The 144,179-nt window shown below is 40.3% G+C and overlaps 2 protein-coding genes across 6 annotated transcripts; one reads left to right on the top strand and one right to left on the bottom strand.

Annotated features, from left to right (window-relative positions):
• The first annotated feature begins 26,595 nt into the window (after window positions 1-26,595).
• HDGFL3 (HDGF like 3) lies at window positions 26,596-103,944 on the top strand. Of its 2 annotated transcripts, none has more exons than XM_058542558.1 (6): window positions 26,596-26,741; window positions 81,448-81,524; window positions 86,683-86,821; window positions 87,164-87,322; window positions 91,898-92,044; window positions 102,277-103,944. In XM_058542558.1, the coding sequence occupies exons 1-6, from the start codon at window positions 26,658-26,660 to the stop codon at window positions 102,280-102,282; spliced, it is 612 nt and encodes a 203-aa protein (XP_058398541.1). In that variant the 5' UTR covers window positions 26,596-26,657; the 3' UTR covers window positions 102,283-103,944. The 2 variants fall into 2 exon arrangements, with proteins under 2 accessions (XP_058398541.1, XP_058398542.1); XM_058542559.1 differs by lacking the exon at window positions 26,596-26,741 and adding an exon at window positions 51,086-51,202.
• Window positions 103,945-104,868: 924 nt separating this feature from the next.
• Window positions 104,869-133,452, bottom strand: TM6SF1 (transmembrane 6 superfamily member 1). 4 transcript variants are annotated; one of them, XM_058542554.1, is made up of 11 exons: window positions 133,288-133,450; window positions 128,321-128,424; window positions 127,490-127,522; window positions 123,656-123,753; window positions 119,903-120,006; window positions 118,088-118,170; window positions 117,316-117,437; window positions 115,238-115,342; window positions 113,277-113,369; window positions 112,972-113,091; window positions 104,869-105,078 (listed from the first exon to the last, which is right to left on the bottom strand). In XM_058542554.1, the coding sequence occupies exons 1-11, from the start codon at window positions 133,377-133,379 to the stop codon at window positions 104,887-104,889; spliced, it is 1,146 nt and encodes a 381-aa protein (XP_058398537.1). In that variant the 5' UTR covers window positions 133,380-133,450; the 3' UTR covers window positions 104,869-104,886. The 4 variants fall into 4 exon arrangements, with proteins under 4 accessions (XP_058398537.1, XP_058398538.1, XP_058398539.1 ...); XM_058542555.1 differs by lacking the exon at window positions 127,490-127,522 and having other exon boundaries at window positions 133,288-133,449; XM_058542556.1 differs by lacking the exons at window positions 123,656-123,753; window positions 127,490-127,522; window positions 128,321-128,424; window positions 133,288-133,450 and having other exon boundaries at window positions 119,850-119,915.
• Window positions 133,453-144,179: the final 10,727 nt, after the last annotated feature.

Below are 144,179 nucleotides of genomic sequence, written 5' to 3'. Positions count from 1 at the left end.
TTTGTGTGTGTATGAGGAAGATCAGCTCTGAGCTAACATCCATGCCAATCCTCCTCTTTTTGCTAAGGAAGACTGGCCCTGGGCTAACATCTGTGCCCACCTTCCTCCACTTTATATGGGACACTGCCACGGCATGGCCTCACAAGCGATGCATCAGTGCGCGCCTGGGATCTGAACCCAGGCCACCAGCAGTGGTGCGCGCGCACTTAACCGCTACGCCACAGGGCCGGCCCCTACACTATCTAGTTTTAAAACCTAGCCAGCACAAAGTGAAGAAGGAATTTACAAAAATTCCTGCCAAAACAAAAACAAAATAAAGTAAAACAAACAAAAACTTTGGAGTGAATGCACTACTAAAGCAAACAAAAACAGAACAATGAGACAAAAATGGCAAATGTGACACATCTTTTACTACTAGAAATGAACTTTTCATCAGCCACACTACGAAGTAAAAACCACAACAATCTAATCCGATCAACCGAAAAGTCAGTCCAAAAAAAGCCAAATTTTATCAAGAAAACTATTTGAAGTGTGGATTTATATCAGTAAAGATGTGCTGTTAATAAAGAAAATAAAAATGATTTGGTTTTACAAAAAAACTAACAACCAACCCAATTAAAAAATGGGCAAAAGACATGAACAGACGTTTCTCCAAAGAAGATATACAGATGGCCAACAGACACATGAAAAGATGTTCAACATCATTAACTATCAGGGAAATGCAAGTCAAAACTACAATGAGATATCACCTCACGCCCGTCAGAATGGCTATAATTAACAAGACAGAAAACAACAAGTGTTGGAGAGGATGTGGAGAGAAGGGAACTCTCATATACTCCTGGTGGGAGTGCAAACTGGTGCAGCCACTATGGAAAACAGTATGGAGATTCCTCAAAAAATTAAGGATAGAACTACCATATGATCCAGCTATTCCACTGCTGGGTATTTATCCAAAGAACGTGAAAACACCAATGTGTAAAGATACGTGCACCCCTGTGTTCATTGCAGCATTATTCATAATAGCCAAGACTTGGAAGCAACCTAAGCGCCCATCAAGGGACGAATGGATAAAGAAGATGTGGTACATCTACACAATGGAATACTACTCAGCCATAAGAAACGATGAAATCCAGCCATTTGTGACAACATGGATGGACATTGAGGGTATTATGCTAAGTGAAATAAGTCAGAGGGAGAAGGTCAAATACCGTATGATCTCACTCATTAAGTAGTAGATAAAAACAACAACAAGCACACACATAGAGACAGAGATTGGATTGGTGGTTACCAGAGGGGAAGAGGGGAGACAGAAGGGTGAAAGAGTAATTAGGCACATGTGTGTGGTGATGAATTGTAGTTAGTATTTGGGTGGTGAACATGAGAACATGATGTAATCTGTGCAGAAATAGAAGTCTAAGGATGTACACCTAAAATTTATACAATGTTATAAACCAATGTTACCTCAATAAAATTAATTAATTATTTAATTAATTTAAAAAATGATTTGGCTTTAAATATTGTTTAGTCTATTTCCATCTAATCAAAGTTTCTACTTAAATCTGTTTTATCATTTATATAGTTCATGAACATACCAAAATCTGTATATAAGTTATAGAGTAATAAATATATGTTGGGGTGCATCTATTTTATTCTGATAATGATTTGCCGTCAAAAAAGTTTGGAGAAGACTACCCCAAGCAATGGACTTTCAGGACTCTGACTTTCCTCATATCAGTAAGGATTCTTGGTTATCAACTACACAACTCACTCTAGTTGTTTTAACCAGAAAAGGAACTTATCAAAGGACATTAAGTAGCTCACAAAACCTTTAGGGGAACCAGACAGCAAGACAGGTTTGGAGCCTACACAGCCAGTAGTAATGCTTGCCTGTCCACACACAAGATTCACCCAGCAAAGACCTCTCTTCTGCAACCGCTAGAGACCATACACCAGCCAGGACCTCGGTCACTGTGTCCTGGTGCCCTGAAGCTCTGCTACATTGCACCCAAGGCCAGATCCCTCCCTAGCCAAGAAGAAAAATGGAATCCACAAGGTGTCTGCTTCATCCTGGGCTCCCTTTCTAATCAAGGAAAGTCTCCTGCCCATTGTAGAGTCTGGATCACGTTCTTTTTGGTGCTTATTTTTGGTAAGCTTTGAGGGAGGAAGAGGAGGAAAAAAAATGCCTTTACTTTGTGAAATTTTAATAATAATTCTCCAATTTTAGTAATTTAAATATATGTTTTCTTTCTTGATCAGTCTGGCCAGAAATCTGTTCAATTTGTTTATTAATAACACTGGTTCATTTTTCTATTTACTGTTATACTACTTTTATCCTTTTTAATTCCTTACTCCTGCTTTTCTTGGGTTTGTTTTCTATTTTAATGAGTTAAATGTTCAGTTCATTTCTTCTCTAGTGTAAGAATTTGGTGCTAAGAATTTGCCTCTTATGATGGAGGTTTTGAAATGTAATGTCATTATTATTATTATTTTGCACTATAATTTCCTATTTGATCCAAGATTTTTAAAGTGTCTTGTTTTGTTTTTGTTTCCAAGTTTTACAAGGTTTTTTGTTTGTTAATCTTGGGTTTTTACTTTCTGATTTTATTACATTGTGATAAGATAGTGTGACCTGTACATCTTCAGCTTTGAGAAATTAATTGGAGTTTTCTGTGCAGCCTAATATAAAATCCATTTTTGTAGATGTTCCATAGACACTGGAAAAATTAGGACTAATAGATTTTTAAATTTCTAAATGGAAGGGCCTTTTAAAATTTTTTGTTATTAATTTCTAGTTTTATTCCATGTAATGAGTATTATTAGTAATTTTCTTCTTTATGGAATTTAATATTTTCTTTGTGACCTTATATATGATCAGTTTTTTCAATGATCTATGTGTGCTTGAGAAGACGTATTTCCTATAATCAGGGTGTAAACGTTTTATATATGCATAAAATCTACCTTGTTATTGGTTATATTGTTTGTCTTCATTATTCTTGCTTATTTTTTGACAATTTGATCTGTCTTGTACTTGTGGTATGTTAAAATCTCCTATTATTAGTGTGTTTCTATCTGTATCTCCTTATATCTCCTGTTGTTTCTAGTTATATAGGTGGTTGCATTTGTTGGTGCATAACTCTTCATAATTGTTATATCTTAATTGTGATATGTAGTTTTAGCACTTTTATTTGTTATGCTTAATGCTTTTTGACTTGAATACTACTTGGATATCTGGATCAAAACTCCAGCTTTTTTTGTTTCCATTTACCTGATATATTTTGCCTGTTTCTTTATTTTTAGCTTTCTGAATCACTTTGTTTAGATGTGCCTCTTGTATACATACCAGCTTTATGAGCTTCAAAATCTTTCTCTCATTAGGTGAGTTATATCCACTCACATTTATTGATACGACATATATTTGGCCTCAATTCCATCTTATTATTTTACATTATAATTACTATATATGTATATTAATTGTATTTCTTTCTCTATCTGCTGTGTTTCCTTTGTTCTAATTTTTTAATTTTCTTTTGATATTTAGAAAGGTTTGCCAAGTCACGGAATATTTGTTTAGTTGTTACCTTTCTTAGTTCTATGTTTTTTATTCATTTGGTTTGTCAGTTATGAAAAGTATCCACTGACTCTCACCTATTGCTTATACAACAACCCATAAATTTATTCTGCCATCCCCTTTACATATGATTCTTCCAACTTTGCACCTCCCCCCACTCTTGTTTTAGTCTTAGAGCTACAATTAAGTATATTAAATGAATTTGAAGTTTACAGTATTCCCTGTCTTCTAGTATGCTAAAGGCATGCATGGATTAATGATGGTTTTATTTGTTCTTCTTGTTGATCTGTATAGTTTTTTGGAGGAAGTGTGGAAAGATACAAATTTAGGTGGCCACCATCATCCATGGAAACCTGCAAGTTCTCTTGAACTTTGAGAACCCAAAACAAAATGCCCCCTACAAATGTGTGCCCTTTTGGCTCATGAGCACTTTAGTAGCTTCCTTTCAAGTCACAGAATATTGCTTCTTCGTGTGTTTGCATGTATTTATTCAGAATTGGATGCTAAGATTTCCATCCTTGCCTGGTATTTGCCCCCAACATTCTTCTTAGATCACTTCATGCAGGACTCCTGTGCTCATGGCATTCACCCTTCATATCTTAATGTAAAGAACTTGTTACATACAGTTAAGTGATCAAGCCTCTCAAAGAGAACAGGGAGGAAGACAGGGCTGTCAGCCAAGGTCTCTACATAGTTTCTTCTCTATGTCTGGCAGAGATTCTGCACCATGAACTAGGCCCTCAAATGGGACTGATGTTAATAGACAAGAAGGTACTGAATTGAGTGTTGCCTATGTGTCCTATAGCCCACTCTCAATGTTCCCTCCCATCTTCAAAAACAAACAAACAAATAAACAAAAAAACAACTAGAGAATATGCTTAGCTTCAAGAATCCACAAGTTCAACTGCTTTTTTGGGAGAGGAATTACAAATCAAATCTTAGTACTCTTCTTGATCATGTTCTAGCTCACTGTGGCTTCCAGAAATTAATTTTCTACCTTGTGATGGTCCTCTTCCATAGAAAAGGGACAAGACATTTTTTTCATTCCCTTGTTCATTTCAGTTGGGATTAAGATAGAAGGAGTAGGTTCTTTTACTCATCACCATTTAATCCTGAAATCTTATATAAAGATATTACACTTTTACAGTACCATCTGAATACAATGTCAAGAAAAAGCATATGGTGTCATTCTTAACAGACGTTAACAGCTCATTAAGTGCCCACCTTGTGTGCTGGACTCCCAAGATAAGACATGGGTCCTTGAGAAACTTGCAGTATTGTGCTTCAGAGAAATGATGAATATGTAGGATAAATAATAAGCAGTAATAAAATGCCTGGTATAGGTACCAAATGCTATAGGATTTGAGAGGAGCCTAAATCATAGTTCTGATGCAGGAGATAACAGAACTGGTCCCAAAGGGAGGCAACCCTTAACCAAAGGGAAGTTGGGAAAGGGAGAAAACGAACAAAGGTGTTCCTGGGATATCTGGTGTGGTCTGTGTGAGCTATTATGATGCTTCCTTTTCATCATTAGCTGATGCAGATTACCTTCATTCTCTGAGAGCTTGGAAGAAATGTTGGTCTTCCCAAAGCTGTGGGTAGAGTTATTTATTCATCACCTCTGATTTTCTTTGCCTTCCTCTCGAATGAATAAAATGTTGCATAATGGACTAGCCTTTATTAAAGAGCGCAGTTGTTTACCTCAGAAACTTTGGGCTTCTCTAAAGTATGGTTGGATGATGAAATCCATTTTACATGTCTAAAGATAATTTGTCCATTTCCAGTTCCCCACTTTTTTCTCAACACCACCCATTCAGAAAATATTGGTGTAGTACTGTGATGGTTAATTTTACATGTCAACTTCGCTGGGCCATGGTGCCCAGATATTTGGTCAAACATTGTTTTGGATGTTTCTGTGAAGGTTTTTTTGGATGAGATTAACATTTAAATTGGTGAACTTGAAGTAAAGCAGATCACTATCCATAATGTGGGTGGACCTCATCCAATCAATTGAAAGCCTTAATAGAACAAAGACTGACCTCTTCTCAGAAAGAGGGAATTCTGCCAGCAGACTGCTTTGGACTAAAACTGCAACTCTTCCCTGGGTCTCCAGCCTGCCAGCCCACCCCATCAGATACACACAGACACACAATGCACACACACACACATCCTATTGGTTCTGTCTCTTTGGAGAACCCTGACTAATACAAGTACCTAGGTAACTTCTTCATGAGGATGAACTTAAGGACAAGTATAATCATGTTTAGAGCCTTTAGAAAGGCTTTCATGAAGAATGAAGTCATGCTCCCTGGAGAAATGATGCCTGACCTTTAAACAGGTGAAAAGTCTATTCAGACAGTAGATGCACCCTAAAAAAAAAGAAAGAAATACCAGGTAATTAATATGTTGTGCCCTCACATTTAGAGAACATAAAATGTATGAAAGAAAAGATTAAACATGCAAAGGTAACACAATAGACTAGGAAGAATAATTAGGAGATTTTAGAGCCAAGGAAAGAAATTGAGGACAAAAAAAAAAAATGTCTATACAGAGCTAATTCATAAACAAGAATAAGAATCATGGAAGATAAAGAATTACACAAAAAACAAATCTCACAGAAAGGAAAAAGGCAAAGAAATGAAAGCCATTTAGAGTTAAAATGGTGGATATGGAAGACACACACAGATAAATGATACCTCTAAATAAGAAATAAACAAATGGGATGCAAAAAAATGTGTCCAAAATTAGAACAGATGAAAACACCCCTGAAATGAAGAAAGAATTATATCTTCAAATTCAGGCAACTGAAAGCAACCATGTTGCTGGGGAAAATATGATACAGTATCATCAAAACTGAGACATATCCTGGAGAAGTTTATCAACTCTAAAGATAAAGAATATTATTAGCACACAGGCAAGCCACCTATATTGGAGATTAAAATCAGGCAGCGTTCTAACCGTCTCTAAAAGGACAATGCCAGAAGATAGGTGTATAAGACAAGAATAACAACTCCATGCTTCCACCTAACAAGATGCATCCATTTTTTGGTTGCATCTACAACGAAGCCCTCACCCTCTTCCGAAAAAAGCAATATACAAAACCCTAACAGTCCTCATATCCCTCTCTGGGTGAGGCTAATTTCTCTTCTAATTCAGTCAGAATCCCATGTAAACCATTCGGAACATAAAGACTAACAGTATGCCTTATATAATAAAGGAAAATGGGAAGGAAAAAATAATATATATACAGATGTATATATCAAGCAAGGAAAAAATATGCGGAGCTGCTATACCCCATTTCTGAAACTGGTAGTCAAGCTGTGGTTGTTGTTCTTGCTTCCTATCTCACCATACATTTCAGCCTCCTTTATCCTCAGCCAGTATCTCAGCAGATCCAGATTCTTTGGGGTAACCCAAACCGTCATTCCTAAAAAGTCTGATCCCCATTGGTCTTCATTTACTTTACCATTAACTTTCTTTCTACTCGACTTGGAAGTACTAAGAGGTGCCTTAGAGAATCCACTGAGTTCCACTGTGTCTTAGCAACTCAGTTCCCCAATGTAATTGGTGTCACCCCAGCCAATACAATAACCTCCTCTTTGCTTGTTGAGTGGCACATAAAGTCCAAAATGGCCAATGGAAGTCTCAACTTATAAATCAAGGATGTAAATCAATTATATTCCCTAGTGGAAACATTCCTCCATTGGAAGCTAAGACCTCTAAGCTAGCAGAAGCCTATCAGAGATAGGAGGCAAAAATTCTGTGAGTGGGTTATCAGGAAACACTTCCACTTCTACCCTTGATTCCCAGACCTGTATTCTAGCTGTGGAAAAACAGCACATATATTGATCACAGTCCAAAAAGAAAAAGAAACATACACACACACACATCCTGTAGGTTATACCCAAGCTTTCAGAGTATTGTCTTCTAACTTATACGTAACTGTCTTCCGTAGGCCATTCCACTGTTCTCTCAGGCCAGCTGTTTCTGAGTGGGTACATGGTAACACTAGTGAATTACGTGAGCATGAACCATTGTGATTTTTCTCTTGCTGTAAAAGGAGTTATTTGGCAGAAGTGATGAATGAAGTACTTTTATAAAGCATTTCATTAGTCCAGGGAGGGTAGTACTACCAGAAGCATTGCAGACAGAAGAGGTAAATCCATATCCATAATAAGTGATTACTCCAATGAGAACAAATTACTACCCACTCCACAGTAGGGTATCATCATTGGCCTATGCTGTTAGCAAGTTAGATATTAAGCTAGATCATCCTTGGTGAGGGGGAAGTCTACATTGTTGAGCCCATCCCTGCCATCATGGCTACTTTGAACATGGGCTGTTGAGCAAGCACTGAGATGGCTGGGAAAAAAGGCTGGCTGACCTCCTCAGGGCATGTCTTCTTGTCTACTTAATTATTCTTTGGTAGATGCCTTTGGTGAGCATTCACATGGAACACAAATATCCTCACTCTGTGCCCTTTCAAAGAGGACTAACCCCATACTCTTCCCTAGACCTCCTTTTCACTCATTTTCCAATCTTGTTCTTTCCAAATCCCTGACGAACTGGCCAACACATTAAACTCTGCCCATGGACCAAGAAAAAGTCTTGCCTCTAGATATCTCACACTGACTGAGTTGTCAATAAAATGGATCACTCGAAGTCCTGCTAGGTGAGAGAATTTTTCTTCGACACTCTTTTAGGAGTATTTCTAACTGAGGTTGAAATGTCCTAGCAGTCTGCTTCCTGTTAGTACCAGTATCTTGTGAAGAATCATCAGATCTGAGTTTTTCTTCCTCAACCAATTGGTAATAAGGAATTCACCAATAAATCATAGGTATACATAGGGGGAGAGGAAACAATAAAGCAGGAGTAGGCATCATACGTGTCTGAGACCACTACTCATGTAATTTATTTATGCCTTCAGGATTTGCTTAATCTTCATCTCTATTATACAATTTCTATTTAATTATGAATTGCTGCTGTGCATGTTCAACTTTATGGCTTAATGAGCCAGATAACACGTAGTTTGTGATGGGAACTCAGATTACATAACCACTTGATGTCCCATGGTTAAACATTCTAGCTCTACCAGAACCCGGTAGGAGCTGGTTCTCAACTGGAGAACGGGGACATGACTTTGCTCCTAAATCCTGTTATTCTCCTTTAGAGCTTTTCAGAGGCTCCATTCTCTTTGTAGACCTTTCAAGTAGACCTTTCAAGTGCATCTGGGTCATAAAACCCAAGTCAAAGCAGCCTGCACTGCAGCTTGGACCTGCTGCAGAGCCTTTTCTTATTGGAGGCCCCCCTTGAAACTGACAGGGTACTCTATAAATGAGCAGGAACACACTCAAATGTAGCATATGTTGCTTCCAAGAGGCAAATCAAGCATTTTGCCTCTTTTTTAATGGTAGGCAGTGCAAGATAGAGTAATGTGTCAATCCTTTTGGAAGGGATATCCCAACATGCTTTAGACCCATGGACCTCCAAAAACCTCTCTGAAGTAAGCCCCTGAAATTCTGTGGTTCTTATCTCCCACCTGCTGGTACACATGTATCTTAATAAGACATCTAGGATACTTGTTAATTCCTGTTCATCAGAACCAGTCATCATTATATCATCAATGTAGTAAGTTATTTGGTTTTCTGTAGGATGTCAAGACAACCAAGATTTCTACTGATTAGATTATAGTAGAGAGCAGAAGAGTTGACATGGCCCTGAGGCATTATCTCTGCTAGGTGAAAGCAAACTGCTTCAGGAGATGTTGCAAACCGATATAGAAGAAAAAGCATTTGCCACATCAATAGCTGTGTACTAAGTATGAGGAACTAAGCTGATTTGCTCCAAGAAAGATATTACTCCTGCAACAGCAGCTGCAGTTGGCATCTTCACCTGATTAAGTGTATGATAATCAACTATCGTTCTCCAAAATCCAACCACCTTCTGTGCAGACCAAACAGACAAGGTAAATGGACATGCAGTAGAATCAACATCCCTGTATCTTTAAAGTCTTTGATGGTGGCACTGACCTCTGAAATTGCTCCAGATATGCTTTTGGTTTACATCCTGGTAGGGGAGGAAAGTTCCAAGGTCTTCTACTTGGCTCTTCCTATCATAACAGTCCTCGTATAATAGATCAGGGAGCCAACATAGGGTTCCTGCAGTTGCTGAACATGTCTATTTCAATTATACATTCAAGAACTAATTTATTTTGTTAATCTCAAAATGTATTAATGAACAAAACCTAACTCATGTATCTAAAATAAAATGACTCAAATGTTAAAAGTCAAACTATGGGCATAGATAAAGCAGGCAAATGAAAACATAAAGCATACAGTCCTTAGCGCCTAGATTATGATCTCTAAGTACCTTTACCCACTGAAAAGAATAAGAGCTTCTTGGAGAAATGACTGGTTCCATATTTGGGACAAGAAACTTAAAAGGTGAATGTGGGACATCTTGTCACACCAGAAAGCAAGGAACGTATCAAAAACATCTATGGTTGTGATGTCAAGAGGACTCCTGACATAGCTTAAAGAGCACCCAAAGGCCAGAGATGAGACAATTTGAACATCAACAAAAATGATAATTTCAGTGGATTTAAACACATCAAATATGTTTAAACCTATGAGTTCATAATAAGACTGCAAAATAAAAAAGAAAGGGAGAAATTCATGGATTACCTTTGGCAAATACTAGAGAACCAACTCATTATTTTGAAAATTTAAGAAAGTGGAACTGACTTTCCTATGTGAACTGTACCCAGGATAACCAAATAATTGATTAGGAGGTTTCTTCTTAAACAAGAAATACAGATAACAAGTGAAGAGGGAATTATAGGATATGATATTGTACAACTTTATAACCCATAATGAATTAGTGGATCTATTAAAAATGAGATATTATTAAACGTTATTAAAAATGAGATAAGTAGACATTATATGCTGATCGATGAAAGTACATAACACCATCTATGAAGTATTCTTGCCAGAATGTTGACCCTGAATCTGATCAAGCCTCTAGATCTAAATACCAGTTTACAGGAAATACAAGGGACTGAGGAACACATTCAAGGACACCAGAGGGATGAACTCTTCAAAATCAAGACTTTGAGAAACTCTATGGAAAAACAATCTAGTCTCTTTGACAAATATATTGCAAGAAAAAGAAAGAGAGGGAGCAGAAAGCCTATTGCTTAAAAGACACAGTTATATTTATGGGCTTTGTCTGGCTCATGATTTGAATGATTAGACCATGAAAAACTTATGAAACGATTACGTGAATTTGAATGCTGACTATGATACTGGGTGATATTATGGAATTATTGTCCAGTTATTTTTAAAGCATCTTTATCTTTTAGAGATACACACTGAAATGTTTACAGATGAAATTATGTAATATCAGGTATTTGCTTCAAGATAATTCAGGAACAGGGAAAGTGTTCGGAGTACAAACAGGATTGGCCATCAATTGATAATTGTTGGAAGTGGATAATAGCTACAAAGTGGATTCATACTTTTGCATACTTTGTCATACTTTTGCACATGTTTGAAAATTTCCGTAATCAAAAGCTTTAAAGATTTAGCAAAGAATACAGTGTAGTAACTTAAAATCAGGTAAGGTTCAATTAAATGAAAAAGTAGTTTACAAAACAAAGAGAGAAACTTTATAAATGTTAAAAGGAACAATCCACAATGAAGTTATAGCAGTCATGAATCTTTTTACAATAAATAAAATTCATAAGACAAAACTGCAGAAAACAACGAGGAAATTGACAAAAAACATAGCAGTAAGAGACTATAATTCATTTCTCTGAACACATGATAGATACAATAGACAAAAAATAAATAAGCCAATAAAGGCTTTGAATTACCTAGTCAATAAGGTTGAATTCTATATGCTGAGCATGATTAACACTTTCTTCTCAAGTACCAATGCAACATTTATAAAAATCAATCTTTTGTAAGGCCATAAAGAAAACCTACATAAATTCCAAAAAGCAGAATTAAATCAGATCCCATTCTGTTTTAATAATGCAATAAAACTAGAAAGTAGTAACAAAAATAGGATCCAAAACACTCTTACACATTGCTGGTAGGAATGGTAAATGGTACAGCCACTTTGCAATATAGTTTGGTAGTCTTTTAATAAGTTAAGCATACATCTATTATATGACCCAAATGTCTCACTCCTAGGTATTTACCAAAGAAAAAAGAAACCAGCACGTATCTATACAAAGACTTATACCCAAATATTCATAGCAGCTTTATTTGTAATAGCCAAACACTGGAAACCACCCTAATGTCCTTTAGCAGCTAAATAGATAAACAAGTTTTGGTATATTTGTACAATGGAATAGTACTCAGCAATGAAAAAAATGACTTATGGATACATGGAACAATATGAATGAATCTCAAAATAATTATGCCGAGTAAAAGAAGCCAGACAAAAGAGAGTATATATTGTATGATTCCATTTATATGAAATTCTAGAAAATGCAAACTAATCTATAGTGACAGAAAGCGGATTGGTGGTTGTTTGGGTAGGTGATGATTACAAAGGGGCATGAGGAAACTTTTAGAGGTTATGGATATGTTTGTCGCCTTGACTGCATTAATGCTTTCATGATTATATACATTTGTCAAAACTTATCGAGTTGTATACCTTACATATGTGTAGTTTACTGTATATCAATTATACCTCAGGTTAGAAATATCCTAGGAATAAACTTAATAAGAAATATATAAGACCTAAATGAAGAAAATCTCAAAAGTCTATCAAAAAACATAAAATAGACATGAACCAATGGAAAAACAGACTTTACTCTTTGATAGGGATACTCAATTTCATAAATTTGGTGCAAAAAAATACCAAGGGATATTGATTCACTTAATTATTTGAAGTTGAAAAATGATTCCAAAATTATTCTAGAAAAATGAAACACATAAAAATATCTGGGATATGCAGAAATAGAAGAGTAACATTGGCACAGGAATAGACAAATCAATGGAAGAGAATTGAGAGTACAGAAGTAAACCCAAAAATAGACAGGCACCTGGAATATGATAAAGATGGTATTTCAGATCAGTGGGAAGAGGATGATTTAATAATTGAAATTGTATAATGACCTAACTATTGTGAAGTGGAGGAGTTGTATTTCTCTTTCTTTCCCTCTCTCTCTCTCTCCCCCACCCCCATCTCTCTCTCTCTCCTCCAAAATAGTTCTAAAATAATCAAAAATTTTAAGGTAAAAATGAAACCATCAAAATACTAAAACAAAGCATGGATAAATGTTTTTATATCTGTGAAATGAGAAAAGCCTTGTAAGTTTGAAGCAAAATCTAAACGGCATAATGGGAAAGATTGGTCCATTTAACTACAATAAAAATTTAAAACTTCTGTTACAAAAAAATAGTCAAAAAATAAACTGTGAAAAACATGTGCAAAACATAGGACCAACAAAAGGCTAATTTCCTTGGTTCACAAAGAGCTCTTTATGTATCAGTAAGATAAACAACCCAATAAAAATGAGCAAAATAAATGAACAGTTCAAAGAAAATAGCAATCAAGCATGCAAAAAGATGCCAAATCTTATTAAAATTAAACCAAATGTGAATTAAAGCATTGTTTTAGTTGTCTATTACTGTGTGAAAAATCACCCCAAAGTGACTTAAAGCAACAATAAATATTTATAATCTCTGATAGCGTTTGTAGCTTGGGAATTCAGAAGTGGCTAAGCTGGGTAATTCTAGTGTGAGGTTGCAATCAGGATGTTTACTGGGGCTGCAGTCATCTGAAGGCATGAATGGGGCCAGAAAGTTCATTTCCAAAGTGGCTTATTCACATGACTGACAAGTTGGTGCTGGCCTTTGGCTTCAGATCTTCCCGAGTAGGCATTTCTACAGTGCTATTTGAGTGTCCTCACAACGTGGTGACTGACCTCCTCAGGGCAAGCAATCCAAGAGACCAAAGCAGAAGCTACAATAACTTTCATGACCTATCCTTGGCAGTCATATATATCACTTCCACCATACTTTATTGGTCACACAAAGCTGTGCAGTCACACAGGCCCTGCACTCAGAAGAGCGCTGTACTTGGTTTAAAGCTCTGCTATTGCCATATTGATATTCTTAATAATTTTGTCTTTGAACTTTTGTGTTGTGAGTGAAGTCCATGGGAACAAAGGGGTATACATGTGAGCAGAGGAGATACATGCAGTATTTGTGTCTACCACTGTTTCTTTCCACCCCTTTGCATATAGCATTAGCAGTGCACAGAATTCTGGTGAGAGTTCAGTGAGACTCAAAGCAAGTACAAGGTTAATGTGTTTTGGAAGCTGCCAGCTTCCAGAGTGTTTGGAGAATGTACATATAAGAAGAAGTGAAATTAAAAAGAGGTGAGGGGCCAGCCTGGTGGCATAGTGGTTAAGTTCATATACTCTGCTTTGGTGGCCTGGGGTTCGTGGGTTCAGATCCCGGGGGCAGCCCTATGCACCACTCATCAAGCCATGCTGTGGCGGCATCCCACATACAAGGTAGAGGAAGATGGGCACAGATGTTAGCTCAGAGACAATCTTCCTCAAGCAAAAAGAGGAAGATTGGCAACAGATGTTAGCTCAGGGCCAATCTTCCTCACCAAAAAAAGAAAGAGTTGAGTTAATTTTGTGCATCACTTCTACTGTTCTGGTAAGAAAAAAACACATATGCATGTACAAGCTATGGAATATGAAATGTGTGATTTTGGTGATTCTGCATGTGAGTTAAATACTCTCATATTTGCATTTAAAACTGGCATTGCACATATAAAGATGAATGGTAAATTTTGTGCTAAAATTTTAATATTTTAATTTTTCTTTACTTAAGATGACATTAACAGCAAATTTTTAAAAAATGTGATAAGTTGAGAGAGAGACTGCAGAAGAAAGGGAAAAGCTTTATCTATAGAAACTTTAGTACCTTTATTGGCACTTTTTCTTCCTTTTTGAACAAGGGACCCCACATTTTAATTTTTCACTGAGACTTGCAAATTATGTAGCCAGCCATGGTCACACAGAGCAGCTCTGATTCAATGTGAGGGGAAACTCACAGGGTGTGCCAGGAGGCTGGGATCCTTGGATGCCATCTTGCAAGCTGGCTACTGCAAACATCAATAGGTTTCTTTAACACCTCTAAAGTTGGCAAAGATTTAAAGATGAGTGTGATGAGTGTGTCAATAAATAGGTGTGTTGTAGTTGGAAGGGTCCACTGTAAGTTTTTGGAGGTAATGTTGATGAAAAATTTAAAGGCACATACCTGTAACCCACCAAATTCATTTTTAGGAATTTTGTTCAAAAGCACTCCCACAATGGTGCAAAAGTATATGTAGAAGGATATTCACTGCAGCATTGTTAGTAATAGTGAAAAATTGCAAACAGCACTGTGAGTAGTAGTGAAAACTTGGAAGTAACATAAAGATACATAAAGATACAAAAAGTCTTTGTCTCCTGACATGGAAAGATACCTACAATTGATTGCTAAAAGAAACAAGCAAGTTGTAAATCAATATGTTTAGTAGGGTACTATTCATGATTTTTGTAAATAGGAGATGTTAATAGTAGTTATCATTGGAGAGTGAGATTGAGTAAGGACTAGTGGAATGGGGTGGGGGGGGAATTTTACTTTATATACAGTCATGCACCACATAATGATGTTTCAGTCAACAATAGACCACATAGACGACGGTGGACCGAAAATAATCAATAGATTATTTTGATTATTTTGATACCAGATGTGGTATTTTTCTACCTCTGGATGGTATTGCCATATTAATTTCATGACACAATTGGAAACATTAGTTATATTACCCAGACTTTTACTGGAATGTCATGTTTGAGAGACATGCATAGACTCAGATATGACCAGACAAGTTTAAGGAACTAAGATTGACTTTATGAAAGCCAATAAAGCCCCTTAAAAAAACAGCCTGGTACCTTATTTACGGTTCCTGACAGCCTAACCAGGTGAATAAAGAAAGTCACTTCCTTCAGGTACTAGAACCTCAAGAACAGAGGAATTCACCCTAATCTACAGGTATTGCAGGCAAAGTCTGATGGCAAGTATTTGGCTTGGCTTCTTAGCCTTGAGAGGCTATTAAAAGTTCAATCTAGAGATTCCTTATGAAAAGTTCCAGCAAAGCAAATTTTAAAGAACCTATGTGATCAATCACTATTCTTGCTGTACTTGTGTAAATAACTAAGCCAAGTTTATCGAAACTAGACTTATTTTGGAAACAAATTAGTTTTAATTTGACTATCTTAGGTCAAAACAAGGGTGATTTTAGAGAGGAAAATTATGTTTCAGTAGAAACTATAATATACATTTGTAGATATTAGATTCTAATGCTGTTGATTTCCCCTGAAGTTTTGTTATTTACATAAAAACTGGACTGGATCCTAAATTCTTCTAGTTTCCTTCAAGATCTGGCCACAACTCTCCAAACTAACATTTCCAATTTTCTCTCATGTTTTTTTCTCTTTTTTCTTTTTCTTTTTTTTTGCTGAGGAAGAATCACCCTGAGCTAATATCCACTGCCAATCTTCCTCTTTTTGTGTGTGAGCCAGTGCCACAGCATGGCCACTGACAGACGAGTGGTGTAGGTCTGCGCCAAGGAACCAAACCTGGGTCACTGAAGCAGAGTGCAGTGAACTTAACCACTAGGCCACCAGGGCCAGCCCTTCTCTCATGTTTTTAACTTGGAATCATTAAGAACTAAAACTGCCATTCTAGTGGGAGCGTAGTGGTATTTCATTGTTATTCTAATTTGCATTTCCCTGATAACTAATGATTTGAGAACATTTTCATTTGTTTCTTTGCCATATGGCTAACATCTTTTGTGAAATGCCTGTTCAGGTTTTTTAACCATCTTTCTTTTGGGTTGTTGCTTTTTCTTTGATTTGCAGGAGTTCTTTGTATATTCCGAATACAAACCCCTTGTTTGTCTTTTTACTCACTTCTTTACTGTTGTCTTGGCTATTCTTGCCTCTTCGCATTTCATATAAGTTTCAGAATCAGCTTGTCAATTTCCACACCAAAAAAAAAAGTTGTTGGGATTTTAATTTGGTTAAATTGGAATCCATAGATGAGTTTGGGGAGGAATAACACATAGATTATCTTCTAATCTATGAAAATGGTATATCTCTCCATTTACTTAGGTCTTCTTTAATTTCTCTAAATAATACTTTATAGTTTTCTGTGTAAAGTTCTTACAAATCTTTTATTAGATTTATTCCTAGGTAGTTGATGTTTTTTGATGCTATTGAAATTGATGACATTTCTAAAATTTCATTTTCTAATTGTTTATTGCTGGTGTATAAAAATGCAATTGATCTTTTTCTATAGTGACCGTTTTGTACAGTGACATGCTGAATTCACTTATTATTAATTCTAATAGTTTATCTACAGATTCTTTTAGACTTACTACATACATAATTGTGTCATGTGAAAATAAGAGTATATTTATTATTTTCCAATCCTTATACTTTGGGGTTTTTGTCTTACCTTATATCACAGGCTAAAAATCTAGTACAGTCTTGAATAGAAGAAGTAATAGCAGATATCGTTGCCTTGTTCACAACCCTAGGGAAAATTTCTAATATTTCACTATTAAGTAAGATGTTTGTTGTAGATTTTTTGTAGATACCCCTTATTCTATCAAGAAAATTCCTGTCTATTCCTAGTTTGCTATTTTTTTTAATGTATGCTGAATTTTATAGTTTTCCTGCATCTCTTGAAAAGATTGTGTGATTTTTCTCCTTGAATATATTAATGGTGTGAATGACATTGATTGATTTCCAAAAGTTAATCAACCTGCATTCTGAATTAGATTCAAATTTGTCATAATGTATTATTCTTTTTATGTATACCAGGATTTGGTTTGCTGATATTTTAGTTGAGATTTTTTTATCTATATTATGAGAGAAATTGGTATGTAGTTTTCCTTTCTTGTGTTGTACTTGTCAGGTTTCAGTATTAAGATTGTGCTGGCCTCATGAAACAACTTGGAAAGTCTTCTCTCTTTTTCTTTTCTCTGAGTGTGTGTGAGATTGGCACTATTTCTCCCTAAAATGTTTGGTATGGTACACCAGTGAAGCCATCTGGGCCTGGAATTTTCTTTGGGGGAAGATTTCACTTACAGATGAAATTTCTTTTTTTACTAGAGTTATGACTATTTGCATTTCTCTTTCTTCTTGTGTCAATTTTGGTAAGATGTGTTTTCCTGGTATATTGTCAGTTTCATCTAAAATTTCAAATGTAATGGCATAAAGTTGTCCAAAATGCCCTTTTTATTATTTTAAATATCTGTGGAATTTGAAGTGATGTCCCCTTTTTCATCCCTCATATGTGTTATGTGTGCTTTATCCATTTCTTATAATCAGTCTTGATGGAGGCTTATCCATTTTATTAGTCCTTTTAGACTAATAAGACAGATTTTGGCTTTGTTGATCCTCTCTGTGATATATTTTTATAGTTTATTAATTTCTGCTCTTTGTTATTTCCTTCCTTCTCCCTTTTGGGGTTTACTTTTCTGTTCTTTTTCTGAGTTCTTGAGAAGGATGCATAGACCATTACTTTTCATCCTTTTCCCCCCTAATATATGCATTTAAGACTCTCTAAGCAGCTTTAGCTTCATCTCACAAGTTTAGATGTGTTTCCTATATTATTCTGTTCAAAATATATTTTGATTTTCATTGTGATTTCTTCCTTGACTCATGGGTTATTTAAAATTAGGCAATAATGGGGCCGGCCCCGTGGCTTAGCGGTTAAGTGCGCGCGCTCCGCTGCTGGCGGCCCGGGTTCGGAACCCCGGGCGCGCACTGACACACCGCTTCTCCGGCCATGCTGAGGCCATGTCCCACATACAGCAACTAGAAGGATGTGCAACTGTGACATACAACTATCTACTGGGGCTTTGGGGAAAAAGAAAGAAAGAAAATTATAAAAAAAAAAATTAGGCAAAAATACTTCCAAATATTCGGGAATTTTCTAGTTTTCTTTTTGTTATTGATTTCACAGCTTAATTCCATTGTGGTCAGAGAATATACAATGCCTAATTTTATTTATTTATTTATTTTGTGTGTGTGTGTGTGAGGAAGATTAGCCCTGAGCTAACATCCATTGCCAATCCTCCTCTTTTTGCTGAGGAAGATTGGCCCTGGGCTAACATCCTTGCCCATCTTCCTCTACTTTATATAGGACGCCACCACAAGATGGCTTCACAAGCAGTGCATTGGTCCACGCCTGGGATCTGAATCTGCAAACCCTGGGCTGCCAAAGCAGAGTGTGCGAACTTAACCACTACGCCACTGGGCCAGCCCCTACAATGCCTAATTTTAATCCTTTGGAAGCTGTTGGGGCTAACTCTATGAGCCAGCATATGGTCAATTTTGGTAAATATTCCATGTATATTTGAAAATAATGTGTATTCTATAGATTTTTGGTACTGTGCTCTAAATATATCATTAAGATTATGTTTATTACTTGTGTTATTGTAATCACTTATATTCTTGATTTTTTTTCTCTGTCCTCTTGTTCTATCAGTTCCTGAGAAAACTGTGTTGAAATCTCCTACCATAATTGTGGATTTGTCTCTTCTCCTTTTAGTTTTGTCAAGTTTCTGCTTTACATATTTTGAGGCAATTTACTAATGCATAAAAATTAAGCATTTTATTTCTTTCTGGTGAATTGACTCTTTTATTTTTATGTAATGTCTCTTTATAGCAGCATTTCTCAACTGCGGCACTATTGGCATGTTGCGAAGGATAATTCCTTGTTGGGTAGGTGAGGGGGGTGCTGTCCCATGCACTGTAGGATTTAGCAGAATCCTTGTTCTCTACTCAATAGATGCCAGTAGCATCCCCACCCACCACCCCCGTGGTGACAATCAAAAATATCTCTAGACATTGCCAAATGTCCACTGGGGGGCAAAATCACTCCTAGTTGAGAGCCACTCATCTACAGTAATGCTTTGTGCCTTAAAGTCCATCTTGTCTGATATTAGTAAAGTCACTTTCTATTGGTATTTGCGAGGTTTTTTTTTTTTGTGTGTGAGGAAGATTAGCTCTGAGCTAACATCTGTTGCCAATCTTCCTCTTTTTTTTTTCCGAGGAAGACTGGCCCTGGGCTAACATCCGTGCCCATCTTCCTCTACTTTATATGGGACGCCACCACAGCATGGCCTGACAAGCGGTGCATCGATGCATGGCTGGGATCTGAACCTGCGGGCCCTGTGCTGCTGAAGTGGAGCGTGCGCACTTAACCACTACGCCACCAGGCTGGCCCCAAGGTTTTTTTTTTTTATCATTTTACTTTCAACCTTTCCATACTCTTACTCAAGCTATGTCTCTACTAAGCATAAGGCTGACTGTCTTTTTGATCCAGTCTGACAAGCTTTTAATTGTAATTGGAGTATTTATTTACCTCTAATGTGATCACTGGTATGTTTGCATTTGAATCCGCCATATGACTATTTATTTCATATTTAATCCACTATACTATGTTCATTTTTTTTTCTCCTTTCTTACCTTTTTGGGTTATGTATCATTTTACTATTTTGTTATTCCCCCATTAGTTGAGCAATCTTTTATTATTCTTTTAGTTGTTATCCTAGAGATCACAACATGTATCTTTAACTTATTTAAAACATAATATGTTAGTACTTTTGCCACTTTCAGTGTTATCTTAGGACCTTAGATCTTTTTACTCCATTTACTTCAATCTCACTTTTTGTGAATCTTTATTTCTCCAAAAACATAACCCAAGTAATTCATCATTATTTAATTTTATACAGCCAAAGTTTACTTAGATTTACTCAAATATTTACTTTTCCATTGTTCTTCATTTCTTCCTGCCTCTCCCTGCTTCCATCTGTGATCATTTTCTTTCTGGTTGATTAGCTCTGTTTAGTATTTCATTTAGTGCAGGTCTACTGTTGCTGAATCCTCTGGGTTTATGTTTATCCAAAAATTGTCTTTATTTCTCTTTCATTTGAAAGATAGTTTGCTTGGTTGAGAATTTTAGGTTGCTGATTATTTTCTTTCTGTTAATAAATCAGCTATCAGTCTTTTTGCTGCACTTTTGATGAACTTTGTCGTCTCTTTGTCAATGGGTTTCCACAATTTTACTATGTTCTTGGGGGTGGTTTTCTTTGGATTTATCGTGAGTGGTATTCAACATACTTTTTAATCCGTGGCTTGATAGCTTTCATCAGTTTTAGAAAATTCTTGGGCCATCACTGCTTCAAATATTGCTTCTACTGCATTCTCTCTCTCTCATCAGGGGATCCGTGACTTTTTCACCATATCTCATAGATAGAAAACACCTTACAAATACTAACCAATAGAAAGCTGATGTGGCTATACTATGTTCTTTTCTGTTTTTTCCCTCCTTTTATCTCTCTGGGCTTCAGTCTGAATATTTTTCTTTTTCACCTATCTTCCAGGTGAAAGCTCTCTCTAGCTGTATCTAATCTGCTATTAAACCCTGCCTCAGTTGTCCTTGCATAACATAATAACCCACCCCAAAATTTTGTGGCTTAAAATAACTGCCACCATTTACTTGCACATGATTCTGCAATTAGGGCAAGGCTCAGAGGGGACAGCTTGTCTCTGTGCCATGTGGTGTTGGCTAGGGTAACTTTACTGGGACTGGAGGATCCAAGTTGACTTCACTCACATGTCTAGCACCTCAGTTAGGGGAATCAGAAGAGCTGGGGACTCGCTGGGTCTCTCTCTTTCATTCTCCAGGGCCTGTGTCTCTCCATGTGCCCTTTCCCCGTCCATACGAGCAGGGTATTTAAAATTATTTACATGGTGGGTTGGGACTCCAAGAGGGTGAAAATGGATGCTCCATGCCTTTTAATGCCTGGGCCCAGAACAAGCAAAGCATTATTTCTCCCACATCCTTCACTCCACATAGTAGCCCTTAAGATGGGTGAAGCTAAATACCCTATCCTCCTCAGACCCCTGCAACACTACTTCATCCGGCGTGATTTTGATTCCTGCACCATCCTCCTTGTTCTCCATGGCTCCAAGACCTAGAACAATGACTGGTACATAGCACACTCAACAAATATTTGTTCAATAAATGAATGAATGCCAACTGTTGATCCAATGCTCTCTTCAACAGCATAAACACTAACATTGGAACAATACTAGCAAAAATGGTAGACCAATTTGCAAATTCTTCAAGCTTGTAATATCTTCTACATCTTGAATCACGTCCTCACAAATAGCTAGTAACTCATAAAAATTCTCTGGTTTGCTCCTCAGCCTAGGACAGGACAGTGAAGGAGTGAGAATGAGAACAATCTCAATGGAAACAGCCTTTGGACTCTGACTCTCAGGTAGGAGAATTCCCAGGACCTGAAACAATCAACCCCTTTTCCTTCCCAAATAACATCCCAAGTGGCTCATGTAGTGTCTTCAGAGACATTAACATGTGTCTGAGGTCATTATTGGGGTGCTCGCTGCTTCTCTACTTGGTGGCCTGAGTACAGCTGCTGCTGTTACCCACCCTGGTTGACCCCAACCTTTGATCCCTACCCTGTCCCATCATGGCCCACATTGACTGTATAGTGCCTTCTCCCAACCTAGAACTGCCCCAGTGCTCACATGGAGGTGGGAGTTTTCTTTCACACTACAAGTAGTATATTACAGTTCTTTTATTTGACTCTCAAGAGAGTATTACTATCTTACAGCCCTTTCTCTTTCAAAAAATGTGAGACCAGTTCCCCTGGGACTGGGTCAGAGACATTTGAGAGATACCTCTAGAGGCAAACGTAGTAGAAATGAACTCGGATGCAAAGCCCAGGGAGCTCCCTTCTGACATACTGATTGTGTGTGTTTGTGTGTGTGTGTGTGTGTGTGATTAACACTAAATTTTCCTGATTCCCTTTCCACAATTCTTTTCATCACACCATGTTAACAACAACAACAACAAAGATAACAATATCAACTAACATTTAATGAGTACTTACTATGTGCCAGGCACTGTACTAAGTGCTTTATATGTATCATCTCATACATAATTTTGGGTGGAGGAATAGATTTTAGGCAAATAGATGTAGGCACCCATCATGGAATGGGTGAATTTCGGGGACAAGATTTGAAGGAACTGTTAAAGTTTTATTAAGAAGCTGAGTAAAGATATGAAAGGGGAAGGTAAAAGCAGAACAGGGTCAACAAAATGTGAGGATGTGTGTGAGTGAGAAGAATGGCAAAAAATAGATCAAAGAGCCAAGCACAGGGAGAAGTAGTAGCCCATGGGGATTTGAGGATGCTGAAATCAAAAGTGATCAAAGGAAGTTGATATTATCACCATTTGTGAGTGGAGTTCTTTCCAAGTTTCAGAAGTAAAATTAATGTTCTATTTTGACATAGCAAACACACCAGCTCTTGGGGCCACATTGACTAAAATAAAATACATCAGGCTCTTTTAATGCTCTTAGTGGTAGCTCTAAAGGGTTAATTATTATCTGTTAAATATTTGAATAGAGCATTGTTCTGGAATAGCCACAGGAATACTCCTTTGCGTAAACGTAGAGGAACCAATCTGAAAGCTCTGTCTGCAGTGAAAGCCACAGGGTAATGCTTCATCCTGGGCAACACTGTGTTGACAATGTGGTCTGCATCCAACCTGGCTGCAGAGACAGACGGGCTTTTAGCCAGGCACATTAGGAAATTCCTGATGACCAGTCAGAGGGAGCCTATAAGGGGATTCTGTGTGTGTGTTATTAAGTCTGACTTGGAGGAGCATGAGAGGCAGGCAAATGACGTGTGCTCATCAGTCGACCAGGCTCAATCGAAAACCTGAAACCGAAGAGAAGAGTGGGAGAAATCTCCACATTCTCACAATAACCAAACCCCATCAATTATCCCCTCTTTGGCCTCCATCTTCGACCACACTACTGGCTTCTTCTCCTCATTACAATCGCAAATTTCCCCAATCTTTAAAAACTAGCCAAACAGTCACAACAGAACAACTCTTCCTTCATGCTTTCATGCTACTCCTTCTCTACTGTTGGTTGAGGTGGTTTCTTCCAACCACCATTTCAGGTAAACAGTTCCCAACAATGTCACCAATGCTTCTCAATCACTAGACTCAATGGACCCATCTCCTTCCTTATCTTACTTGACCTCCCTGTGGCATCTGTCTGGACAGATCCCTTCTTCCGGAAACTCTTTAATTCTTTGGTTCTTATAGCACTACACTTCTCTTCTTTTTTTGCCTGACCCTTAAATGTTGGTGTTACCTGGCTCCATCCTTGGCCACTCCTTTTCTCATTCAACACAGTCTCCTGGGAACCTCCCTCATGGTCTCAGCCACCACTTGTATATTGATGTCAGTCAAATCTCTATGTTCAGCCTTGACTATTTCTCTAAGCTGTATATCAGCTTCCACTAAACATCTCTTTCTGGATGCCCCATGGAAATCTCAACACACAAAACCACTCATGATCTCATCCCCAAATTGCCCATTTTTCATGGATTTCCTCACCTTGGTGACTGTCAAAACTAATCATCCTGTTGCTTAGGCCAGAAACCAGGGAATGGTTTTGATTCCTCCTTCTTCCTACCCAGTTGCCACCCAATGAGTCAGCAAGCCTTGTCTCAGCCCTTGTCTTCTCTCTCCTGGTGAGAGCCCCTCAGCTGAGCTCCTGCCTCTAGACTCTTATCCTCAAATCCAGCTCCACACTGGCCACCAGAGTAATCTGTCTAAACCCAAATCATGATCATGTCTCTCCCCTGCTTAAAGGCCTCCCATGGCTTCCAACTGACAATCTTTCCCCTCACATTTCTCCCCTCTCTCCTATTTCTACCCTATGCCCACAAGGAAGCTGGACCACAGGGGGCAAGCAGCCAACAGTAGGACTTTGACAGCTAGTCAGCGGGATTTGTGTTTGACATAAGAGGATATAGGAACCATTCACAGGTTTCACAAGCAGGGCATGATGGCATGATGACATGATGACAGGTACACATGACAGGTCCTAGAAGTGGGAGACACGTTAGCAGACTGCTATGGACTGAATGTTTGTGTCCTCCCAAAATTCATATGTTAAATCCTAATGCCCAATGTATTTGGAAGTGGGGCCGTTGGGAGGTGATTAGGTCATGAGGATGGAGCCTTCATAAATAGAATTAGTGCCCTTATAAAAGAGACCCCAGAGAGTTTCCTCACCCTCCTCCCCCTCCCACCTTGTCTAAGGACACAGAGAAAAGACTGTCATCTATGAACCAGGAAGCGGGCCCTCACTAGACAACAGAATTGCCTCAGCCTTGTTCTTGGACTTCTCAGCCTCCAGAACTGTAAGAAATAAATTTCTGTTGTTTATAAGTCACCCAGTAGATGGTATGTCGTTATAGCAACCCAAAGGGACTAAAACACCGGCTATTACAACTGAGGCAAAAGAACCTAGACTAGTCTTCTACAGTGAGAAAAGAGGAAAAGATGAACCTGTAGGACTGGTGAGAAGGGTAGATAATCTAAAAAAAAAAATCAAGAGATGCAAGTAGTAAGGAAATGCATCAGTAGCTAATGTCAAGCACTATTAACAAAGTAAACAGTCCACAGGAAGTCTAGACTTTAAAGCCCCATTATTGGAAGCCCAGCACCAAGGAACAACAGCAGGGGTACACACACACACACACACACACAATTCTACAGGGCAAGTGAAGGAGGCAGATGCTTGAAGAAACTGTAGCTTCTATAAAAGGGAGACAGGGCAGGAAAGTCTAGAAGAGGGGACAGACCCCAACAAGAACTGTCCTTGTGACAAGATGAAAGCCACAGAAAGTCAGCTACACTCAGGAGATGCGCCAGCTGAGCTCTTCAAGATGGGCTTCAGGATGATGCAAGAAGCAGCATTCATTCATTCATTGGGCAGATTCAAAAAAACGTTGTCCAAAATGTTGCCAGGATTGGAAACAAGTGACCTGTTGGAATAAGTCTCTTTGACAAAACTACAGGCCTATAAGACTCAGGCATAAAGGACAACCGCTTACAGAGTTGGAGTCATGTAGATCCATGTTCGAATCCTAGCTGGGCCGTTAGGCAAATGAGACAACCTCCCGCGACTCCGGTTTACATAGCTTGCCCTGGGTGGATCGCACTGTATCGTCAAGGGCAGACCTGGGGCGAGAACCAGCAAGGTCGCTGACTCCGGATTGGTGCTCTTTCCAGCAGCCCAATGCTCAGGGCAGCGGGTCCCCTCCCCTGGGGGCCGCAGCCGACCCCCACGCCTGCAGCGCCTTTGTGCCCCACTCACCGGAGAGCACCCGCAGAAGAGGCCCGCGGGGGGCAGCCGGGCCGGGGGCGAGTCAGCGGGAGGTGGGCGTGGGCCCTAGGGGCGCCGATGGGAGCACCCCCAGTGTGACGCGGACGGACGGGGAGGGGGGCGGCCAGGTGGTGATCGGCCAGGCTGCGGCTAGCAGCTCGGGGCCAAGAACAAAAGAGAGCGGGCGGCTGGCGTCCCCCGGAGAGGGAAGACGCACCCACTGCCCGCCCGCCCGCCCGCCGAGCAGCCGGGCTGGCGCGCTCGGTTTCTCCGCGAAAGCTGGCCGTGTACCTAGGAATTAACCGGCCGGCGCGGGAGGGGAGGGAGCGGGAAGCGGGGCGGGGGGATGCTGAGCGCGCGCGAGAACAATAATAAGATCGTGTTTGCGGTCGCTGCCCGAGGAGGAATTCGGAGGAGGCGCGAGGCCCGGCGCTCGCGCCGCGCCCGGAGCCCGGGAGGGAGGCCGGCGGCGGCGGCGGCATGAGGCAGGCGACGCGGCGCCTGTGAGCAGCGCGCGGCGGCGGCGGGGACCTGGGCGCGGGCGAGAGCCGAGCGGCCGGGGCTCCCCTCCCCCGCTGCCGGGCCGTGATTTGCCGGGCCTGCGGCGCCCCCCGCCCACCCTCGCCTCAGCCGCCGCCTCGCCGCTGCCCCTCGTCGGAGCGGCCGCCCGCCCGGCTCGAGGCCCGCGGGGAGCGCGGCGCAGTCCGTCGGCCCGCGGGGGGGGGCCTCCCGGCATCTGCGCGGCGACCGAGGACGACCGGGAAGGGGAGCGGCCGGGATGGCGCGCCCGCGGCCCCGCGAGTACAAGGCGGGCGACCTGGTCTTCGCCAAGATGAAGGGCTACCCGCACTGGCCGGCCCGGGTGAGTACGCGGCCGCGCGGGCCCGCCCGCCCACCATTTTCCCTTCATGATGGCGCGCCCGCCCCCTTCCCCGTCGCCTGGGCCCGAGCCCGGAGCCGGCGCTCGCAGCCGGCCGCGGCCGGGGCTGCGCGGAGAGGACGCGCCGGGCGGAGGCGAGGGTTCCGGGCCGCGCCGTGAAGGCGGCCATCCTTCCGCCGACTTCCGAAGGCGGCCCGGGCCCCGGCAGGCCCGCCGCTGCCCTCCTCCTGGAAAGCCGGTGGGGACCGCGACCCGCGCCGCCGGGAAGCGGGCCTGGGGCGGCGGCGGCGGCTCGGGGCAGGTTCGCTGATCTACACCCGGCAGCCGGGGCGGACGTCGGGGCACGTAGAGGAGCGCAGTGCAAATGGCCGTCCACGAGCCGGCAGGGTCGGCGGCGGTGAATCCTGGAAGGGGGTAGTGGTCATTCGGAAGCCAGCAGGAGCCTCTTGGCGATCATTCATCCATCTCTCGGTGCCTCCTTCGCCATCCAGACTTGTTGAGTGTTCCTGAGCGCGATTCCGGGTCCCCCGCCTGCCCTATCATTGTCCAGGGGTACCTGCATCTCTGGTGCCCATCGTTCCTTTACACCGACACCGAATAGCCTGGAGCTTGCAGCCAGGCACTGGCTAGTGGGACCAGTAAGCTCCTCGTGCCTTTTCACCTCCATATTTGTTTTAGGTCGGATCCCAAACCTTATCCTTGGCCTCCCACACCAGTCCACCATAGCTGCCTCTTCCTGGGTAGCAAGTTGTCCCTGGGCTCTTTCTCTAGAAAGCATCTGTGTGCAATACATAGCATTAACATTTTTTATTAGGCCCTTTGAGTGAGAAAGAGATACAACACTACCATGTGTGCTTTGTGTTGTAAAATAAATCCTTTTTACTTTTAATTTTATAATAGTTGGCAGTTAATTGCTTGAAATAAAAAATATAGTGAAAAGGAGGGTCAAGACATCTTGAAGACTACATTGGTACCCTTGAGGAATAGAGATTGACATGGGAAATATTGGCGTAAATAGGAACGTGAGCTCTAAAATGTTGTACTATGGTCAAGTGAAGATAGGAAGACCAAAAAAAAAAAAAAAAAAATACAGCCATGCACAAGAAGAAGTGACATCATGGTCGGCCAGACTGAAATTTAGTGAAATTGAAGTAGTGGATGGACCTAATCACTTTTTGTAAAATGGAAGGAACACTGGGCAGGAATTGGGGGACCTGTATCTGGTCTGGGCTCATCATTTCAACTGTCTGAATATCCGTTTCTGCAACTATAAAACGATCATCGTTAGGATTCCTTCCAACACGAACAACTTCAGATTTCAAGTGGAAAAAACAGTCTTGAATAACCTAAATAGGTTCCATTAGGCTGTGCAAATAACTTTTCTCCACTTCTGAACTATGGGTTGTCCTTAATTAAGGCAAAGTTTTCATGGTAGAATAACTGGTTATTTTTATTCTATAGTGCCATATTGCTTAAAGGGGCAAGATTTGTGACTTTAGGCGTCATTTAGGGAATCTTTGAATATATTTGTCAAGTAAGAAATAAATAGCTATGGAGCGCATATATTTATAGATAGTCAAAAGTGAATTAAAGGTTATCATTACCAGTTGGTCATTTCCTTGTGACACAATGGCTTTTTTTAATCTTACCTTTGAAAAATGTCTTCCCAGAGTCTAAAAGAAAATAGACTTAAAATTTCCTGAACATGTTGCTTGCATAGGTTGGCCACCTGTCGTAATTTTGAAACAAAAAAGTGCTGCAGAAGTGGTCCTGGTTGTATATCTAATTGTACATAAAATTTCTAGCAGTTATAATTCCAAACCAAGGCAAAATGGAAAATAAAATGAGGACAGTAAAATCAATTAGGTTGTTAGATAAGATAGAATAAATACAGGAAAGAAAAATCTATGTCTGTTCACATTTAACATGACCTCCTCAAGGAAAGGACCTAAGTCTCTTTAAAAAAAAAAAAAAAAAGGATTATTTTATAGTGAGTGGCATGTTGCAATTTCCAAAGAAAGGTAAAGGTTAGGAAAAGGTATTTGAGTCCCTACTCTTTGTTAGTTATAGTGCTGTATACTTCATATATTTTCTCATTTTATTTTCATCCTAGTTCTATGAGACATATCCCCATTTTACAGCTAGCTATAGCTTTGTAGATAATGATGTTATAAAATATCCTGAAAAAAAATCCTACATAATCAAATTTCAAATACTATCACTTGATCTGAAGGCCAGTAACGTTGGGATTCTATATGGCCCAAAGGAATCCAACCTAGGAGTGAAAGGGTGGGGGAAACATGTCAATTCAGGCTGTGGGGAGGAGCTTTCTCACAGTCAGAGCTGGTCCATGCTGGAATAGAGAAGCAACTTCCCTGCTGTAGGGAAGAAGTTTGGTCCTAGGCAGCCCCTTGGGAGGAGTGTGGGCCAGGAGGATTCAGATGTCTAGTAAATTTGGTGAGGTTGGATTCAGCTTCCTGCTGGGCTTCACACTCTGTGACCTTAGGCGTGTTCTGTAATCTTTCTAAGTTTCAGTTTACTAGTATATAAAATAGGGATACTTCTCACCTCATAGAGTAGTGTATGTGAAAGCACGAAGCAGTGGTACTTGAATATTCGTACCTTTTTTCCTTTCAAAAATTTCTAATTTCTCCCCCGTATCACTGCACTTTTTAAATTTTCAATTCTTAGAGATTTATTTTTTCCAATGTTTTATCATCAAAACTTCCAAACATATAGAAAAGGCAAAAGAATTGTGCAGTAATATCTACCCATATATCTACCACCTAGATTCTACAATTAATATTTTACTATACTTGCTCTATGACATATTTGTTCATATATCCATCCCTCTGGCCATACAGCAGTCTATCTTATTTTAATGCGTTTCAAAGTAAGTTACAGACATCACTATAATTTACTCCTAGACACTTCAGCATGCATATCATTAACTAGAGGTCAATATTTTTTATAGATCCTCTTTTTTGCCACTTTTGAGGTAAAATTTACGTAGACTGAAACACATGTTAAATGTATCATTCAGTGAGTTTGACAAATGTGTACACTGGTATAATAACAAACCCCTACCAAGATATAGAATGGTACCAGTACCCATGAAAGTTCCCTCATGCCTTTTCCCAGTTTATTCCTGTCCTCCTCCCTGTTCATATGTGTTATTTTAACATTAAATAGCAGCTAGCTATTTCTAATGGGGTATATTATATATAACGTTAAAAATCAGACATTCATTTATGCCTAAGGATTAACTAGCTTAATACTAGAAAGTACTTAGGCTAAAACAAGAGTCTCTGAACCCTGTTGGTAAAAAAATTTGAGCATGTATCCCAAATATGTGTAAATTTACTTTAAAATTACATATATGTGCTTCGTACTATTACATACATTATAAAATAAATACAAAAAGGAACTAAAAAGGATGACTTGATATAAACAATATTTTATGTTTTAAAGTTCCTATTGGCAAAATATCACTAATAGTAATAGATTAAGTCCATATTTTTAAAAGTATTAATTTTTGGAATATTTTTTGCCTGCTTCTTGTGAGATCTGACTAGATGGTTACAGTTTCTATCTTCTAAATAGATTTTCTAGACTAGAACTATCGGCTCAGCCATTTCCTTGTTTTCTTGTGCTTATATTATTAGTATGATCTTTGCAGGACTCCTTTTAGCCACTTGTTTGTTTGGCGAGAATTCACTTGGAAGTGGATATTCCATAATTCTGCTCAACCTTGCACACACAAATGGCAGTAAATCACAATATGCCCAAAGTGAATAAATATAACCATCTGAATAAGGACACTAGTATCAATTTTTGTATTGAATATTAGTGAAATTTACTTTTTAGGTAAAAGATTAAGAAACTAAAATAGAAGCTGTACTATTTTCTTCTCACGCTCACCACTCCCTAAATCATCGTGTGTATCCTCTGAGGTGTGAGCACTCTGCTTATGTTACCTCTGCTCTAAAAGATGACAAAACAATACAAAAAACCAAAACTCTTGTTTCAACTGAAGAGCTTTTTTAAATTTAAAAACTTTATATGAGAACTCTCCACATTGCTAGTAGGAGAGTAAATTGATATGATCACTTTAGCATACTAGCCTGATCTACTCTAGTTAAACACATGCCTACCTTGTGACTTAGCAGTCTGTTCTAGGCATATACCCAAGAGATATGAGTGTTTATGTCCACCAAAAGACTTGCACAAGAATTCTCATACATAGCAGTTTTATCCATAATAGCGGAAGACTGAAAACAATCCAGGTGTCCATCAACGGGAGAATGGATGCACAAATTTGTAGTATATTCATGCAGTGGAGTACTACTCAGCAATAAAAAGGAACAAACTACTGATGCCCACAAAAATATGGATGAATCTCAAAAATATAAGGTTGAATGAAAAAAGCCAAACACAAGAGAGTACATTCTGTATGATTCCATGACGGTCAAAAACAGGCAAAACTGATCAATGGATCTAGGTGGTGCTTACATGAGGGTATACATTATATAAAGATTTATCAAGCTGCACATTTAAGATTTGTGCACTGTACTGTAAGTTATACCTCAATTTAAAAAACATGCACTTTTTATGAGGTGGGGAAAAAGAAGAATCCAATACTCCAAGCTTCTTCATGGATTGAATTTTACCCTTCTTAGCTTTCAACGAGAAATTTTTTTGCTCTAAGGCTTTAGTCTTACCAAGTTGCATCTTCTATTCCATTTTGACTGTTTTAGAAACTTCATTTACCACTTTAGATCTTTCTCTTGAGGCTTCTTTTTAGTTCTGGTTTCTGCCTCTGTTTTGTTTAACTGCATTAGAGTCTTTCTGTTCCTTTCATACTAAATCATTGCTCATCATATGTTTTTGTTGAGGAAGATTGGCCCTGAGCTAACATCCATTGCCAGTCCTCTTTTTGCTTGAGGAAGATTGTCCTTCAGCTAACATCTGTGCCCATCTTCCTCTATTTTTTTTTGTATGTGGGTCGCTGCCACACCATGGTCTGATGAGTATTGTAGGTCTGTGCTCGGGATCCAAACCCACGAACCCCGGGCCACCGAAGTAGGGTGTGCGTGACCTTAACCACTATGCCGCCAGGCTGGCCCTTGCTCATCATATTTTTGATCTAGCATCAACCTTTCACTTGATAACACAAGAATAAAGCATTTGGCTTACCATTCTACAACAGCTTGAAGAGCTGAACTCTTACTGAACTTTTATTGAGCACCTACTGTATCTAAGGCACTGTGTGAGGTGTAGTTTATCATTTTTCTACCAACAGATTACATTTGCAGCAATTTAAAAATGTGATTATAGTTAAATAATTAATGTATTTATGTTAAATTAATATAAATACTGGTTGGGAATCCTCAGTTTCTGATCCATAGCACTTCAAATTTTTGTCACCTTTGACAATAAACTACTAGACTTTGAGACTTTATTTCTCAAGACCAGACTACAAATTTTTAGCGAATCACTTGGGATTTAGGTTCTTTTTAATCTCAGCATAAAGTATGTTTATAATCTTCATTACTTTGGCCTGAATCCAAAGAATTCCATCATTTGTACATTCCTCAAGTGGCACAGGTTCACTCAGCCTTTTCCGCAGGGGCTATCTTCACGTTGTCAAGGAACTAGCAAGTTGTCTCATTTTCGTCCGTTCAACCCTGGGAGCAAATAGGCAACTGAAACTCTCAATATCAAAATGTACATTTCCCATTGTGCCCATTTCAACCAGATGAATCTGTATTTCTGGCACATCCCGTTTGGAATGCCCTAATGACTACTATTTCCCCATGATTTGGAAAATATTGTTAATTCTCTGAAGTCAAGTTTCCACTATATGTTTGATTCTTTTGGAAAATGAGTAATGGTTTAAAATTATATATGACTTTATTGAAAATATCTGTTAGCATTAGAAAAACATTATAGACTAGTAAGTATAGCAAACATAATAGAGGAAGAGCCCAAATATTTCTATTTATTGGAGAAAGTTATCTTGTATCATGGAACAATCTCCAGATGTTAGATCAGAATCTAGTCCACTTGGTACAGTTATTAGTCCACTGCAAAAAGACTTCCTAATCATTTTGAGCAGTGCCACTGAAGGCATGGTCTGCAGACTCTTACATATCAGTGACAAGATAGGTACAGAAATTGAGAGTAAGAGTTTAGAAATTTTTTTTAGCAATATGATAGAGTAACTGTATGTCTTGGAATCTAACCATAAAAAAATGAGGTTTGTATTTTGTATGTCTTTTAATTTTATTTTTCTAATAATTCATCTTTAATATATTTTATAAAAATGTCAGTCTCTAACAAATTAGAAATTAAAAAAAATAATAAAACTAGTCCTTCATGTAGAGGACCTTTAAAGGTCAGTAGTGGTCCTTGCACCTAAAACAATTTGCTCATACTGTAAACTGCTTGAACTATCTTCAACTATTTAAAAGGGAGAATGGATTGACATTCATGTTATCAATATTAATTTCACCTGTGTAGAATACTTATTACACAAGTAATGTCCATTGTAGAAAGATTAATATCCCTATCATATCTAGTTATAAACATCATGAGTATGCACCTGTATTTGTAGGTATATAATTTTTGTAATACATATAATTTTGCATCTTTTTTAGAAACACTTTATAAAGTGTTTATGAAGATAAACACTGTATCTTAGATGACTTTCAATGGTGTTGAATACATTTCTATAACATTATTTGTAATAGCTATTTGGTAATTTATGGTATGAACCTATTTATTATAAATAATATCCACTTCCTATTATAGGACATTTAGATTATTTCCAGTTTTTTACTATAAAATAATGCTCTGAGAAACATTCTTTTACCTAAATCATTAGTTATTTCTTTAGAAGTCTCTGAACATTATATTTCTGAGTCAGGGGGCATTTGCATGTTTTAAAGCTTTGAAATTATATTGTTACATTGCCCTCCAGAGAAGTTTGACTTTCTTACCCACTAGCAGAATAAGAGAATATCTGTTTTCTCACATTGTCATTAAAAGTAGATGATTCAAATTTTTAAAAAATCTTTGTCATTTTTAATAAACACAAATATTTAATTGAATTTCTTTGGTTACAAGTTAGGCTGAATATATCATGTATGATATATATCAAATCATATATACGTGTCGTGATTACAAGTAAGGATGAATATATATGATTACACTACCATGAGGTAGATAACCCCGTAAGAGAACCAAGATTTAGCTTAAGAAATTCAGCTAAGGTCACACGCGTAATAAGTGTCTTAATCTCAGACTATTACAAATGGCACAAGAACATAAGAAATGTGATATCAGATTAGGTGAAAGGACTGAAGAAACATTTGGCAGTTAGGTAAGAAGACCATATATATTTGTGTGTGTGTGTGTGTGTAGTACAAGTTGCTATGAAGCTGGCAATGCTAAATCAGAGAATGTAACTTTTATTATAATGTAACATTTATTATATTATCTTTCTCTAGTCTTTATCTCTTTGAAACCCATGTGACACAAGGCAATATAAAAAGAGATAAGACAGTTATGCAAATAGACAAAGCAGAGACCCATTAAAACCATTCTGGATGAATAGAATGGTATTGACTTAGGTACAGGTTCCAGATCTTTGTGAGTGAGAGAACACATGTACTTTAACTGTCAGGTAGGGTGGTTATCAGCGTTGCTGGTTCAGTAGAGCCTAGAAGCTAAATCAGAACTCCTCCTTTCCCCTGTAGCGTTTTGCCAGTTTTCTGCATTCTTAATCCCTGTAACCACATTTTCCTATGTTATTTCGCGGCCGTTCATATACTTAATCTCCTTTCAGCTGATTGAAATACAGGTAGTAACTGAATTTTTCTATTATATCTTCTTCTTACTTAAATAAGAATTTGCTGCAGTTAGGTGAAGAACCATTTATATAGTCACAGAGAGCCACATAGAGGTAAAGAGAATGAGTAATAATGATTGGTGAGCTCAAGGCTTCAGAATGATAACCTCCAGATTTCCAAGAAAGATTTCCTACGATGTAGGGAAAGACAACTCCACCAGGAGTTAAGAGACAAGCACCACATTCTGCCGCTGTCTTGGTTTGTTAGGTTTGAGCCTCTTTTTTATTACAACCTCTTTGTAAAATAGGAAGGATGGTAATTCTTACTCTCTTTTCCTTCTTTTTTCCTAGAGATGAAATGTTAAAATGTACATGAAAGAAGTGTTTGCTAATTAAGTACCTAATAATTACCTCCCAAGAACACCAGACTTCTTATTATAGAATGCTAGGAACCTAGTAAAGTCTCAATACAGTCGGCCCTCGGTATCCACGGGTTCCTCCTCTGTTGGTCGAATCCGCGGATACTGGCCAACTAAGGGACTTGAGCATCCGCAGATTTTGGTGTCCGTGGGGAGTCCTGGAACTAATCCCCCACAAATTCCAAGGGATGACTGTAAATGCTTTTGTGGTTTGGCAGGTGTGTCTTTCAGCAGTTTCCATGTGGCTTTATAATAGTGAATTGGCTCTAGGCTCTGGGAGTTATGGGGATTTCCCATTGTTAGCCCTCCTTCAGGTTCCTGAGTGTGATGGGCCATTTCTAGAGGTTCCCCATAGCTTCAGGATTTGGGGGCAGACTAAACTGGACTATGTTAGCATAAAAAAGGGTCCGTGAATAAACTACTCTTCGCACTTGATCACTGAGACTCAAGCTGAGTGGATTTTCTAAGTCTGATTGTAGAGTCACTAAGGCTACCCAGAAGTGGAGGTATCCAGTTTTCAAACTGGAGGAGAGTTAGTGGTAACAAAGTTGCCTCCATGGGGACTGGAAAATGCTTGCTAACATAGTAGTAACTTTTTAGTTTCTATTGCAAAATGTGTTTAAGTTGAGAGTTGTAATAAGTGATAGGTTCAGTTAGATTCAGTAGTGGTTAGCAAATAATAGGAGTTTCACAGAAGATTCAAAATTTTTATGTAGAGAGGAATGTCAGAAAGTAAACTCACGGCTTTAGATTTTGTTTTCCTCTTTCTTTGTCACCAAAGTAGAACTTTCGTACTAATGGCATCTTTAATTTTGGAAGAAATGCGTATTCAGAGCAACATTATAAATTCTCAGTGCATTTTTTTCAGAGTTAGTGTATGTGGAATGGATTGAAAATTAATTCCCTCTAAAACTGAGTTTGACTTTTAAAATGAGACCATTTTCAAACAAGGCATAACTGTTCTTATCGCCTTCACTGGACTGCTCCATGAGGATTAAGTCAGTAATTTTGAAAAAGTATTTAGACCTTGAAGATGAGTCATTGCTGCTGGTTGATTCTGATGCAGTCTAGTCTAGTGGCTTTCAGACTTTTTTGACTATAACTGACAGTAAGAAATGAATATTAATTTCATACACACACACCAGAAAAAAATTTTCACCAAATCATACTATATGTAATACATTCTGATATTTTTATATTTCATTTTGTGTAAAACCAGTTTGCAACCAACTAAATCAATTTCACTACCTACAGTTTGAAAATCACTGGTCTGGTCTATTAGGCCAAAGGGAAATTAATCTATGTGAGTTGTACATGTTTATATAGAACAGTAGTTGGATTTTTGAGATGAGTTAACAGTCCTGAGCTTTTTATTCTGCTGTAGCCGTAGTCTTACCTGAAGGTCACATAAATATAAAAAGTGAAAGTTAGATTATGTTAGGTCATTTAACCATCCAGGCCAGTATTTCCCTTGATCTCAAAAGGCTGGGTATATAGATCAAATATTTCTACTCTCATCTTCCTTCTTATCTGTGAACTGCAAATGTATCTATAAGTTTCTTGAAACTAATTGTAGTTTCATATATACGCCTTCTTAAGGATAATAAGCTCCATACATTTGCTAACTACCTGGTTATATACGTTGACCGCATAGTGTTTCCTGGCTGATAATATTGAGGCTCTGGGTTTTTCTATGACTCCATTATGTTAGATGAAATTATCTGGGAACAAGAGCGACAATATTAGATTAATCTTTGTGTAATGCCAGGTAGTCGAGAATCGGGTTGTTCTCCAGCTCAGGCTTTTGTTCCTGTTGTTGCTTACTGGCCCTATCTTGTGTTATGTGAGGTGGCAGGGGAAGGACAAAGCCTTTGATAGAGTTATGAAATATGATGGTCTCCATTGTTCATTTTTAATAAGCCCCTTGTCTGGGGAAAAGATTTATGTAACTATAAGGGATCGGGTAACCCAGAACAAATGTGTCCTTTGTTTTTATATTGTCATAAAAGCAAATTATAGAAGTAGAACAGTTCAACAAGAGCGGGCAGTTGGAGAAGTTTGTTGAAGTGAAATGGAGATGACGGTGATTGAAGGCTACCCCTTTGCTCCACTAAAATTGCTTCTCGTTCAGTATTATTGTAAACTCTAAGTAAGTGCTTGACCTCTCCCTTTTTTCTTGGTATACCAGCCACCTCCTGGTTTGACTCCTTATCCAAATTAGACTCACGTGATCACTTGAACTGCTCTCACTGTAGTCTGCTTTTTACTTTGGTGCATTCACCCTACAACCCTTTCCTGGGTCATGCTTATAATCTGTCTTCTCTGCTCAAGCAAATCGTCTACAGAGACCAGCTGGAGATAGTCACAAAGCCACGCAGACTGGGACCTGCTCCAAGATTAATTTCATCTAGGTCCTCAACACTGCTTATCAGTCCTTTTACTTGCCCTGGGTCAGCTCCTTGTCAGTTCTCGCAGGTGTTAGTAGATACTTTTACTACTCTCTTCCAACTCAACTTCTTTCCTCTCACTGTTAGCAAATCATTTTACCTTCATATTTCGTGCGTTCATTTTCAAGATGCAGTGGAAGAGCAAGAGCCCTGTGGGCAGATGACGCAGTGTCTGCATATTGCCTGTAGCCCTCAACTGATGAATGACCTTGGTTAGATTACCTGATTCTTAGCCTCCACAGACTCATCTGTAAGATGAGGACAATGATGACTTCTTCTCAGGATCATTTCAAGGATTTTGAACATAAAGAGCCTGTAGTTGAACAGAGGATCAAAAAATGCTCATTTCACTCCTCTTCACCTCTTCCCCATCCTCCTACTAAGACCCTCCTCTTGCTTGACCCCTCTCTTTTCCTTCTTTCATTCAGCGTTCAGTAAATATTTTTTGAATGTTTGCTATGTCCCAAGTACTCTGATAGGTGCTAGAGGTAGAGAAGTGACCTAAACAAAGTGTTTGTTCTCATAGACTTTAACTCAGTCTTCAGCCTCTTCCCCTCTACTAGCTCTTTTTCTTCAGACTGGAAATAATAATCTCTCCCATCTCTCAGGCACTGCTGTGTCTGCTTTCCTTGGTAGCCAAGCTTCTTAAATAACTGACCTTCCTGTCTCTTTCTCACCCCTCTCCCAGAGGTCACCGTGACCTACCAATCCAAAGAACACATTTCAATCCTTATTTTGCCTCTGTGGAACTTAATACTGCCTTTTAAAAATTCTCTTCCTTTGGCTTCCCTCATGTGTTTCTTTTCTTGTAAGGTTCTTCCTTCTTCCACTTCTCTGACCATGCCTTTGCAGGCTCTTCTTTTGCTTCAAGCCACCATTCTTCAGAGTAATATCTTCCAAACCTCTGTTTCAGACCCAGAGTCACTATTGTGAGCTTCTGATCCATATATCCAAATACCTACTAGACAGCTCCATCTAGCTGTCCCTCAGGTACCACAAATTCATTGTCATAACTAGTCTAGCCGCCCCTCCCCACCCAAGTATTCCTGTTTTAGTGAAAGATTACTATCTAGCTAGTCACCCCCAAAAATAAAGACCTCAGATATCCTAGATGCTCCTTTTTCTTTACCTCCTGTATCTTATTGATCACCTAATGATGTCAAGATGGGCTGTGCAAGTGGAGGCTGGTAGTAATTCTGCTAGAGAAAAGTGGTGTGAAATTTGACTCATCACACAGCCCAGGGCAATGTAAGGATGCTAAATGCAAAAGGACCTGAGGCATATTCATGTTGTAAACAAGATATAATTTCAGCAAAACCTTATGACATTAAATTAATATTATTAATTGGATTTTATTGGTGGCATCATTTTATTTCTATTTAGTATATAAATTTATCTTGGTTTTATAGTGTATGATTACAATAGTACTATTGTTATATTTGTGCATATTTCAGAACATTATGATAAAATTTTGTAACAATTTAAGATGCCACAGTTTAAGAGGCCTCAACAGACTAGAATGAGTTCTTGACAGTGAGGGATCTAGAAACAAAGACATATAAGGAGATACTTAGAGATTTGAATGTTTAGTCAAAGAAGGAAAGATGAAAGGGCTGTGATAGTGATCTTCAAATATTTAAAAGACTCTTATATGAAAGAAGAAATAGGAAACATGGGGTAGCAAAAAGAGCATATGCTTTGGAGCCAAGGAGGTATGAGTTCAAATGAAGCTCCACCACTTAGTAACTGTGCCATCTTGGGCAAGTTACCTAATCTCCCTTAGCCTCTGTTTCCTCTTCGCTGAGATGGACATAGTATTACCCACCCCACAAGGGTGTTGAGAGAACTAAGTTAAACCTAAAAGAGATAAGTTAGTTAAAAGTACCTAACACATAATTGAAGCTAAGCAAATACTAGTTCCTTTCTTTCTTTGATAGTTTCTAAAAGAGTAGAACTAGAATTAGAGGATAGAAGTTTTGAACTGATTTAAGTAGGTTTACTTTAAGGAAGAACAGTTAAGAAAGAGAAAGTCTTAGCATTAATTTTTGAGAGCTTGTGTGCCATTAATTCATTTAATCATCACAGTAACCCTATATACTATATTTAATCCCCTTTTTTACAGATGGAAAAACTTGAATTTTAGAGAGATTTTAAGTATCTTCCCTAAAAATTTTCCAATTATAGTAAATGATAAACCAGAGACCTGGCTCCAGAGGCTGTACTTGAACCATTATGGTATATTGTGTTTTATCTCTAGTAATGCAAGTTTATTTATCCATTCATTCAACAGCTGTTTACTGAATGCCTGCTATACTCCAGGCACTGTTCTAGAAGCAGAGGTCATAGTACAGAACGTGACAAAGAACCTGCCTTCAAGTGATTTTTCTCTAAGGAGAAAAATAAGTGGTTGAGGGGGATAGGGAGTGCTAGCAGGGTAGAGAGTATAAAGAGGATCTTGCCGTGTTAATATAGAATGTTCAGGGAAAGCCTCTCTAGTAAGATGGCATTTGAACAAAGACCTGAAGGAAGTAAGGGAGGAGCCATGTGGATATTGTGGGAAAAGCATTCTAGGCAGAGAGAAGAACAAGTCCTGCATAATTAATCTTTTTCTTAAGAATAATTTTCCTTAACTATTTTCACTTATTTATTTTTCTAGATTGACTTTAGTAGCTCCTTGAGTTTCAAGACAAATTTCAATGGGATTTTAGTTTGAAGTGATTAAATTATAAATTAATATGAGAGATGACACTTTTTCCAATATTGAGGCATTCCAGCCAGAAAGATGCAATGTTTTTCTCTATTTTTCTATCTCAGTAAAATTTTATAGTTTTCTTCATAAAGTATCCAGACTTTTTTCTTTTTTTTCAGGGGAAAATTGGCCCTAAGCTAACATTTGTGCCAGTCTTTCTCCTTTTTCTTCCTTTTTCCCCCTCAAAGCCCCAGTACATAGTTATGTATAGTTGTAAATTCTTCTAGTTCTTCTATGTGAGGCACTGCCACAGCATGGCTACTGACAGATGAGTGGTATGGTTCCGTGCCTGGGAACCAAACCCGGGCTGCCAAAGCAGAGCACAACCAACTTTAACCGCTAGGCCGTCAGGGCTGGCTCCACACATTTTTTTTTTTAAGTTACTGTTTTGCTATTGTTGATGCTTTTATAAATTGAATTTTGGTTGCTCAGACAAAAATCTTGGTGTCATCCTTGACTTCATAGTTTTGCTTACCCCTCAAATCTAGTCTGTTGGCAAATCCTGTTATTCCAACTTTAAAGCGTGTGCAGAATCCAGCCTGTTCCACTGACACCATTCTTGTCTAAATCACTTATCTCTTAACTGGATTATTTTAGTAGATTTCTAATTGATCTCTCCATTTCCATTTTTGCCTTTTAAAAGTCTGTTCTCAACAGAGCAGGCATGGTAATCCTGTTAAAATGGAATATAGATCCAACTTGCTCTCCTCCTTGCTCTACTCCAGCCATATTGGCCTCCTTGCTGTTCCTTGAACATGCCAGTCATACTGCTGCCTCAGGGACTTTGCTCAAGCTCTTCCCCAGATATCTCCCAGACCTTTTCCAAGTCTTATTCAAATGTCCCTTTCACAATGAGAAATTTTAAACCATCCTGTTTAAAATTACAACCATGTCTTTATCCTTCACTCTGTTTTTTTTTCTTTTGTAGCTCTTTTTACATACATACTAAGTAATTATTTATTATAGTTATTTACTGTTTTGTTTTCCCCCTTGAGGGCAAGGATTTTTGTCCCTCGTTCATTGGTGTATCTTTAGCACCTATAATAGTGCCTGGCGCACAGGAAACACTCAATAAATATTTGTTGAATGACTGAATTCAAATTTTTTGTTTTTCTGATGAAGAAGATTGTCCCTGAGCTAACATCTGTGCCAGTCTTCCTCTATTTTTTATATGTGGGTCACCGCCACAGCATAGCTTGATGAGTGGTGTGTAAGTCCACGCCTGGGACCTGAACTCGCAAACCCCAGGCCCCCAAAGTGGAGCATGCGAACCTAACCACTACACCACTGGGCTGGCCCCTCTATTATAATTTTTTAAGTCTCAGTCACTGTAGTTACATCTTTTCATTACTAATTTTATGTATGTTTTTTAACTTTTGTCAAAAAATTAGATTGCCAAAGGTATGTCACTTTATTATTTTTTTCCCCAAAATTCTGCTGTTGGTCTTTATTTCTCCTTTTTTTTTGGTTAATCAATTTTCCTATTTTTTCCCTTATATCATTAATTTCTGATTTTGTCTTCACTACCTTTCCCCAGTATATTTTTCTTTTCTTCCATTTTAAACTTCGTGAAATAAATTCTTAGTTAATTTCTTTGAAAATTTTTTTTGAAAATGAAAAATTTAAAAGCTAGGAGCTTTCCTCAGGTCAGATTTGGCTTCAACACGTAGATTTGGATAGTTGGTGTTTTCTAGTCATTTTCAGAATAGATTTTAATTATGATTTTCTTTTCTTATTTGGCCCAAGAGATATTTGAGAGAATTTTAGAAATAATTGGTTGAAAGTTTTTGTATAATGTTTTATTATTGTTTTTAATATGATTACCTTGTAGTCAGAGTATATATCCTTTTAAACTAATTTTTAATTTATTGAGTTTTGTTTTAATATGTGATCAACTTTTAAAAAACATTCTTTGTATTCCTGAAAAGAAAGCTTCTGTGGGATTCAGTCCTATTATATTTTTACGTTATCTCCTGATATTTTTTACTATTTATTTAATAAATTTCAGGGCTTCATTTGGCACATAAATGTTTATGACTTATAACTACAGGGTAGAATGTACCTTTTGTCAAAATACAGTCATGTGTCACTTAACAGCGAGGATAGAGGATACGTTCTGAGAAATTTGTTGTTAGGTGGTTTCGTTGTCCAAACATCAGTGTGTACTTACACAAACCTAGATAGTATAGCCTACTACACACCCAGCCTATATGCTACTAATCTTCTGGGACTACTGTCATATATGCAATCTGTCATTGACTGAAACGTTTTTATGCAGCATATGATTGTATAGTGATCCACTTCGTACTATTTCATTCTTTTTTAGCTCATAAGTTATCGTGCTTTTTCTGATATTAGTCTTGTAACCTGCTTTTATTTTTGTATACATTTGGCTGATGTATCTTTATCCAGCCTTTTACTCATAACTTTTCTGTTCTAAGATGTCAATTGTATAAACAGTAAATATGTAGCTTAATTTTGTTGTTTTTTGACCGCCCATAGGAGATTTTCCCCTTTTCTCCTTTGCTGACAGTCTTCTTTAAGATTTTATGTACTTTTTTGGTTAGTAGAAATGCTTCCTGGTTTTAAACAGATTGTTGTGTAACATTTTTAATTTCTATCATTGAAACTTTCCTTTTTTGATTTTCCAGTGATCTCAATGTAAAGGTGGGGCTATGTGAATTGGGTAACACTAGTGTTCTGCCATCATAATCCCGTTAAGTGTTTATCGAGTGTATATTCTGAGTTACTCTCTATGATAGACTTAGGGTTATAAAAATGAATGAGGGGGCTGGCCCGGTGGCATAGTGAATAAGTTCACGTGCTCCACTTCATCAGCCTGGGGTTCGCAGGTTCAGATCCGGGGCGTGGACCTCTGCACCGCTTATCAAGCCATGCTGGGCAGGCGTCCCACATACAAAATAGGGGAAGATGGGCACAGATGTTAGCTCAGGGCCAATCTTCCTCAGCAAAGAGGAGAATTGGCAACAGATGTTAGCTCAGGGCTAATCTTCCTCACCAAAAAAAAATGAATGAGACATGACCATACCTTTAAAGAGCTTGAGATAGGTTAAGGAACAGAAGCATAGGTGTATAGAGAAAAAGAATAAAAGTGAGATGTGTGTAGAAAGTGATGACAAGATTTTCCTGTCAATGAGGCGGCTAGACTAAAGGAACAAGAAGTAACTAAAACTGACCAACCCAGAAGGAACATGAAAAAGAGAATAAATGGGGACTTTTTTTATTGACATTTCATTACAAAAAGGCTGAGTTTCAGCCCTTGTTTGTCATAGGACATTGAAGTGTAGTTTTTAGAACTACCTAGTTACTGTCCTATTACTTGTTATAGGACTATGTGGTCTTACTCGTTAGAGAGAGAAAATACTGCATCCTGGATGAACCTTCCCTTACGTTTTGTGCTATTGCTTCTTCTCTCCCTGCAGACAATTTTGAAGTCTTTAATGAAAAGTTAAATGATTGTTACCTCCTGAGACATAAGATTTAAGATGACTTCAGTGTTGTTGTTATTTTAGGGAGATGGATGAGAAAACTAAAATGCATTAATCTTTTTGACCAAGTGGCTTGCTCAGAGTTACAGAACAAGTTAGTAGAAAGAACTGCACTAAAATCTGTTGACCTTTTTACTCACCTCCATGGGATGAGAGGAATAAATGAAAGGAAATACGGAATTCACATTAACCATTTTGATAATTAGATGGAAACCTTGATTTAATTTAGAAAATTTAAAGCTCAGGTAAGAAAAGGGTTTAAACCAGCCTTGGGATGAGTTATTTATGTGCTCATTATAATTTTTTTTCCTTTTTTAATTGTGGCAAAAGACACATAACATAAAATTGACTATCTTAACTATTTTTAAGTGGACAATTCGATAGTATTAAGTGCGTTCACATTGTTGTGCAGCCATCACCATCATCCACCTCCAAAACTCTTTCAAAATCTTGCAAAACTGAAACTCTGTACCCATTAAACAATAACTCCGTATTCCCATCTACCCTTAAACCCTGTCAGCCACTGTTCCACTTTCTATGAATTTGACTACTCTAGGTACCTTATATAAGTGGAATCATACAGTAAATGTCTTTTTTGTGACTGGCTTGTTTCACTTAGCATAATGTCCTAAAAGTTCATCCATGTTGTAGCATGTGTCAGAATTTATTCCTTTTTAAGGCTGAATACTATTTCATTGTATGGCTGAATACTATTTCATTGTGTGTATATATCACATTTTGTTTATCTGTTCACCTGTTGATGAAAATCTCGGTTGCTTCCATCTTTTAGCTTCAGTAGTCCCCCCTTATCCACGAGGACACATTTCAGGACCCCCCAGTGGATGCCTGAAACCACGGATAGTACTGAACCCTATATATACTATGTTTTTTCCTATACATACATACCTATGATAAAGTTTAATTTGTAAATTAAGCACAGTAAGAGATTAACAACAATAGCTAATAAGAAAGTTGTTTGGGGAACCATTATTAAGTAAAATAAGGGTGACTTGAACACAAGCACTGCGATGCTGCGACAGTTGATCTGATAACCGAGATGGCTACTAAGTGACTAAGAGGCAGGAAGCCTATATAGCGTGGATACGCTGGACAAGGAGATGATTCAGGTGAGGTAGGGGCATGGTGCAGGACGGCACTAGATTTCATCACACTATTCAGAACGGTGCTCAATTTAAAACTTATGAATTGTTTATTTCTGGAGTTTTCCGTGTAATATTTTCGGACCACAGTTGACTGCAGGTAACTGAGACCACGGATAAGCGGTGACTGCTGTATTGTGAAGAATGCTGCTATAAACATGAAGAAACAAATATGTCTTTTAGACACTGCCTTTAAGTCTTCTGGATATATCCCCAGAAGTGGAATTGCTGGATCATGTGATACTTTTATTTTTAGTTTTTTGAGGAAACACCATACTGTTTTCTAAAGGGACTTCATTTTACATTCCCGCCAAGAGTGCACAAGGGTTCCAATTTTTCCATATCTTTGTCAACACTAATTATTTTCTAGTTTTTTGATAGTAGCATCCTGATGGGTGTGAGGTGATATCTCATTGTGGTTTTGCTTTGCATTTCCCTAATGATTCGTGATGTTGAGCATCTTTTTATGTGCTTATTGGCCATTTGTCCATCTTTGGAGAAATACCTATTCAAGTCCTTTACCCATTTTTTAATTGGGTTATTTGGTTTTTTGTCATGGATGTGCAAGGGTTTTTTTAGATATTCTAGATATTAACTCCTTATCAGATATGACTTGCAAATATTTTCTCCCATTGTGTGGGTTGCCTTTTTTCTCTGTTGATTGTGCTCATTGTAATTTGTTTAGATAAGTAAAGAACGGGACTCTGAAGAGATATCCCTGGGACAGTGAGTTTTTATGGAAGTCTGTATGCCACATATGTAGGGAAGGCAAGAGCAGTGAAATATGAGTCCTGGGGTCATTGTGCTGTTATCAGATACATGGAATAGAACAAGAGAGGAAGCTACTGAAAGATGAAAAGGCAAAACTGAAGACAAACTCTATAAATTTGCCCACTCCTAGACTTATATGAGGCACTTGGGTGGAATTGAGAACCAGGAAAATGAGATGGTGTTCAGAAAATGCCTGTGAGTGATAATTTAAATGATCATATGAGTTTTTACATAGGTAAGGCGGTCAAGATGGTTTGGCTAAGCTACCACATTTATTTGTCAAAAACAGGCATAGTTTAAGACTAAATATGGTTTGATTTTGATTTATGCCAAGAATTATTCAAATTTTCATATGTTGAATTTCATCCCTGAGACATAAACTGAATGAAGCAGTCGCTGAGAAAATTATCTAAAAAGCGCTCTATTTTCTGAACACTCTTATGCCAGAAACCAAGTCTTGTCCTCTACTTGTGGAACTATTACAACTAGCTCATTGTGCTTTGATTTTTTTCTTATTTTATTAACAATTACATTGAAACATCAAAAGTTAACATTAGTTTCCTAATCAGAATAATTGCCATTGTCTGCTCTTTTAACTGTGGCATTTATTGGTGTTGTCTTCTTACATCTACTTTCTATTATTAAATATTTGTTTAGCAACCCTGGCAGGAGCACAAGTTTATTGAAGTTTTTTGGTTTTGTTCTTTGCTTTTGTTTTTTTATTTTTAGATTGGTGGTTTTGGCAGAACGACAAAAACTATCTTTACATCTTTATCCTTAAAAAGAGATAAATTACAATAGGATGATGCATTTAGCAGATGGTTCTAAATCCTTAGAATGTTATTAATGCTGCTATAGGTTAATTGAGGCTTTTGATAGATTATCACGCTTGTGCTTTGATTCAGTGATTTTTGGCTTCTGTCTGATATCAGCAGTCTAGGGCATAGGTCCCTCTTTTCAGAGGCATTCAGGATGATTGCTGCTATCTTAAATTTGAAAGTATACAGAGTATTTCCTCCTTCCAACCTTTCTGTTATTTCTTCCCTCTCCCACAGGCTTTTTAAGAGTCCTTTTGTGCTAGGCCTTATGATTATCCAAAATCATTCTGTATGGTATTCTACCACATCTGTGTTCTTCAAATGTTTTTTTCAATGAAGAAAATTAGGATGTCAACAGTGATGCTATTAAATAAGAAAGGCCAGAGTGGAAAGTATATAAACACTGTCAATAACAAGCAGAATCAAGAAATTAGCCAAATATAAGACAGACTTTGAGGAACATGTCTAGAAAGCAAAAGAAGTGGTCGAGAGACAAATATAAGGGAAGAGATGATAATTAAACATCAAGTATATTTCAGAGAGAATCAGCTTGCTAATAGTGTGAATTCTAGAAGACAGGACAGATGGGTCAAAATTTATTATCAGAAGTATAATAAAGGAAATTTTCTACACTTCAGTTTAAAAAAAGACCTAATGTTAGAAGTAGATAAGGCTTATCATATTTTAGATTCTGAGGCATTTTAGTTGAAGTCTTATATCTTATATTAAATTTGTAATTCTTTATGCTTCCAATCAGGGAGTAGGGAGCAAACAGTATATTAGCTTGTTGAGATTCACAATAAACTATTGGGATTTTGATTCGATTTGGATTATATCTATGGATTAATATGGGGAAATTTGGCATTTTATAATATTAAAGTTTCTAATCCATGAAAGTGGTCTATTTCTCCATTATTTGGGCTTTCTTAAATGTTTTTAATTTTTTTAATAATTTTCTGTACCTCTGTTAGATACATTCTTAGGTATACTTTTTGCTGCTGTTATAAATGAGTATGTGTTTTTAAATTATATTTTCTTTTTATTGCTGTCCTTTAAGATGTATACAGAAAGGCAGATAGCCAAGACAAGACATTTCTGAACAAGAGGAGTAAGGTGGTGGGACTTGTCTTACCAGATATCAAAATGTAGAGTTAGTCAAATAGTAATTAATAGTAAATTAAGACACTTTGGCTTGGGGAGAGATATATTCACCAGCAAGACAGAAAGATTACTCAGAAACTGGTCCACAGATATGTGGAACCATGTGACAAGGGTGGCATTGCAGATGGAGAAAGGGGAAAATGGAGAGGCTATTTTTAAACCATGCTAGCATGATTCATTATCCATGAGTTAAATATCCCTATGGGTTAACTATATAGTATCCATGTGAAATTAGATCCCTATTTCACACTATATACAAAAATCATTTCTAATAGATGAGAGTATTTTAGGGCACATGGGGGAATATATTAGCTTTTAGGGCATATGGGAGAATACATTATGTCCCTGGAATAAGGAAGAATTTCCTGTCAAGACACAGAAAGGACTAGCCATGGAAGGAAAGATATATAAATTGGAGTACATTAAAATCAAGTGCTTCTGTTGAATAAAAAAATCCTCTAATGAACTTGAAAATATAAGACAAAAACTGGGAGAAGATGCTTACTACACACAGAAACAACAAAGCTTTAGTATACAGAATGAATCAATAAGAAAGACAAAACAGCTCCGTAGAAAAAAGGCGCAAAAGACGTGAACAGCCATTTCATAAGACCTATAAATATATGAAAAGACACTCAACCTTATTAGTAATTAGGGAACTGTAAATTAAGATCATAATGAGATTGCTAAAAATTAAGAGATTTACCAGTATCATATGTTGGAGAGGATGTGGATCAACAGGAACTCTTATATACCCCTGAAGGACTATAAATCCCAACCACTTTGGAAAACAACTTAACTTTATGTTGTAAAGTTAAATTTTGCATAATTTCTGACTTGGCATCTCTAATCCTAGTTGTACAAGGTAGAGAAACTTACACACGTGTACTGGAAGATGTGTACAAGAATAATTCACAGCAACACGATTCATAATGGGAAAAAAACTTGGAAGTAACACAAATGTCCTTTGACAGAGAATAGAAAATTAAATTGTGGTATACTGACATAAAAATATTAAACAGCATTAAAAATGAATGAACTACAGCTATATATTGGTTGCTTTCTGTGTGATCAGGCTAGCTTTGCAATGATCAGTGTCAAAAAATAATAAAGCAACATTTACTCGTTCTTTAAGGAAAAAATTTACTGAATTCTTGCTATGTGCCAGGCACTGTTCTGTGTGCAGAGGATTTCATAGTGAACCAGACAGACATATTTTCTGTCCTCATGAAGCTTACATTTTAGTTTAGAGGGGGACAGATGAATAACGAAGGAAGCAAAGCAGTCTGTAATTTAGTGTAATCATAGGAGCTATGGAGAAAGATGAAGCAAGGTAAAAGAATAGTGTATGATGTGATGTTGTGTGGTTGTATGTTTTTGCATGATTGACCAAGGTTTTTCTGAAAATGTGACATTTGAGCAGAGTTGAATGTTCTATGTGAGGGAGTTGTACAACTCTGGAGTAAGAGTGGGAATGAGATGGCACAGGCATATTTAAGGAAGAGCAGGAAGGCAAATGAGGCTAATACAGAATGAGCTAGGATTAGAGGGAGAGGGGCAGGAGATGAGTTCAAAGAGGTAGAGAAAATTCATACTATGTAGGGTCTTCTAGTTTTAGTAATGAGTTTAGGATTTTTAAAAATATAGAAAATTGGGGCCAGCATGGTGGTGTAGTGGTTAAGTTCACGCACTCTGCTTTGGCAGCCCAGGGTTCATGTGTTCAGATCCCAGGCTTGGATCTACACACCGCTCATCAGGCCATGCTGTGGCAGCATCCCACATACAAAATAGAGGAAGACTGGCACAGATGTTAGCTCAGGGGCAATCTTCCTCAAGCAAAAAGAGGAGGATTGGCAACAGGTGTTAGCTCAGGGCCAATCTTCCTCACCAAAAAAATATATATTTATGGAAAGTCATTGGAGAGTTTTGAGCAGAATGACATGATCTGACTTATGTTTAGTGTCTAAAGAATTGATTTGTTGGGGGTGGAGGTAGGGGATAGGGAGACGGATGCAAAGGGCCCAGTTAGGAGGCTTTTGTAGAAGTTAAGGCATTAGGTGATGATGGAGTAGACCAGAGGGGACAGCAGTGGATGTAGAAAGAAGTGGTTAGTTTGGTGATTTATTTGGGGGGTATAATTGAAAGGACTTAGTGATAGATGAGATACATCTGTATGGGAAAGAAAGAAATCAATAATGACTTCCTAGGTTTCTAATAGGAGCAGCTGGTTGGACCATTGGGAGTACTGAAAGATAAACAGGTTGGGCCATAAGATTAAGAGTTCATTTTTAGACTTCTTAAATTTGAAATGCCTATGAGACACCCAAGTACGTGAGTCTGAAGCTCAGAAGGGAGGTCTGGAGTTTGGGGGTAGAAATGTCATAACTCAATATGTAGATGGCATTCAGAACCATGGAATTAGATGAGATCACCAAGGGAGTGATAAGTGTAGAGATGAGGAGCTGTGAAAGGAGACTAAGAAGTGGATGGTGAGAAAGAAAAAAAAAATATTAGGAGAGTATAGTGTCCTGGAACTCGAGAAGAAAATGTTTCTATGGACATATTATATAATGGAGAAACATATTTGCAATGGAAATTATAGACAACAGATTAATATGTTACAAATGAATAGTAAAAAGCCAGGACCCTGTAGAGAAATGCAAAAATGATATGAATAGGCAGTTCACTGAAGGGCAAATCCTAATGGCCAATAAACCTATGAAAAGATGCTTAACCTCACCATTAATCAGGGAAATGCAAATTTAAAAGAGCAATAACACCTAATGCTGTCAAAGATTGGAAGGGAGGTCATTTTCATACGTTGGTGGAAATGTGAATTATTAAGCCTTTTTTGAAAGCACCCTAGCAGTATCTATTAAAATGAAAAATACCTCTAATCTATGATCCAGCAGTCTCACTCCTGGAAATCTAGCTCATGGAAATAGAAGCACCAGTGCATAAAAGTCTAAGTACTTTTACTGTAGCCTTTTTTTTCTTTTTTTTTTTTTTGAGGAAGCTTAGCACTGAGCTAACATCCGATGCCAATCCTCCTCTTTTTGCTGAGGAAAATTGGCCCTGGGCTAACATCCGTGCCCCTCCTACTCTACTTTATATGGGACACCACCACAGCATGGCTTGACAAGCGGTGCGCCAGTGTGCGCCTGGGATCCGAACCTGCGAACCCCGGGCTGCTGAAGCGGAGCGTGCGTGCTTAACCGCTATGCCACCAGGTCGGCCCCTACTGTAGCCTTTTTTAAGGGCAAAAACACTAAAAATAAGGTAAATACCCATCCATCAGGGAAAAAGTTGAATAAATTATAGGTTATCTAATCACTGGATTATTATGCAGCCATTAAAAATAAATGAGTTAGATCTATGCCAGTTGACTTCAAGGACTTTTCTTTTCTTTTCTTTTTTTTTGTGAGGAAGATCAGCCCTGAGCTAACATCCACACCAGTCCTCCTCTTTTTGCTGAGGAGGACTCGCCGTGAGCCAACATCTGTGCCCATCCTCCTCCACTCCATATGGGATGCCGCCACAGCATGGCCGGACAAGCGGTGTGTCAGCACACGCCCAGCAGCGGAGCGCGCCCACCCAACCACTATGCCAGGGGGCTGGCCCTCAAGGACTTTTCATAATGTGGAGCATTTGATAAAATATGATTCATCGTGTGTGTATGTGTGTGTGTGTGTGTGTGTGTGTGTGTGTGAAACACAGTAGCCTCTCCCCCCAAAAAATCTTTTGCTTGTGTATAAAACATTTGTATCTGAACATGGAGAGAAGCATACTTTGTTGTAATTAATGATTACTTGGGAATAAGTAAGTCTGAGGGAGATTGTGGAGGTAAGCCTCTACTCACCCACTCACTCAGTAAGCAAACACACACACATCTCTATTTAAAAGAAGGAGGATCTTCATGATAAAACAGCTTCTGTGACATATCCCATTTATGTAAAATATATGCATATATATAAAAGACATGAAAAGATAGTCACCAAAATGATAATCCAAAAGTATAATTAATTTTTAAAAATAAAATGCTAAATTGGCATATACTTGTCACCATTTTTTTCTCCTTTCAGTGCTGGTTCAGATGGAGACTCTTGATATTGATCAGATAAATTCAGTTTTCAAATAGAATAAAGATAATTTTGAAATAAAGTTCACAGGGTTATTATCATTTTATGCTCTTCATTAACTTCTGTTTCAACATCCATGTTCCTTTTGCTATCTTAGCTTTCAGTCTGTAACCAACAGTTTGTTTTGGCTATACACTAAATAATATGAGACTAAGAATAAAAATTAGAACAGATTAGTGGTCAAATCCACAAGCAGCTAGCTGTGTTCTATTGAGTGATAAACCTAACTGAATATCTGAATCATGAACACACTTATCTGATATCTGTTATTACTACACGTATTTGCTCAGTAGGTACCAGGAGGCTCTCATACTGTTCAATTTTAGAGACAGAGTATTTAAATTATTGTATTTATTGATTTTGAAATTCAAATTGAAACAGACATCATGACTGTCATTAATAATGCAAACTTCTCAGGAGACCTGTGGATTTGGAAACTGCCATTTATAAAATGTTGGATCTAGCCTTGCTGATTTTCTCTTAAGTCTTGTCTTCATGCATTGTTTGGTACTCATCTTGACCAGCCCCCACCTTTGCTCTTTCTCCCTGTGATTTAGCTGATCTGACTTCTTTCTTTCCTCGTTTTACTTTTTTGAAGTTTTGTTTTGTTTTCCCTTTACTCTCTGTTCAAACCCATACTGTGGTGATAGCATTGCTCCTGTCCCTTTGAATGAGGTCCCCTAACTGTTCTGGTTACTCTTTGCTAATGAAAAGTCCTCAAATCAGTTCTAGTCCCAAAAGTGGACTAAGTTCAATAATGAATACGGTCAATCCTGTGTAATATTTTGAAACTTTAAACTTTATTTAAAGCCAAACTTCTCCCTTCCAAAGAAGCTTGTACCTCCTGAAGGTTGGCCTACTACAGTGGGAAAGAGGGGTCAACTAATTTTTCTGACCACACCTACCTAATATTAATTGCTCTTCCAACATTCTTCAGCCCTCTAGGGTTAAAGTGGGGTAGAAGGTGGCAGGAAAATTTTTACTCGACTAATAGCTGTTGTGAGCTGACGTTGATGCTGTCTGGACTTGGCAGCTGTTTAGAGCTGATTCTTTTGCTCATGAACTCTTGTAGTTTTTTGGAGCTACCTCATATTAATTATCTTTTGCCACATAACAAATTACTCCAAAACGTAGTGGCTTGAAACAACCCACATTTATTATTTCACAGTTTCTGTGGGTCAGGAATCTGGGCATGGGTTACCTGAACCCTTGCCTCTGTGTCTGTCACAAGATCACAGTCATCTTATGGCTTAACTAGGGGATGGATTTGCTTCCAACCAAGCTCACTCCGGTAGCTGTTGGCAGGATTCAGTTCCTCATGGGTTATTGGCCTTAAAGACCTCATTTCTTCACGAGCTGTTGGTCAGAGCCCTCCCTAAGTTCCTTGCCACATGGGCTTCTCCTTAGAGCAACTCACAATATGGCAGCTGACTTCCTCAGAGCAAGTGAGCAAGGGGGCAAGAGCCAACAAGATGAAGTGACAGTCTTTTGTAAGCCAGTCTAGGAAGTGACATCACATCACTTTTGCCATATTCCATTCACTAGAAGTAAATAACTAGATCCAGCCTACACTCAGGAAGAGGGGATTACACAAGGCCGTGAATACCAGGAAATGAGGATCATTTGGGAGCCATTTTAGAAGCAACCTACCACCCCATCACCAATATTCCTAGGATTATCTCATCTTCACTTCTCTTAACATAGGCAAATGTATCTCTCTTCTGAGTAGTCACTTAAAACTCCCTCCTCCCTGGGCATCTAGATCATGGTACGTTTCTACTTTCTTTCTGCTGTGGTCCCCTCACTTCCATATGGCCCTCTTGGACAAGATTTAAGACAACCCCCATACTATCTCTAATTAATAGTCCATGGAAGACTTGCATCCTTTACCATAAGAAACTCCGGGAGTGTAAGCCAATCCCAGTGCAGTCACCACCCATTTCACTCTGTTATCAGAGCGACTAACCAGAAAGGCTTGTGCTCTTGCTCAAGATTTCTCAGATTTGAGTCAAACACCAGTGTTCTGTGACTCCCAAGCTCTAGAAGACATATCTTAAGCTCTCCAAGTGGTCTTATTGAAGCTTCTTTCCCTAGGTCAAGGTACTTGGGGAAAGGGAGCTTTTTCTAAAAATCTTCTCCTCATCTTCGGCTCTTCTCTTGCCTTCTCCAACATTTTGTTCTTGTTGTTGTTGTTGTTGCTGTTGTGCTAGACCTGAAGTTTACAAGCGTTTTTGACCACATTCTTTACAAGTCTGGCATGATGGTTACTCACCTCATTTTGGAATATATTATTTATTGTCTTGAATCTTGAGCTGAAACTGACACTCAGGTAGTTCCATATTGACATCCTGTTTCATCTGCTATTTGCCTTCTTCCTGCTCCTTGTTTGAAGGCATCTGCCCTGGATAGTTGCCTACAGTCACTGTAACAAGAAAAGTGATTACTAACTAATTTATTAAACCAAACAGTAAAACGTAAGAGAGAAAAGATGAAAGAAGGATTAATAAAGAATGGAAAAGAGAAGAAGAGAGGGGAAAACACTAAATACCTTATTTTGTTTCAGATTAGGATAAATAGATAAATATTATCTTAATATTATTGTGTAAATACTATTGTTTTAATAGTGTTCTTGATATATCTGAAGTACTTGTAGAATTAAAAGTGAAGTATTTAAGTTAAAATTCATAGAATAAAGGTAAACAATGAAGAGAGAAAACAGAGGCATAAAAAGCCAGACATTATATTACAAGCATAAATGATCTTAATTTGGATTGATAAATAAAATCCAACAATATAATGTTTATGAGACCAATCTAACACAAAATAATAGAAGGCAAAAATTGCCCCCAAATTGGAAAGAAGTATTTATCAGACTTGCATAAAACAAACAGAGATGGCAGTAATTTATATCAGACAAAATAGAATTTAAGGGGAAAAAAGCAGGTATTGCGTATCATTTTATGTTGACAACATAAAGCCCAATGAATGAAATTGACATCAAAAATAAAAGATGTGCCCAAGTTGACACAAATCTTGTGAATTAGATTCACAAATACCCGAATTTGGTTTTACATGATTATCTTCCTTTAAATTTTTTTGGTGGGGGAGGCAGGGTTTGGAAGATCTGAATAAAGCAGTGAATTCTCTCCCCATTAAAATGTACTGTATAAAATTTTGCATGTAATTAAGGAAATTTCTCTGGAGGAGGACCAGCTAAGAATCCCTACTGGGGAAATGGGAAAGGGAAAGCTAAAATTCTGCAAAGATAGTTTCCTAGAAATTTAAACAAAGTTTAGAACTGGAGACTCATTCCAAACCGCCTTTGCAATAGGAAAAGGTGCTCTTTATATCTAATCAGATAAGGTTCTTATTGATTGAGTCCTTACGGATGCTGACTGTTTTTAGGAAAAGTCATCCTCAGCAGACGTAGACAGCAGGGTCTGATAAGTTTAATTGTCCAGTTGTTCTTTACTTAATAAAAATTCCGTTCTGCAATTATTATTTTTTTTTTTTGAATCAGACTGTCTGGGGCAAGCCCTAAGCATCTGTATTTTTATTGGTTTACGTTTAAAAAAATAATGAAGGTTTTTGTTTGTTTTTAATTTCAGAAGAAATAATAGTTTTATGATACTACCATTCCTATTCCACTGAGGTAACTAGCATTGATAGTTTGGTGTGTACCCTTCCTAACGTCTTCCTATGTTTATATACGTGCTCACATGCACACATGGTTCTATGCAATTACCATTTTTTATTCTACAGCTTGCCCTTTTCACTTGTCCTTGATATATTGCTGGCTTCCAAGTCGATACATATAGATCTTGGCTATGGATATACCATAGTGTGGCTGCACCGTAATTTAATTAACCATTTCTACACTGGTGGCCCATTAGTTGTTTCTTTTATTGGCAGAAGAGCTTTGGTGAACATCTTGGTTTGTTTATCTTTACATACTTATGCTCTTATTTCTGTAGGATAGATTGGTTCCTAGAAGTATGGAATTGTTAGGCCATGTGGTATGTATGTTTTTAATTTTATAATATATGAATCATATCAACTTCTTAAATGTTTATAGCAATTTACGTTCCTAGTAATCATTTATATGGATGCTCATTTCCCTACACTATTAGGCACATTTCTAGCTTCAGAATATAATTCATTAAAACCACAAAGTAATACAAGGGAAAATATGGGAGAATTTTTTGGCAATCTTGGAATAGGAAGGGCCCTTTAAGCAACATATAAACCCATAAGCCACAAAGGAAAGATTAATAGCTTTTACCATATAAAAATTAAGAATTTTTGCTAGCAAAAATAATGTTGCAGATGAAATCAAGACAAATGATAAATAGGTAAAAAACACTTGTAACATATGGTGGAAAAAAGACTGATATATATACACACCATACAAAATGAGCTTTTACAGATTAGTAACAAAAGACCAACAACCCAGTAGAAAAATGGGCAGTGGATGTGAAAAAGCAGTTTATAGAAAACATAATACAAATCATGTTTTAATGTATGAAAAGATGTTCAACATCATCTGTAATTAAGAAAGTACAAATTAAAACACTTTCACATAGCAAATTTAGATTTAATAAATTGATAATACCCATTATTAGTGAAGATACAGGGATATAGGGACTCAAACATTATTAGTGGAAGTATTATTGGGGCAATCTCTGTTATTGGCAATTTGACGGTTTAAAAAATTTTTTTTGAATTGCTTGTAGCTAACGTATTGTATGTACATAGTTTTAAAAATCAACCTCGGCTTACAATGAACCACAACAGTCTACTGTCTCATCTTGATTTATTGACTAGACAGTATCTGTTGATTTCCCATTTTAAAAGACAAGGATATAACCAACTCGTTATATACTACACTCATCCTCTCTCTCCTCTCCTCCTACCTATTTTTACCAAAATATTATTATGAAAATTTTGAAACACATGAAATTTTGCAATATAAAGCAAACACCATACACCCACCACCTAGATTCTACAATTAATATTTTGCTAGGTTTTTTTAATCACATTTCTATCCATCTAACAATCTCTATCCATTTGTCAATCCATTTAATTTTTCATGTATTTTAAATTAACTTGCATACATTATTGTATTTCACTTCACCATGCATATAATCAACTAGAATTTAACATTTATTTAACTTTTGAGGTAAGTTACATACAGTGCATAAATCTTGTGTTCCATTTGATGAGTTCTGACAAATTTATACACCTTTATAACCCAAACTCCTATCAAGATATGGAATATTACCATCATCCCGGAAAATCATCTCATGCCTCTTCCCAGTCAGTCACCACCCCCACCTTCCCCCAGAGATAATCACTGTTTAGATTTTTTTTCACCATAACTTAGCTTTTCCTTTTCTAGAACTTCATATAAATGAAATCATACAGTATTCCGTTTACACAATATTACTCTTTTATGTAAGGCTTCTTTCATTTAGCATAGTGTTTTTGAGATTCATCCATGTTATTGTATCATTAGTACTTCATTCTTTTTTATTACTGAATAGTATTCCCTTGTATGAATATACTACAGTTTGTTTAGCCATTTTCATGTTGATGGACACCTGGGCTGTTTCCAGATTTTGCCTGTTGTGAATAAAGCTGCCATGTGCATCGTTGTACAAATCTTTGTATGGACATATGCTTTCATTTCTTATGGGTAAATACATAGAGCATTGTAACAGTTTTGGTATGTTAAAAGATATCCACAATAAACATAGATAGATAAGGAGAACAGAGTAGTGGTTACCAGAGAAGGGGGTTGGGGGGAGGGCAAAAGGGATAAAGGGGCACATATGTATGGTGATGGATAAAAACTAGACTATTGGTAGTGAACACGATGCAGCCTACACAGAAACTGAAATATAATAATGTACACTTGAAATTTACACAGTCATGAGCCAATATAACCTCAATAAAATAAAAAATAATAGTAATAAAAGATATCCATAATAGATACCACTTCACACGAATGGCTAAAATTAAAAAGACTGGCCATACCAAATATTGGTTAGGATGTAGAACAACTGGAGCTCTCGTATATTGCTTGAGGGAGTATAAAATGATATAACCACTTTGGAAAACAGTCTTGGCAGTTTCTTACAAAGTTAAACATATACTTAACGCTATTACCTAGTAATCCTACTCCTAGGTATTTATCCAAGAAAAATGAAAGCATATATCAAAAACAAATTTTCAAGAATGTTTGTAGCTGTTTCATTCACAATAACCAAAACTGAAAACAGTACAAATGTCCATCAGTAGGAGCAGTGGATGCAGTGGAATACTACTTGGCAATATAAAAGAATGAGCTAATATATAATGTGAATTCATCTCGAAAACATGTTGAGCAAAAGAAGCCAATGACCAAAGACCTATTACTTTTTTTTTAATTTTAAGTTCAAGAACAGGCAAAACTGATCTATGATGATGGAAATCAGGAAAGTGGTTGTCTGTGGTGGATGGGAAATAACTGGTAGAGAGTATGAAGAAAGTTTCTGAGATGACTTAAATATTCTATACGTGATTAGGTGTTCGTTATATGGGTACATGCATGTATCAAATTCTCTTTAAATATACATTTAAGATCAGTATATTTCACTATATATAAATTTTACCTCAATGAAAGTGAAAATCCTAAAAACAAGTGTATAAATACTTGGTTCACAATTGAACCTGTGTGGACAATTGCTTGAAAGACTGAAGGGACTGAGGAGGAGCTGGGGGAATATGCCAAATTTTTAGACATTTCGATTTAAAATGTGACTTTTCTTTTTTATTGTGGTAACATTGGTTTATAACGTTATATGAATTTCAGGTGTACATCATTATATTTCACTTTCTGTGTAGATTACATCATGTTCACCATCCAAAGACTAATTACCATCCATCACCATACACATGTGCCCTGTCACCTGTTTCGCCCTCCTTCCTCCCCCCTTCCCCTCTGGTAACCACCAATCCAATCTCTGTCTCTATGTGTTTGTTATTGTTATCTTCTATTTATGGGTGAGATCATATGGTATTTGATCATAGGTCCATCCATGTTGTCACAAGTGGCCAGATTTCATTGTTTTTTATGGCTGCGTAGTATTCCATTGTGTATACATACCACATCTTTTTTATCCGTTTGTCCCTTGATGGGCCCCTAGGTTGCTTTCAAGTCTTGGTTATTGTGAATAATGCTGCAATGAACATAGGGGTGCATATATCTTTACACATTCATGTTTTCATTTTCTTTGGATAAATACCCAGCAGTGGAATAGCTGGATTGTATGGTAGTTTTATTCTTAATTTTTTGAAGAATCCCCATACTATTTTCCATAGTGGCTGCACCAGTTTGCATTCCCACCAGCAGTGTATGAGAGTTCCCTTTCCTCCACATCCTCTCCAACACTTATTATTTCCTGTCTTGTTAATTATAGCCATTCTGATGGGAGTGAGGTGATATCTCATTGTAGTTTTGATTTGCCTTTCCCTGATAGTGTTTTTGAACATTTTTTCGTGTGCCTGTTGGCCATCTGTATATCTTCGTTGAAGAAATGTCTGTTCAGATCTTTGGCCCATTTTTTGATTGGTTGGTTGGTTTTTTTGTTGTTGGGATGTATGAGTTCTTACTATATTTTGGATATTAACCCCTTATCAGATATATGGTTTGCAAATATTTTCTCCCAATTGTTAGGTTTTTTCCTTTTGTTGATGGTTTCGTTTGCTGTGCAGAAGCTTTTTAGTTTAATGCAGTCCCATTTATTTTTTCTATTGTTTCCCTTGCCCGGTCAGACATGGTCCTTGAAAATATGCTGCTAAGACCGATGTCAAAGAGTGTACTGCCTATGTTTTCTTCTAGAAATTTTATGGTTTCAGGTCTTACATTCACATTTTTAATCCCTTTTGAGTTAATTTTTGTGTAAGGTATAAGATAATGGTCTACTTTCATTCTTTTGCATGTGGCTGTCCAATTTTCCCAATCCCATTTATTGAAGAGACTTTCCTTTCTCCATTGTATGTTCTTGGCTTCCTTGTTGAAAATTAGCTGTCCATAGATGTGTGGGTTTATTTCTGGGTTCTCAATTCTGTTCCATTGATCTGTGTGTTTGTTTTTGTGCCAGTACCATGCTATTTTGATTACTACAGCTTTGTAGTATATTTTGAAATCAGGGAGTGTGATACCTCCAGCTTTGTTCTTTTTTCTAAGGAATCCTTTGGCTATTGAGGGTCTTTTCCTGTTCCATATAAATTTTACGATTTTTTGTTCTATTTCTGTGAAAAATATTGTTGGAACTTTGTGATAGGGATTGCATTGAATCTGTAGATTGCTTTAGGAAGTGTGGACATTTTAACTATGTCAGTTCTTCCAATCCAAGCACATGGAATATCTTTCCATTTCTTTGTGTTTTCTTCAGTTTCTTTTAGCAATGTTTTATAGTTTTCAGTGTACAGTTCTTTCACCTCTTTGGTTAAGTTTATTCCTAGGTATTTTATTCTTGGTGTTCTAATTGTAAATGGGATTGTATTCTTAATTTCTCTTTCTGCTACGTCATTGTTGGTATATAGAAACACAACTGATTTTTGTATGTTGATTTTGTACCCTGCAACTTTACCATATTCATTTATTATTTCTAAAAGATTTTTGGTGAATTCGTTAGGGTTTTCTATATATAAAACCATGTCATCTGCAAATACTGTCAGTTTTACTTCTTCCTTTCCAGGTTGGATCTCTTTTATTTCTTTTTCTTGCCCAATTGCTCTGGCTAGGACTTAAAGTACTATGTTAAATAGGAATGGTGAAAGTGGGCATCCTTGTCTGGTCCTTTTTCTTGGAGGGATAGCTTTCCATTTTTCTCCATTGAGAATGATATTAGCTGTGAGTTTGTCATTTTTGGCCTTTATTATGTTGAGGTACTTTCCTTCTATCCCCATTTTATTTAGAGTTTTTATCATAAATGGATGCTGTGTCTTGTCAAATGCTTTCTCTGCATCTATTGAGATGATCATCTGATTTTTATTCATTTTGTTGATGTGGTGTATCACACTCATTGATTTGCAGATGTTGAACCATCCCTGCATCCCTGGAATAAATCCCACTTGATCATGGTGTATGATCTTTTTAATGTATTCTTGTATTCGATTTGCTATTTGTTGAAGATTTTTGCATCGATGTTCATCAGTGATATTGGCCTGTAATTTTCTTTTTTTTGTGTTGTCCTTTTCTGGTTTTGGTATTAGGGTGATGTTGGCTTTGTAGAATGAGTTAAGAAGCTTCCCCTCCTCTTCAGTTTTTTGGAAGAGTTTGAGAAGGGTAGGTATTAAGTCTTCTTTGAATGTTTGGTAGAATTCACCAGGGAAGCTGTCTGGTCCTGGACTTTTATTTTTCGAGAGGTTTTTCTTTACTGTTTCTATTTCCTTACTGGTGATTGGTCCATTCAGATTGTCTATTTCGTCTTGATTCAGTTTTCGAAGGTTGTATGATTCTAAGAATTTATCCGTTTCTTCTAGATTATCCAATTTGTTGGCGTATAGCTTTTCATAGTATTCTCTTATAATCTTTTGTATTTCTGAGGTGTCTGTTGTAATTTCTCCTCTTTCATTTCTGATTTTATTTTTTTGAGCCTTCTTTCTTTTTTTCTTGGTGATTCTAGCTAAAGGCTTGTCAATTTTGTTTATCTTTTCAAAGAATCAGCTCTTAGTTTCCTTTTTTTTCTTTTTCTTTTTTTTTTGGTCTCTATTTCATTTATTTCTGCTCTGATTTTTATTATTTCCTTACTTCTACTGATTTTGGGCTTTGTTTTTCTTCTTTTTCCAGTTCCTTTAGATGCACTGTTAGATTGTTTATTTCAGACTTTTCTTGTTTGTTGAGGTAGCTCTCTGTTGCTATAAACTTCCTTCTTAGAACCACTTTTGCTGTATCCCATAAATCTTGGCATGTCGTATTGTCGTTTTCATTTGTCTCCAGGTATTTTTTGATTTCTCCTTTGATTTCTTCATTGACCCAGTTGTTGTTCAGTAGCATTTTTTTATCTCCACGTATCTGTGCCTTTTCTGCTTTTCTTCCTGTACTTGATTTCTAGTTTCATACCATTGTAGTCAGAAAAGATACATAGTATTATTTCAATCTTCATAAATTTATTGAGACTTGTTTTGTGGCCTAATATGTGATCTATCCTGGAGGATGTGCCGTGTGCATTTGAGAAGGATGTGTATTCTACGGTATTTGGATGGGATGTTCTGTGTATATCTACTAAGTCCATCTGGTCTAATGTGTCATTTAAGGCCAATGTTTCCTTATTGATCTTCTGTTTGGATGATTGATACATTGATGTAAGTGGAGTGTTAAAGTCCCCTCCTATTATTGTGTTGCTATTTCTCCTTTTATGTCTGTTAATAATTGCTTTATATATTTAGGTGCTCCTGTGTTGGCTGTATAGATACTTACAAGTGTTATATCCTCTTGTTGGATTGTTCCCTTTATCATTATGTCGTGCTGTTCTTTGTCTCTTGTTACAGTTTTTGTTTTAAAGTCTATTTTGTCTGATATAAATATTGCTACCCCAGCTTTCTTTTCATTGCCATTTGCATGGAGTATCTTTTTCCATCCCTTCACTTTCGGTTTGTGAGTGTCTTTAGGTCTGAAGTGTGTCTCTTGTATGCAGCATATATATGGGTCTTATTTTTTTATCCACTTGGCCACCCTATGCCTTTTGATTGGAGCACTTAGTCCACTGACATTTAAACTAGCTATTGATAAGAATGTACTTATTGTCATTTTGTTACTTTTCTTACTGGGTGTTTTTGTAGTTCTTCTCTGTTCCTTTCTTCTTCCCTTGCTCTCTTCCCCTGTGCTTTGATGGCTTTCTTTAGTATTAGTTTGGGTTCCTTTCTCTTAGGTTTTTGTGTATTTATTATAGGTTTCTGGTTTGTGATTACCATGAGATTCATATATAATAACCTATGTATATAGCAGTCTGTATTAAGTTGATGGTCTCTTTAGTTTGACCTCTTGCTAAAAGCTCTACTCTTTTACTCCCCTTGTCCTACATTTTATGTTTTTGATATCATATCTAACCTCTTTTTTTGTGCATGTGTTTCTGTCACCCTCTTATCATGGAAATAGATAATGTTAGTACTTTTGTCTTTTGACCTTCTTATTAGCTTCATAGTTGGTTGATCTGCTACTTTTATTGTATATTTGCCTTTATCAGTGATTTTATTTTATTTTATTTTTTTGATAATTTTCTTATTCCTATTTGTGATCCTCTCTTTTCCACTTAAATAAGTCCCTTTAGCATTTCTTGTAAAGCTGGTTTCTTGGTGATAAACTCCTTTAGTTTTTGCTTGTCTGGGAAAATCTCCTTTCATTCTGAATGATAACCTGGTCAGATAGAGTATTCTTGGCTGTAGGTTTTTTCCTTTCAGTACTTTAAATATATCATGCCACTCCCTCCTAGCCTGTAAGGTTTCTTCTGAGAATTCAGCTGATCGCTTTAAAGGGATTCCTTTGTATGTAACTTGTTTCTTTTCTCTTGTGGCTTTTAGGATTCTCTCTTTATCTTTAATTCTTGACATTTTAATTATCATGTGTCTTGGTGTGGGCCTCTTTGGGTTTATCTAGTTTGGTGCTCTCTGTGCTTCCTGTATCTGGATGTCTGTTTCCCTCCTTAGGTTAGGAAGGTTTTCAGCTATTATTTCTTCAAATAGATTCTCTGCCCCTTTGTCTGTCTCTTCTCCTTCTGGGACAGCTATAACATGGATGTTAGTGTGCTTGATGTTGTCCCAGAGGTCCCTTAGACTGTCCTCATTCTTTTTAATTCTTTTTTCTTTTATCTCTTCAGCTTGGGTGATTTCCTCTAGTCTTTCATCCAGCTCGCTGATCCATTCTTCTGTATCACCTATTCTGCTATTGAGTGCCTCTAGTGAATTTGTCATTTCCACTATTGTATTCTTCATTTCTGATTGGTTCTTTTTTATATTTTCCCATTCTTTGTGGAAGTTCTCAGTGAGTTCAGCCATTCTTCTCCCAAGATCCATGAGCATCCTTATGACTCTTTGTTTGAACTTTTTCTCAGGTAGATAGTTTATTTGTTTCATTTAGTTCTTTTTCTGGGGTTTTTTTCCTGTTCCCTTACTTGAAACGTATTCTTTTGTCTCCTCATTTTGCCTCTTTCTCTGTGCTTGTATCTATGTATTAGGTAGGTCGGCTACGTCTCCCGATCTTGGAAAGGGGGCCTTATGTAAGAGATGCCTTATGAGGCCCAGCAGTGTGCTTCCCTCTCATCACCAGTTCCAAATGTTCCAGGAGTGTCCCCTGTGTGGGCTAAATGTGACCTGTTATGGCAGGGTTGCTCTTGCTGCAGGTGCCAGGGGAGGCTAGGCTGTCCTCCTGGCCGGCTGGTTGTAATGCTCAGCTGTGTGTGGCTGCTGTGGTCCTTTCAGTCACTTTATCAGGCCTGGGGAGCCCCAGCTTAGTTGGCTGCAAGCTCTAATAGCACATTCCTGTTGCAGTTTTTCTGTTAAGTGAGTAGGCTCCCAGCATGGCTGGTTGCTAGGCTCAGGGGCTTACAATTGCTGTAGGCCTCCAGCCTGCAAAGCTGTTATCAGCTCTCTCAGGGTTGCAGCTGAATGGAGCTGGCCTCAGACATAGGAGCAGCCAGTTGTTTCAGGCTTTGGAAGATGAGGCCGATCCCCTATATGGCTGTTTGAGAAGCACAAGTCTACTGCAGCTGACAGGCCCCACCGCCCATAGGGTCACACACCCTGTCAACACAGTCCTGCCCCGTGTGCACGCCCTGACCCACTGAAGCAGACCCAGTCACCCCACTGCAGAGGCCCCACACACTCCACGAACACAGGCCCACCTCTCGTGCACACCCTGCCTGGCAAAGGTGGACGCACTCACCTGGCTGCAGAGGTTCCAGGCACCCCGCCTGTGCAGGCCCACAAGTTGCCCGAGGGCTTGCTGTTGGGTGGGGCCAGTCCCTAGGACAGGCTGCCTGCCCTCGCTGAGCTGGATTAAATCTGTGCTCTAGTGGGTGGGGCAGACCCCTGGGCTATCAGGCCAAGGGAAGAACTCCAGTGGTGTCTGCCATTGTCTGTGTCAGCACGCCTGTACTAGGTCACAATAATGGCTGCCACCAGTGTCTCAATCCCTGGAGAGGTCTCACCTCTCACCAAGATGCACCCAGAGCCTATCAGGTGGGTCTCTTTTTACCAAAGGACTGTGCCCCTTTCTTTCTGGTGATTTTAGGTTGCTTTCTGAAAAAGGTGAATTTGTGTATGGGCCCTTTAAGAACAGGCTTTTCTTTCACTTGTATCTGATAGCTTTTCTGGGAGTATTCCCCGTTGTAGTTAATAGCCAGCAAAGCCAGGTATTATGACACTTGTCTTGGTTATGCTGAGTCCAAAAGCTGCTTATTGTGGTAACACTCCCCTGCTCAGCTCCCCCACTCCTCCAGGGGAGGCTTCATACCTTAAGATTGCTCCTGGCCAAAAATGTGACTTCTGACATTTAAAAAAGGGGGACCTGGAGGTTTAAATGAAGATCTTCTAAGAAAATCGTAAACCAAATCCCTCACCTTTTACTGTTCAACCTGAATTTTTCCAGTTGTCAGAGACTGGCTCTCCCCACGGTGCACCATGAAGGTGAGTTAATGCCCCACATATGCTCTTCCAGAATCAGCAATGTAACATACTAATGAGGGACCTCTATAAGTCATCTGGCCTATCACCTACATAAAACCTACAATAAGTTAAAAGCACTGTGTTCTAAGTATATCATGATCTCTCAAAATTATTTATAATTCTTTTAAAGATAAAAATGTCAAGATTTTTCAAAGTTTTATTGAGTAAAAAACAAAATGTCTTTAAATGTGAAATTGTCCTATCAACTAATAGGTAATGGTTTTTATATACTTGAAGATAATTAGGGACTGGTTTTCTAGAGATTTTTCAAACTGTCATTTTGGAAGGTGTTTCTATATCATCATGCTTGTGATTCTTTTAACAAAATAATATTTTCAAATATTAAGTTGACCAGTTACCTGTTTATTAAACCAAATGTACTCACATTTAAGAAGTTCTTTCCCCCTTCTCTTGTGCACATTTCTTTTATCCATAGTGTGCTTTCCCCTTCTTACCCCACAGTAAATATGTTGACTCATTTATAGACTTTTCTTGATCTAAAGCCATTTTTATAACAAGATCACAAGCTTTTTTTCCCCCTCTGTAATTTAACCTCACCTCATAAACTTTCATAGCTAAAATGGTCTTTTTTCCTCTGCATTTTTTGTCACCTAGCCCCCAAAATCTTTCTTATTGGCATATTCAAAGAGGCAAGTTTGCTTGTCTTTATTTTCTTTTCTTAAGCATAGAACCTCCTTTATATACTATAACTTCATAATAGTTTTTCATAGTAATCTGTTACTAAAAGTGTTCCACAACATACCCTTCTCTTCTCCATCACAGCCGGGGCCACTGGTTCTCTCCATGTGCACAGTGTAGGCTTCTTCAGATCCTGGGTAAATAAGGAAACCTTGGTCCTCAAGGAATATGTATTATGTACCTACCATCTGTGAGGCACTGCTTTAGGCAGTAAGGCTACTGTAGTAAACAAACCAAGTTCATCCCTCATGGAGATTATATTCTAATGTGAAGAGGCAAACAAATACTCAATGTCAGGAAAATGCTAAGAATAAAAGTAAAGCAGAATAAGAGAATAGAGAATGACAGGGAAAGAGGTGCTATTTTAAGTTGGGTTATAAGGGAAGGCTCTTGGATGAGGTGCTATTTGAGCAGAGATTTGAATGAAGTAAGGGAATGGGCCATGAGCATTTCTGAGAGAATTGACATTGCTGAGGGAGAGACCTTGGTATCTTTGCCTAGCCCTCTGGCCCTTAGGACATCCCAGCCTCCACACCACCTCACTCTCAACTACCATCTAGACTCCCACAATGAATGAAACCACTAGGCTACCACACATATAAATTTGAGCTACCATGTGGAACCCCCTGCCCCTAGTATCCTGATTAGATTCCCCCGATGTTGTTGCCTGTGTTTTAATCACCTGCTATTCACCCTATTGGTGAGAGAGGGATTCCCACTATATAGTTATGGGAATGGCTCAACACACAACACTGGACAGATAAGATAGACAACGTTTTATTAGTTACGTAAACTTACATCCCAGAAGAAGAGGACACTACATGCCATACAGGACCATATGGGGGTTGCACTCAGGAACAGAGTGAACAACCAGAGGCAGTGGGAGGCAGGTTTAGTAGTATCAAGAGAGTGGGGTTCCCACAGGAGGATGTGATGGCTTGTTTGAATAATTCGAAGGGCTGGCAGGGAACTGAAACCTGCCACTTGGAAATGAGTAGAAATTATGCCTGGTCTCTTTTTGGTAAGGAGGATTTTTTGATTAGGGGACCTTATCCACAGGAGCAGAGAGAGCAAGAGAACTTGTCGATTAGCCATTCAAGGCCATCCTGATTTTAGCAGATACTGAGGCAGCACTTAATATTGAGCTTTAGGTCTTACACCACAATCTGAGCCAAATCATTTATTTCCCAATAAATACTCTGAACTCAGCAGCATCACAAGAGTCATCAGAGAAGATTTAATCACTTGATTAAGATAGGAGCTTAGATATCAGAATAATGAATAATGACTTGAAGTAACAGTGTAATGTTTTAAATTAACATAGAAAATGGTAACCCAATTTTTTTTTAAAGAACATAGCTCTTTAGCAAGGAACTTTTGTTGTTTGTTTAAAAACAAATTTAAGGATAATGACAGTCAGCACAAAGTCCAGAAAGTTATTCTAATGAGATATGGCATCTTTGCTATCTATGCAGATTATTTAGAGGGTAAAAAATAACCTTACTCATCTTGTTAAGAACATACAGAATATTCCAAGACCAATTTGTTATTTTAACAGAGAAAACCAAATTCTGGTTTTGTATTAATAAATATTTGACCTTAATGGATTTATAAGCTTTCCCTTTTTAATCTTATGAATAAATCCATCAAAACTGAGGCAGCTTGGGCAAAATTTTAATATTTCATTGCATATTTTTAGACTCTTATTTGCAGTTACAGCCCAAGACAAATAAATTTCCCTTTCCACAGACCTTCTATAGCTTTCAATATTCATCCAGGTTTTGTTCTTCATTATCCTCTCTCATATTTTAGAACAACCTAGATACTTTACTTCAAGTACAAAACTAATGTTTTCCCATTAATAAACAAAAACACATCCCATTACCTTGCATATATGGTCATACTTCTATGCCACTGTTGTTGTAGTCTCAATCTCCATATTAATTATAACTTAACCAAAGTAACTAACTTCTATTTCACAGAGAGATAATTGAGAAATTTCTGTCAAATACAAGTGTTTTAGCAAGCCAGCAAAGCTCATGGACATACATAATACCCATATCCTTTCTCTACCTTCTTAAAGTGGCAAAAATAGCCACTACATAACATATAAAAATTAAAATCATATATATGTTAAAACTACACTGGGTGACCAATGTTTCCGTATTGTTTTATGTAGAAATTATTCAAGGATGCAAAGATTATCTATTAACTAACTCAATTTAATATTAGTCCAAAGTCTTAAAGTTAACTATTGGAAATTATGTTTAATCTAACACACCACAGAACATAATTACTCTTGATATAGAAAAGTTTGTCAGAATTATAATTCAAGTTTACATTTTCTTTAATCTTAAACATTATATGGAAGTAATATTAGCTTATCGATAGACCTATTTAAGATATTCAGAAGTAATTAGTATCTTTGAGAAAACAAACCCAAATTTTATTTAAAAAGGTAAAACATTTGCTTAATATTACACTCTACAATGATTAAATCCAGACAAAGACAAATAGCTGTTTTTAAACCAGAATTATTAACCAGTCTGATTTGTTCAAGGATTCACTTTGATTACTTAAATTTAGATTCTTATATAAAAATACATCTCACGGCTTCCTTGGTGAATTCTACCAAACATTCAAAGAAGACTTTATCCCCGACCTTCTCAAACTTTTCTAAAAATTTGAAGAGTAGGGGAAGCTTCCTAAGTTATTCTATGAGGCCAACATTACCCTGATACCAAAACCAGACAAGGGCAATGCAAAAGAAAATTACAGGCCAATATCACTGATGAACATCGATGCAAAAATCCTCAACAAAATACTAGCAAATAGAATACAATACATTAAAAAGATCATACACCATGGAGGGAGTGACGTCAGCATCATGGCGGAGTGAGCTTTCCCATGAACTCTTTCCCGATAAGATACAACAAAAGGAACAGTCACAGACCAACAATGGAATCCCAGACAGTGAAAAGCTAGATCGGAAAGATCCACACTGCCGCACATCTGAGAGTGGAACGTGCTGGGCCCCCAGAGGAAGTGGGGAGAGGTAAGGAGAACTCCTCTCCCTCCCCATCAGATCAGCCATCCCGGTCCACAGGCTCCTAGAGAGGGGTGAGGGCTGGCCCTTGGCAGGGAAACCGTAGCTTTTCCGGCTCTCTCAGCCAGTCGGAAACTCCCGCACAGGGGACTCAGAAGAGCCACAGGGCTACCATCAACATCTGAGCACCCCAGAGAGCGGATAACGAGGGGCGAAGGAGAAGCCCCCCACACCAGGGACCCAGAGGGCAAAAGAGAGAGCCCCCCACTCCCCACAAACCAGACCCTGCAGCTCAACCAACCAGACCAGACCAAGCGATCCGCGGCAGACCAGATGAAGCGACTCGACCTGTGGTTCGCAGCGGGGGAAAAAAAACAAACAAACTGCGGATCGCAGCAGAAAAACCGCGGCAGAGTGCACGGGGCTTAGACTACACAGCCCTTTACCACCACACAGTGGCGGCGGGTGGAAGTTGCAACCAGAGATTTCCAGGATGAGGAAAAACAAAGCCAACACAGGGACCACAATGCAAAGATATATGAAATCACCAGACCAGAAGCAAAATGACAAGCACCCAGAAACCAACCCCGAAGACACAGAAATCCATAACCTAGACGACAGAGATTTCAAAATAGCTATCATAAAAACGCTCAACGAAATACAAGACAACACAAACAATTCGATGAGATTAGGAGTTTCTTCACAAAAGAGATTGAAATCATAAAGAAAAACCAATCAGTGCTGATGGAGATGAAGAACACAATGGAAGAGATAAAGGAGAATCTGGAATCTTTAAAGAACAGAGCTGACAATATGGAGGAAACAATTAGCATTTTAGAGGATAGGAATACAGATATGCTCCAGATGGAAGAGGAGAGAGAACTAAGACTAAAAAATGAAGAAAGACTCCGAGAAATATCTGACTCTATTAGGAAATGTAACATAAGAATTATAGGTATTCCTGAGGGAGAAGAGAGGGAAAGAGGAACAGAGAGCCTATTCAAGGAAATAATAGCTGAGAATTTCCCAAATCTGGGGAAGGAGCAGGAAATACCAATAAGCTAGGCCAACAGGTCACCTAAATATATTAACAGACAAAGGCTCTCTCCACGACACCTAGTGGTAAGGCTAGCCAGAGTCAATGACAAAGAAACAATATTAAGGGCAGCTAGACAAAAACAAAAAATAACGTACAAAGGAACTCCCATCAGGCTCTCAGCGGATTTCTCAACAGAAACTTTACAGGCTAGGAGAGACTGGACTGATATATTCAAATACTGAAAGACAAAAACTTTGAGCCAAGAATAATTTATCCAGCAAAAATATCCTTCAAATGTGATGGAGAAGTAGTAACTCTCCCAGATAAACAAAAGCTAAGGGAGTTCATGGCCACGAGACCCCCACTACAAGAAATACTCAAGAAGGCCCTCAGGCCTGAAAAAAAGAAGAGAAAGGGAATACAAAGCTTGGAACAAGGAGAAAAATAGGTAGATAAACTCAGAAAAATAGTAGATCTTTACCGGAATAGGTTAGCAACCACTTAAGTACTAAAATCAAAGATCAAAGGAAGGAACTCACCAAAAATAAATTTAACCTTGTCACTGTAAACACACAACCACAACACAAGATAGAATAAGGTATAACAAGAACGACTTAGAAGAGGAAGAGGAAAGTGATTGAACTGACTTAGTATAAGGAAATAGGAGGCCATCAGATAATGGACTATCTCATACACAGGTTTTTTACACAAACCTCAAGGTAACCACTAAACAAGTAATCAAAACAAAACCACATATGATAAACAAAGAGAAAACTAGAAGAGTCATAAGACAGAACAACCAAACTGAATTGGCAGTCTGAAACAAATGGGACAAGAAACAAAGGAAACGCAAAAGAACCAGAAAATAAGTGACAAAACAGCAACATTAAGCCCTCATATATCAATAATTACCCTAAATGTAAATGGATTGAACTCTCCAATCAAAAGATACAGAGTGGCAGGATGGATTAAAAAGCAAGACCCAACAATATGCTGCCTTCAGGAAACACATCTCAGCACTAAAGACAAGCACGGGCTCAGAGTGAAAGGATGGAAGACAATACTCCAAGCTAATGGCAAACAAAAGAAAGCAGGTGTTGCCATACTCATATCAGACAAAGTAGACTTCAAGATAAAACAGGTTAAGAAAGACAAAGAAGGGAAATATATAATGATAAAAGGGACACTCCACCAAGAAGACATATCACTTATAAATATATGTGCACCCAACATAGGAGCACCAATGTACATAAAGCAACTATTAACAAATCTAAAAGGAGACATTAACAACAACACAATAATAGTAGGGGATCTTAACACCCCACTTACATCAATGGGTAGATCGCCCAGACAAAAAGTCAATAAAGAAATAGCAGACTTAAATGAAAAACTGGACGAGATGGACCTAGTAGACATATACAGAGCACTCCATCCAAAAACAGCTGACTACACATTCTTCTCAAGCGCACATGGAATGTTCTCTAGGATAGACCATATGTTGGGAAATAAAGCAAGCCTCAATAAATTTAAGAAGATTGAAATCCTAACAAGCATCTTTTCAGACCATAATGCTATGAAACTGGAAATGAACCACGAAAAAAAAACTGGGAAAGTGACAAAAATGTGGAGATTAAACAACATGCTACTGAACAACCAATGGATCATTGATGAAATTAAAGGAGAAATCAAAAACTATCCGGAAACAAACGAAAATGATAATATGCCATATCAAACCATATGGGATACAGCAAAAGCGGTCCTGAGCGGTAAACTCATAGCGATACAAGCCCACCTTAAGAAACAAGAAAAAGCCCAAATAGGTAACCTTAAATTACACCTAACAGAACTAGAAAAAGAAGAACAAACAAAGCCCAAAGTCAGCAGAAGGAGAGAAATAATAAAAATCAGAGCAGAAATAAATGAAATTGAGACCAAAAAAACAGTAGAAAGGATTAATGAAACAAAGAGTTGGTTCTTTGAGAAGATAAACAAAATCGACAAACCCTTAGCCAGGCTTCCTAAGAAAAAAAGAGAAAAGGCTCAAGTAAATAAAATTAGAAATGAAAGAGGAGAAATTACAATGGATACCACGGAAATACAGAGGATTATAAGAGAATACTATGAAAAATTAAATGCCAACAAATTGGACAATCTAGAAGAAATGGATAAATTCTTAGACTCATACAACCTCCAAAAACTGAACCAAGAAGAAATGGAGAATCTGAATAGACCAATCACAAGTAAAGAGATTCAAATAGTAATCAAAAACCTCCAAAAAAATAAAAGTCCAGGACCAGATGGCTTCTCTGGTGAATTTTACCAAATATTCAAAGAAGATTTAATACCCATCCTTCTCAAACTATTCCAAAAAATAGAGGAAGATGGAACACTTCCTAAATCATTATATGAGGCCAACATCACCCTGATACCAAAGCCAGACAAAGACAATACAAAGAAAGAAAATTACAAGCCAATATCGCTGATGAACATTGATGCAAAAATCCTCAACAAAATATTGGCAAACCAAATACAGCAATACATTAAAAAGATCATACACCATGATCAAGTGGAATTTATACTAGGGATGCAGGGATGGTTCAACATCTGCAAATCAATCAACGTGATACATCACATCAACAAAACAAAGAAGAAAAACCACATGATCATCTCAATAGACGCAGAGAAGGCATTTGACAAGATACAACATCCATTTATGATAAAAACTCTCAGTAAAGTGGGAATAGAAGGAAAGTACCTCAACATAGTAAAGGCTATTTATGACAAACCCACAGCCAACATCATACTCAACGGGGAAAGACTGAAAGCCATTCCTCTGAGAACAGGAACGAGGCAGGGCTGCCCACTCTCACCACTCCTGTTCAACATAATACTGGAGGTTTTGGCCAGAGCAATTAGGCAAGAAAAAGGAATAAAAGGAATCCAAATAGGTAACAAAAAAGTGAAACTCTCACTATTTGCAGATGACATGATTGTATATATAGAAAACCCTAAAGAACCTGTTGGAAAACTATTAGAAACAATCAACAACTACAGCAAAGTTGAGGGTATATAATCAATCTACAAAAATCAGTTGCATTTCTGTATGCTAATAATGAACTAACAGAAAGAGAGCTCAAAAAGATAATACCATTTGCAATTGCATCAAAAAGAATAAAATACCTAGGAATAAATCTTACCAAGGTGGTGAAGGAGCTGTACAATGAGAACTACAAGACATTATTGAAAGAAATCCATGATGACATAAAGAAATGGAAAGATATCCCATGCACGTGGATTGGAAAAATGAACATAGTTAAAATGTCTATATTACCTAAAGCAATCTACAGATTCAATGCAATCCCAATCAGAATCCCAATGACATTCTTCACAGAAATAGAAAAAAGAATACTAAAATTTATACGGGGCAACAAAAGATCCCGAATAGCTAAAGCAATCCTAAGAAAAAAGAACAAAGCAGGAGGCATCACAATTCCTGACTTCAAAAGATAGTACAAAGCAATAGTAATCAAAACAGCATGGTACTGGTACAAAAACAGACACACAGATCAATGGAACAGAATTGAAAGCCCAGAAATAAAACCCCACATATGCGGACAGCTAATTTTCAACAAAGGTGCTAAGAACATACAATGGAGAAAGGAAAGTCTCTCCAATAAATGGTGTTGGGAAAACTGGACAGCCACATGCAAAAGAATGAAAGTGGACCATCTGCTATCGCCATTTACAAAAATTAACTCAAAATGGATCAAAGACCTGAAGGTGAGACCTGAAACTATAAAACTCATAGAAGAAAATATAGGCAACACACTATTTGACGTTGGTCATAAAGGAATCTTTTCGGGTGACATGCCTACCCAGACTAGGGAAACTAAAGAAAAAATAAACAAGTGGGACTTTATCAGATTCAAGAGCTTCTATAAGACAAATGAAACCAGAATCAAGATGAACAGACAACCCACCAGCTGGGAGAGAATATTTGCAAAACATACATCTGTCAAGGGGTTGATCTCCATAATATATAAAGAACTCACACAACTGAACAACAAAAAACAAACAATCTGATCAGAAAATGGGCAGAGGAAATGAACAGACACTTCTCCAAAGAAGATATACAGATGCCCAATAGGCACATGTAAAGATGTTCCACATCACTAATCATCAGGGCAATGCAAATCAAAACAACACTAAGATACCACCTCACGCCCATTAGAATGGCTATAATCACCAAGACAAAAAACAACAAGTGTTGGAGAGGATGTGGAGAAAGAGGAACCCTCATATGCAGCTGGTGGGAATGCAATCTGGTGCAGCCTCTATGGAAAACGGTATGGAGATTCCTCAAAAACTTAAAAATAGAGATGCCCTATGACCCAGCCATCCCATTACTGGGAATCTATCCAACGAACCTGAAATCAACAATCCAAAGAGGCTTATGCACCCCTATGTTCATTGCAGCATTATTCACTGTAGCCAAGAAGTGGAAGCAACCTAAGTGTCCCTCGACTGACGATTGGATTAAGAAAATGTGGTATATATATACAATGGAATACTATTCAGCCATAAAAAAAGACAAAATCATCCCACTTGCAACAACATGGATGGGCCTGGAACGTATTATGTTAAGTGAAATAAGCCGGAAAGAGAAAGACAAACACTGTATGATCTCACTCATATGTGGAATATAAACCAACACACGGACAGAGAGAACTGTACTGTGGTTACCAGGGGCAGTGGGGGTAGGGGGTGGGCACAAGGGGTGAAGGGAGTCATATATATGGTGATGGACAAACAAAAATGCACAACCCAAAATTTCACAATGTTAAAAACCATTAAAACATCAACAACAAAAAAGAGAGATCATACACCATGATCAAGTGGGATTTATTCCAGGGATGCAGGGGTGGTCAACATCCACAAATCCAACAATGTGGTACACTCCATCAACAAAATGAAGAATAAAAATCACAGGATCATCTCAATAGATGCAGAGGAAGCATTCAACAAGATACAGAATCCATTTATGATAAAAACTCTCAATAAAATGGGTAGAGAAGGAAAGTACCTCAACATAATAAAGGCCATATATGACACACCCACAGCTAACATCATACTCATTGGAGAAAAACTGAAAGCTATCCTCCTAAGAACAGGAACCAGACAAGGATGCCCACTTTTGCCACTCTTATATAACAGTATTGGAAGTCCTAGCCAAAGTAGCCAGGCAAGAAAAAGAAATGAAAGGGTTCCAACCTGGAAAGGAAGAAGTAAAACTGTCACTATTTGCAGGTGACATGATTTTATATAGAGAAAATCCTTAAAAATCCACCAAAAAACTATTAGAAATAATAAATAAATACAGTAAAGTTGCAGGATACAAAATCAGCATACAAAAATCAGTTGCGTTTCTATACACTAACAACGAAGTAGGAAAAAGAGAAATTAAGAATACATTGCCGGGCCAGCTCCGTGGCTTAGCGGTTGAGTGCGCGCGCTCCGCTGCTGGCGGCCCGGGTTCGGATCCCGGGCGCGCACCGACGCACCACTTCTCTGGCCTCGCTGAGGCCACGTCCCACATGCAGCAGCTAGAAGGATGTGCAGCTATGACATGCAGCTATCTACTGGGGCTTTGGGGGAAAAAATAAATTAAAAAAAAAAAAAAAAGAATACATTGCCTACAAAAACAGACACATAGATCAATGGAACAGAATTGAAAGCCCAGAAATAAAACCACATATATATGGACAGCTAATCTTTGACAAAGGAGCTAAGAACATATAATGGAGAAAGGAAAGTCTCTTTAATAAATGGTGTTGGGAAAACTGGATAGCTTCATGCAAAAGTGAAAGTAGACCATGATCTTTCACCATACACAAAAATGAACTCAAAATGGATTAAAGACTTGAAGGTAAAATGTGAAACCATAAAACTCCTAGAAGAAAATATAGGCAGTACACTCTTTGACATCACTCTTAGAAGTATCTTTTTGAATACCATATCTACTCCAGCAAGAGAAACAAAGGGAAAATAAACAAATGGAACTTCATCAGACTAAAGAGCTTCTGCAAGGCAAGGGAAACTATGAACAAAACCAAAAGACAACCTACCAACTGGGAGAAGATATTTGCAAATCATATATCCGACAAGGGGTTAGTCTCCAAAATATATAAAGAACTCATACAACTCAACAACAACAAAAAACAACCCAATCAAAAAATGGGCAGAGGATATGGACAGACGTTTTTCCAGAGAAGATATACGGATGGCCAACAGGCACATGAAAAGATGTTCAGCGTCACTAATCATCAGGGAAATGCAAATCAAAACTACAATGAGATATCACCTTACACCTATTAGAATGGCTATAATTACCAGGACAAAAAATAACGAATGTTGGAGAGGATGTGGAGAAGCGGGAACCTTCATACACTGTTGGTGGGAATGCAAACTATTACAGCCATTATGGAAAACAGTATGGAGATTTCTTAAAAAATTGAAAATCGAAATACCATATGACCCAGCTATTCCACTACTGAGTATTTATCCAAAGAACACGAAAACATGAATGCATCAAGATATGTGCACCCCTATATTCGTTGCAGCATTATTCACAATAGCCAAGACTTGGAAACAACCTAAGTGCCCATCAAGGGATGAATGGATAAAGATGTGATACACACACACACACACACACACACACACACACACAATGGAATACTACTCAGCTATAAAAAAAGATGAAATCTTGCCATTTGCGACCACATGGATGGACCTTGAGGGTATTATGCGAAGTCAAATAAGTCAGACAGAGAAAGTCAAATACTGTATGGTCTCATGCATAAATAGAAGATAAAAACAACAACAAGAAACTAACTCGTAGATACAGAGATTAGATTGGTGGTTTCCAGAGGGGAAGGGGGCGTGGAAGAGGAGAGTGAGAGGGGTGACAGGGCACGTGTGTATGGTGATGGATGGTAATTAGTCTTTGGGTGGTGAACATAAGGTGGTCTACACAGAAATCAATATATAATGATGTATACCTGAAATTTATATAATGTTATAAAGCAATGTTACTTCAATTTAAAAAAATGCGTCTGAGCTAACAGTTTCCTTGACAAGGGTTTTTCTTAAAAGGCCACCATATTTAATATGGTATAGTACTCCTTTAATAAAAATAGAAATTTTGACATTTTATACATTTTTTTTAAATGTTAGGAAAACAAATGTGCAGTGATGTATTTTTGCAATCTCAGTGCAAAAATCCTGCAGATTTAGGGAGACTTAGGTTAATCACAAGAAACAAAGGCAAGCTATCAACAGGAACCACAGCAAGAGGATGAAATGTCTTATAATGAATATCAAAATCAGCTGGAGACTTCTTAAAACACTGATTTGGGGGCTTAACCCCCAAAGTGAGTCAGTTGGTCTGTATTCTGGACTGAGAACTGGCATTTTTGATGAGTTCCCAGGTGACACTGATGGTGAAGGTCCAGGGATGAAACTCGAAGGACAAGTTTTCTAGGAAACATGAGGGTGCTTCCCTCCAGGCCCCAAGACCATGGTGCTGTAGAGTTGTAGACGCCTAGGGGTAGAGCTTCAGTTTATCCCCTCTGTGTCTTTGCAGTGAACAGAGAAGACAAAGAACAATAACAACAAGGACACTATATTTAAAGTATTCTATAGTCACTTTTTTATTTCCTGAGGTTCTTTTGTTTCTTTAGATAAGATTTTTGTAAGTCTTATTAGTATCTATAAACCAATAAAAACAGAGCTCTTTTAAGAAGTTTATATCTAATTTTTTAATACCCTTTCCAGAAATAGGACAATGTTTCAAACTCACACAAGGAGGGGTAAAGTCTCTCTCAAGTATAGACACACAGAGAGCTTGTAGCTTCAGGTCTAAAACTTTAGCTACAGGTTGAAGGAAACACAAAATGCCCTCACTGATCTGGATCTCAAAGGGCTTTTCTTTCCAGTAGAAGCAAGACATAGTCTTCTACAAACCAAAAGACTAATGTACCAGATTCTTTTCCATGTCACACCCAAAAAACAGTAGGTCTTCATCATCCTGTTATGGGGAATAACACTGGCTATGTGCAAACCAGAATCATAACCAAACATAGCCAAGAACCAGAAACAAAAGTAAAAATACAAAGTCAGGAAAACAGAAACAGTAGAAAAACAAAAACTCTGAAGATCAAGTTCTGTTGCCACTGGTATTCACTCTAGGAGCCAAAAAAAAAAAACCAGTTCCTGAGAGGTGCACTCTTTAATTGGTTCAGGAAGGTGTGTCCACTTGAACAACTTAGTATAATTCCAAAATTGTCAAAGTATAATTTTCAAAAAAGTTAAAAATAAGACTCTCAATAAAATATAATGAGTGCATGTCAACACATTATTTAACACCTTTATGAGGGAACCAGCATGATGATAAGGCCAGTTACTCTTTTTGACAATATCTATTACAGGGAGCTTGAACTCAAACACTCAGAGGGGCCAGGCAAGCAATGTAAATAAGGAAAGCGGACATTTACAACATTATCTGGAGAGTAGTGGGGAGTGTAAGGAACTTGAGAGCTCATACCTTATCTAAAGGTGGCAACTGTTGATCATCTTCAGCTAATTGTTGCCTTGTGGGAATATAAGCTTAGTGTTGCTTATCCCTATCTTCAATATTTTTTTCAGAGAAGCTATTAATCTGGATTTTAATGTAAGTCTTCCAGTTTTAAAGCATTGCTAACTAATTCAGTCTTTAAAAAACACTGTATGAGCCAAACAACACATGTCTTCAGGCCAGAAATGGCCCAAGGGCCATCACTTTCCAACTTTTGCAGTAGGTAGTAGTTATATAACATTATAGCGAAGGAAGAGTTTAACCAAAAGTTGTGTTTTTGTTTGAAAGAAAAGTTTTAAAAGATTTTTTTAAATGTTCACTTTCAGTTTTCTCACGAGTAAAAAAAAACGTGATGGTGTTTTGTCAACTAGTAATTCAGTGTCTACCACATACATAAACTTATTCATTTGCATTTTAAGTTCTGTTTTTTGTTGATTTAAAATATATTCATCTTCTGGACATCTGTTTCACAACAGTATGAATATTCTTAACACTAAACTGTACATTCAAAATAGTTAATTTTTATGTTTTTTTACCACAATTATATATACATATAATTGAATATATATTGAGTTTATTCAAAATGGAATTATTTGTTTTAAATTGTCTTTGTGGTATAGTATTGAATGTAATACATACAAGGTTTTGTTTTGGTTTTTTTTTGTGAGGAAGATCAGCCCTGGGCTAACATCCCTGACAATCCTCCTCTTTTTGCTGAGGAAGACCGGCCCTGAGCTAACATCTATTGCCAATCCTCCTCCTTTATTTTTTTCCCTTTTTCTCCCCAAAGCCCCAGTAGACAGTTGTATGTCATAGTTGCACATCCTGCTAGTTGCTGTGTGTGAGACGCCACCTCAGCATGGCCCGACAAGTGGTGCATCGTTGCGCGCCCAGGATCCGAACCCAGGCCGCCGGTAGTGGAGCATGCGCACTTAACCGCTAAGCCACGGGGCCGGCCCCATACAAGGTTTTCACAGAAATCCGTATAGTAGGTAACAGGAAAGCCTGGAGACAAGGAGATATTTTGAAAGGCTGCTATAATGGCCTTGTCAGAAGATCATAAGAACTTGAATAAGGGAACCGAATATAGTAATGGGAATGGTGATCAATTTGCGAGACATTTCAGGAACTGAATTGGCAGAATTTGGTGAAAAATTGAATATGGAGCTTGAGGAAATAATAAAAAGATTAACGTTTCTTTCTTGGTAACAGTATACCAATAATTAAAATAGGAAACAACAAATTCACAGAAAATTGGTTCAGTTTTAGACAAGCTATGAAATTTCAGGACTAAAGGAAACCTAAAGGTTGCCTAGTGCAACCATCTCATTTTATACATGTGAAAGTCAAGGTCTCAAGAGATTAAATTAAGTGATACCTTCGATATCACAATTTAAATCAGAAGCAGGACTTAACTACAAGTTTCTAGGTTCAAAGGCCATCTTTTCTCAGTACACCAGAGCCTCTGCTCTGTGATACACGAATTGGTTCAGTTCAGAGATGAACTTGTGATGGTGTAGTAACCTTCAGGCTGTTGCCATATGTTTGTTAAGAAGGCCTGCATATTTCAAGAGACTGGATACCAGACCTTTTTTTCTGGCTCTCTAAAGTACAAGTCTGCCTCTTATCGGATTTGTAAACTTTTCTTTAGTTTAAGCTGTTTGTAGGACCTGTAAATGGAAATCATTTGTAGACGTTTGTGATTTAATGCCCAGAGTTCAAAGGAAAGGTTGAGACTACAGGTGGAGATTTGGGAGTCAAGGACCATATCTTGAAACATTCTGGGGAGTAATGTATAAGTAACTGTATAACATTCTAAGGATTTGGACTTTATCCTATTAGAGGTTCTCAACCTCAGCTGTATGTAAGAATTGGTAGGTCTGGGGACCGGCTGAAGTATCTTTATTTTTAAAAAGCTCCGGAGGTTTCAGAGGCATAACTAGGAATGCTGTAAGCAGTGAGAAGCTGTAGGATTTGAAGCAGGGAAGTGAAATAAACAAATGCGCATTTTAAAAGGTAATTCTAGCTTAACTGGGCGGGAGAGAGGCTTGCAGTAGTCTAGGCAAGAGATATCTTTTAATGACTACGTAATATTTCATCGAGTTAATTTTCCGTAATTCTTCTGTCTTGCAACACTTATGTTTCTGGGTGGGTGTGTGTGTGTGTGTGTAAAATTCACTATTATCCCCAAAAAGTGCATCTTTCTGTTTCTTTTTTTGTTATTCTTTTTAATTATTTCACTAGAACAGATTCCTAGGAGTAATTCTATTCAGTTGAAGGAAATGAGTCGTTTTGGCTCCTGATTATGTATTACCATATGGTTATAACCAATTTACAGTGTTACTCTCCATGTCATGGGCCAAATATGACCTTAAGAATCATTTTGTAAGGTTCAAGAAAAGAAAAACTACTGGGATTTTGATTAAAGTAATTTTATTTTGAAATTAGCAATAAATTATCAGAACAATGGTTATATCGTGTTATGCTATTTTACATGATTTAACTCAATATTTAATAACTAAATTTATCCTTAATAGATTGATGAACTTCCAGAGGGAGCTGTGAAGCCTCCAGCAAACAAGTATCCTATCTTCTTTTTTGGCACCCATGAAACGTAAGTCAACAAAACAACTTGAAGTTTCAACAGCTCTAATTTGACTCTGCTAGACTACATTGTTTATAGATGATCTATGGATATGCTTTTAAAAATCATCATAATCAATTATATAAAATTACCAAGCTCAATAATGTGTTTTTCTTAGTGTAAAGATTTTTCATTCATTTTGCCTTTGAATGTCATTTCTGGTTCTGTTTAAATGTTGGGCATCACCCAGAAGTCTCCTTTAGGACACTTTTAAGTCCTGGGGTGATCCCCTTACCACTCCCAGTAATTTCTTTTGTAGCTCTTATATATTTCCCTTAGGGAAATTTCTTCCATTCATATTTCACAGAACAAAGTTATATACTCTTAGGCTCTTTCAATTTGTTGGACCCTGAAGCAAACATATAACCTTTTTAAGGTTTTCTAGTTGTGTTGGTTAGAGTACAGGCTAAACTGTTGAATAAAGGAACCTGAAAATACAGCATCTCAAATAATATAGAAGTTTCTCTCTTCCTTTTGAAACAATCTAGAGATAGGCAGATAGGTGAAGGTGGGTAGACTACTCTGCTCTAGGGACCCAGGTTCCTTCTTCATGTTGTCCTGCCATTCCCTGGAGTGTTGCCCTTGTCTGCTTATTTAAAAAAAAACAAAAGCGGGCCGGCCCCGTGGCTTAGCGGTTAAGGGCGCGCACTCCGCTGTTGGCGGCCCGGGTTCGGATCCCTGGCGTGCACCGACGCACCGCTTCTCTGGCCATGCTGAGGCCGCGTGTCACATACAACAACTAGAAGGATGTGCAGCTATGACATACAACTGGCTACTGGGGCTTTGGGGAGAAAAAAGGAGAAAGATTGGCAATAGATGTTAGCTCAGAGCCGGTCTTCCTCAGCAAAAAATGAGGAGGATTAGCATGGATGTTAGCTCAGGGCTGATCTTCCTCACCAAAAAAAAACAAAAAAACAAAAAAACAAAAACTGGCTTAGCAACACCTGTGCATCTTTCAGGTGGAGAGAAAGGGAGAAAGAGAAGAGGTGAAGAACAAGTAACTTCCCTGTAAGGAAATGACAAGGAAGTTGCATACATCACTGCCACTTGCATTCTTTCCAGTGGCAAAAACTTGGTCATGTGGCCACATCCAGCTGTAAGGGAAGCTGTGAAACATAGTCTCTAGCTGGGCAACTCTAATGGGAGGAAAAACTGGAAGGAGTAATCCATTAATAAAAGAAAGAAGAAGATAATGGATACTAGGGGACAGCTGGCAATGTTGACACACTTAAGAATGTATATGGTTAATTACGACAGGTACACAAATGGCATAGGAATTGCATATGTGGGGAAAAGCTAAAAACTATCACAAAATCTTATAGGTCTTCAAATTCAGAGTCACTCCTTATGTTCATTTGAATGTTAGTAGAGCCAGGCGTGAACTTTTTCTTAGCCTGCTGTCTCTGCCACTGACATCTTCCTCATTCTCATCTTGAAAGAGAGCTAGCCAGGAGAGGGCCCTTAAGACATATTTCTTTCTTGTCTTCATATGAAAAATAGTTGTGTTTCTCTTAGGAAGTTAGTTTTATTTTCTTTGTTTTTTTTTTTTAATCTAATAGACACTGTGGACTATGCAACTTACCATGTTTTTCCTCCTTAGAGAGGTTGCTAGAAAGCTTAGGAATAAATGTTTTACCTTTAATAAGTGCATAGGGCTCTGTGATACATATTTTTGTATTTGCCTCGTTCCTGCCTCCATTTTATTTCTATGCCATTATTTTGCTTTTTCTTTAGGACCTGTTTCCAAGTGATCTGGTTGTATTTCTGGGACAAGGCAGAATTTAATAAACAGGATTATCACATTTCCACTATATACACCCAATCAGTTGTTTACTAACATTATATGGTTACTTTCATTCACTTAGTAAACATTTTTTGGCATTCTTTAAGGCATTGGAAATAAAGAGATGCCATTAAAGAGCTTGCCACCTGGTGTATTGCTGGTGAATGTAACAGATCATTCTAGTGAACATTGTGAAGGATTTTACAGAGCTGTTTCTTATAGCATCCTTAATATAAGTCAATGGCATCATTCCAAGACTCCATTCAGTAAAAGAAGTTCTACCAAAGAGCAGCATAGTACGGTCCATATGTGAGTTTTTTGCTGGTTTGATCATCTAGAGGTAGATTTTAAAACATCTAGAGGTGAATGAACTTCAAAAACCCTGCCATAACATTGTTTCAGCTGAATATTTACTTGATACTGGGTGTCCTTGAACCTAAGATTATATGCCCTGGCAAGTACCTAATGTTCAACCTCTTCGTGAAGGCAGAGTCATGTGGATGTTGCTTAGCACAGTGCCGGGCCCATGGTAGGTGTTTAAAAAAAACAGCTATTGAATGAATTAAAATTAATTAAATGAAATAAATGAAAGGGGGAAAAACCATGTGAAAGGTGAGGAATTTAACAAGAAAGCTGTGTGCAGGTCAGCCAAAGGAGCACCCTTAGGCAGGACTAGAATTTTCCTCAGAACATGGCTTTGAATCTGTTCTAATGCCTAGACAGATAGGTGAATGGAGCCCCAAGTTCTTCTGCTCCATATAACTTAACCTTAGTTAACTACTAACCCCAGTAGTTTTAGTCTGGACAATTTTCAAGGCAGCCTTGGCCAGGAAAAATAAAACCATCGTCCTTAGAGCATGTAATTTTGAACAATTTTATTTTCTGGCCTACCTTTTAATAAGATTTGTAAAACATGCAGCAAACTTAACCAACTGAGAGGGCATTTGATTTGTGGAATTATCTATAATCCAGGGAAAAACAAGGTTGTCTATCAAAAGTAAGAACTTGTTTTAAAATAGTTCCTTCAGAGTCCCTCTTTCTGGCAACAGTTAGCATGGCCAATTGAACCATTAACCCTGCCGCCTGTGGCGTGATTAAAGTACAGGCAAGCTCTGGTTATCATCAATAGCTGTGATGTGAACCTTGGGCAGCTTAGCCCACAGTTAATTCCTATACATAGAGTCAAAGTCTGGAAAAAGGTCAAAAGCCACAGTCTAATAATAATTCATGACAAATTTCTCTAAAAGTAAAATCACGATACCCAAAGTCCATTTATTTCTCATGTTCAGTTTGTTGAGCAAGACGCTGACATGCTTTTGATTAAAATGTCTAGTAACCTAATAAACTATGTCTGGATTCACTGAGATGGAATCATACTGACTGACCAATTAAAGGTGAACAATCAAGGAAGGTTTAGTGATGGGGGTGGGTCAGAAAGCTTCCTCAGGTGTTTTTATCAATTTGAAGTTTTTGATCAGCTAGGCAATGTGAAGGATCAGTACTAAGACCTAGTCAGAAATGGAATTTACAAAGATCAACAGTAAACTATTAACCTATAGTCTCAAAGCTTTCAATATCATCTCTGCTGATAATTTCCAAATATATATCTCCAGCTCAGACCTTTCCCCTGAATTCCAGAATCACCTCTCCAGCTGCCTACTTGACATCTTCATTTGGATATCTGACCAGGATTTCAAACTTAACGTCCAAAACTGAGCTTTTCATCCGCAAACCTTGTTCTCTCAAAAATCTTTCCATTTCAGTATCAATTCCATTCTTCTAATTTCTAAGTCTAAAACTTCGGAGATATCCTTAACTCCACCCTTTTTCTCACATGCCATATCCAGCCCATCAACAAATCATCTTGGCTCTTTCTTGAGAATGAATTCAGAATCCAACCACTTCTCACCAACGGCACTACTTACACCCTGTCCACATCACTGTCATTACTTCAATAGCCTATTAGTCTCTCTGCTTCTACCCTGGTACCCTCTTCTTCAGTCTCTTTTCAGCACAGCAGCCAAAGGATCCCATTGAAACATAAATTGTCGCTTCTCAAAACCTTTCATGATTTCCCATCTGACTCAAAGCTTTTATAGTGGCCTCCAACGCCCTGCATAATCTGTGCCCCCACCCTGTTACCTCTCTGACCTCTTCTCATACTGCTTTTCCTCCACTCATTCCGCTCTAGCCACACTGGCCTCTTCATTTCTTAAACACACTAGGCATCCTCCCACCTAAGGGCCTTTTTGTACTTGTTCTTCCTTCAGTCTGCTCTACTCTTCCGCAAGGAAGTGCATGGGTTGTTCCTTCACCTCCTCTAGTTCTTAGATATTCCCTCTTCAGTGAGGCCTTCCTTGATCTGTATATCTAAAATTGTAAAATCCACCCCAAGTCCTTGCCATCCCCTTTCTCTGCTTTATTTATTTAATTTTTTCTAGCAAAAAATACTATGTATTTTATTTATTTATCTTTTTTATTGTCCAAACCCCTACCCCCTAGAATGTATACTCCATGAGGATAGAGATGTTCATCTCTTCCCTACAGAATCCCCAGCACCTAGAATAGTGCCTGAGACATTATAGATGATCAGTCAAATTTGTTGAATGAATGAATAAATGAATCTTAGTTTGAAATGTAAGCTTCATGGATATCAGCTGGGATGTGGGCCTCCACCATCTCATTTACCAGGTTAACAGCATAGATAATAATGCTGAAAACTCTGGTTTGAATGCTTGAATCTATTAGTGAGCCCCAGGATTTATTCTAACTTATTTTCTTTTCATGGTTTTGATTAATTTAGGATAAGGTTTAAATTGGATAAGATTCTATCTAGTTTGCCACTTCTGATTTTTTTATTGCTTAGTGCCTCATTAAACACTAATATAATTTTTTAATTTATGGAAATAATAGTGAATAAATATACTAATTTGGTATATGGTGTTAAAATCATTTTTGTAATCTAGTGTTTCTATTTTTACTGTAAATCTCACAAAAGCTTCACCTATAGAAGATTAGCATAGATAAGTCTTAGTTTAAAATGATTTAAGTGGTCAAAGTAGACATCTTTAAAACTACTTGTGTAACTAAAAATCAATTTCAAAACAAAAAAATTGTAATTTAAAATTAAATCAAAGTAGCACAATGTAGGGTTGCTGGCTTATATAACCAGCTAACCATTTTTTCTGCCTTGAAGTATATATGTAAAACATCTTGTGGTAGGTGGGTTTATACTTTTAATTTTTTTACTAAAATATGCTCTGACACTTTAGTTGATATTGATATTAAAAATATCTTACATTTGAAGATCAGAGTATCAATTCTATTTCTAATGTATCTCTGCAGTGCATTTCTAGGTCCCAAAGACCTTTTTCCCTATAAGGAATACAAAGACAAGTTTGGAAAGTCAAATAAACGGAAAGGATTTAATGAAGGATTATGGGAAATAGAAAATAACCCGGGAGTAAAGTTTACTGGATACCAGGTAATGGTTTACTTCATTGTCACTTGCTATATCTCATTTCTTTGGTTTTAACTCTTTTTTTGGATCTGTCTTATATATCCTTTCTACTAATAGTTACCCTCCATCCATTTGAAGTCAGGATTGTTTTTGGGTCCAATAGCATTTGGAGTAAATGTAATTCTATTACCCAAGAGGGTTCAAGTAAAGTGGTCACTGGAAAATTGAGGTTGACAGCCCCTTATTTTGAAAATCTTAAGAGTAAGCTGAACCCTTTCAAATTAGAATAGAATGATTCTTGTCACAGTCTATGTTCTTTGCTATTTTTTCAAAAATGTAATTAGCTAATATTTTATTATTTCTTAGGCAATTCAGCAACAGAGCTCTTCAGAAACTGAGGGAGAAGGCGGAAATACTGCAGATGCAAGCAGTGAGGAAGAAGGTGATAGAGTAGAAGAAGATGGAAAAGGCAAAAGAAAGAATGAAAAAGCAGGCTCAAAACGGAAAAAGTCATACACTTCAAAGGTTACTGAGAAACTTTCCCCATTGTTATTAATGTTATATGCATATTCATTAAAAGTTTTTAGATTATCTTTAATTCATTCATTGGGCACATAGAAATATACTAGTTGTGTGGAGCCTCTGCCTTTAGAGACAATAATATAGCCGAGGGGAGTAAGACGGATAACCTTAGATGTGAGGGCAACTGGCTATTGACTCTTCAGGGCTGATTCGGCCCTGAAAATACCACCTTCTCAGTTGGAGGAGGACTATTCTTTAGTCAAGGATATAAGAGGAGGTATGCCTCCTGCAACCAGATGAGCTCTGAAGAATTTAGCTATATAGAACACTCAGAACGATTCAGGACCGTGTCTATGTACTATACATGTAAATATAAAGATATACTCTTACTTGTCTTTCTGCTTTAAAGAATGTGCTTTAGCTCTTTATTTGTTCAGTTCTCATTTTCTGATCACCTGTTCTATGTCAGACATTTGTACTGGTTACAGTGGTGAGCAAATCCAACTCCATCCCTAGCGTCATATAACTTACAATACAGTGGGTCGGGGAGGAGGGCGGAACACAGAGTAAACAAGCAAATAATAAATATAAATTGTGAACGGACTATGAAGGAAATGAATGGGAGCAGAGAATGACAGACTAAGGGTACCTACTTTAGATAGAGTGACCAGACCTTTCTGAAAAGGCAAAGTTTATGCTGAGACCCAAAAGGCAAGTGTGGGAGGAGGAGCCATGTGTGGCAGAGCAGCAGAGCTCTGAGGCAGGGAGGGGTTTGGCATGTCCTGAATTGAAAGAAGGCAGGTGTGATTGGAGAATCATGATGAAGAGGAAGAGTCAGGCAAAGGCTAAATAATGGAGACTTGTATGCCACATTAAGGAGTTTGGATTTTATTCCAAATTTAGCAATAATTTATTGAAGGTTTTAAACAAAAGAGTGACATGATCCTAGATTTACAAATTAGGTTTTTCATACAGGAATTCAGAAATACAATTGAAAAAACTATGAGATTGTGAAAATTGTTCACCTTTTAGAAACTGAAAGCAACATAAATGATCTTTGAAGACCAAAGATTTGTTTCACTATAATTGGTCTGTCACTCAACTGAATACTTGGATAAATTACCTCCATTTAGATTCTGGTATTTAGTGGCTGGATATATTTAGGAAACTCTTTAAAAACAAGTATAAAGAGTTTATCAGGCTATCAACATTTTATTTTACAGTCTAAAAAATCCACTTAACTGGATCCACCTAGTTAAAATTGTATGAATACATATTACTTCCTGTGCACCTAGTGAAAAACAGTATTTCTCTTGGATGGGAATAAAGTTTGCAAATAACAACAAAATAATTAGAATTTTCCCCATAAGACTGTATCTTCCATTGCAGTCATTTTTAAGCTGAATTTCTTTTAGCATTTTGGACTTCACTCAAACACCCAATTTAATTGATTTTATTTAATTTACGATTGCCTGCTGAGCTTCTGTGTAATGTGTTGTACCACCGTAAATTATCTAAGCTACCTAAGATAGCCAAGGTATTTAGTAGTGTGGATATGTGGCTTTTAAATGTCATTATTTCATTGCTTGGTATGAAGACCAGAAGTAATAGGCCTTATACCTGGGGTGGATTTACAATTTAAAGCAGTGAAGGGGTAAAAACAAACTTTACTTACTTACTTACTAAGGCTTATCTATTTTTTTTTTTTTCCTGTGAGGAAGATCAGCCCTGAGCTAACATCTGCCAATCCTCCTCTTTTTGCTGAGGAAGACTAGCCCTGGGCTAACATGCATGCCCATCTTCCTCCACTTTATGTGGGACGCCGCCACAGCATGGCTTGACAAGCAGTGTATCAGTGCACTCCCGAGATCCGAACCAGTGACCCCCAGGCCACCACAGCAGAGTGCGCACGCTTAACCACTTGCGCCACTGGGCCAGCCCCAAGGCTTATCTATTTTAAATTAAAGGATCATGTCCTTCGCTTAAAGGATCATGTCCTTCGCTTTCTTTCAAGATCACAACTTTCATGATCACTTAAGAACTATGATTTTTTGTTTTTAATATCAACAGAGTAACCTGTTAAAACAGCGGTTCTCAGGGCCAGCCCCGTGGCTTAGTGGTTAAGTGCATGCGCTCCACTACTGGCAACTGGGGTTCGGATCCCAGGCACGCACCGACGCACTGCTTGTCCGGCCATGCTGAGGCAGCGTCCCACATACAGCAATTAGAAGGATGTGCAACTATGACATACAACTATCTACTGAGGCTTTGGGGAGAAAAAGGAAAGAAAAAAAAAGGAGGAGGATTGGCAACAGATGTTAGCTCAGGGCTGGTCCTCCTCAGCAAAAAGAGGAGGATTGGCATGGATGTTAGCTCAGGGCTGATCTTCCTCACAAAAAGAAAAAAACAGCGGTTCTCAAACTTTCACATGCTCAGGATTACCTGGAGGGCTTGTTAAAACACATATTGCTGCGCCTCACCACCCCCCGCCCCAAATTTCTATTTCAGTAGGTCTAGGGTGGGGTCTGAAAATTCAGTTTCCAGATGAGACTGATGCTGCTGATCTGGGAACCATCTTAAGAGAAGCACTTACCTGGCATAACCTTTTTCTCTTTCTTCCCAGATGTGTCCTTTTTGTTGATTGTGGTGATCTTTTTTACATCTATCTCTTGAAGTCGAATAATCTTCTTTGCCACTAAAAACCAATGGTTCACAAACTTTTTTGACTGCAGTCAACCTACCCAGTTAGGTAGAGGGAAAGGTCCTACATCCCCTCTATCTCACCTAATTCCATTTTGCTGTGAAAAAAAAGTTCAGTAATCATAATGAAAAGCCATAGTACAAACATATTTGAGAGAGATTTTGTATATATCTTTTTAGCAGTAAGTGTATGGATGATTCATATGTGAGCCATAACAGATACTGAAAAATTATAGGTCAAAAATATTTTGCCTGAAAATTATTTACTGTATAAAGTAGGGCTAATCAACAAACTACACTGATGATGATGCTAAACCACTAGTAATCTGAGTTAAAAAACAAAGATGGCAGCAATTGGACACAGCCAATTCAAGACCACATTGATGAAACAGATGAAGGGTCCTTCCCCAAAATTACAGGAATTGGCGATGATCTGAATATGCACAGTAAGAGCTTTTTGCTAGGTTACCAAATATAGCTTGGCAGCCAGATTTCTTAGTAGAATACTGAATGTGACTCTTTAACAAAACTCTAGTAATGCCCTAATTCTAGTCCATGTACACCAAATTATAATATTTATAAACTCACTTGTATGGTTACTCATAAGTGTCTTTTGTAAGCTTCATAAATTTTAGGGAGTTGTGCATTATTATCTATAAGAACTCCAAGTCAAAGACTATTATTTGAGAATTACTGTATAAAGCAGTTACTACATTTCAATAATTACTGTATTTACTAGGAGAATAAAAAGTGTTTCACTTTTTATATTGTCATACTTGATCTTAACTTTAGATACTCCACATTTGGATTTAAATCCCTTCTTTCCCTTCGTGTAAAAGGTAAAAATGACCTCATTTTAAACTGACATTTTGGGCTTGGTTGGTAATTTTAGTTAAGTAAAATACAAGCAATGTAATTCAATATTCTATCACATAGCTAGAAGATATTTTCTCTTTGGAAGTTGCATTTTAAAATATCGATTGTCTGAAGAAGCTCCAGTTTGCTAATTCATTTCTGAAAGACCAGAAGTGACTTGGCTAAATCAGTTTTGCCTTGGCTGTTATTTGCCATGTGCTTAAAGATTCTTAAAATTCCTCAAAAAGGAAATATTAGTGAAATGCTACATTTTACTTTCTTAAAGGTGCACAGTGGGGACAACTTTTGATAATTTTAATGCTGTTCTGCAAAGCAACTCTGGCTGTGAACTATACTTGTATTTTCATCTTCCTATAGAGTTTATCGTGATTTAAAATGCAAGATGATAAGAAAAAAGGGCTAGTTCACCATATGGCCTTGGGTTCTTAAATAACTATCCATAGCGTAAAAGATTCAAGTTAGTTTATATCACATAGTGATATAAAAGTTTTGTCAAGATCATTCCATATATACCATTAACCAAACAGCTTCAACAGGTGTCCCAACATGAGTATAGATATATTATCTTGGATAGTTCACCTCACTTCTCTGGACCTCAATTTCTACTGTAAAATGTTGGGGAAAGAGGAGATAACCTTTAGGATGCCTACTAGCTCTGTAGCCTTCCCAAGGTCCATCCAGCTATATTTATTCATATTGACAGCGTTTTGGGTACAAGAATCTTTATTTTTTGCTTTTAACAACACACTACTGGAAAGAACTAAAGGGTCATCTGGTCCACCTCTACTTCCTTTCCAGCTGGTTAGACTGAGGCCCAGTGAGGTGAAATGACTTGTCCAAGGTCACCTAGCTCAGACTTGGCACACTGCATATTATATCAGTATATCCTGTAACAAGCCACAAAGACTGGTTGTAGGTCAGCTGCTTCTGTATTTCTCACTTACACTTGTACATTTGGATTTCTACTTTTGACTATAATTTTTAACTTGTCCAAACATTTAGAAATCCTCTAAACAGTCGCGGAAATCTCCAGGAGATGAAGATGACAAGGACTGCAAAGAAGAGGAAAACAAAAGCAGCTCTGAAGGTGGAGATGGCGGCAATGACACAAGAAACACAACTTCAGACTTGCAGAAAACCAGTGAAGGGGTAAGGATATGTGTGTAATTTCTCTTATCGTCTATTAACTTAGAAGACATTTTGCTTCAGAATCAGGATCCATATCTTAGCATTAGTAAATGTTGTTTTAGTAAGCGGAGAAATATTCTCGACCTGATGTATATACCCACTCTCAGCTCCTGAATAAGTGATTAGATGCTTAGAGTCTGAGAATAAAAGATAGCCAGGTGAGAATTACACCTGCCTATCAGTTTGGAACTCTATGAACAGGTTTATTCTTTTTTAAACAAACTTCAGGGGCCTGCCCAGTGGCACAAGTGGTTAAGTGCGCGCGCTCCACTGTGGTGGCCCGGGGTTCACCGGTTCAGACCCCGGGCACGCACCAACGCACTGCTTGGCAAGCCATGCTGTGGCGGCGTCCTATATAAAGTAGAGGAAGATGGGCACGGATGTTAGCCCAGGGCCAGTCTTTCTCGGCAAAAAAAAAGAGGAAGATTGGCAGATGTTAGCCCAGGGCTGATCTTCCTCACACACACAAAAAAATAATAACCTGTAAAATATATTATTATTACTCTTCTGTAAAATTCTGGTTTCAGCTGAGTTCTTATCTGTTCTTATCGGTACTATTTACCTCTCAGCTCTCTCCTCCTTCATCCAGTTATCCATAATTACTCACAAGTTATTAGGATACTAATTGTTCCCTTATTCCTCTCACTCAGCTCAGCTTTACTCTCCTTTGCTTGTCTTCCTTCTCTTGACCTCTTTCCAGTAAATTAGTCCTCTGTCATTACCTTTGCCTGCAGCCCTCCCAGGGATACAGTCCTGCCAACAGTCACTGAAGGCTTGAGTACCTGACTCATTTGATTTCTTTTTATCCCACCTGGTACCTTCATCCCAGGTAGCTTCAATATGCATATAGCAAAAACTCCCGCGACTTCTCTCCCCGTTGCTGCCAAACTCATTTCTAGCTGCACTTCACTTCCTGTGACAGAAGAAGAGATAGTCTACACCCTTAATACCCAGAGTGTAGTCTGTGGACAAGAAGCATCAGCATCACCTGGGAGCTTGTTAGAAATGTAGATTTTTAGGCCCAACCCCAGACTTACTGAAACAGAATCTATATTTTAACTAAACCCCCAGGTCATTCATATGCACGTTAAAGTTTGAGAAGCATTAATCTCCACCTTTCTATTGCTGGGGTCCAGAAGATCATCTCCTCCTACTTCCTCCAAGGCCACACCCAGTCAGTTGTCCCCTTTCTCTCCTATACCTTAATCTTCTTTTCCACTGGCTCCTTCCCCACTGCCTGTAAACAGTATCAGGTATCCCTTAACCTTAAAGATACCTCCTTTCCCCCATATATTCTGTTCTTTCCAACTTTCTCTTCATCTCTAAACTAAAAGAATTCTCTTTTCTCCCAGTGTCCATTTCTTCACCTTCTACTCATGCCTTAACCCACTGCACTCTTATGTCGTCTTTGACCATTTCATTGAAATTGCTCTTATAAAGGTCCCTAGTGATCCTCTCATTGCCAAATCCAGTGTCTCCTTTAATCTTTATTTTAACTCTGCAGCATTTAATACCATTAGCCACTTTCTTCTGCTAACTTTGCCTCCAGGTCACCAGTCTCTTCTGTTTCTCTCAGTTCCTTCTCAGTCTCTTTCTAGAGCTCCTTTCTTCAATCTGTCTTGGTGCACTTCTATTCTGAAAGCTTACCCTGTGTCCATCTTATCCACACACATGGTTTTAACTGTTATTTATTACTGATGACTTCTCACCCTGTATCTCTGCATTGTAGATGCATTTTCCTAACTGTTAATGAAACCATTTCTACTTGAATATCTTGAAAGCACCTGAGAAAATAGTTGCTACCAGAAGTAGCAACAGCAGCAGAGTCAGAGTAGTAGTGGCTCACATTTTTACTCTGTCACACACTCTGCTAAATGCTATGCACGCATCATCTCATTTCATCCCCACACAAATCCCGGGAGGTAGGTCAGGTATTATCTCCATTTCGTAGCTAGGGAAACTGAGACTGAAAAGACTGGCCCAGGGTCACACAGCTAGTAAGACCCTGAAGGTGAAGCAAGAACCTGAGATCCTTTTATTTTTAACCTGTTTTTAATAATATATTTGTTATATACAAGAGAATATATATATAATATAAAGTAATAAACATAGTATTCTTTTTTCTTTTTTTTTGCTGAGGAAGATTCACCCTGAGCTAGCATCTGTTGCCAGTCTTCCCCTTTATTTATTTATTTATTTTTTTTGCTTGAGGAAGATTAGCCCTGAGCTAACATCTGTGCCAGTCTTCCTCTACTTTGTATGTGGGTCGCTGCCACAGCAAAACAGAGTATTCTAATTAATCCAGTGACCCTACCACTCAACCCAAAAACCAAAACATAACAATAGCTTGTATCTATTTACACGTTCTTCCCCGTCCCATCTTCTTCCTACCCAGAGATGGCCACTAGTGTTGTCTTTATTATTTCCTTTCATTTTCAAAATTCTAGCCCATACGTAACATATGAGTATACAGTTAAATAATATATTGTTTAATTTTGCTGGGTTTTGAGCTTTTTTAAAAATGGTGCCATTTACTCACTTCACTTCCAAGATTCCTTCATGTGGTTACGTGTAGAGTAGGTTTTTTTCACTGCTGTGTAATACTCGGTTTTATGAGTATACCACAATTTATTTACCCAGCCTCCTATTGGTGGACATTTTGGCTGTTTCCAGCTTTTTGCAATTATGAACTGTGTTGCTGTGAACAGTCTCATATTTGTCTCCTAGTGCACATATGCACAAGTTTCTTTAGGTATGTAAACTAGAACTAGGCATGCTGAGTCATGAGTATGGTTTTTAACTTTACAAGATAATGCCAAATTATTTTCCTAAGTAGTTGGACCAATTTACACTCCCAAGATCAGTGTACAAGCTTTCTGTGACTAACTTGGCATTGTCACACTTAAAAATTTTTGCCTATAGTGAGTGTACATTATAGTCTTAATTTGCAATACTTAGATTAATAATGAGGTTGAACTTCTTTTCATATGTTTATTTACCACCATGTTGTGCAGTGCTTCATTTTGGTTTTATGCCCATTTTCCTATTGGTTTTTTCTTCCTTATTGATTTGTAGGACTCCTTTACATAGTCTGGATTCTAAGACGGGTGGTCACATGCATTGCAGATATCTTCTCCAAGTTTGTGGCTTTTTTCCTATTGGTTTTTTCTTCTTTATTGATTTGTAGGCCTCCTTTATCCTTTACATAGTCTGGATTCTAAGATGTGTGGTCACATGCATTGCAGATATCTTCTCCAAGTTTGTGGCTTATCTATTCAATTTCTTGATGATACCTTTTGGTGAAAAGACTTTCTTAATTTTATTATAGTCAAATGTATCAAACTTTTCTTTTTATTGTTAGCATTTTTCTGTCTTGCTTAAGAAATCTTTTCCTATCTCAAGATCAGAAAGATATTCTCGTATATTTCCTTTTGAAATTGTAAAGTTTTGTTTTTAACATTTTAGTGTTTAATCCATCTGGAATTAATTTTGGTGTATGGTATGAGGTAGGATCCCGTTGCCTTTTTCCCCATAGCATAACAATTTGAACCAGCACCATTTATTAAATAGCTCCTCCTTTCTTCTCTGATCTGCAGTGTCATCTGTCATATGGGTTCTCGATTCTGTTCTGTAGGTTAGTACCATACTTTCTTAATTATAATAGCTTTAATATGGGTCCTGATATCCTGTAGGGCTAGTAGCTGAATCTTAAACTTCTTTTCAAGTACTTAATAGTCATGGTCCAGGATAGAAGGTCAAGAGGGGCTTTTTTTCTTGATGGGAGAATTTATAGCACATATGCTGGTAAGAATGATCCAAATGAGGAATGATCACACAATGATAATGTAAGAAAGAATTGCCAAAGCAGTGCCCTTCAGAAGGCAAGGAGACATAAGATCTAGAGCACATCTGGAGGGGTTACCTTAGTTAATCCATTGGAGTGGGAGGGAAGGCAAAGTGTTTCAGCATAGATACAGGTAAGTGGGTACTTGGGGTGAGAGCTTGTAAAAGTTCTCATCTGATTGCTTCTATTTTCTTAGGAAGCAAGGTCAACATTTGAGAATGAGAACAGGAAGAAGTGTTGGAAGTTTCAAGAGAGAGGAAAAGGGATAAAATAGTCACTTAGAAGAATAGAAGAGTGAATGGACTTGGGAAATGAAGTTGAATTGCCAGGCAGCAGTAAGGGCCCACTTGAGGTTAGTGGTCATGAATTTAAAGTGAGAACAGTTGGGATGGTTCTCTGTTTTTCTCCAGGCATATTCAGTTCTGCAGTCACAGAGAGGCAGAGAATTGAATTTAACTAGAATTGGGGTTTTCCCAGAGAGTAAAGGAGGTTAAAAGCAAGGGAGTTGGGGGGCCGTCCCGGTGGCGCAAGCAGTTAAGTGCGCGTGCTCTGCTGCGGCGGCCGGGGGTTCCCCGGTTCGGATCCCGGGCACGCACCGACGCACTGCTTGGCAAGCCATGCTGTGGCGGCATCCCATATAAAGTGGAGGAAGATGGGTACCAATGTTAGCCCAGGGCCAGTCTTCCTCAGCAAAAAGAGGAGTATTGGCAGATGTTAGCTCAGGGCCAATCTTCCTCACAAAAAAAAAAAAAAAGGCAAGGGAGTTGGGGGGGTGTGTAAGGAAGGGAGCAGTTATAACAATGGACCATGGAATCCAAAATATGTTTGGAGGGAAATAAGGACATGAGGAAGGGGTAGGATCAACAGGTTGTGAGTATCAAAGAATTACTGGAGTTGGAGTACTAGATAAAAGGAGTGAGCTGGAAAGATAAGTGGCGATAGAAGAGTGCAGTCTTTAAACCGGGTTATGGAAGGGTTGCAGTAGTTGCTAATGACAGTGCAGGTGCTACTGGTATTTTGAGTGGGACAAATCTTCACAGTGTGAGTACTGTCCACATCACAGGGCATTTAGTACTTTTGGTCCCTTCCCATTAAATGCCATAGAATCCTCAAGTTCTTATGACAACCTAAAGTGCTCCTATAATTTTGCCAACCAAAATAGTGACTTAAAACAGTATTTGCAAATACTCCCAGTGGTTGAGAATCATTTGTCTAAGAAATAACCATGGGAATGAGTGACTGAGATAGGGTAGAGGACAAGATCTTTGGAGGAGAGCAAGTCAAGGAACTAAGAGGCTAGAGTGTTGGAAAGACAATCTACATCTCAGCAATTATGATATTGAATGACAGTGGGCCAGAGCTAAAATCTTCAAGGAGTCAGGGAGAGTGACCCAGGGAGTCTGGAGATGACTTCAGGGAGGAGGGGTAATGGTTTACAGTATTGTAAAAGCTAGGAGGATTCTTTTTTTCTGGGGAAGGGAGCACAGGGGAGAGGAAGAACAGCCTAGAAATAGTAGTAAAGATCAAGAAGGACATTTTCCCCACATCCAGGGCCAGTAGTACAAGAGCTGTGGCAGAGAAAAGAGCTTCCATTTGAAAGGGTTGCAGGAGAAGCAACAGCACTATCCTCAGGGGAAGCCAGGTTTCGGTGAGAACAAGTTGGTGAGTAGACTATCTTGGAAATGCAAGTTGGGAATGTAGGAGATTTGTTATAATTTCCTAGGGGCCCAGTGGAAGAGATTGAGGAATTGGGCTAGGGAGTGGAGGATGGGAGGGTTTAAGAGAAGAGGTCATAAACAAACATGTACACAGCTGACTGAGGATGAGAGTCCAGGAAGTGACAGATGCTCTGCAGCCCGTCTTGTGGTAACTGAAGTAAGCAAAGATAAAGGGCATAAGGATAAAAAGCTTGATGATCTCAAGACAGATGGTGGTGTTGAGGTTATGAGTATTGGTAGGAAGGAGAGAAGAGATTCTTACAGGAACCCACAGAGTTCTAGGGCCCCCTTTACTTCCAGAGGCTCTCTGACTACATCCTTACTCCTGCCAATGGAAGCATGAGGCAGAAAGGGGCAGGCTCCAGAACACTTGGAGCTCCCCTTGATTCATGTGGCTATAAAGTAGAGGTTACTACTCTTTGTGGCCAGGCCACCAGGGACTGATTGGCTTGGGCCTGCTGTATTATCTATTGCTATGTTACAAATTACCCCAAAACTCAGTGGCTTAAAACAGCATTTATTATCTAGCATTTTCTATGGATGAGGAATCCACACAGGCATAATTTGTTGAGTTCTCTGTCTCTGGGTCTCTCCAAAGCTGCAATTAAGGTGTTAGCAGGGGCGCAAATCATTTTGAGGCTCACCTGGGGGTGGGTCCTCTTCCAAGCTCACTCAAGTAGTTGTTGGCAAGATTCAATACCTCACAGTTGTTGGACTGAGGGCCTCAGTTCCTCACTAACTGTTGGCCAGAGGCCTCCCTTGGTTCCTTGCCACATGAGTCTCTCCATAAGGCAGCTCCAATGTAACAGCTGGCTTCATCAGCAAGAGAGAGTGCTAGCAAGACAGAAGTCAGTCTTTTGTAATCTAATATCAGAAGTGACATCCCATCACTTTCGCCTCATTCTGTTAATTAGAAGCAAGTTACAAGGTCCAGCCCACACTCAAGGAGTGGGGCTTAGGCGAGGTTCTGAATACTAGGAGGCAGGATCATTGGAGACCATGTCAGAAAGCTGCCCATCCCTGAACCAACCACTGATAACAGCGGATTAGAACTGGCTTAGACCAGTCAGGTTCTACCCCTGGAGCTAGAGTCAAGTTCCCAAATGACAAGGCTATCCCATAATTGCTGAGAGGGGCAGAAGGTAGATTAAATGTTGGGAGGACAGCCACAGTGTTCACTATAACCACTAACCAGTGTCCATGCCTTTATTCTTCTGACCCTGGACCTACTGTTCTTTCTACAGTATAGTGCTGCCTCTTTATGTCTCCCAGTTGCCCTCAAGATCAGTTCCCAACTCCTTATTTCAGCATATAATGGCCTTCACACTCTGACCCTAATTTATCTTTCCAGCCTCATTTCTCACCATTTACTCTCATTTATTCTAAACCAATGGTTTGTCAAGCTTTTTGGTCTCAGGACCCCTTTAATACTCTTACAAGTTATTGAGGACTCCAAAGAGCTTTTGTTATAGCTATTGATCTTTACTTAATTAGAAATAAAAACAAATTTTAAGATAGTTATTAATTCATTTTAAAATAATAATAAACCCATTACTTAACATAAATAGCACATTTTTATGAAAAATAACTACATTTTCCCAAAGAAATTTTTTTTGAAAAAAATGACGTTTTATATTTTTTAAATATAATATTAATGTCTGGTTTAATAGAAGACTTGAGGATTCTCATATCTGCTTCTGTATTCAGTCTGTTGTGATATTGTTATTTTGGTTGAAGTATATGAAGAAAATCTGGCCTCACATAGATATGTAGTTGGAAAATGGAGAGACGAGGATTTTAATAGTCTTTTCAGATCATTGTGGATATTATTCCTTGGTATTACACCAATTCTATAAGTGGCAGTTTCTTAAATGTTAATTACAATGTAGAATCAACTTTTTGTATTTTGTTAGGTTAAAATCTACTGGACTGGGGCCGGCCTGGTGGTGCAGCAGTTTAAGTGCGCGTGCTCCACTTCAGCGGCCTGGGCTTCGCAGCTTTGGATCCCAGGCGCGCGCTGACGCACCACTTGTCAAGCCATGCTGTGGTGGCATCCCATATAAAGTAGAGAAAGATGGGTATGGATGTTAGCCCAGGGCCAATCTTCCTCAGCAAAAAAAAAAAAAAAGAAAAAAGAAAAAAGGAGGATTGGCATCGGATGTTAGCTGTTAGCTCAGGGCTGATCTTCCTCACAAAAAAAAAATCTATTGGACTGTCTGGCACTTTGAATAGCTTTTACCCATTTGGAAAATATTGGTTCCCTGAGTTATTCAGGTCTTCCAAGTATTTCATTGTAAAATATTTTTAATCATATTTTTTAATATCACTACCTATTTTGTCAGAAAAATCTTTTAAGTATTGAGAAGCTGTCAATCATGGAGGATTTAAGTTTTCCAGAATTCCTATTTTCACTTAAAATCTCAAATTTTATCATTGACAATAAATACTGCCAGTTGTTTTCCTTCAAGTAATAGGCTTATTTCATTTATTTTTGACAAAGTGCCAGATACTCGCGTCTGAATAACCATAGTTTATCTTCATCACTTTTTCAAGTAAAAATGGTGCTCCATGAAAAGATCCTATGACTTCCACTGCCTCGTAACTTCTGCTTACTGTGTTCTGGGTATCCTTCAGCTTTGCTACCACCCTGCAGCGCTCCATGTGCCTCACATGCAGATGCCTCAAGAGAGAATCTGATTGGATTAACCAGCCATTATCCATTCTGGGAGTGGCAGCGCACCAAGCATGGCAGCCAGGGCAAAGGAGCCACTTCTGGCGGCTCACTTGGAGGAGACTTCCGGTCGACAAACGCTCAGAACACTATGTCCCAAATATACACGATTGTAAACGATCAAGATATTGTTTGGTGCACAGATGCAAATACAGTCATGAGCCATGTAACGTTTCAGTCAACGAGGGACTGCATATATAACAATGGTCCCATAACACTAGTACCATATAGCAGAGGTGTGTAGAGGGCTATACCATCTAGGTTTGTGAGAGTATACTCTGTGATGTTTGTACAATGACGAAACTGCCTAACGGTGCGTTTCTCAGCAGTATCCCCGTTGTTAAGCGACTCATGACTATAGAGTGATTATGGTATGAAAAGTAAAAGAAAAAAAAAGATTTAGATTGATAATTTGCTTTTATAAGCACCCATTTGACAGCATCTTGTTTAAAGACCAAAGAAAACCATATCCTTAAAGTTGTAGTCACATTCCAGTACCACCTTCACTTTGTTTGGGGCATCAATAATATTCTGAGGCTGCTCTGGGACCACTTCTTCCAAAAATATTCTTCAGTGTGGATTGAGTAGTTCTTAATATGAATTTTCTACCAAAATTTTCTATGTTTACCATTCTATGTAAATAAAATTTATTGCCTTTCACATTAATATTAATAAAAAGACATTGCTAATAAAAAGACATTATTAAAGAAGTTTCTTTAGTTGATTAACAGTTTTCATTGTTTTAATGGATGTCTTCCTCCTTCACGAGGGAGGAATATCCTCCAAAGTCTGTGCATATAATCTTATATCAGTATTTTTATTTGTTAATAAATAACTAGGAGTCACTAGTGAGGCACTGCATTTTGCAAACTCAGAGATTTTAAATGTGATTTTTTTTTTTTTTTTCCCAAGATTGGCTTTCTCATTTTGGTAGGAGCAGAGAAGGCTAAGAAATGTATTTTTGCCATCTTGAGAGGATGGTAGGTTTAGTAACTTCTCCTATTTGAAGGTCCTGGAATTATTTATATATGGCATTATATACAGTACAGTATAGATTTTGGCTATATAAGTGAGAACATCATACCCATGAGTGAGCACGTGTGCTTACAAACAAGCTCATTCACTTAGTGAAGCAAAAGCTGAAACAAGCTGTTTTTAGAAAAAGTATTTGGGGCCTGAGTACCCTCTTTCATTCATCCCATGAGAGTATTACTAGGGGGTTAAATATATTTGGGTTAATGATAAAGAAAACAAAAATAGCATTCCTATGGGGAAATGTAACCTGACACAATTTAAATTGGGACCCAAATTGAAACATGTTTCTTTTAGAAAATGGAAATATTTTATCTTTGTCACATGGATGCCATCTAAATTTTAAGAGAAATCTAGGTTTCCTTTCTTTTTATACATCTTGATTTTAATTCTTATATTTCTTTAAGCCATTTGTCACAAGTAATTAAGTTGTAAATATTATACAGAATAATAATAACACTCCAAATGCTTTTTAAATATTAGGCAGCTTATCTTTTTTTGTAACACCACAGTCCTTACAAAGATAATCTCACTTTCTCCATTGACTTTATATATCCCAGCAATACACGGTGTCCTGGAGTTGTACAGAGTACACAGTATTGCACTCTGTGCCCTGCCAGACAGTAGACAAAGTTTACTGTTTTTTTTCTTTTTGTTTAATGGAAAAATGCTCTACTGGTTCCTTTAGCTTTTTGCATTGATAGGTATAAAGCAAAGCCTCAGAGGCTGTTCTTGCTAAGTATTGTTAATGCTGCAGTGTAGATTAAAATCTCAGAAAATCCAGTTATTATACTGTATAGGTGTGGATAGCTTTTATTGTTAATATCCTAAATCACCTAAGGGCTTGTTTTCTTTCCTTTTTTTACAGACCTAACTGCCATAATGAATGCTGCATATTAAGAGAAACCACATGAAGGTTATACGTTTGGTTGTCCCATATTCTTGGATTTGATATGAACCAACACATAATCGTTGTTGTCATTGACAGAACCCCAGTTTGTATGTACATTATTCACATTCCTCTCTGTTGTGTTTTGGGGGAAAAAAAGACATTTTAGCCTTTTTTAAGGTTATTGATTTAATTTTATGTTATTTGGTTGCATGAAGTTGCCCTTAACCACTAAGGATTATCAAGATTTTTGCACAAATTTATACATGTCTAGGATCCTTTTATCAAGGCAGTTATTTTCATCATTCTGCTGCCTTTACTCTACCATCACCAAACACTCAGTTAAATATAAATTAGCATTTTTTTAAGATGACCACTCAACATAATGCTTAAGGGATTTTCTCTCTGTGACAGAACCCAAGAACCAATTCCTTGATACATAATGTTGGCATATTGAAGATGAAATTAAAATTGTCCTTCAGTTTTGAGGCCATTTGTAAAATTTAATCATATTGTAAAATATCTATTCTGTATTAGAAATAGCTAGTTGATAGCTTATACTTCTCAAAACTCATGTTATGTACACAAACTCAGTTTCTATATGTGAAGTTAGTGAGTCTTTTGTGTTACTCCAAAATAAAGGCAATGATTTATTTTTTCCCAATACAATTTGAGCTAATCACTCAAGGTGGATACTTTACATTTTAAAGCTGGAACCAGCAGTAGCCCTATGGGAAACCAGACAAAGCATTGACTTTTAAATATAGACTTTTAAAATGAACTGTTGTTTTCTTTTGGAACTAGAATTAGAATAGTTAATATTCATCCACAAACCATTATTATGTGTACATTATTGTTGCTATTGTGATAATAGAGAATTTTATTTATTTTTATGCCAGCTTATATTGTGAGAACACATTTAGTCAGTTTGGGTTTTATCAATCCTGTTATGCTTGTCTTTGGAACATCTTTTGCATATTCAAAGTTTGTAGTTGAAAAGTTTACTGTAAAAAAAATCAAAAACAAAAAAATGTATTGTTTTTACAGAATAAATTTATTGGAATGTGTACTGGGAGTAAGATTTGAGGTTGTAAACAACTAAGTTAGTGTAATTTGGCTTCATATATGTAATGTGAGGTATTAATGTAATTCATATATTAAAGCAAAAATTGTTAACAGCAAGTTGACAATAGAATCAAGTGCAGGTGAGGGTTTTCTTTTTTTTTTTTAAACATTCTCTGGGTTTTAGGTTTTTTGGAGGGAGGGAGAGGAATGGCTACATGGTCGCTTGCACATCTAAGATAATATTCACCTGCTCAGTGGACCCTAAATTCACACAGTTAACATTATCCATGCATTGATTTGGACCTCATTTTCTTTCAGTTTTCTTATTTTAGTGAACAGCTAATAAATAATATCAAGAGAAAATGTGAGACACTCCAAAAGCCTAGGGCCGTCAATGGTGATGGTGGTGATGATGGCAGCTGAGCGTGTGAAAGCACTGATCCACTTACTACCCTAGGGCACTGAGGAGGTGGCTGTATTTTTGGTTTGTTTCTCTCATTTAGCAAATATCGATTTTTCTCTGTTGTACTCACTCATAATTCCAAATATGAAAAGTTCATTAAAGGATAGTAAAGATGTCAATCCAGTTCTTTTTCCTTGAAAGGTACTTTTTAATTTTGAGTATTTTGATTTAATTTAAAATTAATGAAATTTAATTAATTCATCAAAGGCCTCTTCGTTGCTCACACTAAAACGTAAGGAGAATGTAGATGACATTTTGAATTGGAACATATAATTGACAGATTTTTAAAATAAAAAGCCTAAAGACTATAAAACTTTTTCTGGGAAAAAATATATAAAATGTTTTAAATTTAATAAGATTTATCTTCATAAAAGGCCAAAAATAATTTTATTAAAAATGTACACAGAAATACAATAGAAATATTTCCAGTCACTAATAAAACAAGTATTCATTAAGGATAATGATCAAGTTATCGATCCCTCCTTATCTATTTAGACACAAAAAAATTTTTTAATAAAAGCAATTTTTAAAACAGCAGTAAAGAATATACTTTCCTTGCGAAAACATTTTTCAAACAACATTTAAAAATATTCTAATGATTTGCCTTTTATATTGAGGTTGATAACGAAGCATGTATATCTTATATGCAAAAAATATTTCTCCAGTCTGTATTTGCTATTTTGAATTTTTTAATATGCACAGACCATATTCACTTTTGAATAGTTTTCGTTTTCATGCTCATTATTGTAGGAGCTAAACTGATTTTTCACACTTATATGTAATATGTGCAAACAATATTGAGATAGATGGTCAAGTTTATTTACAAATAATTTTGAATATATTTCTTTAAACAAATTGTTTCTCAACAACTTCAATTTTCCTTCAAAAAAAGAAAATTTACCCACACAAAACCATGTGAGAGCTCACACATACAGTGCAGAGCAAGAATTTATGTATTCTTAAGTGTTCGTGTATGGGAAGGGAGTGAAATGGGACAAAATATCAGTACCAGGATAACAAAAGTCAGTAATCTAGAGAGAAAAGAACATGAAATAATGTTTTTATTCAACTTTTTCATCTGCCTTTGTTTTTATGAAGAACTCTGGTTTGTAGATACAGCGATAGGCCAAGAGCTGAGGAAGAACTCCATATGCTATGTTTAATGCTAAAAAAAGGATTTTCGCTTCTTCGGGGACTCTGTAGACATAAGCAGTTCTAGCATGAAGAGAAGCACCGATGTGAGAAAACTGAGCCTGTTGCATTTAGAAAAAGGGGGGGAGGTAAGCGTGAATTTTGTGTTCAGTTGGATGAACGATGAGTTCTAAATGATTCATTCAGATCACGTTCCTGTGCCCTCAAAACCAGTGCTTTCAAACAATCCATAGTCTTCAGTTTTTCACTGAATTTACGGCCAGTCTTAAGACACACAACTATTCAAATAAAGTATACCTTCTTTAATGTGGCTGTATCACGCCAGCTATTTTTTAACCCATCCAGTGCCCCATACCAAACATTAGTGGCTCAGTTAACAGAAAATCTGAACAAAATCTCAAATTTGTTTCTGATTTGCATTCTGGAAATCCTATATAGGAACTCAGTTGTGGCTCACAAAATGTGTTCCAGTGAAAATGAAGAAAGTACAGAATTTAGAAAGCTAAAATATTTTTAGCATACTATTTAAAGAGAAGCACTGAGGACCTCAACTTCATTTATCAGTCTTTCACCTACTCCTTGGAGCAGGAGCTCGGAGCCCTTCATTATGTATTTTTTTGTTGGTTTATTTATTCATGTATTTGTTTTTTATGCAACTTAAAAAATACTAAAGGTTGTTTTGTAAGATATGGTTGTTAGCAACTTGGGTGGGGGTAGGATTATGGTTGCTCTTTATAAAATGTCAAATGTAGAGCAGGCAACCTTTTCAAGTCAAATTACAATTTATTTAGAAGTACAGCTTGTCAGCATAATCTGAGTTTACAAGACGGAAAAGCAAGTGCTTCCCATTTGTACTTATAAACATGTACTTGTTCAGAACATACATTTAGAATGTACCAGTTGATCTTTTTTGATACTTTTCATAAGCACAGGGGAAAACGATTAGAAAAGGCTTCTGTGAGAAGATTTCCTCAGGATCCTTCTATCATTACAAAATGCAGCGCTGGAGTCTGCATTTTCATAGCTTACTGAAATTCCGGATATACATGAATAAAGGATCAAGAGTCTAAATGTAGTAAGTGGCGAATTATTCATCAGGATCAAAGTGAAGAGACAAAAGATATTACAATCTGAAGAAGGCACAAAAGTAACAAGAATGAAAAACTATAAATAATTTGCTTAAAATACGAAATACGTATCTTGCATTTCCTTCCATATGAAATCAGAATATTCTGCTAAGTGATTAACAGATAAAAGTGTTACTTGGGTGGGGTGGCGGTGGCCGGCCCCGTGGTGCAAGCAGTTAAGTGCGCGCGCTCTGCTGCGGCGGCCCGGGGTTCGCCGGTTGGGATCCCGGGCGCGCGCACCGACGCACCACTTGGCAAGCCATGCTGTGGCGGCGTCCCATATAAAGTGGAGGAAGATGGGCACGGATGTTAGCCCAGGGCCAGTCTTCCTCAGCAAAAAAAGAGGAGGATTGGCAGATGTTAGCTCAGGGCCCATCTTCCTCACAAAAAAAAAAAAAAAGTGTTACTTGGCATTTGACTTTACCATGACAAGAAAAGGACAAGCTTTCATAAGCAGCATGTGTCTGCATTTGTATCAGTGACGGATATTTTCACAGGCTACATTTTTATAAATTACTGATCCATTCTGTGTGCCTCTGGTACAGTTTTGCTACTCTCTGGAGATAGAAGTTAAATTACTGTGGTATGTTGCCAAGGACCAAGAGGTGAATCATCTGGGTGCACCTCTGCATAGTGATCCTCGAGGTACTGAGAGGGCTCTGCCCTCAAACACTCCTCCCCTGGGCATATTCCCCAACAGAACCCAGCCCACTCTAAGCATGTCATCTCTGGGCTATGAAGACAAAAGACCTTGAGAGTAAAGGGCATTTGAGAGGCTGCCCTGAGGAGCTGCTCTTTTGGACATTGTAGGAACACTGAACAGGAGCTTGGTCCCCGTCACTGTTTTTCCCTAGGGCCTATTTTGAATAACTGTTTTTCTGAATAATATAACTAAACTTTTTCTTCTGGACTAAAGGCCAGATATGAACCCAGATTTTCAGAAATGTAAGTTTGGTGTCCCTATCTTTATAGACACTTGTACACATCACAAAAATCATCAAATTTGGGGAAATGCCAACCATACTTGGAGAGAATAGGTAATATGAGTAATCATGCCTACTTGCATAGGGAAACCTGCATAAAAAATCACTGAGTCCGTAGACTCTTTTTCCTGCACTAACCAGTGCAGTTAATACCTCATTTTCAAAAACAGCAAACTCATGGCAACATTAAAAAATGATCATGTCCTTAGATTAGATTGTAAGCCCACTGGGCAGGTACTATGTCTAATGTTTTGTGTGGCACCTATCACATTATTAGAACTTAATAAATGTTCAACAATAATGGTCTTGTGACTGTCAAAATAGAAAAAGTTTCTACAAAGCATTTCTCTATTTATATACCTGTTTTAGTAGGCCTTTTTCTTCAGAATTATTCAACAAGGGGCAAAGTTTTATATGTCTAATCAAAAGAGGTGTAGGTGAGAGAAGCAGCCTGAGGCCAGTTTTTTGTGGTGTCAGTATTACAGTTCTAATGGGTTTATGGTTCTAATGGAGGTATTTATGGTGGCCACACCTCCCGCTGAGTGAGCACGCAGCTGTAGCTTCCTCCGAACGCATATGGTGTCTGTTCCAGGGGTCTAAAGTTTCAGAAAGACCTCAGTCTCACCTGAGGAGGGCTTCCTTCCCAAGCACATAGCTAGGGGGCTGCATCATGTCTCCTGAGTGCTGTTCCCATTAGCACACAGGCCTTCTTATCACAGGGAGAGCTCAGCCTGAGCACTATGCTGGGGTCAAGTGGCTCAATGAACTCCGTGCTGCTGAAGTGACATGTGGCCCAAGATTATAGGTACAAGTAATGGATCCTAGAAATTTCTCCAAAATTCAGTGATGTGAGGTTGAACCCCTAATAATTTTTCTTCTGCTTCAGTCGAAATCATTTTTCACCTTAAAGAAATTTAATTAAGAGATATATTTTGATTTTTTTTTTTGAATGGATGATTAGGATGGACAATGAGGCAATAAAGGTAAAGAAAGGTTAAATGGTAATAGCTCTGTTTTCTTATATTTAGAGAGACAACCTGGAAAGGATGACTAAAAATCACAATCCTGGCTCCAGAAAGGAGAACTCAAAGAGTTTTATGTGTTCACATAAATATTATAGGCAAAAACTAATGTCATTGGGACAATAGCCAGGCTATTTCACCCCTACAGTGTAAGCAGCTAATCCAGAGCCATGTTATCATTTCTTAGGGTTTTCTGAGCAGCATAGTCTAAGAGGTTAAGAACACTGACTCTGGAACCAGATGGACAGCTTCAAATCCCTGCTCCACCCCAAACCAGCAGTATGACCTTGCTTCAGTCTGTAACCTCTTTGGCTTCCTCATCTGTAAAAGCATGATAATAACGGAGCCTACCTCACACGAGTGTTATGTGGGTTCAGTGAGTTGATCTTTGTGAAGTGCTTCGGACAGTGCCAAGCACGTGGCGCTCTTCCACAGACACAGATACAAAACCCAACTGCAATACCTGTTCGTGATCTGGCACTCTACTTGGTTAAAAACCTGGGCTCTTTGTTTTAGATCCTCTTGCTGACCTTTCGACAATTTCAAGACTGTCTGTCTCCACCAAAGGATAATAAGCATGTAAAGATATTAAACCCAAAGTCAAGGCACATGGCACCTGCATAGCCAGGGAGCAGGAGGGTGAGGCAGTGAGTAGGAAGGGGTATGGCCTGGCTGAGGTGGAACTGCTGCTCCGTGGCCGGGGGTGTTACTGGATGGCGTGGCAGGTGCCCTACCAAACCCACTGTGAATCTATCCCAAAGCTTTCTCCCAGTTTCTCTGATTTTTAGGTAATTATATATAATACACATAGCTACAGATTAATTAATGAATCTTCTGAGCAACATAAGGCATTTTTCCTCCAGACTCTTATTGGGAATCTTCTCCCAACAACAACAACAATAATAATAACAGCAACAAAGAGGTTGACAGCTTATTATATGCCAGGCACTGTCCTAAGCCCTTTACATATATTACCTCATTTAGTCCTCACAGCAGCTCTGTGAGAAAGGTACTGTTATTCTCTTTACTTGACATAGGAGGAAACCAAGACTCAGAGGGGAGTAACCAGGTCACTGAGATGATCAGTACAGGCTGAGCTGTGAGCCAGTCTGCCTCCAGAGCTCATGCTCTTAGCCATATAGACTATACTGGCTCTGGGTTTTTTCTTTTAATTTTCAATGAGAGTCTTAGCCATGTAGACTATACTGGCTCTGGGTTTTTTCTTTTAATTTTCAATGAGAGAAGTATTCTTCAATTGATAGAAAATGGTAATAAGTGGATCTAAGCAGCCTGTAATACTTTTCACACTAGACTTGCAACTTTAATCCTATGATAAGGATTTTATATGGAAAGTCCACTTGGACTTATGACTAAGTCCCCAGTGGAACCCTTTGGTGTAAAATGTGCCCTGATTTTATTTTTACTTTATGATTGATCTTTTGATTTCTGAAGGCAGCAGATTTGACAGACTCTTACATGGTCTGAAATCAGGACCCGAAAACTACTTAACATGTTTTCCATTGACTTGTACTGATCTAGAAGTTTTTTAAAGATTTTTTTTCCTATTAAATCACATAGACTTGGGGGTTCACTAGGTTTTTCAGTAAATGCAGGTGTTGATAAAGTTAGTGGGATCCTGAATGCATCGAGCTCCTAAATTAGGACTGACAGTTTTGGCAAGCTGGGGGTGCCGGTCAGGCTTCTGGAGGGCGCTTTCTGTGATTGGGCCAGACACCCTCCTGCGACAAGCTTCACCAATAAGCAAGTGTTCACTAAGTAGAAAACAAATCACGTGACAAATTCAACCTTCTCATCATATGCAGTTCTGCTGCAATGTGATTTGTAACTTCCTTAGGCTAAACACTCCCAATAGGTAGATATTAAAGCCCAGCCAAGAGCAATGGGAATGCCAGTGACATAATACTCAGATTACACCATTCTTCTGCTGGATTGGGAGAAACAGCCTTCTGACATGTACAGGATCTAGTCATTAGCCTCAGGCTACCTTGTCAAATTGGGCAGTGATGGAGAAGCCCAAGGATTCCTGCAAGGCCTGGGGTCTGGCTGGAGCTGCCACTGCTGCTGCCAATTGCTCTGCTGGCCACACTGCCCTTCCCAGAGCCACCCAGCTGGAGTCACAGGTGCCCGTCTGCAAGCTTAGCTTCCCCAGCAGGTACACTGGGGTCAGTCTTACTGCTACAGGTTCGAGTACCCGTTTGCCCCCAAGCAAACCTTCCCAAGCCTCCTCTCTGACCCTGTCTACATGACCAGGCCTGTGCCTAGGGTTTCCTACCTAGTTCTCCAGTTGTCTCCTGAGACTTGGCCAGGTCCAACACCTGGCCTCACTCTTGCCAGCCTCCTAGCTGATGACAGTGTTCCTGCATCGGGGTTGGGTGCAGGGCAGACCATGGCACATGGCATGCAGAGGAAGCCCGACTGTGCAGGCAAAGCACACAGGTAATGAGCAGCTGTCAAACTCTGAGCAGTTGAATTCTTTAAAGACAGACCGGTAAGAGTGGGGTGAGTGGAAGGGCCTTTGTCCTGAGAGACAGGCGAATAAGGCAGGGGAACCAGGCCAAGAAAACAAAGCCAAGGCTTACTCGGTCCCCTCTGACCTGCTGCACGCTCCATACCTAAACGCTTCCTCGGTCTAATAAAGCCCACTCAGCCCACAGACCCAGCTCAGATGTCACTGCCTCCCACCCTCCCTGCCACGTACAAAGTCTTACTTTGTGCTGTAGGTCTCTGTGCTGTAGCTAATTGTTTGCATGGGGAGAGGGATAACAGTGGAGAAGAATATGGGCTTTGGGGTCAGACAGGATGTCATATCCCTGTGCTGCCATTTAGTAGCTTTGTGACCTTAGGCAAGCAACAAGCTGCTCTGAGCCTCAGCTTTCCTCTCTTTAAGTGGGGCTTTTAAAAACACTTGCAGAGATAATGCTATGTGTTCATGCAGTTTCTTCTGAGGCACGCAGGAAGACCACGCTGATCAGCCCCCCTTGCAGTCAGGCTGCTGCGAGGCCTGGCTCTTGAAAATATCCCACATGCTCTTTGCACAAGCAAGAAATAAACTTGATTGTATTAAACCACTGCATATTTGCTACTCCAGCAGAGCACATAGCCTATCCTTTACAAATAGGTAAGGAAAACACAGCGTGGTTTGCCTCCCGTGAAGTAAGGTAACGAGAGCTCAGACTAGTGTGGTGGCAGTGGAGCTGGAAAGAAATTGGTGGATTTGAGAATTACTCTGGAGACAGAACTAACTGGATCTAGCGATGGGCTAGATGTATAAGGCAAGGGAATGGGAAGTGTAAGGAATTACTCCAAGTTTTTGACTTGAGCTGCTGGATGCAAGGAAGGGCTATTTACAGAGATGAGAGAAAATGGAAGAGAAGTGGGGAGGATCGAGAGCCCTAGTTTAGACATTAAATCCGAGATGCTAGTGAGACATCCCAGTGAAAAGACTGAGTTTAGAATTAAATATAGGAGTCTGGGAACAGTTTGGGCTAAAGATAGAAAATTGGAAGTTATCAGCTTATAGCTGATATTGAAAGTTATGAAAATAAAGACCCAAAACCAAGGCCTCAGGAATCAGGTATTCAGAGGTCTGCAAAGCGGGTAAATGTTAGTTCTCTTCCCTCTTAAGTCCTTCAAGGGAAGGACAGAAACCATTACTTCTGGATGCTACGTCAACTTTTTTTATATTAACATTCTAATTCTGTAATTAAGGAAGTACCTCAGACTGGAAGGATTTAGCCCAATGTATTAACCCATAAATGCTGTAACTATTTTTCAGCTCTCTAAATTCTTGTGTCTTTTTGCCATCACGGTTGCTGTACCATGAGTATAACTAACCGTACATGCCTAGGGTTTCTGGATGAACTTCATGCTTATGCCTGCTTGAAAAGAGCAAGATGAAGATAATGATTTTAAAAGATGAGTTCATTTGGTTTTTTATTTACAGTAAGGGAAAAAAAAACAGATAAAACTACTTAATTTTCTTCCTTGTTCATAAGATCAATTTGTTTTGCTAGATGTTACCTTGTAAAAAATGTACTTTGTCTGATAATACAGCTCCACAGGTAATATCATTTCCAGTTCAATGAAGGAAGCGTTCACTGAACACCTGCTCTAGACCAGGGACATGGCCAAGTAGCAGGGGGTGGGGGATGGAATGACAAGCCCTGCCTCCCAGGAGCAGAACTGTTTTAAAACCAGTTTCTCTGGTTCTGTATAGCATAATATAGTGGAATTCTGAAATGTTCAAGTTAGATAGACATCTTAAAGATAACAGCTCTCAGTTCTTTTTTAGGAGCTGTGGTGTTCAGAACTGGGAAACAATACTATAAAACAGCAGTGCCGGGGCCAGCCCCATGGCTTAGCGGTTAAGTGTGTGTGCTCCACTGCTGGCGCTCCACTGCTGGCGGCCCGGGTTCGGATCCCGGGTTCGCACCGACACACCGCTTCTCCAGCCATGCTGAGACTGCGTCCCACATACAGCAACTAGAAGAATGTGCAACTATGACATACAACTATCTACTGGGCCTTTGGAGGAAAAAATAAATAAATAAAAAAATTATGAAACAGCAGTGTCACTTGCTGTATGTGACCTTGGACAAATCATTTAACCTCACTGGGCCTCAGTTTCCTCATCTGTATAACTGGATGGTGCACCTACCAGATAGTTATTGTGAGATTTAGATAAAATGTATGTACAGAAATGTCTTCTAAAGAACTGTAAAACAAAAGGGGACGACATGTCTAATAACTATTTCCTACCCTAAAACACTAAGCAGAGATGTTTTTCAGATACTCAACAAGGACAGCCAGTAAACTTTCTTAATAGAGCACGTTCTTAGTACCTGAGCTAGACCTCCAGCATGTATCAGGGTTATGTCAGGCATCCAGGAGCATCCGGGAACCACTAAGCCATACAGTGCAATCACAAAGTAAGGGACAGAATAGAACAGATACGCCAGCATCTGTATTGAACAGAGAAATAACATCATCAGCAAATTAACAGTTAACCTGGCCTGATGAAAAACACAGAAAATTAGCATTTTCATCTTTAAAAATGTTAATTCCTATTTCCTACATGAGACCACATTTCCCATTCTTAAAGAGAAAATTAGTTTTATAAAAATCTTAGGCTTCATAACTACTTGACCTGGATTTTAGGATAAGCAGCAGGATCCTTTAGGTAGGGCTCTTGAAATTGTATATAAAGTCGGCAGAGCTCAGCTGGGCAATCCAAAGCAATCTGAGAACAAAAATGAATTCATTATAAAGATACAATCACATCTGGCTCTTATGTTTGCTGATAAGGCTAAATGTGCCAGGTTTAGTCACAAGCTGCTTTGCTATTTTAAGCAAAACTCTGTATTGTAAAAGCGAAAGAAAAGAAACATTCTGCAGATTTACTCTAAGAAGTTTAAGCAGAGGTTAATATTGGAGCAGGAAATGGAAGCGAATGCCCTATTCTTGGGTACCTTTTGAGTATTCGGTTTTAAGTCTCTAGGTTTCGCTAGCCAAAGCACAGCTAGCTTTAGATTATGAATTTTGCTTTTCCTGGGAATAACTAGGCAACTATTCCTGCAGGAAGAAAAGTACATTTCTATACCAAATTCATCTTACTATGCTTCGCAAGATTCAAAAATAGCATCCTCCTCTCTCCAGTGCCTCACAGAGAATATGGCCTTTGGGGGCAGTAAAGGATAATGATTTGAGAGCAGAGTCCTCTTGTCTGAAGCCACCGCCTGCGTCCACTTTGAAAGAGAGCAGAGCAGACTGAATCACGGCAGAGTCGACTCTAGGCCACAGAAGAGACAAATGTCTCTTTGGCACATTACTGGATCCCCTCTGAGTCACCTCCCTCAGGCATCATTCGTCCTATCCTTGGCCATAAATGTCCTCCCACCTAGATAACATATGACACAGGCCAGTGGCAGAGTTGGTAAAAATGGCCCCCAACCTAAAAGCCCATCTGCAAAAGTCCCACCCACCAGGCGTGCACACCCCACACGCACACGTTTTTCTCATGTGCACAGGAGTGCATATGGCTATGCAAGAACACAGTTGGGGCTCATTTTTGTTGTTCTTTTAACTTTGGGAATTATAGTAAACTAAGCAAAGAACAGTTTCACTGCTCTGTGGTCTGAGCAAAGCCTATGGCCCTGCTTTCTCCACTTCCCTTCCCTGTGCCACTCTGCCTACTAGCCAACTCTCCTCCAGGAAGTTTCTGACAATCCACAGACAGAGACAACTCTTACAACAGCTTTTCACCGTGAACCCAGCCAGCCGCGCTGGACCCCAAAACAGTGAGTCAGCTACATCAGCTTACACTTGCCCCTCCGCTCCCCAACTGTTGTGCAACACCAGTAGGCTTAGAACAGTTAGGAACTGTCATTGAAGCTGAATATAATTAACCATGTAATTCCGGCTGCTCAAGTTTATTTCTGCTAAGAATAAATCACGAAACTGGGGCATCGTGAAGGATCATTGATCAATAAAAATAGTAACATCAAACATTTATTGAGCACTTACTATGTATAAGGCATTGTACAAGTGTTTAATCTTCATTATCTTATTTAATCTTCCAAACAATACTATAAGGTAAGTACTACTGTTTTATAGAGGAAGAAACTGAGGGTCAAAGAGGTTAAATAATTTTTCCAAGGCGACACGGCTAGTAATGGCCAGGATTCTAACTCCTTACTCTGGTACCCCTTCCTCAGTCCCATCTGCCTACTGAGAATACATGGATGCTCTGTGCCACAGTTTTATTGGAGTATTAAGTTATCACCCTTACCAAAGATATTTAAATTTAAATCAGAAACATCAAAGGAACCAAAAGAATGAGACTAATGGGTAATTTTCAGGTGCCCTAAAATGGGAGAAGGAAGATACTTCTGAGTAGAGCTTGACCTAAGCACCTGAAGGAGGTGGTATGAAGTTGCCCAGAATGGACCACCCTTTGGGAGGGGAGTTTGGGGTTGACCTGGGTGGGAGAGGCAGGAAGCAGGTCTAGCCTCTAGGCTCTAACAGGAGGAATATTTATTTTGTTAGCATGCTAGAAGTCTGATTAAGAGAGAGAGAGGTCTTTATGTTATTTTGATCTGTTATGCTTACCAAGCCTCTAAACAGGCAAAAACCAGTTGCCAGGAGGAGACACACAACCAACATTAAATCAAACGGTCTTCTCAGCAGGTCCTTCGCTTGGACTTCTTGTACAACCTGAAACAGAGTTTGTAAGTAATGAGCAGGCTCAAAGCGCCAAGGAGGAACCTGAGATCTACTGAGACGTAAATGCCATTATGACGGGTAATGAGAGGATTTTGCAGATTCACAACGCGTCTCATAAACCACCAGCCATGGAACTTTAGCAAAATCATTTCCTCCTCACATCTCAGCTTCCTGACCTGTGGAAGGAGGAGATTGGGCCAGGTGATCCTGAAGGGCCCTTCTAGCTCTATGAGTCCATATTTTTTTCTTGAAATAGCAAAAATTTTGTGATTATAAATGTAAGACACACTCATTTTAAAAATAAAGTAAACCATAAGCCCATCACACTACTATTAATAGTTGCTATATTTTTCTGGATGGATATATAACTATATATAGATAATCTACATTTATTTTTCACAAAATTAGGACTTAATGTATAAACAATTTTGTATTTGTTCTTTTGACACTCAACGTCTACGTATATTATAAGCAGTTTTCCACATTATTAAGAATTTTAATACTTAATATCATATGGAAGCACCATATTTTAACTATTTTCCCATTGTTGGACATTTATGTACTTTCACTATTACATTCAATGTGATGATGAGCAACTTTGTACATAAATCTTTGACAGCATCTCTCTCATGGTTTTCTTAGGATAAGGCCCTAGAATGTTAAGAGAATACTACGTTAAAGGGTTAAATTTGTTGAGGTTGATGTCATTGCCAAATTGCTCTGCAAAGCGATTCTGAATTTATGTTCCTGTCAGCACTATGTGATAATGTCCATTTCTCCCTGGCCATCACTGTGTTTTAGCATTTAAAAAAAATAGTAATAGGGCCAGCCTGGTGGCGTAGTGGTTGGGTTCACACACCCCACTATAGCGGCCGAGTTTGCGGGTTTGGATCCCAGGTGTGGACCTACACACCACTCATCAAGCCATGCTGAGGCGGTGTCCCACATACAAAAGAATAGAGGAAGATGGGCACAGATGTTAGCTCAGGACCAATCTTCCTCAGAAAAAAAAATACTAATAAACAGTTCTGTGTGTCTCATGACATGAACACTCTGCTGACACACTCTTATGGAGCCTTCAAAGGCAGTGGAGTGAGCACCAAGGCTATGGTGACTGTTTGCTTTTTTTTAACAACCACCTCATTCCTCAAAAGGATGTAAGGGAGTACCAGTTGTCATTGTGCCAACCTGAGTTTACATAGCAGGTGTCTAATGTTTACAAATCAAGTGTTTATAAATTAAAATGTATTTTAATGAATTCTATTGTAAATCTTTTTGTAAAATGAATAATGTTTTGATTATCTCTAGTAATTCATATTTTCACATATCAGTTTTGCGTAAAGGATCTTAAGGATCATTTAATACCTATAAAAGGAAGAGAAACCTAGAAAGATGTCACTAGCTTAGAAATGAAGGCCTTAACAGAGTACGTGCCCAGCCAGTATTGTTTTACCCTGACCACCTTGGCTGTGAATGGACAGGAGCTGTCTCAGAAGACGTCCTGTAGCCAGTCTCCATGTGCCTGGATCTGTTGATAATCAGACCCTATGGCTCTGTGTGCTACCTGAACAACAGTATCTCTCCAGCCTCCCCTTGGGGCAATAAATGTACAAGTATCGCTGAAAGAGGTGCCCAGGTGCTCAAACTCCAGGCCATTAACAGCCCGAGACAAACCACACACTAGCGCACTAATGCAAGATCTGACGGAAAGAGCCAATATGACCACTGGCACAAGAAGTTCCAAAATGTATGGCCTGGCCAATCAAAGCAGACATTTTCAGACAGAAACAGATCTTCTTGGCCATGGTAACTACCGTGTGAACCAGTGCTGCAGAATCAACAGTCACACGGTTGAATGCCCCAAATGCTCCAGTCCACGAAGGCACGGTTCAGTCCAATAGCCAGTGGGTGTGAGTGAGCCCTGTGAGTTTCAGAACAGGTTACATTTAACTTAATAAAATCACCTTTGAAGGATAATTATAATTTTCTGATGGCTGATTATAGATTCTGAAACCAGCCCAGACAGGAAGACAAGTATATGGTATGCTTAAGAAAAGAGCAGGGCAAACGCGTGTTCCGTACTTTCCTATTTAAAAGAGAGAGAGAAAGAGAAAGTCAAAAGTTTACCAAAAGTATATCGAAACACAAATAACATTTAAGATAGCTCCCCATCTCAAGTCATCTAAAATTTTGCTGTGGACCAGACAATACCTTGTAATGAGACAAAAAAAAAAAAAGAAAAAGTCAATTTAAAACTATTAGATGTTTATTAACAGGCATATCCTATCTACAGTATTTTAAAAGTATATTTAATATAATATCCTGATTTCTTGCTTGCATAAATAACCTCTTTTTACATTAGCTTTCAAGAGTCTTAATTTTCAAGTACATTTATCGAGTTCCCCATAGTGTGTCAAGAGTTAAATATAAGTTGTAAGAAATATTTGCACACTGAAGGTAGCCACAAACACAATACTTGCCCCCTCTAGATCCTTCTAAAAGTCAGGAATCACTGATATTATGTTGTCTACTTGTTCAATGTACACTTCTGAAAACTGCTCGAAAGCATTTCTTAAAAAGTGAGCTTAAGAAGGTGAAAAGGAATAATTCTGCAAAACAGCTTTTTGGTAAGCTTGGAATTTCTTGCTTCTATCACAACCAAAATAGCTTCTCTATTTAAAAACAATCCCCATTGTTCCAGAAAAGGAAAGTAAATTTTAAGATAAAGTTTCTTACCTACAATGTTTCCAGGCACAAAAACAACAATGCTCATAATAATAGATCCAACCCAATATAAGCCAATGGTTCTGTAACTTTCCCTGTAATGAAAAAATCTTGGCTTAATGCACTGGTCTTAGAATACTGTTAGCAAAAGATGGTCCACAATATTATCTTTATTCTAACTAGTAAAGTACATAAATTGAAACGTATTGAACGAGAGTAACAAACACAAGGAACCCTACTGATCAGACTTCATTTCCATATGTGATACACCACAGAGCACTCGATGTTCCTTTTGAATAGGAATTATGTTGCTACGCTGATCTTCTGCTAAACTACAGCATGCTCATCACTGTCAGAGTCCCACACCTCCCTGTTCTGTGTGAAACTCACAGCATGAAAGGAAAAAGAAGGTTCAAAGACGAAAAGAAACTGGATCCATATTTTAAATCATTCTAAGTACGAGTAATAGGATGTTACATGGACTTTCCCTGGTGTCACAGAACTTTGGCCAAAGCTCCAAAGATGAAGATAATAAGTGACACATCCCTCATGTTCCGAAGGAGCTGCTAGACATACACCCCTAATCTTCTAAACAGACGATGTTGACAAAAAGTTCTTTCAACTGATAACCCCAATAACCCACCTCTGTACGGGGCTATGAGAAATTCAAAAGGAGATTCTCTGAAGGGAAACAGAAGTGGGGAATACTGTGTGCTTCCTGCCCTGCCCCACCCAATGAGCCAGACGCAGCAGATCCCAGGAGGCCCATTCACAATGGCTGGGACTGTCAGCAGGAGGACAGACAAGAGTCTTCTTCCCCAGCTGGATGCTAACAGAGCCATGGAAACTCAGGCCCACTCCTGGCAGCCCCCAAGCAGAGCTCCAGCATTCTCAAAAACACCTGACGGGTTCCCTAGAGCTTGGGAACATTCATGAAGAGAGAGGCTGGTGCCTAAAAAGTCCAAAAATTAGCTGGAGCTGTCCTTGAGTTCATGATTTAGGGGTTGGGGGGAGGGCAGGGGGCAGGCAGTTGGTCAAGCTGAATTTCAACCTTGTATGGGGCAAGAATGCATGACTTTCTTTAACTTGGAGCCAAGGGGAGGCCTAAGAAGGTAGCTGGGCTTGAGGAGTCTTGAAAGGATCCTGCCTTCCGGGTTACAGGGACCCCAGCAGAAAGAAGCTGTGGGTGTACCACCATGGGCAGGGAAGTCACACAAATTCAGCCAGAGAGAGCATTGCTCAGTTCAGGGATTGGGGCAATGCAAAGGTTCCTACGGGTACGAGTCTCCAAAGAACCCACACATGTGCCCTACAAGACAGACCTAGCGTAGCATAATAACGGGAACCAGTACCCAGAAGACAGCAACTGTCATGTGAGACTCTGCCCCTCTTCCTTTAACCCCATGTACGTACACACACGTTCCCAGAGGGGCCAGCTACAGAGTGAGTTGAGAAGGAATAGAAGGATAGACCAGACATCCCAGCCTCACTGCAGGCCCCTAAGCCTCAGGGCTATGCCTGAACTGGGGGAAAAGAGAGCTTTGAACTGAAATGAAATTGAAGTTTTGAATTAGAATGTGTTGAACATAATCAGAAAGTTAAGGGGACTTCCTGAGCTGTCACTGTGGCAGGGGATAATCCAGAGGGACATGTTCAAAAGGCAGTAGTGCAAGGACAATAAAGCCATTCTAACTTGTCTCCATCGAGCATACATTCATGTCCATGTAACCTGTTGGTGTATTTGCCTCTATATGTGTTTTCCTTACATACTCACTTATCGGTTGCTGAGGTGGCAGAAGCACACACACACCAGGCAAACTGACTTACTCCCATGCTATGGCTGCCACCATCACCAGATACATCAGGTAGTGAGCAGAGCCATCCCAGTAGCAGATCATGTGCCCATATGCAGTGTTCAGATACGGTTCACCCTAAAGAAAACATTAAAAAGAAGTCCACTGTAAAAATGACTCAAACATTTCAATGCTGAATACCAGACGTATTGCAAGTAAAATAAAACAGCAGAACTAAATTGTTAGGCTGCTAAATGAAACTATCCTTAATCTTCTAAAATTACAAAATTGGTAGGAACATGAAAATATAAATTTACCCTGGAACTGCCAAAACTAGAGTCTGCCGCAGGGGACGGAACGAGAGAAGGCCTGGCCATTCCCTAATATGCTGGGTCAACACAGGTGTGTGCAGTGCTACAGAGCAGATGGTGTCCTGGGCAGTCCTGAACTTACTGAGGCCAAGTCAAATGTGTGACTGCTGGTGCTTGGCTCTGGCCAGAGTGAGTGGCCAGAGAAGACCCTGCTCACCAGAGCCTCTAGGTGACCCTCATAGTTCATGCTGACGCTGAGGCTCACGGGGATGAGTGTGAGCAAGGCCGTCCTTGCCCACACCCCAGCCCACACACACACAGGCAGGCGGGCACTGCACTCAGAGCTCCACACCCACCCCTCATTCAACCTTCCCAACAGCCCTACAGGACGGACGTGACTGACTCCATTTTACAGATGAGGAAACAGAGGCTCCAAGAGGTTACGAGACTTGCCTAAGGTCACATTGCTAGTATCTAGCTCTGCTTCTTTTCAAGAAGAGCCGTACTTCTCCTGCAAAATTTTTAATCTTATGAACAGAAGGTGATATGATGAACTACATTTCCCTCGTCCAGGTGGCGACTAGACATCACTGTCCGATTTGCATGGGGTTTTAGTGTCATTCTGGCTCCACTCCGTTTTCCTTTCTTCTTCCTCCCACTTCGTGCTCTCCTGCCTGGTTTCACATGTCTTCCTAAGATGCCTGAAGTCCTTTCCACAACAAAGAACAGTGCAGATCAACCAGCCCATCAATCAACAAGCAAGAGGGGCATTCTCTGAAGCTTTGCACTCCCCTGAGGCGAGAACTGCTCTGACATCTCTCCCCACAAATCAGATCAAATGAAAATCATGGAGGAGGAAGAAACAAGACAAAAGGTGTCCTTCTGCCCATGCCTGGCCCACATGTTTTCTCTCTGACATTTCTCTCTGGCTTCGACTGGACAATACCATCCAGTTTCATGGTTTTAATCATTCACGCTACACACCTGGCTCTTGGAGCCAGGGCTGGCCTCTCCTGGTGCCTTAATGGGCATCTTTACCCAGATGGCCCATGGGTCCTGCAAACTCACCTGAACTCCTTTAACTCATCAGCTTCTCCCCTCACCCGAGCCCCACCTGGCCTCTCTATATTAATGGTGATGCCACTCAACTGACCCAGGTCAAAAACCACAGGGTCTTTTTTTATTCCTTTCTCCTATGCGGTCTCTTGGCAAGTCCTATCAATTTTATCTCCATAACATCACCCCAGGCAATCCTCCTTCTTCGTCGCAGCCTAGTTCAAGCCGTCAGTGCCCCCACTGAACCATTCCCAAACAGTCTCTCTACCTCTCTCATCTCCTTCCGATCCACCACTCTCCCACTGCCAAAGGAAGATTCACGGGGCCTGGCTCTTAACAGGTCGCTCTTCTGCTCAAAAACCGCCCAAAGCTTGTTGCTGCCTGCAGGCCCAACCCCCACCTCCTCTATCTGGCAGCCAGGTCCCCAGAGCCTGGCCCTGCAGACCTTCTCATGGTTCCACCCCAGTCCCCTTCTCCTATCCTGTCTGCCTCACTGCTTGCCACGCCACCAGCTCGGCCGCCAGGCCCTCTTGGCAGCCACCTCCTCCCTGAAACCTCGCTCCTCTGGCCTCAGTGGACCCATGCTCCCAGGGTTTTCCTTCTGCCTCTTTGCCTGCCTCTCATGGCCCACTTCAGAGGCTCCTCTTCTTCTGGCCACAGTCTCCAAAGTTCTCGCCTCAGCCCTCTTCTCTCTCCACCTTCTCCTGGGCAAGCTCCTCTCCTCTTAGACCTTCAGGTACCAACTATACTCAGATGGCCCCCGAATCTCTCTGCCAGGAATGCTCCTCAGAGCTCAAGACCTGCACAACTCTGCCAGTTGGGACATCTGCCAGGATGTCCCTCAACCATCCAAAACTCCACGTCTCTAAATGAACGCAGCATCACGCCTGCAAACCTGCACCCCAGTTGGCAGTGGGGAGACACATGCTATTCCTCATCTCCAAGCTTTTGCCCAAGCTGTCCCTTATCCTTGGAATGGCCTCCACCTCCCTAGTCTACCTGGAAGATGTTTATCCTCCACTGCCATTGCCATTCTAAAAAATACCAAAGCATTGTCACCAACTCGATGGAGCCTCCCCTGACTGCTCCCAGAGTCAATTCTTCCTCTGTGCACTCCATGCCTAGGGTGTCTCTGTCACTGCACCTAGGACAGTGCCATCTCCCTGACAGCTCCCGGAGGGAGGAAGCAGGCCTTATGAGCCCGAGTCTGCTTCAACACATGCCCATGGACCTGCGTTCCTCCTCTCATCCCTTTCAGGTTTAATAACAGCAGCATTCTTCCAAAAGCAGGAAGCAGGACGTCACCTTGGACCTTCCTCTCCCCGTCACCCCCAACTCACCCAAGTCCTGCTCATTCCAGCCACTTGAATTCTCTGAAGTGTGTCCCTCTCCACTTCCTGTGCTCTTCTCCGTCTGGGCCATCTTCATGCCCTTACTAGCCCTGACTGGTGTCCCAGCTCATGGCATTGACCCTTCCTTTCAACCTCTTCCTTCCCAGGGCTGACCACATTGTTCCCTGACTTAAAATCTTCCCTCACATAGGGGATAAAATCCAAACTCCCTTAGCTTGCATACAAAGCTCCCCATGATTTGAAACACAGGTGAAGACTGTACTCTCAGCTCTGCTCCTAATTTCCAGTGTGACCTTGAGTAAGTTACTTAACCTCTCTGGGGCTGCTGGATTCATCACACCATAAACTAAGAAAATCGGTGGGGCCGGCCTGGTGGCGTAGTGGTTAAGTGCGCGTGCTCCGCTGCGGCATCCTGGGGTTCGGATCCCAGGTGTGTACCAATGCACCACTTGTCAGGCCATGCTGTGGCGGCGTCCCGTATAAAGTGGAGGAAGATGGGCACGGATGTTAGCCCAGGGCCAGTCTTCCTCAGCAAAAAGAGGAGGACTGGCATCAGATGTTAGTTCAGGGCTGATCTTCCTCACAAAAAAAAAGAAAAAAAGAAAATTGGACTAACTCTCTCAGGTGCGGGTAGCTCTGTAACGCTGTGATGGGGACAGGGGGTCATCACGGTCCAATGGGTCCATTAACTGCCTCAGAGTTTGGTCCTTTCCACATGTGAGACTGACTTTCAGATAGAGTGATGTTTTAATAAAAACAGACACTCAAATACTAAATTCATTTAAAGTATCTCATTTATATTAAATACAAGCAAAGGAGAAAGGCAGTGGGTCAGGTGTGAGGGAGGAGTTGTAAGACCGACCCTTGAAGAGAATCGCCTCGCCAAGACTTGATCCTGGCCTCCTGCTTCACTTGCCCCGGGAGTAAACGGCCCGTGTGTCCGGCAGGAAATGAAACACCACGTATGACACCTGCTCACACTAACGGAAAGGATTTCATCTCTGGGCAACACAGCTGGGGTAGCTGACCCTTTGGGTTAAGGCTCATCATCGCTAAGCAACCCCATACCTCTCTCAGGTAGTGTGTCATGAACCCGTCGATGATTCCGTCCTGTTCCAGTGCTATGATGAGGTTCACCACACTGGTAAATCCAAAAACCGCGTACACTAGAGCAAAGAAAGAACAGTTGAAAAGCAGCAGCTCAGGGGACGATGACGAAGAACTTGGCATTCATCAATAATAAGGGCTTGTTTTGGGGCCGGCCCGTGGCTTAGTGGTTAAGTGCGCACGCTCCGCTGCTGGCAGCCCAGGTTCGGATCCCGGGCGCGCACCGACGCACCGCTTCTCCGGCCACGCTGAGGCCGCGTCCCACGTCCAGCAACTAGAAGGATGTGCAGCTATGACGTACAACTATCTACTGGGGCTTTGGGGGAAAAATAAACAAATAAATAAATAAATAAAAAGAGTTACTATATACAAAGCATTAAAAAATAATAATAATAATGGCTTGTTTTTAACGTTTTCCAGAAGATACTATGGACACTGTCAACATGGACTAACAGAACACGCCTCCTGCACACACAGTGCAATCTCTGCCTGTGTCACGGATCGCCCCATCACTGCCCTAATGCTCTCACCGAGGGGACCCCCGCCAGGGGCACAGAATGACGAACTCACCCACTGACTCTGTCCCAGAGGATTCTACCAGGCTGCCCCCACCCATCCTCCACTCGCCTACAAGTGGCTGCCCAGGGTTACACCTGCATCCCACCTGGACAGTGGGACCAGTGGCCAAGGAAGCATAGAGGTGACTACCAGGTTTAGAATAATGACTCAGAAGAGAGAATTCATCTCAATGATTACCACGCAGGCCAACTCACAGTGTGTCCAGCATGTTTGCCCTTCCCACACTGGAGCTCCTAAAGACAGCAGCTGATGTGCAAGGGACAATGGCTTTAAGAAGAAAGGCCAGTGACTTTTAAAAATGGATATGAGATGGTACAATTGAATATTAAGAAAGGAAAGCCATGGGGCCGGCCCCGTGGCTTAGTGGTTAAGTGCGCGCGCTCCGCTGCTGGCGGCCCAGGTTCGGATCCCGGGCGCGCACCGCCGCACCGCTTCTCCAGCCATGCTGAGGCCGCGTCCCACATACAGCAGCTAGAAGGATGTGCAGCTATGACATACAACTATCTACTGGGGCTTTGGGGGGGGGTGGAAATAAATAAATAAAATCTTTAAAAAAAAAAAAAAGAAAGGAAAGCCATAGCATCTCAGAGAATCTTACTAAGGTTGTGAGAATATCCTAAATGGGCTTAAAACTACCAGCAACAGATAGCTAAGGAATAACACTTTTTAAACAGTGAGTGATCAAATTTAGTTCATGTTAGTTTATCAATACAGCTGCATTTTCAAGTTGTAACAAATCAATATCTTAAACCATGTGATGGGCATGGACAGTAGAAAAATCTGAGGTTGAATGTAAGAAAAGCTGAGAAAAAAGAAATGAGAGGAGAGTGGGGAAGGGGAATTCACCAAGAAGGGAAGCAGGCCTTGCCCAGAGTCTGCAGCCAGGAGTCCAGCATTTACATTTTCCCCAGAACAGCGGCAGGCCCACAGTTTCCTGTCCTGAGGACCCTGCCCCCCATGCCTCTGGGCAGGCCTTGGCCCAGATCTGGCTGACGGTGATCAGCCATCAGTAGATCAGCCATCATATGTCTCCCAGGAAAGGAAGCATTTAGCACATGATCATTCACATAATCATCCTACCAAGAATCGCTGATGCCAACAGGAGTATCGGACGCTGGGTCAGAGATGACAGGGACAGTCTCTGCCTTCCAGTGGGCAGGAGTCTGGCCTAGGTTCTGAGCTTGAGGCTGCAGTGTGCTCAAAGCTGTGACAGAAATGAGGACAGGGGGCTGAGGGTGTAGGAGCCCCACCCTGAGGAGTTGGGAGAGACACGATGCAGCTAAGTGTGGGCTCCATGGAGTGGGGAGGGCAAGGAGGGAAGATGGCAGCAGGGGACGAGTCTGGAGAGGCAGGCAGGGGACAGATCAAAGGCTGTGGAGTGGGGCAGGGAAAGGACATGGACCTTGACATCAGACAGGCCGGCTCATCTACTGACAGGCTGTTAAACTTTAGGCAAGTTACATCATCTCTCTAAACTTCAGAGTTTTTCATATGCAAATTGAGAGAAATTAGGTACTCACAATTCTTCTCCCCCTCCCTACCTTTGCCAAGATCCAATGTGGGCAGAGAATATTCCCCACACCATTGACAATGGACTCAGCCACATGACTCCCTTTGGCCAGTGGAATGTGTGTGAAAGTGACAGTGACCAGCTCCAAGTCAAGGCCCTAAGTGGCATTGCTCTTTTTCCACTACTCCTCTTGTGCTCTGTATCTGCCACGAGAAGGGCACGCCCTAGGAGCTGCTGGTCCAAGAACAAGGAGACATATGGAACAGCCCTGAACCCGTCCCACAGCCTGAAGCAGAGCAGCCCAGCCAACCTGCAGACCCGTGAGCAAGGAAAATAAATGCTCATAGCTAAGACATGGAAACAACCTAAGAGTCCATCAATGGCTGAATGGATAAAGAAGATGTGGTGTGTATATATATATACACACACACACACACACACACACACAATGGAATATTATTCAGCCATAAAAAAGAAGGAAATCCTGCCATTTGTGACAACATGGATAGACCTCAGGCCATTATGCTAAGTGACGAATACCACATGATCTCACTTATGTAGAATCTAAAAAAGCGAACTCACAGTAACAGTAGAATGGTGGTTGCCAAGGGCTGGAGGGGTGGAGGAAATGGGGAGATGGTGGTCAAAGGGCACAAACTTCCAGTTATAAGATGAATAAGTTCTGGGGATCTAATGAGCAGCATGGCGACTACAGTTAACAATACACATCGGACACTTACCCACAGAGGCATCTACATTTCACAGGTGTTTGGTGATTGTGACACCACAGACCCCAGCATGTGTGGCTTGGACCCACACACCATGCAGCAGACAAGCCACACACCATGCAGCAGAAGGCAATGTCAATTACCCACTGCTGCGTTTTCCTTTTTCTCCTTCTTTTAAACCTTTTTTACCTTGAAAACTCTATGATGAGATAGTGCAAAATGAAATATGAGATAGTGCTGGAAGATGCAACCCCCAGGCCAGAAGGCACTCAGCTACTGGGGAGGAGTGAAGAACCAGTGCAAATAGCACTGTGGCCAACGACACAACCTACTAAAGCCGGAAGGATGTCTGTGGCTGAAGTGCATGAAGGTGAAAGGAAAGTCCGATGCTGTGCCACACACAGTTGGAACATGGAATGTGAGAAGCACACAAAGGTGTCAGACAAGGGGGCGTTTTATCTCCCTATCTGTTTAACCTGTATGCAGAATATATCGTATGAAAAACTGGCCTACCATCGACTGATGACTGGATAAAGAAGATGTGGTCTACATATACACACACACACAAAGGAATACTACTCAGCCATAAAAAAAGGCAAAATCATCCCATTCGCAACAACATGGCTGGGAAAGTAGAAGGCAGCAGGAAAAGAGGAAGACCAAATTTGAGCTGGATTGACTTCATAAAGGAAGCCACAGGCACGAGTCTACAGAAGGTGAGTGGCGCTGTTGAGGACAGGACATTGTGGACATCGCTCATTCATAGTGTCACCAGGAGTCAGAGCCGACTTGATCACTCGTAACAACAATTGCATACTTAAAAGTTGCTAAGAGAGCAAACCGTAAATGTTCTCACCACACGCACAAACAATGGTAATTACGTGAGGTAAAGGAGCTTAAGGTGAATAACCTTATTGCGGCCCTCATTTCACAACACACACGTGTATCAAATCGTCAGGTGGTACACCTTAAACTTACACCATGTTATATGTCTATTATATCTCCACAAACCTGGGAAAAGAAAAGAAAAAGAAACATTCATTGCTGTAGGACACTGAGCCGGGGATGTGTGATGTGCAGCATTACTAAAGCAGGAACTAAAGGAATAAGATGCCCAGAGCTCCCGGCACGGGAAGTGCTCGAGGGCCAGTGACAGCTCTGCTTGAGCCAGTGTGGCGCAGAGAGAGCATGGGCTTCGGGGTCAGTGCTGTTCTCACTATGCCACCTTGATCATGTTTCTTAGCATCTCTGAGTGAGTGTCTTCATCTGTAAGTGTAGGATATCTGTTGTGAGAATTAAGTAAAATAATCCTGGTAACGTGCTCAGAGCCGTATCAGGTACACCGTGGGTGCTCCATCAGTGGTGTTTTTATTTATTTAACATACATGTGTATTTGTCAAGCACTGTTCTAAGTACTTTTACAAATATGATCTTATTTAATGTTTGTACCAACCCTCGTTATACAAATGTGCAGACTGAGGCACCATACAGTTAAGTTCCAAGTCAGGTGGCGGGGGCTGCAAGGAGCAGGAAGGAGCTGGTACTAGAGTTGAGGTCAGAGATCAGAGCATGGGGAGGTGGGGGGGGGGGTTGGGGACACAGAGGTCCTGCCTAGCCCTGGCAGTGGAGCCACAGCCAGGGGAGGCGTTGGCCTGGAGGTGAGGGCCACGCCATCCTGAAATACTCCTCCACTTCCCACCACTTCACCCGTGGGCTCAGAGCATTCACAGCCACAGAGGAAAAGGAAGGGCGGCCCACGTGTTGTGCTATTAAGTGGACACAAACGGTTTCCCGCCCGGGGAGACGTACCATAGAACAGTGGGTCCCGGGGCGGTTTTCTTTTGACGAGGACACGAGCCAACAGGACGACCAGGAGCAGGATGAGGGCAGCAACCCCCACAATTGTCCAGGAACTGCAACAACCAGAACAGGGAGGTGGTCACTCACCAAAATAAACACGCTGGTGCCCGGAACTTCCTGGCAATTGAAGGCATTCACTCCAGCCCTGCCTCTGCGTGTAGCTCAAGCACCGCAGGGTGAATGATGTTGATCTGCGCACTCTGGCCCCTCGGGGCCACTCCCGTGAATTTCAGGGACCAGAGGCACCAGGTCCTCACTCTTGTCACTCTGCACAGACCATGTGCCTGAGCACCCTCAGCCCCACCCCAGCTTGCCCCCAACATGGCCGCTGACCCACTGCCTCTGCTCCTCCAACCCCTGGTCCCTGGTCCTGGTGGGTGACAGGCCTAACCATTGATCTGCCACCTCCCTCAGGGCCAGCTGGAAACTGCAGACTGATCTCCAGGGAACACGCAGGAGCTCAACGACACACACCTTCCAGGGGGACAAGGAAGAAGGGACACAGGTCATGTGTATAATCAAAGGGGCCAGGGGACGAGGCCAGTCCAAGGAGGGGAAGAGTCTGGGCCAGACCTGAGGCCAGAATGAAGCCAGCCGCCACACCAGGGCCAGCAGGCCAGCATCCAACCCTAAACCCAAGAAGCCAAGGCTCGGCTCGGTGGAGCACAGCCCCAGATCTTCTCTTGGGAAAGGGCGCGGCACCTGGCACCAAGGAGACCAGGGGCCAAGGCCCCTCCTCAGGGGGGCAGCACTAGGGCCTGAGGCTTGCTGGAGGGAGCAGTCAAGAGACCCAGATTCTAGTACCTGCTCTGCCACTGCCTGACTGTGTGACCTTAGGAAAGTCATGTCATTTCAGTCACCTGTTTATTAATTAAGGAAAAACATATTGAAGAAAAAATATATTACACACCCACACGTGCCAGGCACCATGGATGAACAAGAGAGGCCCCTGTGCTCGTGGAGGGACCTATCTCATGAGCTCTGAGCTCTCATCCACCTCGAGTCCTACAGAGACACTCTGCCCCTCACACTCCAGCACCAGCAGGGCTTCCGGTGCTGATAAACCCCGCCTGGCCCGCTCCCACGGACGCTGCACCACAGCCTCCTCCACAGCCCGAGAGAGCTGCCGCCAGCACCCTCCCCATCAGGATCCCTCCACACAACACAGCCCAACACGAGGACTCTCGGATAACCTTCGCCATACGCACCGGGACTTCTGGAAAGTACCCTTCTCAGTCACAGGTTCCACAGCCCACCAACAGCCTACCAACAGCTGAGGGACAAACTCATGCTGGAGTTCACCCTACACGCCTGCAGCTGGAATGGGTGCTAGGCACTAGGCAGAACTATTTTCCCCTATGTCAGAGGGGTCACTCGGGAAGTGATCCATCCAACCTGCAGGCCCCAAAGAGAGTGGCCACAGGTGCAGGAAAGCCGTATCTCCAGCACCTGGTCCCAGGCCCCACACAGAGTCGGGGAGTGGGCTCTGCGCATCAGCAGCACTCAGATTTCCAAATGCCACCCTAGACTTACAGAATCAGAATACTTCAAGGATGGGGCATGGGAATATGCAACTCTTTTCAAGATACCTGGATAAGTGTGATGCAGCAAGTCTGCCTGAGGACTTCTGCTAAGGTGTACAAGAATTAATAGATGGACGAAGGACGGAAGCGGGGAGAGGAAGCGAGGAAGAAGAAATGGATGGATGGATGGATGATGGATGGTGGATGGATGGTAGATGGAAGGATGGATAGATGGAAGATGAATGGTGGATAGTGAATAAATGGATGGATGGTGGATGGCTGGATGAATGGCTGGCTAGCTGGCTGGATGGCTGGCTGGCTGGATGGATGGATGACACAGTTCCATGATAAGAACAAGGATGACCATGTCAGTGTCCAGGTAATAGACTGAAATAGGAGGTTTCTAGTGGTGCACATCAGTGGATGCTCCAGGCTCCTCTTGTAGAGATGAGCCAAAGGAGGAGAAGATGGAAGAGAAAGTTGATGTGGGTCAGAAACATGATGCTGGGCTGAGGCATCCCGTGAAGAGGGAACAGATTAGGTGTGCTATGTAAGCTGACAGGCATTTTAATCATAAACGGCCTGAGGTAGGTGGTGGCCAGGAGACAACCCTCATCCCTGCTCCTACCAAGGACCTGGGCTCACAGCCAGCAAGATCACATAGCTGGTGCTCTTCTGGAATATGAGAGAACAGAATAAACCAGTTCACGGCGTCCTCTCATGCTCTCCACCTCTAGTGGAGGAGCAAAGAATGAAGAGAAACTGGGGCACCAGATCATCTCTGTCTCCTGGCGACAGCCAAGTGCAGGACCTACTCAGACAGGGAGAAACAGATCCAGCAGGGACTTGGAGGCAGGGGGTGATGGGTAAGTACTGTGACTCCCCCAAGAGTGAAAGAGTTGTTAGTCTTGGGATGGGGGGTTTTTATGGATGCCCTTCTGTGAACAGACACCTACTGAGAGGGGACATGTGTGGGTGAGTATGAGAGTGTGTGTGTGTGTGTGTGTGTGTGTGTGTGTGCGTGTGTGTGTGTATGTGAGAGAGACAGAGAGAGATTCCAACCCTTTCCTGACTCCTCAACCTAATTTGCTTTTTCTGTTTTCCAGGCTTTCATAAATGGTCTGATAGGAAGAAGGCCTCAACTAATTCCAGCGAATCCAAACCTACCTGAATCTGCACAGGGCCCTGTGCCGGGCAGGGCAGTACTAAGGTGAGCTATGGCCTGGGGAGGTAAGTTCTGACCACAGGAAAGCAACTCTCATGGGAAAGGCACAATCCAAGGGGGCTCAGAGGAGGGAGAGAGCACGTCTGCTTGGAGGGAGGGTCTGGAAAAGGAAAAGGTGGCATTTTACTCCAGGCCGTAAAGTCCAGGTGTGGCTTCAATAGTCAGCGACAGGGAGGAAGGCATCCAGTCAGAGGGGACAGCGTGAGCAACGGCAAGGAGGCAGGAAATTTAAGGAGTGTCCAAGGGGTACAGAACATTGCAGTGTGGCTGAAATATTAGCACAGTGGACGTGGGGTGCTGAGGCAGGGGGACCCCCCAGGGGAGGCTCTGCCATGGTCCACGTCAGGGAGGGCCAGTGCCAGGGGAAACTAGAAGGAGGGAACTGATGCTAGCCTAGCCCCAGGCCTTATGGGGAAGGGGACAGTGGCAGGGAGGGAGTGGAGGGGTCAAAGGCCACTGGGATTTTAACCTGCAGGAGGATGGGAAGAAAGGTTGGAACCAATCATTCAAAACTCTACAGGGCTTAGCAATGTGCTCAATAATGCACGGCAATACATAATTCAGTGTGTCCTCAGTAAGTGCCCTCACCACCCTCCTAGTGGCTGAGGCCAAAACCTCTGAGTCATCCTCACATCCTCGCCATGACCTGCAGTTCTTCTGTAAGCTGCACTGCTCTCTCTCCAGAATCTCCCCTGGTCCCAGCCACATCCCTCTCCCGGCACTGCTCCTTGTTCCCCTACCTGGAAGTCTCTGTCCCCAGATCTTCCTGTGGTCACCTCCTGCAGCTCAAGTGTCACCTCCTCCAAGAAGCCTTCCCTGACCACCAGTCCCCTTCCCAGTCACTCTCATGTTGCCCCATTTTATCTGTTGATGTCTGTCTCAACAGCCTCTCCAGCCCTTTCTGGCTTGTTCAGGGCTACAGCCCCAACACTTGGAACAGTGCCAAGCACACAGTAGGGACTCAATGAACACTTGCTGAATTGCCCCTAATGCCATTTTAGGAGTGCAGGGTTCCCCACGCACTATATTCACAGACGTGTGACATCCACTGCCCAGAGTTGCTTTTTCTAGTAGCTGTGCCCCAAGGCTGGGTCCGACCCAGCGCAGACACTGCCTGTGCCTAGCGAGTGCTCAGTATGGAGGGGGCGTCTGGATAAGGCAGGCAGCAAGTGGCGGCCCGGCCCGGAGAGGAAGTCCCCGCCCTGTGGGCAGACATTTCTCCGCAGTCGGTCTGGGGGGTTTGCAGCGTACAGACTGATGCAACTTCCTTAGCACCAACTGCTGTGGGAACATAACAGGTTACTTCCTCCTCCCCGCAGACGGCAAGAACAGGAACAAACGCAAGCACGGAGGCCTGGCACCTCTCCCACTGCCCGGGCGGGCGTGCGGCGGCTGGTGCGGGGTTACTCGGCCAGGGATCCCTCAATGGGGAGAAGCAGGGCTTTGAACCAAACCCATCTGCGGCCTCCTTCAGCCCCACCCATTTTCCTAGCATTGAACTGCTCTGCCTCGCATCCCAGCCGCCCATCCTACACAGCGCCCCTACGCAGTCTCTTTGGATCCTGGCAATAGGACGCGAATATAGGCCATTTGACAGACCAGAAAACTGAGGCCAGACACACTGTTAGTGCCGAAGCCAGGCCTACAACCCAGGTCTTTGCCTGTTGGCTCAGGGCTATTTCTGCTAGTCATTCACAACAGTTTCTAAAATTAATAAGAAACGATAAGCATGTGTGTGTCCATACATGGAAACGTTCCTGAGAAATGCGAAACGAACAAGGCATGACCCGAGATAACATGGCCACACTCCTAGTTGTCGGTGTTTGCACCGCCCGCGTCTCTGCCCCTGAGCTCCTCAAGGACAGGGGCATCGCCTTATTGACCTCTGTAACCCCGGACACCTAGCACGGCGCTGGCACGGAGCGGGCGCCCAGCACTCGGCCCAAGAATTGCACCGAATGTCAAGGATGCCAGCCCGAGCGAGGACCCTGGCCCCTGTGATCTCCGGGGCGCCTCCCCCCTCTGGCCCGGCGCGGGGCGCCGCTGGAGGCCGGCGAACTGCTGCCCTGCAGCTGCGGCTCGAGACCCATCTGAAAAGTTGTGGGGCTCCTGCCGCCCGGCGCCGACTCCGCCGCCCCTCGCGCCGCCCCCGCCGCGCGCCCACTCACTCGTGCTGGGCCGCCAGGTGGTTGAAGACGTAGGTGACCGGGATGGCCGAGAGGGACAGCACGAACACCCCGGTGGCCGCAGAGGCACTCATCGCCGCCGCCGCGCCGCCTGCCCTTCACCGCATCCCGGCGGGCGCCCCGCCCAGCTTCCGGCAGCGCCCGCGCCCCTCGGCCGCCGTGCCCTGGAGGCGCCCCGCGCCCGCCGCGCTCCGCCCGCTGCAGCGCCCCCTCGGCGCGCCGGCCCGCAGCCGCCCGGGGGCGCAGTCCCGGAGGCGCCCGCGCCGTCCTCCTGCCAAGGGGCGCCTGGGCTCAGCCGCGAGCGCGGGCGGCGCCGAGGAGCGGCGGGGACAGGTGCCCCCGTGGCGCGCGCTCTGCGGGAAGCCGGCGGCCAGGAGCTTGTCATCGAAGACCTGGAGAGGCTCCGAGCTGAGCCGCGGGCCGGCGGAGGGTGGAGCCAGACTGGGAGTATCAGAGCGGGAAGGGCCGGCAAGATCAACTACGGGGGGAACCCTCGGCCCGGGGACGCGAAGGGACAAATGATCCCGAAACCTTGGAACCCCTCCACCGGAGCAGCCATCAACGGGCTGTAAGCACACCGAGTCTGACTCCCGGTTTTAAACCCTGGCTGCGCACTCACCAGCTGTTGACCTTGGTCAAGTTACTTAACCTCTGTCTTTTCCCTTCTCTATCAAACCGGGATAACCCACGTCTACGATCACGGGATTCGCTGAGTTAATGTGCATGAAGCGCTCACCGTACACTGCTCAGTACGCTACTGTCGCCTGCAATTCCCATTTTTTGGATTGAAACTGACACTCAGAGGAATGCCATGACTTAGGAGACTCAAGAGCCCTTCATTTCTATCCCAGGGAGGGTTCCTGGAGGCCAGGTTACTGCCAGCAGCCCCCACTAGGCCCTGCAGGGTGCAAGGAAGGGAAGACAAGGGCCCTGCCCTCAGAATACTGTCAGACAGATGCCCTCTGGTTACAGAATAATATGATATCATTATAGAATATAGGAATAATGCATGCCGAGTATTGCCCTGGCTGCATGACCATGTGTTGGGGGTGGCCTCAGAAAGCCCCCTGGGACTGAGCCAGGATTGGTCTACTGGCAGGGAAAGGGAAGGGAAGTGAGTTTCAGAGAACAACTCAAGCAATCAAGAGAGGTCCAACATGTACTAGTGTCCTTACAATGCCAGTGAGCTGAAGAGACCATGCGGCTCACTCTAGAGATGAGAAAAATGAGCTGCAAAAGACTATGACCGGTTCCGGGGTGACCCAGCTTTTCAAAAGCCAGCTCTCTGACCCCCTATCCTGTGCTTCTTGGAAGCTTCTCCAACTCTGAGGACATAATGATAAAGCCTTGGCCCAAACTGTGACATATCCAAAGTTTCCCCAAGAGATGTCCTCACCTGTGACCTGGACATCACCCTCTTACACACCTACTCCTAACCTTCACCACTTTCCTTAAACTCTTTCTTCCTCCCGAAAACACATACCTCCCTTGAGACCATTCTCTCCTCCCAACCGATCTCCACAACCTCTGGGGCCAGCGCGACCCCTCCACCACCACCCAAACCTCTCTGTGTCAATCTTGCCTTCTCTCTTATACTTTGAACCGCACTAGACACGTGCTCATGTATGTTCCAATTTAGAAATGTGCTCCTGGACCTGAGTTTCCCCTCCCTTTGCCATCTCCTCTCTTTCCTTCCTCATCCATGCTCCATTTTAATGACCGCGTCAACGCTGATAGATCCCAAATTGTCATTCCTAGCACTGACCTCTTCTCTCAGTGCTGCTGCATGGGCATCCCACAGGCACCTCACACTCCACATGGCCAAAATGGAATTCCTCATCTGCCTCAAGACCACTCCAGCTTTATCTCATCTGGTGGCACCACCATTCACCCGGTCATCCAAGCCAGAAGCCTGGGAGTCCACATCAGTTCTGGCCAATGCCACATTCCTTTGGTTACAACAGTCCTGCCAATGTTACTTTCCAAATCTCTCCAGTCTGTTTGCTCCTCCCCATCTGTACCACCACTGTCTTAGTTCAGGTCTGTACCATCTCTCATGTCCTAGCCTCCTTGCTCGTCTCCCTGCCTCTGACCTCACCTGCTCTAGAAGACCTTACCTGGTTGCCCTCCTGCGCCTCCCCCAACCTCTCTATCAAGCACCCTGCTTTGCTTTCTTCATAGTACTTTACTTATACTACCCAAAATTATCTTGCTTGCACATCTGCTTCCTGTTCTGTGTCTCTCTCCATTATGATGTAAGCTCCTCGAGGTCAGGAACCCTATCTATCCTGTTTACTGTACTATTCCCATCATCTAGGTTAACACCTGGTACAGAGCATCCTCTGCACTAGGTGCTCAAGAAATATTTGTTCAGTGAATGAATTGTCTAGATCATCACTGCCCGATGGAAATATAATGCAAGCCACAAATGTGAGCCACATGTGTAATTTTAAATTTTCTAGTAGGCACATTAGAAAAGCAAAAAGACACAGGTGAAATTAATTTTAATTGTGTATTTTATTTAACCCAATATGTCCAAAAGATTATCATTTCAACAAGTTATCAATGTCAAAGATATTGAGATACTTTACATTCTTTTTTTCATATTTAGCCTTTGAAATTTTGTGTGTATTTTATACTTACAGTATATCTCATTTCAGAGCACATTTCAAGTGCTCAATAGCCACATGTGGCCAGTGGCATCTTTACTGGACTTCACAGCTCTGGACTTACTCCTCCTATCATATTGACTTGGCTTCAGGTGTGCTGCTACTATAAGAATGGGTGTGGGGCCGGTCCCGTGGCTTAGCGGTTAAGTGCGTGCACTCCGCTACTGGCGGCCCAGGTTCGGATCCTGGGCGCGCACTGACTCACCGCTTCTCCGGCCATGCTGAGGCCGCGTCCCACATACAGCAACTAGAAGGATGTGCAACTATGACATACAACTATCTACTGGGGCTTTGGGGGAAAAAAGGAGGAAGATTGGCAATAGATGTTAGCTCAGAGCTGGTCTTCCTCAGCAAAAAAAAAGAGGAGGATTAGCACGAATGTTAGCTCAGGGCTGATCTTCCTCACACACAAAAAAAAAGAATGGGTGTGATAGTTCAATCACTAATAAACTTATTCAAACATCTTCAGAGAATCTACCATGTTTCCAGCATTGTTCGAAGAGGTGGTCACACAAAGATGAATTACAAACACATCTTGCCCAAGAAGACCACAGTTTAGTGTGAGAAAAAGACCTGTAAACAATTACCATACGAGGCAATAAAAGATGTATGTACAAATTGCTATAGGAACCATCAATTCTGTGTGGAAGAGTCAAGAAAATCTTCAGAGAGGAGATGAGGCTTTCGACCAGCCTTGAAGAACAAGTAGGAGCTGGCCTATCAGAAAAGGAATAGGAGGGGCTTTCCAGGCGATGGAGACAGCGCATGTTAAAGGCAGAAATGTGTGAGAGAGCCTGTCACTTGATGAACTTCAAGTCATTTGCTCTGGTTGGAAATACTGGGATGTCGTGCAAGAGGGGGGATGGGACGAAGTGAAGATGGAGAGGTGATCAGGGCTCAGTCTCAGAGAACCTCAAGTGCAGAGCACATTTAAGATTTCTGAGTGGGAGGACACGCTGACTTGGTCAGAGCAGCATCTTGAAAGCTCTGCCTGGCAGCTGGTGTGGACCACAGTTTAGAGAGAGGAGAGATAGGAGGCAGGAAGACCAATCAGAAGGCCACAACAGTTGTCCCAGTGAGAGATGATGAGGACCTGAAACAAAGCCATGGCAATGAGAGGGCAGAGGAGAGGGCAGATGTGAAAGATCTGGATAGGAATTGTAAGAGGAGAAAGTGGGCAGGAAGGGCACCGAGACGAGTTTGGTTTTGGACATGATGAGTTTCCCCTACCCATGGGGCTCCTAGGAGGAGCTGTCCCATAGGCAATGGGGGATACTAGTCTGTGGCACCAAGAGAGGCACAGGCTACAGATACAGATTTTGGGGTCATCAGCCTAGAGATGTGGCTTAAAATCAAGGAAATGAATTCAATGTCCCAGAAAGAGGGTGGAGTCGAAGAGAATGGTAACAGATGCCACCTGAGAGGGATTGGTGAGCATTGCCACCAGCAGAGCAGCCCCAGGCCATCGGAACTCGGAACTCACTGGCAGAAGCATCCCACATCCCAACCCTGAGAGCTGCTCCCTCAGAGTCTGCAACGGACCCAAGGGTCACGGCAAAGCTTTGGGGTACTGTGATATACACATTGGAGATTATAGGAGTTTGTTAACAACAATTTCTCTCAGTGCTGAAAATACAAGTGGTCAGAATGCATGTAGTTGAGAAGACTATTTGACAGGAACCCTCCCCAGGTTCCTGAGGAGGGTACAAAGCGGTGAATATAATCTCACTCTGCAACACTACAGTACTCTGTAGATTATAAAGTAATTCCATCGACATTATCTCCTTTAGTCTTCACAACAGCTCTCTGAAGAATACAGAGCCATTTATAGATGAAGAAACTGGGGCTTAAAGAAGTGAGACGACTCGCCCAAGGTCAAGGGCCAAGAGAGAATGTGGACTTGAGTTCATGTTTTCTGCCTTTGTCGCTGTGCCCAGGAAACCACAGCGGACCAACAGCAAACCACCGCTTTGGGCACCTTAGAAACGGTGGGTGGACACGCTACAGATTTGGCCGGTTGACTCATTGCTCAGGAGGCTGAGGTCTGAAGTGCTGCCCCATGCAGATCAGTAATTATTAAGTTCCCATTCTCTTGAAAAAGAGTTGGGTATGACTGAAAATAAAAAGTATTCAGACAGTAAAGTTGTTGCTGTTTGGTTTTTGATTTTTGTTTTTTTAGGAGCATCAATCTTGCAAGCTGTGAAGGTTAATATAGTAGCTGTGACATTTGACTCCAAGCTCTCTAGAAGCAAAAATAGATATATGGAGGTCTGTACGCTGCCCTTCCCCTGAGGAGAAAGACACAGATTTTTTGTCTTGTTGATTCAAAATAATTGACTAATCATGCATGTTTCTGCCATGGAGGGGAAGTGAAAGCAGACCAGCAGGAAACCTGGTCACTCAGGAAGCAGGAACTAAGATAGATAGAACGCTGCTGGGCTGGGGCTGAGGGTAGCACAGAGTCATGCTCTTCTGGAAGAGTCAAGTAGAAGTCAGCCTACAGTTTACTCTCAAGCCCCCAGCCCCAGCGCTCTCATAGTCTTCCCCTCTTCACATGCGTCAGTTTCCCACTTTTTTATTCTTCTGATAAAAGCTGTGTTTGTGTTCTGACAAAGGGCTGCTCACTCTAGATGAATGTGCAAGGGGCAGTCAAACAGATGGATCTGCGGGGTGTACAGGGACAGGAAAATCACCCGAGAGTGACCAGGGCAAGGGTGTGGGCATTAGTGGGGAGATCACCAGGATCCTGTCCGGAGAAAGGACCAGAGAGTGCCCAGTCCACCCAGAGAAACACCGAGTTCCTCTAAACACTAAGTGATATGAAATACTAGGTTTCTCTTTGGTCACCATGAGTGCCCTGACCAGGGCTGCAATTATTAACATGGCTATTTCAGGTGATGGTGGATGTCTGCCCAGGCATAGATCAGAGCTCAATAAAGGTAAACTAAAGAGAAAAAAGGAGAAAGGAAGAAAGGAAGGTGAGTTTGGAAAAAAAAAAAAAAAGGAAGGAAGGAGAAAGACGAAGAGGAAGGAAAGAAGTCTGTAGGAAAGTGACAAGAAAATAAAACGAAGGGAGAGGTAAAGTTAGTGTGTAATGTGTTTGTCAAAAGGTCTTGTGCAGCTGCTAGAGGAGGTCTACACCATGGCCCTGGGTTTCCCAGCAACCAAAGCAAGGAGGGAAACATAATGTTATAGCATTCACAGTGTCCATAAGATGAAAACAGATCAGTTGCTCAGAAGAACTCTCCCATGGCTCCTCTTAAAAGGACCGCTATGTCATATAGCATGTCCTCAGCAACATTCCTGCAATAAATGTAGAATCTGATTCTGAACAGTTGTCTCTTAGTACATTCTCAGTGCAAGCGATTGACATTTTGCCAAGAGCCACTCAGTGCCCTCAAGGAGCCAAAAGAATTGCACACAGATAAGCAACTCTTGGAAGTTTGGCTTCGTTTAGTGATAAATTTTGTAATATCTGGGAGCAGGGGTAGAAAATACCTTCCTAGCAAGCACATCCTCACTTCAAGTCCAAGCCCAAGGCAGACATCACCAAGGATCCCTGAACTCTCTCCCACAGAGATTAGACCTCACCCCACAGACCTTCCCAAGGGGCACACCGATGGGGTTCTTCTCACGCACCAGCTTGAATCCATGTGCCAGCTCTGATCAGAGGATATTCATGAATATCCTTCAGACAATGCCCTATGAATATCATTTCACATAATAACATTGTAATACAAACAAGGCGATGGGGAGTTTGAGATTATAGTGACTGGCAAGAGAAGAAATAGTCTCTGTTGATAGATAAGGACAGATATTATTATAGTTTAACAGGAAAACAAATGGAGGGTAATGTGAGACTCTTGCAGGAAAAGGCTGAGCACTAGGACAAAGACTAGATCCAGACTTGAGACTGCTCCTGAGGTATAACAAAAAGACCCCATATGGTAGGATTTGGGTTAGACAGAACTGATTTTTTGCTGGTTCACCGTTTCATCAAAGGTGTATGTCGCCTTTAAAGGTCCTAGGTCTCTGCAGGGATGTCAGTTTCAACATTTTGCATCCAGTGAACTCAAAGCTGGTCTCCTACCTGGTGTGGACATAAAAACCAAGTTTCCAGGTTATTGAAATGACAGCAACTCTGGAGCTGTACCGCATCGCTCACAGACTCTAGGTCCCAGAGTGTAGTTTTCTCTTAGCCTCTGGGGACTTCACTTACCTTCTTGCAGGCTTGGCTATGTGCTTAAGTGATTTTGTCGTATTTTATCTAGCATTTTTAGGTGTTTTTAGTGGGAGAGTTTTCAGATTATCTAGTCCAGGTAGTTTAGGATTTAACTTGAAAAAATTAAACCACCAAGTGAGAGGGGCAAAAACAAAAAAGGCATTTTCAGAAATGCAAGGTCTCAAAAAACTCTACCTCCCATGGGCCTTTTCTCAGAAAGTTACTGGAGAATGTGTTCTACCAAAACAAAGGAGTATACAATGCAAAGGAAGAAATGGGATGCAGGAAACAGGAAACTGTTTCCAGGAATGGAGCTGAAGGATCCCCTGAGATGATAGGGTGACAGCTGTGCAGCAGCAGGCCTGGAGAATGGGCAGTCCAGCTTACGGCAGGAGGAAGGCAACTCCAGGAGAACTGTCTCTAGAAAAAGATGAAATTGTTAGGTTATCTAGTGTGTTTGAAGGTATTAAGAGATGAAAATCTTTTTCACCAGAGAGTTTGAGGCCGAAGTAGTGAGAGGAAATAGAAAACTAAGGAAACAGCCTCATCTTCCATAGTAGAAAATCAGTAGATAATCTCTAAACAAAAAAATTCAAGAAATATCAGTGTAAACTTGTTATTTAGAAATATGCGGGGGAAAGCAGGCATTGGAAGATGTTGCTTTTGGGGGCAGAAATCAGGGGTGGGGAAAAGTAGGGCAAGGGATTCCTGTTTTCATTACAAGCCTTGGAAATTCGTGTTTGTCATTTTTATTAAATATATATAGAACTTTGGTAAAAATAAGTAAATAAAATGAGGTTGCCTAATACAACAACATTCATTTCACTTTTGAGTTTTGCAGCAAGATTCAAGACAGGCATCTGCCTAAGTATTCAAGAGATTATGAGTCAATTTTCCAAAGGCAGCTGTTAATCCTTAGATATTCAAACACCTTCTTTGAAGCACTTATCAAGTCTTCGTCCTTGTCACTTTGCTCTTCATTTCTTAATTAGTTTTATAATCAAATTCTTGTTTGTGAATAACCATCCTCCAGCATCACTTTAATCAACTTCATGAAATTCTGTGGTCCAACAATTCAGGAGAAGCTGACTGACTACTAGAAAAAAGCCATTGACTCAATGGGCAGGGATAGACTTTGGAGCTAAACCAGTGGGGACTAATTTCATAACTGATTTGTTAGTGAATACGTTGGACAGTTGATGACTTTTGCTACTTTATGTAAACTCAAACTGTGGAATCTTGAGTAATGAATACTCAGACAATAAGAATTATGTTTATAGTAAATTGACTGTCCCAAATGTCACATTCACTCCTCATTCATTGGTTTACCACCTGCTTGCTGTCCAGTGTGGAAGAAAATGGCATAAAAGCAGGAAGCAGAGAGAAGTGAGAAGGAGACGTAGGATGAGGACTAAATAAGTTACACGTTTTATAACCAGTTTCCAAGTCCTGGAGAGCTAACTGAATCTCTATCCAATCAATCAAATTTAAAACTCATTCACTCAATACACATTTACAGTCATGCACTGCATAACGTTTCAATCAACAACAGACCGTATATATGACGGTGGTCCCATAAGATTAGTACCATAGAGCCTAGGTGTGTAGTGGGCTATACTATCTAGGTTTGTGTAAGTACACTCTGTGATGTTCACACAATGATGAAATCCCCTCACAACACCTTTCTCAGAATGTATCCCTGTCATTAAGCAACGCATGACTGTACTTTTTGAATGAATACAGTGTGCCACATACTGTACTAGGCACTGTGGTCATAAAAAATGAAGGGGTGAATAAGTTACCAACCCATTCACAATCTTTAAGGGACTCAGACGTGTAAACAAATTATCACAATCACAGTTGTGCTTGGTGCTTGTGAAGGACAATAAGGTTCTATGGAAATTAATAGAGAAGGCCTGTAGGGGGAGCTCTTGAGCCCTATCACACATTGTCAGTGACACCAAACAGGAAGAGACGGAGGCTTGCATCTTGGACAGGTAGTAGAACTACTTTAGTACTGAAGGAAGATTTCTCTCTCCACGTGGCAACAGCTTAGCCAATGAGAAACTGTTGCCACCTAGAACTGTTACTTTTCCCCATGGACTTTCCTTTAAAACAGCCCCTCCCTACTCCCCCTTTTTCTATATAAAAGCAGCTCCCCTTCTTTGTTTGCTGGATTTGCCTGTAGCTTGCCATAGCTTGCATACCCCAAATTGCAATTCTTTGGGCTATTCCAGAATAAAGTTGTTTTGAGGCTAAGTTGAAAGTTCAAAGGTGCACAGGGAAGAGAGTGATTAATTCAGCCAGGGAAGAGTGACGTCAGCATCATGGTGGAGTGAGCTTCCCCCTTTGAACTCTCCCCCTCTAAGACACAACAAAAAGGACATTCATATTCCAACAGAAGATATTCACACAACACAGGGGATGTCTGAGTCACCCAGGCAGCCATACCTCCGAGGACTGTGGTGCTGGAATCCCCAGAATAAGTGGAAGGAGGCTCCAGCTGACTTGGCGCCAGCAACTTTGGCCCACTGCACTCCAGTTCCAGCTGCTTTGGCCCAGTGGCACTCCAGCTCCTCCTTCTTCGGCCCTGTGCACTCCAGTTCCAGCTTTTATGGCCCGGCACACTCCAGTTCCAGCTTCTTTGGCCCAGTGCACTCCAGTTCCAGCTTCTTTGGTCCAGCGGCACTCCAGCTCCTCCTTCTTCAGCCCAGTGCACTACAGTTCCAGCTTCTTTGGCCCACCACACTCCAGTTCCAGCTTCTTTGGCCCAGTGGAGCTCCAGCTCTTTCTTCTTTGGTCCCGTGCACTCCAGTTCCAGCTTCTTCGGCCCAGTACACTCCAGTTCCAGCTTCTTCAGCCCAGCTGCGCTCCAGCTCCTGCTTCTTTGGCCCAGCGGTACTTCAGCTGCAGCTGCATCAATCCACCTGCACCTGAGCCCCAGATGCTTTGGCCTAGCTGCGCTCCAGTCTCAGCTGTTCCCATGCTCCAGCTCCAGCTGTTCCCACACTTCCTCCCCAGCAGCCTCCACTCAGCCACACTTCAGATCAGCCAGGGGCTGACAAGAGTGCTCACAGATTGAGGTGGGCCAGAATACAAGGCCCTTGACCCCCACCCAGCAGTAGCAAGAGGAAACTGTGACCATATATTTTCACTATGAGGAAAAGTAAGCCAACACTGACAGGCACCATGCAAAAATATATTAAATCTCCAGACAAAAAGGAAAATGACAAGCACCCAGAAATCAACCTGGAAAGCACAGAAATGTATAACCTTAATGACAGGGAATTCAAAATAGCCATCATAAAAAAGCTTAATGAAATACAAGAAAACACAGACAGACAATTCAATGAAATCAGGAGTTTCTTCACAAAAGATATTGAAACTATTAAAAAAAAACCAATCAGAAATCTTAGAGATGAAAAACATAATACAGGAGAAAAAGACAAACCTGGAAGGCTTAAGCATCAGAGCTGACAATATGGAGGAAAGAATTAACAATTCTGAGGACAGCAATGCAGAAATTCTCCAGATGGAGGAGGAAAGAGAACTAAGACTAAAAAGAAATGAAGAAACTCTCTGAGAAATATCCAACTCAATTAGGAAATCCAACATAAGGATTTTAGGTATTCCAGAGGGAGAAGAGAGGAAAAAGGAGCAGAGAACTTGTTCAAAGAAATAATATCTGAGAACTTACCAAACCTGGGGAAGGAGCTAGAAATACCAGTGAATGAAATCAATAGAACTCCTAAATATATCAACACGAAAAGACCCTCTCCAAGGCACATAGTAGTAAAGCTGGAAAAAGTCAATGACAAAGAAAAAATATTAAGGGCAGCTAGACAAAAAAAAAAAATAACATACAAAGGATTTCCTGTCAAGCTTACAGCCGATTTCTCGACAGAAACTTTACAGGCTAGGAGAGAGTGGAATGATATATTCAAAATTCTGAAGGACAAAAACTTTCAGCCAAGAATACTCTA

This window comes from Diceros bicornis, chromosome 5 (genome assembly GCF_020826845.1).
Source record: "Diceros bicornis minor isolate mBicDic1 chromosome 5, mDicBic1.mat.cur, whole genome shotgun sequence".
NCBI classification, from domain to species: Eukaryota; Metazoa; Chordata; class Mammalia; order Perissodactyla; family Rhinocerotidae; genus Diceros; species Diceros bicornis.
The sequence above is the reverse complement of the archived record's forward strand: the minus strand, read 5'-3'. Positions and strand labels throughout refer to the sequence as shown.

Bases quoted from the DNA above. Each gene is read 5' to 3' on its own strand.
- HDGFL3 (XM_058542558.1), top strand. From the start codon at position 26,658: ATGGCGCGCCCGCGGCCCCGCGAGTACAAGGCGGGCGACCTGGTCTTC. The intron at 26,742-81,447 runs GTGAGTACGCGG...TATCCTTAATAG, and splicing joins ACCCGCACTGGCCGGCCCGG to ATTGATGAACTTCCAGAGGG. The intron at 86,822-87,163 runs GTAATGGTTTAC...ATTATTTCTTAG, and splicing joins TAAAGTTTACTGGATACCAG to GCAATTCAGCAACAGAGCTC.
- TM6SF1 (XM_058542554.1), bottom strand. From the start codon at position 133,379: ATGAGTGCCTCTGCGGCCACCGGGGTGTTCGTGCTGTCCCTCTCGGCC. The intron at 117,438-118,087 runs GTAAGAAACTTT...TCTTTTAAATAG, and splicing joins TGTGCCTGGAAACATTGTAG to GAAAGTACGGAACACGCGTT. The intron at 113,092-113,276 runs GTCAAGTAGTTA...TGTTCAATACAG, and splicing joins CTGCTTATCCTAAAATCCAG to ATGCTGGCGTATCTGTTCTA.